The sequence below is a fragment of the Citrus clementina genome, unplaced genomic scaffold (genome assembly GCF_000493195.1).
Source record: "Citrus clementina cultivar Clemenules unplaced genomic scaffold, Citrus_clementina_v1.0 scaffold_3, whole genome shotgun sequence".
Taxonomy (NCBI): Eukaryota; Viridiplantae; Streptophyta; class Magnoliopsida; order Sapindales; family Rutaceae; genus Citrus; species Citrus x clementina.
This window is the reverse complement of record NW_006262339.1, coordinates 7070409-7212753: the sequence shown is the minus strand read 5'-3', so window position 1 is coordinate 7212753 and position 142345 is coordinate 7070409. Positions and strand designations below refer to the sequence as shown.

General features: G+C 33.4%; 16 protein-coding genes across 21 annotated transcripts; 6 read left to right on the top strand and 10 right to left on the bottom strand.

The window, feature by feature from the left end:
* Positions 1-13487: 13487 nt before the first annotated feature.
* On the bottom strand, positions 13488-15337 carry LOC18048626 (myb-related protein 306). Its single transcript, XM_006440532.2, has 3 exons — positions 14976-15337; positions 14674-14803; positions 13488-14525 (listed from the first exon to the last, which is right to left on the bottom strand). Exons 1-3 carry the CDS (start codon positions 15106-15108, stop codon positions 13757-13759), a joined length of 1032 nt encoding a protein of 343 aa, XP_006440595.1. The 5' UTR covers positions 15109-15337; the 3' UTR covers positions 13488-13756.
* Positions 15338-25528: 10191 nt separating this feature from the next.
* Positions 25529-29487, bottom strand: LOC18048625. The gene is made up of 4 exons (XM_024186963.1): positions 29172-29487; positions 28222-28537; positions 26934-27093; positions 25529-26274 (listed from the first exon to the last, which is right to left on the bottom strand). Exons 1-4 carry the CDS (start codon positions 29355-29357, stop codon positions 25806-25808), a joined length of 1131 nt encoding a protein of 376 aa, XP_024042731.1. The 5' UTR covers positions 29358-29487; the 3' UTR covers positions 25529-25805.
* A 1794-nt stretch (positions 29488-31281) lies between these two features.
* Positions 31282-37666, top strand: LOC18048624. 3 transcript variants are annotated; one of them, XM_006440529.2, is made up of 14 exons: positions 31282-31714; positions 32426-33128; positions 33343-33478; positions 33564-33669; positions 33756-33854; positions 33969-34268; positions 34388-34495; positions 35097-35168; positions 35419-35505; positions 35770-35841; positions 35932-36021; positions 36213-36320; positions 36893-36961; positions 37198-37666. In XM_006440529.2, the coding sequence occupies exons 1-14, from the start codon at positions 31463-31465 to the stop codon at positions 37270-37272; spliced, it is 2277 nt and encodes a 758-aa protein (XP_006440592.1). In that variant the 5' UTR covers positions 31282-31462; the 3' UTR covers positions 37273-37666. The 3 variants fall into 3 exon arrangements, with proteins under 3 accessions (XP_006440592.1, XP_024044353.1, XP_024044354.1); XM_024188585.1 differs by having other exon boundaries at positions 33756-33884; XM_024188586.1 differs by lacking the exons at positions 35932-36021; positions 36213-36320; positions 36893-36961; positions 37198-37666 and having other exon boundaries at positions 33756-33884; positions 35691-35776.
* Positions 37667-38109: 443 nt separating this feature from the next.
* On the top strand, positions 38110-42088 carry LOC18048623 (tetraspanin-10). Its single transcript, XM_006440528.2, has 11 exons — positions 38110-38414; positions 38996-39108; positions 39198-39252; positions 39339-39394; positions 40186-40233; positions 40491-40539; positions 40691-40774; positions 40855-40922; positions 41092-41217; positions 41303-41378; positions 41733-42088. The coding sequence occupies exons 1-11, from the start codon at positions 38346-38348 to the stop codon at positions 41796-41798; spliced, it is 810 nt and encodes a 269-aa protein (XP_006440591.1). The 5' UTR covers positions 38110-38345; the 3' UTR covers positions 41799-42088.
* On the bottom strand, positions 41732-43706 carry LOC18048622 ((+)-neomenthol dehydrogenase). The gene is made up of 5 exons (XM_024187820.1): positions 43478-43706; positions 43157-43385; positions 42997-43070; positions 42669-42851; positions 41732-42582 (listed from the first exon to the last, which is right to left on the bottom strand). Exons 1-4 carry the CDS (start codon positions 43510-43512, stop codon positions 42824-42826), a joined length of 366 nt encoding a protein of 121 aa, XP_024043588.1. The 5' UTR covers positions 43513-43706; the 3' UTR covers positions 41732-42582; positions 42669-42823.
* A 1533-nt stretch (positions 43707-45239) lies between these two features.
* Positions 45240-49402, top strand: LOC18048621 (probable DEAD-box ATP-dependent RNA helicase 48). Its single transcript, XM_006440525.2, has 10 exons — positions 45240-46465; positions 46591-46697; positions 47013-47068; positions 47153-47377; positions 47491-47697; positions 47780-47866; positions 48086-48181; positions 48259-48474; positions 48599-48781; positions 48882-49402. The coding sequence occupies exons 1-10, from the start codon at positions 45327-45329 to the stop codon at positions 49110-49112; spliced, it is 2547 nt and encodes an 848-aa protein (XP_006440588.1). The 5' UTR covers positions 45240-45326; the 3' UTR covers positions 49113-49402.
* Positions 49403-49986: 584 nt separating this feature from the next.
* LOC18048620 (F-box/LRR-repeat protein At3g48880) lies at positions 49987-55730 on the top strand. The gene is made up of 3 exons (XM_006440524.2): positions 49987-50487; positions 54207-54594; positions 54735-55730. The coding sequence occupies exons 2-3, from the start codon at positions 54230-54232 to the stop codon at positions 55291-55293; spliced, it is 924 nt and encodes a 307-aa protein (XP_006440587.1). The 5' UTR covers positions 49987-50487; positions 54207-54229; the 3' UTR covers positions 55294-55730.
* Positions 55731-61815: 6085 nt separating this feature from the next.
* LOC18046484 (general transcription factor IIE subunit 2) lies at positions 61816-65525 on the bottom strand. 2 transcript variants are annotated; one of them, XM_024188745.1, is made up of 5 exons: positions 65261-65525; positions 64432-64692; positions 63599-63730; positions 63348-63464; positions 61816-62637 (listed from the first exon to the last, which is right to left on the bottom strand). In XM_024188745.1, the coding sequence occupies exons 2-5, from the start codon at positions 64690-64692 to the stop codon at positions 62296-62298; spliced, it is 852 nt and encodes a 283-aa protein (XP_024044513.1). In that variant the 5' UTR covers positions 65261-65525; the 3' UTR covers positions 61816-62295. The 2 variants fall into 2 exon arrangements, with proteins under 2 accessions (XP_024044513.1, XP_006440585.1); XM_006440522.2 differs by having other exon boundaries at positions 65316-65525.
* A 2422-nt stretch (positions 65526-67947) lies between these two features.
* Positions 67948-76202, top strand: LOC18046483. Of its 2 annotated transcripts, XM_006440518.2 has the most exons (11): positions 68099-68191; positions 68563-68644; positions 69526-69669; positions 69759-69827; positions 70060-70128; positions 70212-70313; positions 70738-70917; positions 71130-71225; positions 71329-71475; positions 73468-73531; positions 73615-76202. In XM_006440518.2, exons 3-11 carry the CDS (start codon positions 69532-69534, stop codon positions 75945-75947), a joined length of 3198 nt encoding a protein of 1065 aa, XP_006440581.1. In that variant the 5' UTR covers positions 68099-68191; positions 68563-68644; positions 69526-69531; the 3' UTR covers positions 75948-76202. The 2 variants fall into 2 exon arrangements, with proteins under 2 accessions (XP_006440582.1, XP_006440581.1); XM_006440519.2 differs by lacking the exon at positions 68563-68644 and having other exon boundaries at positions 67948-68191.
* Positions 76203-76297: 95 nt separating this feature from the next.
* On the bottom strand, positions 76298-77950 carry LOC18046482 (C2 domain-containing protein At1g63220). 2 transcript variants are annotated; one of them, XM_024187837.1, is made up of 5 exons: positions 77810-77950; positions 77439-77504; positions 77201-77327; positions 76917-77031; positions 76298-76710 (listed from the first exon to the last, which is right to left on the bottom strand). In XM_024187837.1, the coding sequence occupies exons 1-5, from the start codon at positions 77877-77879 to the stop codon at positions 76600-76602; spliced, it is 489 nt and encodes a 162-aa protein (XP_024043605.1). In that variant the 5' UTR covers positions 77880-77950; the 3' UTR covers positions 76298-76599. The 2 variants fall into 2 exon arrangements, with proteins under 2 accessions (XP_024043605.1, XP_006440580.1); XM_006440517.2 differs by having other exon boundaries at positions 77813-77950.
* An 11278-nt stretch (positions 77951-89228) lies between these two features.
* On the bottom strand, positions 89229-93715 carry LOC18046480 (protein P21). Its single transcript, XM_006440515.2, has 2 exons — positions 93589-93715; positions 89229-89902 (listed from the first exon to the last, which is right to left on the bottom strand). Exons 1-2 carry the CDS (start codon positions 93713-93715, stop codon positions 89229-89231), a joined length of 801 nt encoding a protein of 266 aa, XP_006440578.2.
* Positions 93716-103207: 9492 nt separating this feature from the next.
* Positions 103208-105385, bottom strand: LOC18046479 (thaumatin-like protein). Its single transcript, XM_006440514.2, has 2 exons — positions 105330-105385; positions 103208-104033 (listed from the first exon to the last, which is right to left on the bottom strand). The coding sequence occupies exons 1-2, from the start codon at positions 105383-105385 to the stop codon at positions 103208-103210; spliced, it is 882 nt and encodes a 293-aa protein (XP_006440577.2).
* Positions 105386-122125: 16740 nt separating this feature from the next.
* Positions 122126-124472, top strand: LOC112100373. Its single transcript, XM_024189706.1, has 4 exons — positions 122126-122366; positions 122458-122966; positions 123117-124080; positions 124219-124472. Exons 1-4 carry the CDS (start codon positions 122126-122128, stop codon positions 124470-124472), a joined length of 1968 nt encoding a protein of 655 aa, XP_024045474.1.
* A 4220-nt stretch (positions 124473-128692) lies between these two features.
* Positions 128693-129727, bottom strand: LOC18046478 (protein P21). The gene has a single exon (XM_006440513.2). The coding sequence runs from the start codon at positions 129545-129547 to the stop codon at positions 128717-128719; it is 831 nt and encodes a 276-aa protein (XP_006440576.1). The 5' UTR covers positions 129548-129727; the 3' UTR covers positions 128693-128716.
* Positions 129728-131839: 2112 nt separating this feature from the next.
* On the bottom strand, positions 131840-132776 carry LOC18046477 (thaumatin-like protein). Its single transcript, XM_006440512.2, has one exon. The coding sequence runs from the start codon at positions 132716-132718 to the stop codon at positions 132041-132043; it is 678 nt and encodes a 225-aa protein (XP_006440575.1). The 5' UTR covers positions 132719-132776; the 3' UTR covers positions 131840-132040.
* Positions 132777-138937: 6161 nt separating this feature from the next.
* Positions 138938-139845, bottom strand: LOC18046476 (thaumatin-like protein). The gene has a single exon (XM_006440511.2). The coding sequence runs from the start codon at positions 139790-139792 to the stop codon at positions 139115-139117; it is 678 nt and encodes a 225-aa protein (XP_006440574.1). The 5' UTR covers positions 139793-139845; the 3' UTR covers positions 138938-139114.
* Positions 139846-142345: the final 2500 nt, after the last annotated feature.

Below are 142345 nucleotides of genomic sequence, written 5' to 3'. Positions count from 1 at the left end.
TGTGTGTGTGTGTGTGTGTGTGTGTGTGTGTGTGTGTGTGTGTGTAGACATAATACAATATCTTTAAAAAATAGAACATGACAGGATCCTTAACCGAGAAGGAAAGGAGGGCCAAAAGTTGTTGAAGCAACCATACAATACAAGTATGATAAGCAATATGTTATATAACAAAAAGAATATCCCATCAATGTGTATACACTCAAAACTAAATAAAGAAGCGAGGGCCGAAATGATGACCCAAACTATATATAAAACTTGTGGAGAGCAATGCATGCAAATGTGGCCATGCTTTTGTCCTCTCTCAATCTTCATGTACAGGTAAACTAATTATGAAATTATCAGGGGATAAAGCCATACAGGTAAGGGCACCCCCTGGTTTATAGCTCCTTCGCGCCTTATGAACACTCAGTCATATTTAAAGGGTCCACAGTTTTTCTGATGAAAAGCAAAGTTCGCAAGAAGAGAAGTGTAGACAGAAAGCATCTCTCCCTAAAATGAATTCAATGGTGGCAGGCCCAAATGCCCATCAATCAATCGCAAAGCCGAACTGCCCACCACTTACTGCTCTGTCTTTAGCTATACGCATCAGAATTCAGATAGCTGGGATTTTTTTTAATGCGCTCGGCTGTTTGGACTGTGGCTCCCATTCGTAGGGACCTTGCTACGTTACAGATTCTGTATGTAACGCAGCAAATGAGGAGCATCCACGCGTTGCAGGAGAGAGGAAAAGTTGTTGGAACTTAGCTGATACAAGACTAATTTCCATTGAGCTGTTACATACAGAGTCTGTAACGTAGTTTTGTCCCATTCGTAGATTTGCATAATTAAAAATAATAAACATTTTCCCATATTTGGAGGACCTTTGATTTGCCCCACCAATCATAATCTTTTTTTTTTTTTAATTTTCTTTTGCTTTTATTTGTGTGGGCTCATGTCGAAGGCAGTTAAGGGCTAGGCGGCTAGTCATGGGATCAAGATGTTTTAGATCTTTTTAATCCTGGATTACAGGTGTAGGAACCATGGAGCTTAACCGACATTAATTACTGTTTGTGTATGAATTTGTTCGCCTGATCAATGAAATGATCAAACCTTCTTTATTTCTTGACAGTTCATCTTTTTCTTTTGGGCGCTACTACAGTGCATGCATGTATTTCATACATGCATAAAAAAAATAGCCATTGGATTAAATTAGAGTAGATCGAATGATTGAGATTTTTTATTATTATTAAATATAAAAGAAATAAAAACTTAAAAAATCGGTAAACATGAAATATGAGACCAATAAACATAAAACATCTACCATTAACTTGAAAGTGAAATCATTAAACTTGAAACCAAAAGAACTTGAAACTTAGAGTAATGAACATGAAAGTTGAGATCATTAACTTGTAACCCTGAAAATTATGTAATTAATGGACCAGTAAATATGAAACATCTACCATTAACTTGAAATTGAGACCATTAAACTTGAAATCAAATAAACTTGAAACTTAAAGTAATGAACATGGAATTTAGGATCATTAACTTGCAACCCAAAAAATCATGCAATTGATGGACTAATAAAACATAAAACACCTACTGTTAACTTGATTCTAGGACCATTAAACTTGAAATTAATTTTTAATTATTATAAAACTATTTTTTAATTATTATGTTGCCTTTATTATTAAAATAATTATTATTTTATTATTATTATTATATTTATTTATTTTATTATTTCATTATATAATATTCATTTAAGGAGCAACCGATTGCTCTTTACCGATTGCTCCAAGTTTTTTTTTTGGAAATTATCAGCCATATACCCTTAAATGATATCCGTATCAAACATGTGTGAACACTTTTCAAGTGTATCACTCGTATACCCTAAGTTGACAAAACACTTTTACCGTCCACCAATCCATTAACTTCCTTTAGAAAGTTAACAAAATTGTGGCAAATTGACTATTTCGCCCTTGAAACTCAAAATGAGGTAAAAAGATAAATTTACCTCAAAAATTAATGTAAATTTTCAATACACGATTTTTTTATTTTTTTATTAACAATATATTTTTTTGATTAAAAAAATGAATTATTAATGGTACATATTATTAACAATTATCTATAAAAAAATCATATTATACCATAAAAATTATTAATAACATATTATTTACAATTATACATATTATACCATAAAAAATTTCAGTTGGAGCTTAGAGGAATAGATCTTAAAAAATTTAGGTTAAATTTTGGAGGAGTAGATTCGATTGTAAAATAGTTTTTTTTAGTTATTATTAACAATTATCTGATAAATGGGATGACATGTCATTTTTATCAATATATATCATATGACATGTCATTTTGTATTAGGTAAATGGGATGACATGTCTTTTTTTAATCAAAGTTTTATCTATCTTAAAAGACTAGATTACCCTTATAATGTCAGCACTTGTAAACGACAGTTAACGGATTGATGGACAGCAGAAGTGTTTTGTCAACTTAGGGTATACGAGTGATACACTTAAAAAGTGTTCACACACGTTTGATACAGGTGCCATTTTAAGGGTATATAACTGATAATTTCCTCTCTTTTTTAAATGTTTAGCTGCCAAGTGGCAACCAAACAATGGCCATATTTTTTTAACTTTTTTATTACCCGCATGTATCACATACATGCGGGTATTGTAGCGGTGGCCTTTCTAACAGCAAAAAGGAAAGCAAAAAAGAAGTGAAATTCAGGTAAATTTGAGACTTGAAATTACTACCATAGCCTGAACTAAAAGACATCCAGTGCAACTGTCTAATTAATGTTAACTCATACATGTTTTCTTTGTAAATTTGTTTTCTCAGGAATAAATTATATTTATATAACTATTCTAGCTAGGGTTCTGTATTTAGGAGTGCATCTTTCTATAGAGCCAAATCAAAATCTATCTTTAATAATAGTGCTAATGTGCATACCTTAATTTATTATTAGAAGAGTAATGATATAGTTACAAACTCTTGTACAAATTATATATTTTGGCCCACATGATTTATTTATATTATTTTATATTTTTATTTAACCAATGAATTAATAACACACATCAATTTATACAAGATAAATTTATATAAGAGTTTATGGATGTATCATCACTCTTATTATAAATGACATGTTATTTTCTTTTTTGCTTCTCACAAATGAAGGGCCTTTTCAATTCTGTGAAAGCTAAAGATCAATATGATTGCAGACTGAGCCAGGGTGTTTGAAGGAGTAACGTAACCCCACCAAAACTTCCCACGAGCTGGGAAATCCAAGAGCCATGTGGGTTCATTTTGTTAACATTGATCTGGCTGAAATTTGGTGCACTTTGTGACTGAGTGTGATAGATACACTTTGCCAAACCCAACCCAATTCATCATCTTCTAATTGGACTTTTGGTCTTTTAACATATTCTTCTTTCTCTATCTTTTGATCTGCCAAAGGAACCGATTTGATTATAGCTTTTGGTTATTGGGAGGGAAAAAGATTAAAAAGTAAAAAGGAAAGAAAAGGACCGAAACCTAATTCGGTTTTGTCCAATTCTTCAATTCAAACACAGTTTTAACGCAGCTACCTTATGGAAAACCTAATTTACCAACTTCATTCGGTATGTTTACCAAACATTAATTTATTTTCACTTGATGACTATTACTTCTAAACAATAGTAGTGACTTCAAAATTGCATTACCATTGAACAAAAATGAGGACTTTATATAAATACAGGCATGAAACAAATGGAAAACATTGTCAAGAATTCCTTTTTTTTTTAGTTGACAACTAGATGGTGATGTATATTTATGTGGACCTTGCCTGAATGAAGTAGCACATGCAAGCACGTGAAGCCACCATTAAGTATCCCCACAATGCAATACAAAACCTCGGATGCATGCATTACCACTGCTATGACCTATGCACCAGTCTCAGCACAAAAGCCTTGAGTTTGATGTTGATGTTTTAATCAAGGAACAAAAGAAACACTCATTCGTGAAATTTCTTCATGCTTGGTGCTTGATAGCAATTTCTTTTCCCTTTCCCAAAAATAATTGGGGGTGTTGCGAGACAGATTCTTTATTGGGCTCATTTCTAAATTATTGGACTGTCCTTCACCTGAAAAAGGGACAACTGAGGCCTTACTAGTTAGGGACATCATCATATCAATTGCATAACGAACAAGGCCCAACTAGTTCAGTGTAATATGCACAGCGAGTGGGGGTACCCTCTCGCGTTTCTTTCTGTCTCTCACTTCAATTTGATTTACGTGTTAGACGAACGCTTGGAAAGCCTATAAGAATAAACATTCATGGATGGTTTCTAATATTTCATCTATATAATCTTTTTCTGAATGAGAATTTTTAACCAAAAATATATATATATATATATATGCTACAATTAAAATGTCTGCAATAAATATTTTTTCAGGACTCTGTTTAGATATTTCTGTTATGGTATGTATGACCTGGATTTGTGGGTTTGTGGGGGAGGAGTGGGAGTTTTGTTTACTCTTGAAAGGATTATATCCACATGGATTTGTTAATATCTATGAAGCTTATTCTTAATATATACGAATCTAATTGGTGGTTATATTGCCGACGGCCAGTCTAAATCTGCTCTCAATTTCAAAGTTAAGAGAGACCCTACAGAATAAAAACAAAGAGGATATTTTTTTGATGTGAAAAAATGTGGACCCTTTGAGCCAACTTTGATTAATTTCTTCAATTAGATGAGATCTATACATATGTTAGTGAAAATTTTTGCATCAAAAGTTTGAATTTAATTAGGTGGACATAGGCACCAATGGGCCTTTGGTCCAGTGGGAGAACCTTTACACTTACAATATTGAGTGCAAGGATTCGAGCTTCCATAAAAGTATTTATGAGGGTTATTTACAAGCCTCCCTCAATTATCAAATAATTGAGTGGAGCCAGTCTATCTCTCACGAAATGTGAGTGGAGTGGACAACCCTCGAATATTTGAGAGGGTTTAAAGAATTTGGGTAGCGCTTCAGAGGAGTACATGCCACAAAAAAATGTGAGTGGAGTGGACATCCCTCGAATATTTGAGAGGGTTTAAAGAATCTGGATAGCGCTTCAGAGGAGTACATGCCACAAAAAAATGTGAGTGGAGTGGACATCCCTAGAATATTTGAGAGGGTTTAAAGAATCTGGATAGCGCTTCAGAGGAGTACACGCCACGAAGAATGTCCCAATTGTAGATTATGTTTGTAAATATTAATTATAATACCTGATGTAATATCAGTAAAGTCCTTTGTAAATATTAATTATAATACCTGATGTAATATCAGTAAAGTCCTCTATAACAGTATTAAAAAAAATTAGGTGTAATGTCTGATTTAATATCAGTAAAGTCATTTATAACAATATTTAAAAAAAAAATTAGGTGGACATAAGCAGGACCAGTCGAAAATGCACATGGTTCTGTCGAATTTACAGCTTAATGAATATGTATATGCACACTTGGGAAAGTCAGAAAGATGGTATGGTCTCGGCCTGCGAGAGAATGTGTAAGCAGTAGTCATGATCATGAGAATACTATAAAATTAAAAGGGGAAAAAATTGAAGGCAAAATTGCTAGCTGTGGAAAGAGCATGGGCACCCATTTTCTTTGGTATACAAAGGCAGCTTAAATATCTCAGCAATGCACTTAACTGATCATGCATCGTCTCTCACGTGCTAACTCAATGGAAGCTTCCTTTCAAAGGAGGGGACGACTGCGACTAATGCCTGTCCTTCTTTCTTTCTTTCTTTTTTTTTTTTTTTTGGTTTTAATTGAAAATTGATTTCGGATTGGGTTTTGAATTCTTTAATGATGTATGTTTTATCTTTCAAAGGGATTGGTCTGTACTAATAATATATCTTTTCAAAGCTCGAGTTTGTTTATTTCGTTGCAAGTTTTGGCACGGAATATTCTGTATCTAATTTTGCTTTTTTGGTTCAATTTATTCACTTTTTCATTCACTTATACGATTTAATCGTAAATTATTTCATCATTATTACAACAGTTTTGCTGTGCATACTTTTCGCATTTTTTAAATACATGTATGTTTGAGATTAAATAGCATTGTATAACCAAAATTTACATATAGTAGTTAAGAAAATATTTTGTACACTAAAGTCTGCATGCATTTTAAAATATGCAAACACTCACACAGTAGAATAACTCGTCATTATTGTTTATGTATAGTTAAAATGTATTCTTTTTATACTATTATTATTATTATTATTCCGAGTATTTGGTGTTAGGCCTTGCAGGAACATGTGAAGTAGAGAACAAAAAAGTCATATCTGTAAAATGAATTTGAATTTGGGGAGAACAAATATTGACAATTGCAAAAGGGAGAGATAAAGCGAGCATTTTTTTCCTGTAATTTTGTGAGCATTCATGAGGAGCTTGCTTATGGTTCTGGGAGTGACTTTACAGTTTGGGGTACATGGATGATGGGTGAGTCAATTATGCAAAAGTCCAACTTGTTTGAAAGATAAAAAGTCAAAACTCTTCACATGTGCTTGATTTACAACTATTCATTTTGCTTATTCCCGAGGGAATTTCTATAGACTATATATGTATGTACGTTTGTGTGTGTGTGTGTGTCTGTGTTTTAATTCCAAATTCATAATTATGGTCTGAAGTAAAACATGAGAAGGGAAAAATGAATTAATACTATGAATGTCAATGATCGTTGAACAGTAGCAGGAGTATCTTGTGATCATTGTTACTTTATATTTTTAATATTAATGCATTAGGACTCGAAGAAATTTATTCTTGCTTGTGATCAACTGACAGATACCAGTACGAATTGAATAATTAGAAAAATAAATGGAAATTCATGGGACTAATTTGTACTAGAAAATTAGTTTAATATTTAAGGATAGACTCAAATTTATATTATAAGTTGATGAATTGTTTAAACTAACGTGACATATTTTCCTCAACATACCATATTTAATAGATAATTTCACATTAACTGAGACTAAATTTTAATTAATTATTATAAGAGATGGACAACATTTAAATATTGAGTTAATTTTTTAGTATGAGTTAGACATGCAGATTTACTTGTGCATAATATTAAAACCACTTTGAGAGTCTTCAAAAAATTCAAGTGCATGATGAGTTAGTAACCCAAAGATGGTGTTTCAGGCCGGGGTAAAGATGTGATTTGATAACTTTCCAAAAAAAAAAAAAAAAATTTAACTCAGTCGTAGAAACAGTCAAAATACTCCATTGATGCTGGCAAGAAAAACCGGCAAACTGCGCTACCTATTACCACCACAAAGCCGACGCTCCACCACTTCATTTGTCGCCTTCAATCGTGACTGAGTTAACATTTTTTAACATTAATGGCAACCGTAGGAAGCTCAGATCTTTTTTAAAAAATTTAAAAGATTATTTGGGAATTTGATGGTTAATTCTATGGACTAATGAAGAAGCATATATACTCAAAGTAATCACTTGGTCAAGCATCACTGACCAATCTTGCATCAATTAAATTCAAGTGATCAAATGAGTAATTTTAAACTACTAATAATTAATAGTTCATAATTTCTTATTGTAAATATTGATAAAATTCTTATTGTGATATAAGAACATACATTAACATATCAAATGAAATAAAAAAGAAAATGTCCACTTCAGGTTTTAGATAAGAATAAAGATATAGTCACAAACTCTTGTACAAACTGATGTGACATGATAAAATTGATTGAATTAAATACTTCTTGACCCACATGATTTATTTATATTATTTTATATTTTCATTCAACCAATTAATTAATACCACATCAGTTTGTACAATATAAGTTTGTACAAGAGTTTGTGGCTGTATTATCACTCTTTAATAATACATAATTTCCTTTTTGTTTGGTATAGCTTTTTAAATAAAATTTATTTAAGTACAACTTTTATTAGTATAACTTTTACTAAAAAAAATTGTAGTTGTTTTATTGTCAAGAATAGCTTTTATGAAAGATTGTAAAATTATTGTAATAGGTAAATTTTTTAAAGTTATGTCATGAAAAGAAAGAAATAAAATTATCAAATAAGTAAATGACATTTTAAATATTTTGATACTTTCGAAAAAACTTTTCGAACCTCTATTTTCGAAAAACTCAAAAATTTGAGGTTTTTGCTAGTAGGAGATAAAATGACTTTTTTTAGAGCCTATTAAAAATGAGCTTTTTATGAAGGGCAAAAATAGCCAAATTTTAGTAATGTTTTAGCTTTTAAAAATAAATTGTTGTTTAGTTGTGCTGTAAAAATAATCAGCTGTGAAGATAATCAATTAAATGTTTGGTAAAATTTATTTTTAAAAGTGTTTTGAATTTTAAAAGTAATCGTATATACTTAATAAATCTTACTATTAAACTGTTGTAAAAATTTAAATGACTGTATTAAATATAATATTAGAATAAAATTTATTTAAATATGCACAATCATGTATATGATTATTTTTTTTGGTGTAGGTATAGTAGTTGATAACTAAAATAAAATTTCTATATTATTAATTTTATTTTTTATTTTTTATTTTTATTATCTGAATATAATTAATGATGATGATAATAATTTTTTTAAAGTTGATAATTTTATTTCTTAATTAATAAGCACAATTGTAGATTTTTATCATTTATGTGATATATAATAGGAAAATATATTGATTACATTCATGGCCAACTAAATTGTACCTGGAAGCTGCTAAGACTAGGTATGACAAAAATTCCCATGGGAACGGGTACCCTCGGGGATTTTTCCCATTTGGGGAGGGTATGTGGATAATTTCATACCCAATTTCTTATTCGGGGAAGGGATGGAGAAATTTTTTTACCTAATTTCTTATTCGAGGAGGGGACGGGGATGAGGTGGAATCCCCATCCCCTACCCATTTCCCCATTTTAATTTTTAATTTTATTTTAATTTTTTAAAATTACTAGTAAATAAATTATAAAATCATAAATATTGGTAAAAATAAAAAATATCAAAATATTTATATTATTAAACTTTTGGGTCTAATTAACTAATTAAAGTCCTAAATTTTTATTTAGGACATTAAAAAGACCGAGTAGATTCTATTAGCCCAAAATTTTTTTAATTTTAATATTCTTTAAATATTTTAAACTTAAATCTATTTTTTATTTATTTTTATATGTTATAATTGCCCACAGCGAATCACAATTTTAATATCTTATCTAATATAATATAATATTTGCTCTTGATTTGCTCCGATTTAACTATTGTGTTGTAAAGGGAATAGTCCACATTTATAAAGTGCCCATGCCACTATTGAAAAAGTTAATTTTGAATCTAAATTCGATTTTATTTGTAACAATTTTATATTAAACTATTAATTTGTTCATGATAGTTTGTAAAAGAAGTTTGCGTCCATTGCATGCTGCATCACTTACTAATTTAATGTATGTGACTTTTGTAATAGATATTAATGTAAGATATATTTCGAATTTTACTTTTATTTGAATTTTTTATTTTAATATGATTAACTCAAAATCGAAAAAAAAAATATATTAGTTATTCGAGGATCGGGGACCCTCGGGGATCCCCTGTTATTTTCGGGGAGAGGATGAAGATTCTCTCAAGTAATTCTGACGGGGACGGGGACGGGACGGGGACATACGCAAATTATCGGGGATGAGTACGGGGAGATTGGTCCCCTCCCCTCCCCTCCCCATTGCCATCCCTAGCTACGGCACGACTCTACTACGATAACAGATATTTAATTAGCAAAACAAGTCCCTTGATTTGTTCCTCGAGTATTAATAACCTTAACAACTATGCGGTGATCTTCCAATAACGATTAACATTTTCAACATCATATTTAATGACAAATTGCTTTATCAACTCTCTGTTATTATTCGGGAAGGAGATGAAGATTCTCTCAAGTAATTCTGACGGGGACGGGGACGGGACGGGAACATACGCAAAATATCAGGGATGAGTATAGGGAGATTGGTCCCCTCCCCTCCCCATTGCCATCCCTAGCTAAGACACGACTCTACTACAATAACAGATATTTAATTAGCAAAACAGGACCCTTGATTTGTTCCTCGAGTATTAATAACCTTAACAACTATGCGGTGATCTTCCAATAACGATTAACATTTTCAACATCATATTTAATGACGAATTGCTTTAGCACCAAAAAAAGAAGAAAATGAGACCGGACTGGATATTAAATTTTATTCACAATTAGGCAGACAAGATTGGGATCGATATACTTTACCTTCTATTAGTCTATAAATACGTGGCATTTTAGTCTACGTGTACTCGACTCGAATCATGGAGGGAGATTCATATAAAATAATAAACCACTTTAACTCATGGTGAAATATGATCCTTTTTTTTCAGAATCATTTGGTTATGTAGTTTAATGACAATTCAATTTCCCTTTTCCACTCGACTGTTGTGTGCACAAATTAAACACGTTATTCCAAACAATTATTAATAATCCCTTAATTAAGATGCCATGGAGAGTAAGCTTGATATATTAGTGATAACATTCCAATTTAATTATTACTTCATTTTTCCAACAATGTTAATTCAATAAGGAAGCTGCTTGAGGGAATTTATGCTATTTATATATCAAGCAACAACCATATATATATACTTAATGCACACAAATTTCTTCCTAAATTGCTTTCATATTAAGCACAAACGATTAATTATCGGCTATTTTACTTATGATTGCTAACTTATTAATTACAGAAAATCTCTCTCTCTTACTTTTTTTCCCTCTTTTTTCCTTTCTTACACGCCAACATTCAAGCTTCATTAAATGATTTCCACACCCCTACCAAAAAACTAGTTCTAATATGCTATATACTCGCGAATTCACATATGTGCTGGTTTCAATAAACAAGTTATTGAATCGACATGTTAATTCTTCACTGGTTGCTTCATCAGATAAATAATGAATTCATGATGGGGAAATTGTATTATATTTTTGGTGCAGTTTTATCAGACTTCTTTTGATTTTATACCAGTACATTATGCCAGACGCGGAATTCCTTCTGGAAGCAAAATCAGAATTACTAAATTCAGTTACGATAGTACGATACCCATGCCGACAGATGCAGCAAATAAAGGAAATAATTGAAACCATAATTCTTTAATGCAACCACTTTCAGAATCTTCAAGCGTAGTTGTCTATCATAATAATAAAGCAATCCATCATCGGATCCATCATCCTTGATTACTATATTTTGTGGGATTAAAAATCAAATCATAATCTTAGTATTAAAGACTCGTACCAAATGTGCACCTGCAAAAAATGATTAATCATTTAATTATACCACAAATTAGTAGATGATGAAAATAGATATTTATTATAGGATAATTGTCAAGTACTCATGTAAATTTTTTTGATTTATCACTTCACCACAAAAAAATTCTGGCAGCAGCTCAAACCACACCAACCTTTGTTTAAAATAATAATAATAATAATAATTTACCACCAAATCATTAGCACCATAATGAAATGACGATGCCAGAAGAGCATTTAAGGCATTTCATAATCTAGTTTCTTTAGCCCAAATGACATCATTTTAATAATAGAGAAATTACCAATTTTCCATCTAAATTTTACTTAGTTCAATTCTTCACCCAGGAATTATGACAGTGGCTAAAAACAACCAAAATTTTATGTTTTTATCAATTACCACCGAATCATTAACATCATTAATGAAATGCTAACGTTACAGAAGTATTTAAGATAGTTTATTAATTGAATTTCTTTAGGTCAAAACAACACTATTTTAACAATACGGCTTCCATGAAGACATCTGGTGTTCATTCAATTTCCCTTTTAATTTCAATTTATTCTTATTGATAAAACTATTCATTAATTTTATTTGTTTAATTTATCTTGGACCTGTTCAATTTTTTTAGTTTAAATTTATTCGAATTAATAAATCTATTAATTTTATGACTCAATTATTTTTATTCATTCTGGGTGCAATTTTTTAAACAATTGTTTTTGTAACTTTTTTTTCCATTTCATAGGGTAGAAATATATTTTTAACGCACTTACATAGCTCTAACGACAAGTATACTTCTAAATATTTAGAAGAACATTAACCTCCACAATACACATTGAGTATTCAAATTCTTTGTGACATTAAGAATAATGCGATGAGGTGTCGACCACTGGATCACTGACTAATTTGCAAAAAATAAAAAAATGCGCATTATTGCAAATAACATAATGCCGATGGCCGTGATTGGATATATTTTCACTCATTTTATTCACTATAACAGTATATAAGGAGTGATGATATTTCCGCCCTGCAAATTCTGTAAATCCACTCCACTTTTAGAAAATAATTACAAAATATTCTCATTATTTTTAAAATTTTGAAATAAAGAAGAATTTAGAAGAATTAATCAATTAAATCTATCTTAATTTATTTTGTTGTGACTTAAATTTTTATTCTATTTTACTAATAAGATTACTTTAACCTAAATTTGAATTGACTATTTTATCCTTAAAGGGTAAAAATACCAAAATTTTAAATTAACTTCAACAATTTTTTAATTTTATACAAAATTCATTGTTTCTAAATAGTTAATTTTACTTTATTAGTATGATTATTAATTATTAATTAAACTAAAATAATGTCTTTACGAGAAAATACTCATTAAATTATTAGGCTGTTAAAATTATGTCATTTACATGTAAAATATTGAACATTATTAGACTTCATTTAAGAAGTTAGATTATGAATCACAAAATTAAGTACTTAAAGTATTAAATACAAGAACAAATATTTTTTTGGGCAAGTGGGTCATTTTATGTTATAAAGCAAAATAATTAAATAGAACTTATATTAAAGCCACTTTCATAGTTAAAAAAAAAAACTAAGTAAGAAATAAAAGAATAATTTAATTGATTAATTACATAATTTTTTTATTTGTATTTATTAGAAAAAATGTATATTTATTGTAAATATTTTTTAGAAGTGTGGTGGATTTACATAAATAATGGGGTGGAAATATCCCCACCCATATACAAGAGATAAATGAAAAAATTAATAATAATAGACTCAAAAAAATTGAAAAAATGGATCTATGTTCAACCAATCACACCTACCCAAAAAGATCTTTAGAATCGTTTAATTTAGAAAATCATCTTCGACTATATCATCATGGCATAATGATCTTAATTCTGTTATGTTTGTAGATTATATAATAGTCCTGATGATTGAGAAAGGATCCTCAATAGATCATTCTTAACCATCGAATATATATTGATCGCCTATTAAGAAACATGGGTTTATATACTGATCAAACATTACACAGATCCTATTCTTTTAAGACTTTAATTACTAAGCCTGAGAGTTGACTATCTCCTTGAGAGAAGGAAGCGCTCAGAAGCTTATAAACTCCTCCCCACCAACTTAAGAGGTCTAGAGTACAGAAGTTTTTAAGTTCTAACTAGAAGATGGAAAATAAAAAAGGAGATTTATTTATAGAGGATCGAACCAGTACATATACATAACATAACATAATATAAAATATATAGATGTACTTTTAATTTACACTTCATGTTCTTCTTCTAAGAAGAGAGTTAACTTTCTTCTGCTTAAGCTAAAAACAAGTTCAGTAGTAGAGCTAGCTAGCTCATCAAAGGCCTAATTTTAAAAAACCCCACAAAAACGTAAACATAATTAAAAACAGGAACAAAAAGAAAGAAACCCTAATTAATTTAAGCAGTTGATACTTGAGCTCCTGTTAAAAGAACCCAACAGTACTATCCTCTAATGACATGTTAATCAGGTCATCATCATCATGACCCTGATGAGCTGCAGCAACATCATCAAACAGCCATTTCTCTAGCAATGTGAGAGGGACTTGATGATGATGATGATGACGACTGTCCAATTTAGGCTTGCTTTCATCCTGAAACAGGCTAGTCTCCGAGGTCAAGTTCGCCGTCGTCTCAGACTGAGAGGCATCAGAGTTGGAAGAGTTGAAGCTAAACAGCGAGTCAAAACCCTCTGGTGTGGTTGCACTGAGCGCCCCTTCGCTTGAAATATTGGACCCGGACCCCGCCGCCGACGCATATGCCGTGTTGGTGAATGAATCCTGAGTGGTTTCAGAAATTTTTGGTGGGTTTTTCATCCAGTTTTGGAGCAACCGAGATATGTTTTCAGCATTTGATGCATATGGTGTGTTGTTGTAAGTAGTACTACTCATTGGCTTCAAGTTTGATTGATCAGGTGATAATAACAAATTAGCAGGGGAGGTAGGGCTTGTCTTGTCAAGGGACAAGGCTTCACAAAGGGCTTGTTTGGCCATGTGTATGTCTGTTTGGAGCCTTCTCTCCCACTGACCCTTATTGGAAGCTTGTTGTGAAGTAGATGAAAATCCATCTTGATTATTTTGTCCTCCATCGCTCCCTGTTTGGAGCTTTTTCAGCTTCTTTTTCAAGTGGGTGTTCCAATAATTTTTTATGTCGTTGTCTGTCCTCTGTGGAAGATATGAAGCTATGGCTGCCCATCTGCTCATCCAATATTTTTTAAAAATAAATTAGAAATTAAAATAATATAAACTCCCCTATTAGGAATTTAGGATTTACAAATTTTATTCGTAGACCATGCCTAGATTTGGAAACCAAAATGGTCTTGATTTGTTTAATATTTTATTACCTGTTGCCTAAAAGAGCTTGGAGGTGGATGATCATTTTTTCTTCATGATCAGTGAAGTTACCACGCTTGATTCCCGGCCGGAGATAATTTGTCCACCGGAGTCTGCAGCTCTTACTGCATCGAAGCAAGCCTTGGGACAAAAAAATAAAAAATAAAAGGGTCAATATTCAATTAAAAAAATAAAATATCACTGAAGAAGACGCTTGCTGCAGAATAATAACTACACCAATTTAATGAGCTAACCAACCGAAACCTAAAAGGAAAAGTTAAAAAAGATTAAAAAAGAGGGCGGAAAAAGAAACCTGTGTTAGTAGGAACCGATCTCCAATTTCCAGGACCATGTTCCTGAATATAAGAGACCAAGATGATGTCTTCTTCAGGTGTCCATGGCCCTTTCTTGACACCAATCTTGTCGCAGCAAGGCGGTCTCCCCATAACTTTCACTGGCTTCTCTCAAGACTATGAAATTAAGATTGATTTTCAGGATTGCTGCTGCTAATTCTGTGATCTATTTCCTTTTCTTTGACTTGGTTTGCTTTGGTTTATTCTTGATTTGTTCAACAGATATGGATGCTGAGCCTGAGACAAGCGTCCTGGGCAAGGGTTGCGGTGTGTATAAATAGAGAGACTGAGGGAGTTGTTTACGCTGACCGTAGAGAGGGTAAAAGGGAATTGATTGCTTACGAAAAAGAGTCAAAACGGACAGCGAAGAGCATTTACTCATTCCTTGCAAAAAGTCAGCTTTGCTTGGACCCTTCTCTCTTTCTCTCTCTGTGCGCCTCACAATACCGTGTGACATTCAATATGGGCATTTGTGTGGAGGTGGCATTGCACCGAAAACAGAAATCACTAAAAAGGAAAAATAAATAAATAATTTACTCGTCCCCATTTTTTGTCTTTTTTTTCTTTTGGATAAGACCCTTGTCCTTTGTTTTTTTATGGCTTTTTGGCAAGTAAATCGGTTTTCGGCAGACATTTTTTGGGCTTCTTCTCACGGTGTGAAAACTTATTGCGAACGATTCTAAACCTCATATCCTTGTGTCGTGTGCACGATTTTGACGCTAACGATGTTTGTTTTGTACACGATTGTAACAAAGAAACCATCCCACAAAGTGTAGGACATGTATCTCCTAGTAAACCCAACCCGATTTTTTCATAAAACTACTTTTTTAATTATTTTGTGTACGGTTTGTAAGAGTAATGATGATCATAAAAACAATCTTTTAACTATTTTGTGTACGGTATACGAGGGTAATGACATATATGAGGTGAAGTAGTGCTCTTTTTTTTTTTAGTAATATTATCGGTACGATTAATTTATAATTTTAAGGTTAGTGTTACGTTACGTTACGATATCGTAACGTACGTCACACATAGAAACAGTAGCGGGTCCTAATTTTAATATTATTTACATAGTCATAACTTATATCACTTATTCTAATTATCCTTATATGATGGATATTGATGCTCATTAAATTGTTTTTTTAGTATATATCAAGTAAAATGTGGGGGTGTTATATTATACAGGGGCTATATTATAGTCACTCTCATTGTAGACATCAAATGGGCATCCACATAAAGAATTCACTACTTTCAAAGTAATTTATATTGTTGTTCAAGTAACCACATATTTGAAACAAGCTTTATGAAATATGTGATAATATTCAAATTTTCATTTATTGATTTTGTGTATTTCAATAATAAATACTTAAATATCATTTAATTTTGTCAAACCATTAGGGTACTCTTTTCTTTTTCTTTGAATATTTTATACAATACTCTTACTAGATTATACAACTGTGACCCCTCGTGTCGTGTATGTTGATATTAGTGATATTGTATTAAAGATTACAAACATCTGGGACCTCTCGTGTCATATAAATTGATATTCTAAAGTGCTGCTTTATGCTTTTATGAAGACTCAAACCCTTACTCTTATGTGAGTTCGAGGGTTCTCCCACTAAGGTAAAGGCTCATTAATATTAGTAGTTTTTCAGAATCTAATTTTAAGAATCAGATTTAAAATTAATTTCATATCTATTTTCATATATATTATAAAAATCTAAACTTATTCTTATTAATTAGGAAATAAAGTTATTAACTTAAAGAGATTATAAATATTAACAACTATATTAAAATAATAGAATAAAAATAAATTAATAACACAAATATTTATTTTAATTATCAATTATTATTATATATACAAAATAAAAAATAGTTTAAATATATGTTTATACATGTGTAAATAAATTTTATTCAACATTATATTTAATTCAGTTTTTTACATTCTTACAGCAGTTTAACAGTAAATTTTATTAAATATATAAGATTACTTTTAAAATTCCCAACATATCTAAAAGCAAATGTTACCAAATGTTTACCTAATTCTCATCATAGCTGATTATTTCTAGCACAATTAACAACAATTATTTTAAAAGTTATAGTATTACCAAGCTTACCCTTATTCAGTTATGTTTAAAATCAATGAATATGAATTTGTTGTAAAGTTTTAAGTTAAAATTTAAATAACCCCTGCCTTATTATTTATTTATTTCTTTAGATCATACAATTACCTTATAATTATGTATATTGTAATTTCTCCAAAAGTTAAAAAAAGAAAAATGGTTAGCAGCCTCAAAGTTTGTTGTCACATTTTTTTCTCCTATGTATTATATTTAATATGTTATAGCATAAATGTGTAACAAAAAACTTAGGGTCTACATCCAATTAGTGCATTAAGTAATCTAAGGTCATTGTAACATATAACCGTTATATAATAGTTTTATTAACTATTTTTTTTAGTTTGTAGATAAAAATTTCTTACAAATATTGTTAATAGTTTCTTTAATTTCTTCTTTTTAATTATTAGTTAGTTCAATTAGTAAAATCTCTTTGAATATTTTTGTCTTCCATTAAATTATAACTGAAAAAAAAAATTCTCCTCAAAATTTTATTTTTACATGCACTTGTCAACTTATTCCCTGCATATAGTACATATCCCAAATGTGGGCATCATCAATACTCACTTTTCATTCCTCATTTCTCCAGTACTTTCGTTCGTGAAGGTGAAAAAGTTACCCATAAAAAGAATTCACTGATCGATGCGGTGTAAACAACGGTTAATCGAGAGGGAAAGGTGAAAGCGACAAACAATGGGGTTTACTTATCTCTTGTCTTGTGTGTGCCAAATGGATATGAGGATTTAAGGTAAGCTAATGTCAACCATGGCTGGCAGCCGTGAGCCTGCTCATTAATGCTTTGACGGTTGTATGTATGCTTATCAGTTCACAACGAATTAGTCAATTAGGTTATTTGTTAATTATCTTAAATAAATATCATCAAAGAAAAGAAGGAAATAATAGTTTCCATATGCAATTTGCATGCCCTACACAATTTATTTTGAGAGAGAGGACTCCTTAAGTAATTTTCAACTTCCAAGAGAGCCCGTTAAAATGCCATATTGAAATAAAAATATTGTACCTTAATATTGAATTTCCGGTAGAGTTAGATGCGATGATTGGTTGTAAATGAATAAGAATTATGGTTATGTGGCCCTCTTCTTATTTTTTTTTTTTTTTAATCTAGAAGAATACTATAAGATCCATCATTATTAGGTACAAACGTTCTTATTTTTTAAAATATAAATTTGAGATTTTTAATATTATGAAAAATTTAAATTTAAATTTTAAAAAATAAAAATACCTAAATTAGAGAAAAATTACATATTCCTAATAACTTACACTAATGGCTAGCCCTTTTCTTTTAATAAAAAATTGGCACAACTAGCTGGCGTATATTAAATGGACAACAGTCAAATCAACGGGATTATATAACCATTTGACTCTCTAAATCACTGCATGCATGTGAATATTTTGATGGGAGAAAATGTTATTGCAAAGTACATCCTTCGTGAATTTTGAACCACAGAAAAACCTTAAATAATTATGCATGATACGCCAAATTTTTGAATCACTTATTGATATGTAATAATATATTTTATTTTATGTATTATTATTTGGTATGACCGATAGAATGTTATTGAATTACTAATAGAATTTTATTAAATTATTGTATGAATGATATAATAGGTGTAGTTACAACTGAATAATAATATAGTTACAATGACAGCATATCATATTTCTCTATCAATTAAACCCCAAAAGTCTTTATTGAGATAACCATGATTAATTAATCAGACACCAAATTATCAACTCAAAAGCTCACATCATTTGACCAGCTAAACTAAGCACAAGTTGATCAGTATTTCTTTTCGGAAATTATAAAGATTTGAATTGAAATTCTAGTTTGTCTGTGTGAATTTTACTTGACGTTTGGCACCCTCATTTAATATAAGTCTATTAGATAGCCTGTTGTATTTTATGCTTTCGCTGGTACCCTCTATTCGTCTCAATTTTACTACTATGATATCACAATCTATTTTAGTTTACGATTTCGTTATTATGGCCCTGTTGAGTTAAAATCCTAATTCCACCATCAGAATCACCATACTGTTAATTACTAACTGAAACTCCCCCGGCAATTATTTGACTAGCTGGCAAACCAGATGTTAATTTTCACCCTCTCCAGATTTTTGTTCGAATCATGCCACTCTTTGAAATAAGATACACGTGTTATCTTCTTGAATTTTTGAAGGTGACAGAGATCATATATATGCTGTAAGCATAGAGGAAAGAAGCAGTCGGCGAAACGATCTCCGATTCTTAGCATACGCGGGATCTGATGACTAGGTGTTAATTTAGATTTTTGCGACGGGTTGGGACAAGTGGACGGTCAGTGATGCATGTATGTGTGAGTAAGAGAGAGAGTAAAAGTAACAATACATGTGTTTCGGACTCCGAGCCAGGACCCATGGATATTGAATATCGAAAGTGATAGACTATGAGCTTAACGTTTGCCTCGAAAAGGATCCCATCGAGTAGAGAGCCCTTTGATTTCCATCACTTTCTCCAGCTCTTTCTCTAAGCAATGTTATTGGAGGGATATTAATGGTGGATTTGACTCTGGGGGGGACAATTTTGAGTAGTGTTCGTCGTTTAATTATTCTTTATCATATGGGGTTGGATACAAATAAACATACAAACTTCCGAAAGTTACGTAGAAAGTATATGAGTAAGACTGTATTCTCAATCTGAAATCAAAATTGGGTACATATGAATACAATTACCAAAACTGCATACGCTGGGGATTGAATACTGCTTTAAAAGATTGTAAGAGAAGAAAAAGTCTTCCGGCCGGTGACTGGGCTCTTCTTATCCACGTCCTGCAATGGACACCCAGCAAAATGACGCTCATTAATTATAGCATATACTACAATTTTGTTATACCAAAATTTTGTAAAATGTCACACATATAATTAATGAATAAGGACAGCAAAGCAATATGTATAAAGCTTCTAAAACTTAAAACAAATAAAAACAAATTAAAGACTCCTGAGTAGCAAATGTGAAGTGGTAGACTTTCTGCGCTGCTGGATTATTTAATAAACACTTTTGACTATTTCTCTACTTAAAAGTGTGACCATTTATTAGCAGGGAAGACGATGAGGACACCTCCATAACCAGACAGGGATGGTGCCACGCGTCATGAACAAAGTCTCTTAGTGTTTATTGCACAAGAAAAATAGTGATATGGGTGCGGATCAATCTTTGATCAGTTTTGAATTGCATGCAAATCCTTTTCTCGAATTGGCAGGTGAGTACAAAATTCCTTAGTTCTTGATTTTTTTTGTTTGCCCTTTTTTATTTGTCTTATGAAATGGCGTTTCACACTTTGGTTCAGCTTCTTGCTTTCACAAATTAGTGGGCATAAAGAAAATGACTATTCAAAAAATCAGGAACCCACTTTAATTCATCGTATGAAGTTCTTCCACCACACAAATATGGGATACTTATGAATAATAAACATTATGTTTTTATATTTTAAGATACAAATTTGAGAATAGGCGTTGTTCTCGAATTATAATTTAATATCACATTATAATAAAATATTTATGGTAGAATTTATATTTTAAAACGTGCAGAGATTTACTCATTGAGAATAAATTTATATCCATCACATGAGGAAACACTTAATTGATAGAATGCTTTGATAAGAATTTTATTAAATATTTTTTATATGGTTAAATTCCATTTATATTTTACAACGAGAAGTCGAAATCTAAATTAGATTCTCTATCATCAACTTAAACATAAAGTGGCCGCTAGGAGTAGCAAAACAAAGGCGTGAAACATAAAGTGAATTGTAGGGATGTAAGGAACTTTGTTAGGTAGTGCTTATAGGTATGGATAATTTGTAAACAATAATGCGATCTTATCAAATAAAAACAAAATGGTGATGCAAAAGCTTGTTGCTAAGCTACTTAAATTTAGAGAAGGCAATCACACATTTAATTTCTTTGAAAGTAACAACTCAAATGCTCAACCATTTTTCTTTTCACAGTATTTAAGCTTATTTCCAAAGATAATATGTCACCGTTTTTATAAATATGATTGTCAAAAAAGATGACATGCCACCGTTTTTATAAATCTGACATAATTGATTACGATGAAACAAATATGTCCTAACACGTCTCGTTCAATCACAATAAAATTTTTAATTGATTGTAATGAGTCTGCATGGTTTTAAATCGTTTCAAGGAGTACAGTGGCGAGCATTAAATATTATTAATTGCTTGTACTTACCGAAATGTTTCAATGTTATGGAACAGTAACATGAACTAAGAAAAAAAGAAAATAAAAACATGTTTAATAATCAAACGATGAATTCTTGGAAGAATGAAGATATACAAATCGTACAAATTCTTGAGAAGAATGAAGATATACAAATCGTACAAACAAAAATTCCACGTGTCAAGACAAGAGCAACCCACATGGCAAGGGCGGCCGGTGCTTCAATTTAAATATGGATCCACGTGTCGAGAGGGAGAGAGGGCGAGCTTTTTAGGAGATCCTCAATACAACAGCACTTAACATGAAACCGCGGAGGGGGGAGGGGGGTGGATATCTAAGCGATAGGTCACCAATCACCATCCTTCAAATGTGAAGCACGGCAGAAGCAAACGGGGACGCTTTACCTTACCAAAGGCGCTTGTTATGTTAGGTCTAAAAATCGGAGCCCACCCATGCGAAAAGGCATATTTTATTCGCATTATGTGGGCTTCGGCCCATCCTACAACTCAATCGCGACCAGCCATTCGGCTGGCATTGTTGCAGTTTTCATTGATCACCTTGTTACGTAAGTTAGGGCACAGCCACTAAACGACTACAGAAGTATTTGAGTTCATGAGGGGATTCGCTTGCTTGCTTCTTCTTCTCCTCCTCCTCGAGAAGTGTTATGATAATGTTATCCAATGATTTCCTCACCATTTTTAACAAACGATTCCAAGATATGTGAACGGGCAATGATATATATATATATTTTTAAACAAGGAATAGATTTCATTCCATGCTTGTAAATTGTAATATATGCAACCAATGAAACTATATTTCACTTCACGAGGAGAGATGGTTTATTGACAGATATAATAATAATAGGGTCTTATGAAGAAATTGATACACAACTTGTTATATTTTAGACTTGATTAAACCTAGAAATTTTAGATGTAGAAAGAGATTTAGATTTTAGTGGAGAAAGACGACTATTAATTTAAATTATATGAAAAAAAAATTCTCATTAGAGTTGAAGAATGAAAAGGAATATGATTATGTAATAGGCATAGATTATATTATGATGATTTTCTTTGATTTGTAAGTTAAATATAAATTTTTGATGAAATGTGATAAACATTCATGCGGCTATTTGAGACATTTTAACAATTAGCACTAACTGAAGCAATGATCATAAACTTTTGAAACATTTTAAAAATTATGACGATCAACTATAAGTTGAGGATTTGATGCAAAAGACTAAAGGAAAATTACCCATATTGTATTCCTTTTCCTTAAATTCGTCTGGTCCACGATTAAAATGATTGTCCTTGATTGAGTGACAATGATCTTACTCATTGAGCAAAATGAGCTAAACCCTAGAAATGTAAATACTTTAGCTGGTCCAATAGCTAAATTTACTTTGATAATTGCACATAAAACAAACGACATAATAAATGCGACAAGTTAATTCCACATGATAGTGTTAGATTTTAGTAATGTCATTTATGTTCTTACAATCCCTTAGAATTTTGGCCATGTATAGTTGGTTGCCTTCTCCTCTCATTGGAGAAATGTCACCAATAGTTGTCATCCCTCTTATCAATTAAATGAATGAAAACATTTTAAGAATTATGTCCAATGAACTTCACTCGCATTCCATTGCAAAGTGCTTTTATTAAAAAAAAAAAAAGCTTAAATTCTCGTACACACAACTATATATGTGAGAAAGTAAAAGAACATGTGACCCATATCGCAACACTTCATCTCTACTGTGCAATTTTGTGTTTGGTATTGATTCTCAATCAATCTTTGAAAGAATTAAAAATGAAACAACACCAACTTTGATACATTCATTATGAGATGTTATATCACTTTAACTTACCAAATAGAATTCCAACACGTTGAAATTCATTGCGTCTAGTTTCTAAAAACAATATAGTTCTAGATCTAGCTCTTATCCAACCCGAAAAATTTAAAAAAAGGGCCAAAGAATGGAAAGGAAAATCCTAAAGAAGCAATCATCGTTTTTTCATGTCACGAAATTTAACAATGTTTTTGACGGTGCAACAGCTACCCACTTTTGATGGTGCATTTATTCGTACCTGTTTCAATTTCTACAGGGTTCCTAATTAAATTTTGCATAACACGTGGAACTATACTTTACAAACATATAAACATGAAAAAGCAAGATACATATCATTATTAAAATTTTATTGTGGCACACTAAGGGGCGAGTTTGGCATCACGGTCGAGATTAGAATTGATAGGCTATGATTGTAATAAATCGAATTATGTGTGGTGTAGTACGTTATTAACTTAGAATGCACATATAATTTTTATTTTAAAAATAATTATAAATTGAATAACCTATTATTTTTTTATATGATATATATTTTGTGCTATTTTACTTAAACATTTATATGAATAAAAATCACATCTCTTGTTTTTAGAGAGCAAGATTAAAACCCTAATAATTTAATAATCTAAACAATTCAATAAGTTATCTCAACTTTTTTATAGAGCCACTGTTCGAGTTCGAGATTTCATTATTATCCTTAAGAGCGACTGTTGCCGTCACTCCGCTATTCTTCTTTATAGTTGCATGACTTTGGATATATAATGTAGAGGGAAAAGTCAAATTATTGTACGAGAACGGACAAGTAATTATGTTATAATTTGTATAAGTATCCTGAGCGCAGACTATCAACGTCAATCAATGTAAACAACTTATTTCGTATGCGAGATTTAATAGACGTTGCATGGTACCTTTAGAATATGACTAATGCTAAGTTACATGCATGTACCTTACAACCCTCTCACATAAATAGTGAATGATGTGGGTCCACTCACTATTCATGTGAGAAGGTTGTAAGGTACATGCATGTAACTTAGAGGGATCCTATTTTGCCTTTTGCGCTGTCACTGTATTAGATCTAATGGAGGAGTAGTTTGCTCTAATCATGGAAACTGATCCTAAAGATGTGGTTGATTTTGTTTTACAGAAAAAAAAAAGCAGCAGAATTGAAATCTTTTGAACCATTGTTGATATCCAAAACAACATGTAAAGGGGGGATAAGATGTTCAAAATTCAGCATATTCCAAAAAATTGTAATGCAATTGCTTATGCCCTAATTAAAATAGCTTTTGCTAGTGGTGATACTTATGTTTGGAAGGGGTCATTTCCTCAAATTATATATGTATTTACTAAGTTGATTTAACGAAAGTAACTCTTTCTATTAAAAAATAAATAATGTTAATGTAAGAGTAGTTTCAAAAAAGAAGAAGGTAATTTTGTAGCTGAAGTAGAAATACAAGAACAAGGAAAAAGAAAAAAATAATCAACATTGGGATTGAAAGAAATAGCACATTACATTGAAAAAAAAAATAAAAGTTGCAGAATTGAAAAAAAAGTATTGATTTTTTTTTCTTGACTATGATTAAATAGAGAAAATTGGGTAGAATATGGAAGGAGAGGAAAGAAGAATGGGAAAAATGGAATTATCATAATGCTTATAAATAAATTAGAAACAAGAAAGAAAATAAGAGAGAAAGTATATAGGGTTCCATCATAAAAGACGAAAAGAGGGTGTGGTACAATGGGGAATACCACAGCTTTGTCCGTTTATACTTATGGTGATATTTATAAGTCGTACGTTATAGATGGTCATATATCGTAAACAAGCTGCCGTTCATATGAGACAAATTCCTGTATCGTGACAAGGACTCGACTCACAATAATTCATTTACGCAGCAACTTTGGGTTTCAACATTCTAACGAGAGAAAACAAATCCTGAGAAAACAAGTCCTGAGCTTTCAAGGTGACCATTAGTCCGAGAGTTTTTCTTTACGATTTACGCCTAGTATAAAATTAGCTATTGAAACAACAACCATGTGAGAATCAGAGACACATTAGCGTCAGCGCGAAACGAAATTTTGGGTTTTTAGACTTTTAATCTCTTATGTTTCATCGAGTAATCATCAATCTGAAGAGCATTTTTATCTTTTGTTTCTTAATTCTTTAAACCCATTGGTTACAAATATTAAGTCTGTGCTTCAGGAATGCTAAATCAGTAATAGTTCAAATAATCAGAATGAAAAGAAAAGAAAAGAAAAGAAAATAAGAAGGAGACTTCTGCTTCTGTCTGTTTTCACCATCGTGATCAGATTCCATGAGCATAAAACAGGCTATAAAGTTTACCCATTCCATTGGGTGCAAAAAAGAATCCATTAAAAAAGCTAAAGTAACTGTCGATTTACATCTTTGTTGACAAATTTTTTGATGTGATGCCTCTTTTGAAATGCAAGTGCAGCTTTCTACGTAAATATGTGTGATATTTTCACAAAGTTTTTCAAGGTACAAACTGCAGTCCCGAAATCTCAGAGATGCGTCGTGAAGAAGAAAATCAAAGAACAGTTAAGAGAACTACACCCAGCTGGAAAGAAATTCCGCACTCAAACTGACTTCAATCACTGGGTTCAAATGTCTGTTGCAAAAACTGGTAAAGCTCCTGTGCGACCATAGCGGGATACTCTTCTTGCGGCAAAAGAGCACCTGGAACCTCGACAAACTTAGTAACTCCTTTGGCTCCCTTGAGTGCTTCCATCTCAGCTTTTGACCTCCTCGGAGATCCTTCAGTTGACACAACTAGAAGTGGCAACTTTCCCTCCAAATCTGCAAAGAGTTGCAGGAACTCCTCTCGGGAGTTAACTGGGTCGAGAAGACCAGTTAAGAAAGCAGCTGGCACATAACGGGCTCCTTTCCGTTTTGTTAGTGTGTATCTGCTTTCGACGATGCCTGGAGTGACATTGTCAGGATTCGCGTAAACATGGGATTTGTATTGGGATTGAATTGCCTTCTCATTGCTAACAAGCATATTATACATCATCCAGCCTACACCAGGGGCCCTTAAGGTTCCTCTAAGCAGCCCGTATCTGGTGAAGTCATGAAAAATGAGCAAGAGAAATCACTTCATTAAACAATAACTGGATTCAATAACTAAAAATGTTATTGTCAGTCAAGTTTTCTTTAAAGAAAATTTAAAAAATTTCTGAAGAACAAACCGACAGCACCAGGTGAGAGGGATCCCTATGAACGTTTTAAATTGTCATGGGACCTAGCTAAGTTGCAATATAACAATCCAGATTCAGATTTACTGTTCCGAGGTCTCTATTTTGCATTGTTCTTCCAATCACTTTGAGTCCACAGACATGTCAATTGGTGATTGCTTCATTTTTTAATATTATTTTCAAGATGGAGTACAATCATGAAACCTTGGATCTCTATATTGTTTCATCTCAGGTGAGTAGTCTGTAATCAAAAGTCTAAATCCTAAAATGGTAACAAATCTAAATTTAGTAAACCTCAGTACATATGACGTTGCGCCAAATTTAACATTAAAAGGACTTTTGACCATTTGAGCTCTCATTCAAGAGGCTATAGAGGCTATAGACAGCAAGGTGACTCGCTCTTAAGTATTCCTGACAATGCATAATCTTACCATTCAGCACACAATAACCAATCAAAGCATGCACAGCATTTTCCGTCAAGAAAAAAGCAGTCTATATCAAAGGTAAAATGACATTCACTATACCTTGTTTCCATGCTAGAATCTCGACCAAAAACAATTGGAAGTGGACCAGCCCAGGTGGGTGCAACGGCAGCTATGGCTGTGGGCTTCACCAAATTCTTTTTTGCAGCACGAACTGTTAATGTGGCAGCATGCCCTCCTCCAAAGATCACCAAATCACTTTCTGGTTTAATATAGAATATTATTAGCAACCACAATTCCTTGACAATATTTAACACATGGAATTCATGGTAACAGAAACCCTGAAGGAGACAACATGCAAAATATTGTACGTAGTTCACTGCAAAATACAACCATCCATAAACATGAGGATGGTTATGAGAAATATGTGCTTGGGGACCTCATGCAATGTCCAAAAGAAAACCGATGTCAGAACATGAGTCATTGAGAAACAGAGCTAAAAAAGCACACAGAAACATTTGTTAAAAAAAAATCACCAGATTGTTAACATTTTGACTAAAACAAAAAGTCCAAGAATTCAAAATTCTATGACATCAATGGCCCAAATTGAAATTAGTTTCCACATCTTAGTCATATTGTTGTGCATGCCATCATAGTCATAGATCCTCAAACTCACAAACAGTTGACAAATGACCAAATTTCTGTTCATTGAGCCCAAGGTGTTTGGTGTATGCTGCTTTGTTATGAAAAACTAATCACTACTAGAAATAAAGAAGTCCCAAGTGAAGTGATAAAGGAGAAACTGCATCAAGTCTTTTTGAATCTCTGTAAGGACTAGAAGATTTAAAAAATCCCTAATCATATAGATATTCCCTAAAAATTTATACTAAAACAGCAGCCGACAAGATATAAGAGAGGTGGATAACAGTCTAAGTAAAGAAAATTTCTATTACTGAACAAGTGAAATATTATAGAGAATTAACCTACTGTATTTTCCTTTACCCATGACATAAAGAAGAATGATAGGCTGTGCATCCAACGGTTTCTTACTTGCTTACATATGTGCATACAAACTTCTAAAAATCCGAGAACTTTTCGTTCATTGAGGCAATCTCTTTCACTTAATTGGAACCGAATATAGTTATAAATACGAAATGGAGGGACAGCAGAGCAAGACATTTCTAGAAGAGTGAAAATTCAGCTGAAACAAGATCAACGAAAGACCAAAAACATCTCAAAAAATCAAATACGTTGTTATTAAGTAATTTTAGTATAAGACCTCAGGCATGTCCTTGACAAAATAAAGAGCCATCAAAAGGCAAAGGGAGCATTATGATAAGGATGATCGGTGAAGTAATCAACAAATAATAGTGACTTCAGCTTTAACAACCTGATGAGCTTACAGGGCTATCAGGTGCATTGATTAAGTCAACCACAAATTTCTCCATCACATCAGCATTGTAATCCATCTTTGGTCTATCAGAGTAACCCAAACCAGGCCAATCAACAATAGTAGCACGCCAATTGACTTTGCCAACTCGTTGAACAATGTCTTGAGCCACCAATCTCCATTCTTCAACAGTGCTAACATCGGAAATGGTTGGTATCATAAGGATATTTTTAGAAGGGTCAGGGCTCTCTCTCTCATGTTTCTCATAATAGATATTGATAGAATTTTCCTTGAATTTCCATTGCCAATTACCAGTCTGAAATAAAATGAGACCACTATGAGCCAAAACACAATAACCAAGACAGTACTAAAAAAATTCACAACCACTTGGCATCCATTGAAAAACAAATGAAATCATAAGTTGCTAATTAAACTCCGTATTCTCGCTGTTATTATTGTAGAAAGAGTTGTATTTAGAAATTAAGTTAAAGCTACAATAAAACAGTTCTGTATCACATAGAATTTTATACAAGTTCATCTAATTCTTTTACAGAAATTGAAAAAAAAGGTTCCATTAATGATCCCTTTAATTTTTTTTTTGTCATATCATTAATCATCCAATTCGCACTTGAAGTGTTCTTAGCAACTACAAACGTACAATAATAGCCATTGATAAACACATAAAGACTACCATGGAAATGAATCAAAACCTATTCATATCACTTCAGTTGGTGCCCAACTTCTTTTGACATTTCAACTTTCAATTGCTAAAATAAACGGGCTCATCTGGATAAAACAAGAAGAAAACATTTCATTGTATATGATTGAAAAATTCAACCCACGTAAATTAAACAAATACTGAGATTTTCCCATCCATCAAAGCCATTATTTCGTAATCATCAAAAAAATAATGACAAGAAAATAAGAACCTGTAAGCAAAATGATCTGACCTTTGATGGGGTTGACTGTTTTTCGACAACGGAGGCTGTAGAGTAATCGACAGAAGTTGAAGAAGATGCCTTGAGTGAAGTGGGTTTTAGAGAGTGAACATTTTGAGACAAAAAGGGTCTGTAAATTTTGCGGGAAAGGGTGAAAGATGAAGATGAAGAGATGGAGAATGTTGCAGAGAAAGCCATTGACAGGGAGACAATACAATGCAAATGAGTGTAAATTATTAAGACAACACGGTTCAATAAGAATCTGGTTTCGACTTGGAACCAGAACCGCTTGAGTGGGTTGAATTCGCTGGTCTCGGTTGTAGCCAAGAAAAATATGAATCATAGTTGGTGAAATAAAAAGAGAATGAGAATAAAATATAGGTAATTTATCGTCAGCCCCCATATGTTTTAACAATTAGCGCCGCGCACCCAGATGTTTCAACCATGTGCGGCGTGCACCCATTTCCGTTAAATAAACAGTTATTTGCAATGGTGTAAGGGTAAAAATGAAAATAGCTACTCTGAAAAAAAAAAAAAAAATCATTTAGTTTCCAGAATCAAAGCTTAACTAATCATTTCAACCTCTGTAGCTTTACTATTCCTTCGTCATGTCAATGAGCTTGCTTGTACAAGAAGCTCAGCTACTGGAAATTGGAGGGAAATCCAAGATGAAGAGACCTAAATGGCAGGAAAACCACCCATTATCACCTACTACTCTTATATACCACCCATTATCACCTACTACTCTCATATATATTACGGAGACAATTTTTTTTGCTGCATAATTCAGAAAATGCACTGAGATAACAGAGGTTTGAGAGCTAAACCAGTGACCCGTCCTTAAAGGAGCTAAGGTGAGTGAGAGCACTTTTATTTAATTTCGTTAGGTATACTGATTTGCATGTCATTTTGAATTGCTATATTTTGTGATTTGAATAAGTACAATTGCATTTTTGGATTTGATTTTATTATGGATGGTTGTGGCATTGGTTCTATTTAATTTTCTTTGGTCATTGATCATTGCTTGTTTGGAGAATGCTGAGATGGTTGTTGATAATTCATTGGGTGAATGCCCTTAATTGATGAAATTAACAAGGATTTTTGTGTTTAATGTTGTGTGTACATGATCTAAAGCTCAACAACGAACAAGTGTTGTTTGTATCAATATGCTGGTGAGTTTTGTCAATCATGGTGAAGTTAAGGAGGGTTGCATAACATTAATATTTATACTGGTGGAACCCTCTTGCCGTTATGTTACCGTTGCAAAGGAACTGTAAATGATGCCATCCGCTGCCTATATATAGCCGTTACAATGCACAGCTGCACATGCTTTACCTACGCTTGTAATGTGTTTATCTAATGCCACATATGTATTGTAATGAAATTATTTTTGAAGGGCAAGAGTGTAATGTTAGTGACTTCACATAAGACAAAACTAATATGAATTTGTTTGTAATATTACCTTTTCAAATTCAAACTTTCGGCAATGCTGTTATTTCCATTTTTACCCCTACTCCATTTGAAATAACCGTTTATTTAACGGAAATGGGTGCGCGCCGCACATGGTTGAAACATGTGGGTGCACGGCGCTAATTGTTGAAACATATGGGGGCTGACGATAAATTACCCTAAAATATATTGAATTCATATATTTTTTTAGTTAAAAAATGATTATTTTTCTCATGGGAAGCCAGGGAAGGTGGTGGAATTTTCATAATTTTACTTTTATCTTTAATTAAATTATTATTATTTTATTTTTATTATGGTTAAAAATAATAAAAATAATTAATAATTACAATAAAATAATAATATAATTATAAAAAATAAATTTATAGAAAAAATTTGTATTTGTATATTATTCAATAAAAATAAAAAATAACTTATAATAAAAAATAAAAATATAGTTTTTGTAACACCATCGTCACTTTCTTTTTATTATGTCAAAATTAATGTAGCTGATATTCATTATAGAAAAAAAGGAATTTAACAAAGTAAGCTTGTAGTTTCTACTTCGTATCCACATGGCATATATCTAGTGGCTCCCTAAAAGCACAGACAACAATAGACTGCCACGTTATCATCTTTGATGATAGATAAACTCATCTTTTCCCTCAATTGGCCTTCTCCTATCTACACAAACATACCCCAAAACTCTCAATACTACATCAGTTTTCAATCAAATAGAACCTGGAAGCACTCACTGAAGTCTGAACTCATAAAAATCAAACAACAGATAAAACCCAGCAAGGCAAATGCTATTCTTAGCCGTCTGATAAGCTTATTACTTTGTCATTTAACCAGAAATGGACGGCCTCTTCGTCACCACCACTGCGACTGCCAGCTCTTTCTCTGCTAAAAATTTTCTTTTTCATTCGGTGTCGAGCTCAAGAAGTAGAACAAGAGTAAGAGTAAGAAGAAAAAACATTTATTTCCCTCAAAGAAGTAAATTTTGCGTATTTGCAGCGAAAGAAGAGCCTAAGTTTGATCAGTGGGACCTTATGGAGCTCAAGTTTGGCAAAATGCTTGGTGAAGACCCCAAACTCACCCTTGCCAAGGTTCCCTCTTTCCCTTTTGCTTGTTCCTTTTTCTTTTTAATTATTATGTTTACATGAATTTATGTTTGTATGTATGTGGAGGGCTTTATACATACGTAATAAGTATGCATGTATTCAGTGTTGTTTTTAGATGCTTTATTTGGTAAATTAGCAAATGGAAAGATTTCTGAGCTTGAACGGAGTTAGTATTGATCTGGATTTTAGAGTAACTTTTCATTAGGCAAATTTGGAACATTTGTTGCCTGTTTGTTTTTTGGAATGCAAATTGTTTTAAAACAAAGGAAGCATAGTAATATAGTAACATTTTGCTCTGAATTTCTAGTGTTCAACTAGCCGTGTGAGTCTCTAGTTGTAATTTCAGTTTTGTTAACAAAAATGTATAATTATATGCATGTTAGAGGTATGCGTATACATTTATGCTTGTATTGATGCTGTGTTTTGATGTTTTACTACCGAAGATCAAGAAATGGGCAAATAAATCTTGAGTTGGAGAGTTGTACTGGTTTCACCCCATAACAAGCTCATTAACAAGCTGTGTTTGATTTTTTTTTTCCTTTTTTTTTCCCTTTCCCGTTCAAATAATACGAATGACGTTCTCCAAACTAAGCATACAAAAATTTTGTCATGAATTTCTACATTCTACTATTAGACTTGAACTTGTGACTGATTTTCATTTACTGAAACTGACAACAATTTCATTTAAGTAAGCAGATTATGGGTAGAAAAGTGAATCCAGAAGCATCTTATCTTGAAATTGAAAAACAATTTTATAAGAATAAGGGCAAAATGCCAGAAATAAATGAGGTTCCCTTTGACGTGTCTGATGAAAAAAAACCATCATCAAGTTCATCAGATGGATTGAATTTGGTGCGGCCAGTTCCAAAGAAAGGAGTCAAATCCCAAGACAGCGATAGGCCTCTTGAGCCCCAGATAAAGAAACCAAGCCCATCAGTTAGAAGAGCAATAGATAGAAGCAAGAGTAGCATCCCTAATGTTATCTTGAGAAAGCCGACTATGGTCAATGCGGATGATGTTGAAGATATGCCGTCAAGATTGAGGATGAAACCTAATTTGTCATTGAAAATGAAGAATGAGCAAGCAAAGGAGAAGTTTAGTGATATGACGCTCTTGAGAAGGCCAGAAGCAACAACTGTAAATGTAAATGATGATAAGAAAGCAGATATTTCTGGTTTTGCAGAGGCCAAATTTGCTGATGATGGTACTGGGGTGAAAACAAGAAATGCAGAAGGGGAAAATAATTATGTTGATTTCACACTATTGGAAAAGCCTTCAGCAATGACTGTGAAGGCAAATCTTGATGAAAAACAAGAACAATTAGGAGATGCGGAAACCAGAGTTAAGGGTCATGACAACGTCTTAGAGGAACCTACACTAGAAGATAACTCTGTCATAGGTAATGCACAATATAGTCATGTTGCTTGAAAAAAGTTTCTTTGGTTGGAATTGTCTGTGATATTTGTTGGTTCTGTAGGGTTTCCTTTTTTCCTGTGTTCATATTGCAACTCAACACCTAAATTTATCTTATTCGTCCTCTTCCTGTCTAAGCAAGAGCAGAAGAGCATTTTGCTTAAAAAGGTTGAAACTGATATTGTGCTTGATCTTTCAAGGAATGCAGCAGCCTGAGCAGATTAAAATGATGTCCACTGAGGTTGAGACTTCTGCTGATGTGTCATCTGAAAGAAATTTGGTGGATTCCAGTGTGGAGATTGCTATGGAATCCTCACTGCCAAAAAAACCAAGGAGGTATCTGAATTGCTTTTCTAATTTTTCCATTATTCAGTTATTACCTTGGTAGATTGGATTTAATTAACAGGTTGTTTTGTTATAGATTAGACCAATCCATTAAAGAAAGAGAGGAGGCAATTGTCATGAGTTCTGAGAGTACTCTGAATGATATCAAGCTTAATAATCTCCATTCTACATCACCTTTGCAGGTCAAAATATAATCCAATCCTGACCATTTGTATTCTTTTGCTGACAAACATTTTGTGATAATGCTGGCCGCATTATTGAATTGTAGGAACATGAAGGTGCAGATTGGGCGAGGGCTGAAAGTCTAGTTAAGACGGGAGAAAGAACACAAGTAGAGTTAATAAGTGCTAGCACCAGAGGTTTTGCTGTAAGTATGCTACCAAAAGCACTTAACAAGGTTTTTCTTTTTCTCTTCTTTACCATTTTCGTTGCAAAACTGAATATCCATCTGGTGTTCTGAATATGATTTGATGTTGTGAAGGTATCTTTTGGCTCTTTGGTTGGATTTTTGCCTTACCGAAATCTTGCTACCAAGTGGAAGTTCTTAGCATTTGAAACATGGTTGAGAGGGAAGGGCTTAGACCCATCAATGTACAGGCAAAGTTTAGCAATCATTGGAAATCGTGATATGCAAAATAAGACTTCTACTCCTGACTCAAGTGTAGATTTGGAAAGCAATCAAGAAATTGAGGGAGAAATTTCCCCAGAAATGAAATTGGATGATCTTCTTAGAATATACGATCAAGAGAAACTGAAATTCTTGTTATCATTTGTTGGCCAGGTCTGAAAGATAAAGTTTGATGTTTGAATCTTACCTGTTTCTACATTGCGCATTGCTTAATTTTCATATTTGGGGAAAAAGAATGGTGAAAGCAATATTGATGAAAGTTCTCTTTGCAGAAAATCAATGTGAATGTTGTAATGGCTGACCGGAAATTCAGAAAACTTATTGTTTCTGTGAGACCAAAAGAAAGGGAAGAATTGGTCGAGAAAAAGAGAAGTCTCATGGTGAGAAGTTACCTTAGTTGTAATACTTCTCGAATGCTTTCTGTTCCTCATTTTTCTAATACTAACTCTAATGTTTTTGAAAATAATCTGTAATATCTTCACAGCATACACTGTATCTCTTCTTATACATTTAGGCTGTTAAAGTTTAATAGTTGTACTTGTACTTATATTTAATTAATTAAGAGGCTATTAAACTTATCCTCTGGAAGTGAGATCCCTTTATATGAGTACCTCAAATATAGCTTAAGAGGGGAACTTTTCTGTTCATATCTCCCTCCCTTCCCACTCCCCACTTGCCAACACCCCCATCCAAATTCAAATTCTTGAGTACTTTGGTTAAGTTGCATGTGAGATGTATGCAAAAACAGGTTTTCTTGACTTATTTTGTTCCCTTTATAATATGAAGTTTGTAGGATATATGTTGGAAATTGGCTTTGAATGAACTAAAAATTTCTGGAAATATATTTTGAAAGAAAACATATAGACCATGAAATAAAAATCCTTCTCTGAATACTCAAATTGCTACCATTTTTATTGACTCATAGCTAGTTTCTGTTTGATATTTGAAGTCTGAGAACTTCTATGCCGTTCAATATTGCAGGCCAAACTTCGCATTGGAGATATAGTGAAGTGCTGCATTAAGAAGATAACTTATTTTGGTGTTTTTGTTGAGGTGAATTACATATTTGCCTTTTTTTTTCAAATTTAAGTTTGTCATCTGTGTTGTTATCATAGAATTGCTATTTGAGTGGCATATATCTGCAGAAGTGATTCATTAGTAGTCTGTCATAAAGGACCTTGTCGATTTTAAGCTTCATCCTCCTGTTGATTTTCTAATAAGTTCAATTCCATGGAGCCAAAGACTCTAACGTCTTAGAACCATTCCCTTTTAATTTACATTTGACTCAGCTACTTTGATACAGGTTGAAGGTGTGCCTGCTTTAATTCACCAGACCGAAGTGTCATGGGATGCCACTTTGGACCCGGCATCATACTTCAAAATTGGGCAGGTATATCAGTTTAGTTTGTGGTTAAATTTTACTTCATTAAATATTTGCTTATTATGTTCCCTGCCATACAGACTTGTTTACTAAAAGTGGTATGCCTAAATTCTGTTGATCTTCTTGCCCAATAATCATACTCTACATTTTTCCATGTTGTTTTGATGCATTGTTTTTTATTTGAACTTGTTAAGACATGTGCACGCTGGCCTCATTACTAGCTACCTCTTTTCAGATCTTGTTTCAGTTTGAAGGTAATTTTTCTGGTTTCAGGTTGTGGAGGCAAAAGTTCATCAACTAGATTTTGCACTTGAGCGCATTTTTCTGTCATTGAAGGAGATTACGGTATTTCACCTAACTTTTTCACTGTGCAAGTTTCTATTTATTTTCAGGAAATAACGTGATTAGATATTAAATTTATGTATCCTGTGGCAGCCGGATCCACTGACTGATGCCTTGGAGTCTGTGGTTGGTGGTCGTGATCCCTTGGATGGGAGATTGGAAGCTGCTCAAGCCGATACTGAGGTTTTTGTTTCTGCCCATGAATATGATGAGATTTTATGACAGAAACTAACATATCAGATTTCAATTTCCTATCTTCGTCAATATGTGCATCTTTGCAAAATATAGGGTGCTCTTTAGAGGGTATATATATAAAATTTCTGTCTATTTCTGTTCTGTAATTGATACTGACAGTTTGTTTCCCAAATTTTCAGTGGGCTGATGTGGAATCTCTTATAAGAGAACTGCAAAAGGTGGATGGGATTGAGTCTGTATCAAAAGGCCGTTTCTTTGTAAGCCCTGGTTTAGCTCCGACATTTCAGGTGAAGACCCTAACAGCTAGAATCTAGCAGTGATGGATTTAATAATTCATGAAAAAGATTAAATAGAATTGTTCTTTGAAAACTTTCAACTTAAATGTTGACAATGTTCTGCGAAAACTTGTCGAACCATTGAATTATATACTTTTGCAAATTGAATTGTTGCACCAGATCATGTTATTGTGTGCATGTCTTCTACCAATAATCATGTGGACTGCCTTTCTGTTTGTTCCTGGTTTGGAAACACGGCCTGATTTTATTTAGAAGAATGAATTGTTTTCTTTTCACCTAAACAGTTTTACCTTTCAGTAAACCTTACTCTTTATTATTTTTTCATTTTTATCCTAAGAACCGGCGTCGAATTGTACAAGAGCAATGCACGGTCCAGTGCTTGGCTCCACTTTTAACTATTATATTTAGTACATCCATTGTGGTGTTAGCTCTCTGACTTTGCAATTCTTTTTTGATGATATATGGGGGGAAAAAATGTCAGTCGCTCTGTAGTCTCCTATTTATTTTCTCTAGCCAGAATCAGTTGAATAAATTTTCTGCTTTCAACTTTCCTTATGGTGCAGGTTTATATGTCAACAATGTTCGAGAATCAGTACAAGTTACTTGCTCGATCAGGGAACAAAGTGCAAGAGGTGAAGATCTTCATAACTTAATCTGATGATATTATTATTGTTGTTAGTTTAGAAGATCTGGTGGTCGTATCTATAATGCTAAAATTAGGCTTCCCTTCAATAAGAGTTATATTGTACAGCCTTTTTACTTAATATGGCTAAAATTTGGTAGGCCTCTTTAATTTTTAGTAATGTCGAAGAAGTAAAGAAGTGAATGCTATAAAGAATATAATCAATCCATTTTCTATTTTGGGCAGGTAATAGTGCAAGCATCCTTGGATAAAGAAGCAATGAAATCAACAATTTTATCTTGCACAAACAGAGTCGAATAGTATATTCTTGTTCGATGGTAGTTGTCAAATTGCTTCATTTTCGTAGTAAGCCTCTACGGAAGACATCTCCACGACATTATCTCGAGAATGCAGGTGATCCTGGCAGGCGTCCAGACATATGATAAGAGGAAAAAGAAAGAAACGAATGAAAATCTTGTGCTACAAATTCTTTTTTACTTCATTCATGGGAGAGTTTTGACAGGGGATGGCGATCGACTGTTCATACAACAGCTACATTTTCCTTTTTAATTTTTTCATGTTGTTAAAAGTAAGTAGTAATGCTATAGTTGTTATGTGAGTGAAATGCATAAGCTATTAGATCATTTAGTAGTTATTACTGAGATTCTCTTGATATAGCCTTTATTTATTTATTTATTTACTTTTATTTTGTTAATCTACAAACAAATAAAGAACTGGCTGGTGCCGATCGTGTTCTAAGGGATCAAAATTGGTAAATAATATGGGAAAATTTTAAATTGAGGGAAAAAAATACCGGTCGGTAAATTTATCTGAATTCCTGAACGCGTAAGATTTTGTTTGTTATTTACCATTATTGACATCTTAATTACTGAAATGAAAATACCAACACACAGTGTTAAATAAAAAAAAAAAAAACTAAAAGACAAAAAGGTGGCGTGTCTTGTCTGAATGACATGGGTCAACGTTAGTTTGACCAAAACACCTGAGACGGAGAATAAAAGATAGATCGGATGTTAGATGAGCATGAATCATTAAATCCGATATTTTCATGTCGTGGCGTGTTACGATATTGAGTGTGACGAGTCGAACGCGAATTATGTGCATGTATTTTTACATTGACAAAGATACCCTCACTCTTTCCACGTTATTCCACCTACACAGTCCTCCTTTGTTTCTATCTTTGCCTGCCCACTTCTCTTTTCTTATACTTCAAGTGCCAGTTCAGACAAGAAGCTCACAAGCAACTGAAGCTTCTACTCATTGTCTATATTTGTCAGAAAATCTCTGTCTCCTCTTCTTGCTTTGCTTTAAAGTTTATTTTTATTTTATTCAATTAGATAGAGAGAGTGGTGGTGGTGGTGGTGGTCCGGCAGATGAAGCAAGCAAAAATGGGTATGGGAACAAGCACTTTTATCATCAGATGGATCAACTTTCTCACTATGGTATGCGTTTCTTCTTTTAAAAATTTATTATATTTCTTTTCATTTTACATTTGGTTTTTTGTCTCGCAAATTTCGTTCCTTGTTGCATTATCTAGTGACCCTTTTTTATGCATGCTCCATATCTTGATTTACTGTCATTATCTTGTCAGCTGGGTTGTAATGGGTTTGTTTTCTGTTCCTTTGGTTATGTATTTTGCTACCGTTTTATTTGTCGTTGGATTTCTGGCATTCGAGTTTGTTTGTTGTCTACTTGGTCCATTTCTGTACAATATTCTTATGCATTGATGATTTGTTAATGCTGTTTTTCTTTTTCTAGTTCTGTATTAGATTTTTTTCTTTTTGGTAATATATTATAGCAAAATACAAGTTTTAAACCTCTATCTTGGTTTATCCTAAGGCAACATTTGATTCCCCCCCCCCCCCCCCCCCCCCCCCACCCCCCCTTCCGCGGCGCGTGAGTTACTTGATCTAGTGGGTTATATTGTTTAATAGCTGTAACTTAAAAGAAATGGAAATGAGGGATTGGATTGTATCTTGCTCATTCTTGTGATTTCATGCTTATTTATATCTCTAATGTGCAGCTTTTAGCTATAACTATTATAATTTTTGGGGTGTGGATGAGCACTCATCATGACAACTGTCGGAGGTCCCTCACTCTTCCTGTCCTAGGCCTTGGTGCATTGATCTTCATAATGTAAGATTTCAATTTTGAAATTAAGAATCCTTTTATGATATTATTGTATATGGTATTACTGATGCACGCTCCTGTTCTTTTGATTCTAGATCTATAATTGGATTCTTGGGAGCATTGAAGAACAACACTATCCTTTTGTGGATTGTATCCTTATTTTTGCAAATGATCATTTTGCTTTATCCAAATCCTATTTTTAGCTGCAAAACACTTCCTTGACTTCTTACTTGCAGTATCTCATCATGTTGTGTCTTGTTCTGGTGGCAATTTTGGTATTCACAGTATTGGCGTAAGTATTTTTGCTGCAGTGTTGAAGTTTATTCTCACCCTAATTTTATTCTAGATACATGATAACATTTGTCTTGAACTATGTGTATCTGTCGAGGCCATAAGTGCTTTTGAACTCAAGTCCATATATTGTTGCTCCATTTTCTTCGTGAAATTGTGTATGTCTGCTTTTCTGGTTTGTTGGAGGTTTATGATGCTTGTGAAAAATGGGGTGCCTCTGGCTGCAGATGCAGAGGGCTGTTTAAGTTGTATATCTTATAGTTCACAAAGCCTTTATGGCCAAAAATGTAACTGAGTAGCATCATGGTACAGTTGGAAATATCCTTTTATATATATGAACAGGGGGAAAGCTGAAAATATTATTATTTTCTCACAGATTGTTAGAACAGTATTTCTTCAAATTTATTAAGTATATATAATAAGGATTGTGTAGCTAAACTTGTTTCAAATTGAAGAAGAAGGAACCAATGATCATGTAGTTATTTCTCCATGGTTTCAATGACCTGAAGAGAAATATGATGGTTCACAAATGTATATCTTGAAAGTGCTACATGGCCTTAGGTTTCTTCTGCATGTCTCTTCAATCCCCAGCCGTTGTATGGTAAATAGTGACCAATGAACTAGCATGCTTTAGCCTCCCAGGCTTTAGCACTTCGCTAGAGATGTAAGCTCCTGTTGATGACCCTCCCCATCTTAATTGAGTAATTTACTAGGCCGCGTTTTTATGTTTTGTTAATTTGAAAACAAATCTCTTGCATCCTTGTAACAAGTGATAATTTCCATTTGTTGTAGATTTATCATAACAAATAATGGATCGGGCCATAGTGTTGCTGGTTTGAGGTAAGACAATTTAATTCATTTAAAGAAAATTGTTGTCTCTGATTTTTGCTTTTGGTTAGGAAATTCCACTTCATATGTAGCTTTGACTCACATTGACAAGATAACAGCCACATATTTGTACTTGTCAGCAGATTGGGCTGTATCACCTAGTGATATACTGATATATAAATGAATAAGCCAGCACATGTTCAGTTATTTTTTTTTATTAGTCAGCTGGGATTGGTATGCTAACAACTGTTAACTTCTTATTGTTTTAGGTACAAGGAGTATCAACTTAAAGATTACAGTTCATGGTTTCTGAATCATGTAATGTTTCTTTCTCTATGATGTATGGTTCTAAGACAGAGAGTGGAATTTGATATCTACAATTTGTTTGTACAATCCCCCTTCCCCCACTCCCATGAGAGAGCGAGAGAGAAGTTTGTTGTCCATTATTCTTAGATTTGTCTTGTTGCAGCTGAATAATCCTGGGAACTGGAAGCGCTTGAAGAGCTGTCTTGTAAAATCTGAGGATTGCAATAATCTATCAAAAAAATATAAGGTCCACGTTCGACTTCAAGCTTTGTCTTTCTTATCTATCTCTGTTTTATAAGTTTCAATGTTTTTACTTGTTGATCACAGACTCTTAAACAATTTAAATCTGCAAAACTGACCCCCATTGAAGCCGGTTGCTGTCGACCACCATTTGAGTAGGTTCCTTGGTTGCTTTATGTTTCATTCCAATTCATTTCATTCATAACTGTGTAACAGTGTAAGTTAAGTGATTGTCTTCAGCGTCTAAATACCCTAGTGTATTGATGTGATGAAAACTTCTGTTGGACTGATATAATTTTCGTTGGGATTTATCTGTATTCCTAGATGCGGTTATCCAGTTGTCAATGCTTCATACTATGATTTGAGCTTTCATCCCACTAGTTCCAACAAGGACTGCAAGCTTTACAAAAATTCACGGGCTGTCAAGTGCTACAATTGTGATTCCTGCAAGTAAATATCATCCATTTTTCATTTTACCCATCTTCCCTTTCCTTTTTCATCAGATATCCTCAATGTTTCTTTAATCATTTTGCAGGGCTGGAGTTGCACAGTACATGAAAATTGAGTGGAGAGTTGTGGCTATTTTTAATTTGATTCTTTTTGTTGTTTTGGTAAGAAACTAACCATTCACCATTTTGCGACAGACATCATGCTATTTTCTATCATTAATCAAGCCAACTTATTAAAAATAAAAAAATTTGAATACACCTCTATTATTGCTTATGTGAAAATGCGATTTGAAATTTTATTGTGAGAGATAAACTGACTTGAATTGCTGCTACAAGTTTATTGAACGCCAATTATCTTCATATAATAAAAGCAGTGTGTTGCTTTATATTCTTCCTTCTGGCAAGGCTGTTTAAGAAATTTGACACCATGCATTGCTGCTTCATTTATTCAGGTATATCTATAATTGTCAATAACGATTGTTCTTGATTTATCTCATGTCAATTTTTCACTGTCAGTCAATTGTATACTTTGTGGGATGCTGCGCAAGGAGAAATGCTGTTAGAAGCCGCTCAAAAATTTAAAAAAATGCCGCACCTGCAATTCAAATCTTTTCTGCAGAAGGAATCAAGTACTGTTCCTGAAGGTTCTCATGCTTTGACCTGAGAGAATTTACCTTAATATTCTTAAGCAAAACAGAGAGATAAGTGAGCATTATTCTCCCGTCATGATTCAAAAGTTAGTGGCTAGAGGCTTTCTTTCTGAAGCATTGAATACTAAGTGAATGTTTTTCTTTCTGATGACCTTGAAACAATGTGGCAATGCTATATCTGTAATTATTTCATCTTTTGAGTATCAAAGTATTACTTTTGCATCTTTGTCTAACATGTTTAGATCGAAATATTGAGAAACAGGAAACTTCAAAGCTTACATTTCTTTCAATTTTGTTAAACAATGATTAAATGTCTCCTAGCCCTGTTACTTACTAGATTAGAAGCTAGATACATTCATCTCATCATAAAAGAGGCCTGAAGGACCATCATCAGGTGACGGAGCCAACATAACAGGAGCTCTAGCGCCTTCTTCAACAGTCATGCTTCCGGTGTTACAAATCATATCTGTTTTTACCAATCCAGGATGAACACAATTTACTTTGAAACTGGGATATTTACCTGCTATGATTCTTGTTTAAGCGTTCACTGCAGCTTTTGATACTCTATATGCAGATACAGTTATAGGCGAGGCGTTAGCCTGCAGCTTATTCTCTTTGAAATCCCTCAAAAACCATTACACAGTCTCATCTAGCCGCTCAACTGTTAGGCTCTCTATATTCCCAAGTTCTGCTTGAGCCTTTTCATTGCCGATATACTGAAACAAGAAGCAATAATCGTAACAGAATTATTTGTTTCAAATTTCAAATAAACATAATTGGTTTGTCCCATTTCTTTAATTACCTTTAGCTGTCCATAGAAGGAAGACATGTTCACTATTCTGGCTGACTTGGAGAGCTGCAGTAAGGGAAGAAGTGCTTCAGTTACCCTTTTGGTTCTATAGAAATTTGTCTCCAGGCATTCTTTTGTCTTCTCATATGTCTGGTCCATTATTCCCTTTAACAAACTAGCATTATTTTCAGTAACCTGCATGAATCAAACATGAAATTTGATCATATTGCAATGTGTTGTATGTCATCACATTTTGTGCTTATGTAACTAAATAGGGAAGAAAAACAACAGATGCTGCAAGGTAGTAGCTCGAATTCAGATCAATAAATACTTTACAGACCTTCTGTCCACTGGCCTGAATGCTCTGAAAGCTTCACTGTTCATAATTATTCCACCATCCCCTGCATTATTCACCTGCGTAGAAGTGAAAAGAGCATTTTACAATTTCCCGAGAAAATTATACCTGCACTGATGCCATACTAAAACATCAGGTCTGTTACCAGGATATCAAGCTTTCCAAAGTGAGTTTCAATAAATGCGCTGGCAGAATCCTTCACATCAAGCTGGTGAAATACAAAATTAGAAACACCAGATTGTCTTAAATTTTCGACAGCTTCGATCCCCCCTTGCTCATCTCTAGCGGTCAGTATGACCTCAACTCCATTAGATGCTAACTGGCGGCATATCTCCAGTCCAATTCCTTTGTTTGCTCCGGTCACAACGGCATTCCTGAATCAACAGTGCATGTTGCAAAGATGGAACTGTGAACTTGGCTTGTGAGAAGGAACAAGTTTCTTTCTTGAACCATGAGATGTACACACCTTTTTGCTGTGCTTCTGGTATTGGTTTCCTCCATATCTGTTAAAACATCGCATCAGAGCCCCGAGTTGAAATTTGTTCTTTCTTTCCTGGTGATATTATTCGTGTGAGCCTCAATTTTCCATGCCATGAAACAACTTTTCTTTACGACAAAATGGTCGTGGAACTTTGTGGTAGGTAGGTGGCATCTAATTTGTGGGTCTGTTTCTCTTGAATTATTTATTCTTTGAAATTAAATTGCTTTATTTCATGGATTCTGGAGAAATTTTTTAGAAGGAATAGGTTAGCAGGAATGAAATATGTTATGCTTGTGATTTATCAACGTGACAAAATGTAAAATATTTAAAAATCAAACTGAATATTGAAATTATAAGCAAAGAATCTTATGTACGGCTAGAGGCATCAGCAGTTGGGGAAAATGGGAATTTAAAAATACTTTTAAAAACATGGAAAACCATGTTCATGCCAACATTCTTTTCCTTCATCAAATTTGGGCGTTGAATAATTTTTTTTTTAATTTTTAAAATTTATTAGATTGTTAAGGAATGATGTTCTCTAATTTGGCAAAGCTTACCTTACAAATAATGTAACAAACAATCAATAAATATAGATCATTGATTTTGATATTTCTTAAATCTAATGGATAAAAATAATTTTAACTTAAAACGAAGTACATGTATAATTGTTATTTATAGAAAATTTTATTTTTAATCATATATTTACTTATTTTTTCAAATAAGTCCTCATTAATTTTTTTTTATAATTAATGGTTTTCTCATCCATCTCTTCTATAACTATTTTTAAAACTTTATAAAGTTTTTACTATATTTTTATAAAGATTTAAATTGTTATTATATATTTATAAAAATCACAAATTCTGAATAAATTTTTGTACCTACATTTATAATTTATTTTCTCTCTTAAGACATAGACTAGGTTTTTCTTCTAACAAACACATAGACACACACACACATTCAATCTATTTTTCATCCTAAATACATACTATCAGCGATGTCACATAGATTTTTTAATTTAAATTTAGTATCTTGAATTATAAGAGATATTATATGTGATATATATATATATATTAGAAATCTAATGAATTATTAAAAAGATGTTACATTGAATAAATTACCAAAACCTTTAACGAAAGATTTTAAACCATTTGATCTGATCAATGATTCAAACATGTGAAGAAATAATCAATTAAATTAAATGTCACTGTATTTATTAAATAAATTAGAAAGCTCAAATTAATCTATAAATGATATAGAAAGGGTAAACAAAATATTAGAAATTAATAATTTCAATGAAGGAAATATAAAATAAATTAATAAGTTAAGAGATCAACTAAGTAAAGAATTTAATAAAATTAAACAATTCATAAAAGGCTTCAATATTGATTATCATGATATATTAAAATAAGAGACCATTAATATAATCAATAAATACTCAATAGATATAAGATTAAATAAGTTAGAGATTCAATTAAATAAAATAGAAAAAAAAAGTTGAGTAATTTAGTACTAAATTTGCTATAAATATAAATGGAGAACTTAAAAATAAAAATAAAAGACTAACGGTTCTATTACCTGGCTGCAGCTTGGGGGTGTAAAATAAAACTATAAAAATTATTAATCTTTTCAATAATTATTATCTTTTCTAAGGGTTTAAAAATTTTTAGCTGCAACATACAGCTAATGTAACGTAGGGTTTATGTCGTTAACTATAAACCCTTTATTTAAAATATAAAACAAACTAAAAATCCCCCCTTTACTTTCTTTCTTAAACCCTGAGGCCTGAACCATCGTCGTCATTTTTCTCTTAAAACCCTAAACTAAACAAGCCACCATGTCCTCTTCGGTTCTCCTCCAACGTTCAAAACCCTTAACAAACATTCTTTGGTTCAACCGGGTCTTCGCCCGACCCATGGGCGGCGGCCCACGGACATTCCCCGGCGGTCTAAACAAGTGGCAATGGAAGCGGATGCACGAGAAAAAGGCCAAGGAGAAAGAAAAGCGTCTCCTCGAGCAAGAGAAACAGCTCTACCAAGCCCGCGTTCGTTCCCAAATCCGGACCAAATTATTTGATAAAGCCGACCCGGATTCCGAAACCAATCAGCACAAACCCATGAGTCCCGACGAGCATGTTAAGGCGTTAGCTGATCGGTTCATGAAAGAAGGAGCTGAGGATTTGTGGAATGAGGACGATGGGCCTGTGAAATCGGAGCAACGGCCTCGATCGGGTGCAGAAGCGAATCAACGGCCGAGACTAGCTGGCGCACCGATTGATTTGAGGGGCTTGATATCAGATAAGCGTAATTCAGTTAATAATAGTGGAAATCTTAACAGTGGTAGTAATGTGAAAACTAGGAACTATTCGGTGCTAAGTGAAAGTAAGTTTTCTGATAGAAGCAAGAGCGCAAGTTTGATTTTTATGCCTAATTTAGAGTGTAACGATGGTGAAACTGTGATTCCGTCAAGAAATGTGATGGATTTTGTCAGGAGAGCATATTTTTCAGGGACAGATAAGAGGAATTTTTGTAGAAACGACGGTTCTTCCACTAGAGATAAAGCTGGTTTTGACACAGGAAATAAAGCAAAACCTTTTGCCCGTAATTTGGGGAATAATCGTGAAAATGGTGATTCGAAGAATATGAGTGAGTTTATGAAGAAGAAATGTTTTGTGGGCAAAAGGAGGTTTAAGAGAAATGAGAGTTCTTCAAGTGATGATGATTCTGATATTGACTCTGAGGATGTTGATGAGAAAGTGGAAGGTTGGAGGGACGTGAAGAAGATGGGGAGTAGTGCATCTTTGGGCAAATATGATATGAAAATAACAAAGAGAGTGCCATTAAAGAGTCTTGAGGATGAGCATGATTTTGAGGAGCAGGTGGAATTGATTAGAAAAGAAATTAGTAAGAATAAGTTGAACGGAAATGGGGAAAAGAAGGAGAAGAGAGAAGAGGAACCAATTCTTAGTCAGAAAAGGTAAGGAGTTGATCTGGCAGTTTTTGGCTGTAGGAAGAAAATTTGGGTTGCTGGTTTATGTACTGATTATGATTGTGGAATCTCGATGTGTTGATTGGTGATGGTAATGGTCTTTGTTTCTACAGATTTGATGAATGTGGTATATCTCCTTTGACTATCAAGGCACTAACAGCTGCTGGCTACATTCAAATGACCAGGGTACAGGAGGCTACTCTTTCTGCTTGCCTTGAGGGTATGTTAACTGCTGCTTTAGAGGTTTTGTTATATGTTTGATCTCTGTTGCATGTGAAAACTGGAATTTTCCCGATTTGTCAGTCACAGTTAAAACTAGTGCTAGTTATTGTCAATGTTAAAGTTTACTTGTTATTTGAGTAGAATCAAGTCAGCAAGCTTTTATCTGTGGAAGCACTGGAATAGCAATTATTCTCCTTTCTGAAGTTTGATTAGACAAGCACTCTTGTAACCCTTTTGAACATGATGTTCTAATGTGTTGGATTTAAGCTGCTATGCATCTTAAATATTTCTTTCTCATTCTTTTATGGAGCAGGAAAGGATGCTGTGGTCAAAGCTAAAACCGGCACAGGAAAAAGTATAGCTTTTTTGGTATACAACAAATCCCCCTGTGCTCTTGTGAATTAAATAGTACTTTATATTCTTTTTGCCTGTGTTGCTGCTAAACACAAACAGCTTCCTGCAATTGAAGCAGTTTTGAAGGCCACTAGTAGCAGTACCACTCAACTGGTGCCACCTATATATGTTCTTATTCTCTGTCCCACAAGAGAGCTAGCGAGTCAGATAGCAGCAGAAGCTATTGCTCTGCTGAAGAATCACGATGGCATAGGCGTGCTAACTCTAGTTGGAGGTACACGTTTTAAAGTTGATCAAAGACGCCTAGAATCAGATCCATGCCAGGTTTGGCTGCATGTTTGACTGTACTGTGCAAATATACATCAGCAGAATGTGAAAGAGAAACAAAATATGCTATGAAGATAATGATTGCTTGTTTGTTAATTAAAACTTTGCAGATACTAGTTGCAACCCCTGGCAGGTTGCTGGATCATATTGAGAATAAGTCCGGATTATCTGTGCGCCTGATGGGATTGAAAATGCTTGTACTCGATGAAGCCGACCACTTACTAGACCTAGGATTCCGGAAGGATGTGGAAAATATTGTTGACTGCTTGCCCCGTCGGAGGCAGTCCTTGCTGTTTTCTGCAACAATGCCGAAGGAGGTTAGTTGTCCTTTTCCCAACATCTGTACTTTTCCTTGCCTGTATAAATAAATTTTGATTGACATTACGTATGATTTCACAGGTTCGTCGAATATCTCAGCTTGTATTGAAAAGGGAACACACATATATTGATACAGTTGGACTGGGCTCGGTGGAAACTCCTGTTAAGGTGAGCAAGTACAATATTTATGTTTTTGTTCTAGTGCTGTCAATTAAAATTCAGGCTTTTTATATAATCTGCTTTGTCTATACCATTTCAATGTATTGATTAATGAACTCCTCTTAGGGAATTTGAATTCGGAAAAAGGTTTCTTAACAAAGGATTCTGTGATTATTGATGAATTACACTTGGAAAACAACACAATTTAATGAGTGTTGGTCAGTGCAGATTAAGCAATCTTGTCTTGTTGCGCCTCACGAGTTGCATTTTCAAATATTGCACCATCTATTGAAGGAGCATATCTTGGGAACTCCGGATTACAAGGTAAGTTGATTAACGTCTGGATTTTGTTCATTTTCTATTTACTTGCTTAAGGCCTACCAATTTGAAGTTGTCTTCAGGTCATTGTTTTCTGTTCAACTGGGATGGTAACCTCCCTCTTGTACTTGCTTCTGCGGGAAATGAAGATGAATGTGAGGGAGATGTATTCTAGAAAGCCTCAATTATATCGAGACCGTATCTCTGAAGAATTCAGGGCGTCAAAGCGGCTAATTCTTGTCACATCTGATGTTTCGGCACGAGGAATGGATTACCCAGATGTTACTTCAGTTGTTCAGGTACTCATAAAGCCCAAGATGATTCTGTCAATTTTATTCTGCATGCATGTTGATTTATTAGCCTTTGGCCTGTGCATAAGCCGTAAGCATGCTCTAATAATAATCTAAAACTGCCTACTGGTAGGTGGGTATTCCTCCTGATCGGGAGCAATACATCCATCGTCTTGGAAGAACAGGGCGAGAAGGCAAAGAAGGAGAAGGTGTCTTGTTGCTTGCCCCATGGGAAGAATATTTCCTGGATGATTTAAAAGATCTGCCCCTTGACAAACTTCAGTTGCCACATCTAAATCCAGAAATTCAACTTCAGGTTCATGTCTAACTTATTGTCACATGCATTGGTTCAATTTTTTGCACTGGTGCCATCCAATATCTTATTCATAATGCTTTGAATAAATTAAAATCTGCAGATGGACAACCACATGGCTAAAATCGATAACAACGTTAAAGAGGCAGCCTATCATGCTTGGCTTGGTTATTACAACTCGATCAGGGAAATTGGGAGGGATAAGACAACGCTTGTTGAGCTAGCAAACAAATTTGCTCAATCCATTGGTTTGCAGAGATCTCCCCCTCTCTTCAGGAAGACAGCATTGAAAATGGGATTGAAAGATATCCCCGGTATCCGACTTCGAAAATAGACCAAATATACGCGCTTTATTCATTGATGTTGCTAGCTGCGGAGCTACCTGGGGGGTTATTGAATCATGGAGTAGACCAATGTACTTCAGAAGAAATTTTTGTAAAAGTGACAAGATGTTAAATTATATTTCTTTTTCTTCCCCCCCAACCCCAATCAGAATGAAAGTTATTATTGAGATTGACATCCTAATGTTGGTAGTAATTTTTCTTTTTTTACTTGGAAAGTTTAGTGATTGTGTATATATATATTTTAAATTACAGTGGAAATTCAACGGTGTATGTGAAATAATTGGACAAATGACATGAGGTTTTAATTCTTTTATATATTGATGGATCCCTATCCCACTGGTATACATTGCAAGATTATGAACCAGACGTTGAACAAAAAATATCAAATAAAATTTTAAATCTTAAATCATGTATGACTTTTGTAATTAATTTTTTGCTTAATATCGTCTAAGCTTAAAAGGTAAGAATGACAAATGTCTCAATGGAATCTTTTAGTGTCTCACCCTATTTAGATTTGTAATATGCAGGGACAATTGAATGAAAGTGCTATTGCTAACATAATATTATTATGCATTTAAAATATGGTATTATGGATATACATTAGAAAAAAATTGTGGTGCAATTGTGGTATCATATGCTACAGTTGTACCCAATTATTAAATTTTAATAAACTTCATCTATTTAAATGAATTCAACAGTTAAAGATAACTGTAGCACGATACTACAGTTGCACCGTAGCTGCGCCGTAGGTATCATCATATATTCATATCATCAATGTCTGAAATTTAGGCATCATCGAAAGTTGTAACGAACCCGGGAGCGAATATGAAAAACCGAACCCAACGGTATTTAAACTCTAAACCGAACCGAGTTTCGGTTCCACGTAATCCTCTCCGAGCATCCTCCAAAATCGAATCCAATTTGAACTTCTAAATTGTGAATGAAGTGTTGAATTTTTAAGAGTCTCGTCAATTTGGAAGCACTTGAAAGCTTTGAATTTTCTCTTGAATGTCGAGAGAATCACACTGCAATGTTGAAGCTCAATGCATCGAGTTTGGGCTTCACAAGTCATTTTCTTCTTTGCACATGTTTTCCGGCAACCCTATTCCGCCGTCATTTATAATATCTTTGAATTTGAGAACGACAAGAAAAGAAACAAAAATGAAACCTTCCTGTCTGTTTAAGCAAATTATTCTCACTCTTTGCCAGGCAAAGCCCCTGCGGAAAAAAAAAAAAAATTGTTTCCTCTTCTTCATTTCCCACCATATCAACAATCCCAATTCTTTGCTCAGAGCAGAGGGATGCGAAGATTTTAAAGAAACAAATTTGTTCCGCAAAGACTGGTTCATGCTCAGTCGACAACATGTAAGTCTGCTTACGTTTGGTTTCTATCTTGTGCAGACTCTAACTGGTATATTGTTGATCATGTTTGATAAGATTATGACTTTTTAAGTAATAATTTTGGAAAAAAAATTTAAACGTAATGTAAGTATTTTGTTAAACAACCGTGGGATATTCTCGCCTTTACTTCGAGACGAATATGGCTACAGCTCTAAAAGCTAGACACCAATAACAAATGGAGTCTTTCACTAGTGAAAGAATACCGTGGTTTTCAACTTTTCCCCCACTTGTATGAGCATGCCAAGTATTCGGTTTCCAATTGATATTGTTTGTGCAGAACCAAAGCAGATAAATGGAGTACTTGCGGTTTTATACTCTGTAAATTTTGTTTCTTGAAATAGGATATTAATGAATTTATTAACACTTAAAGACAGATGTTTGCCATTTCCCGGGGGCAACTTGTAGAATTCAATATATTATCTACTTTTGTATATGGAATTTTACAGAGTCGAGTATTTTCAATACAAGTAAATAGTGAGTGTTTTCGGTGTTGTAAATGCAATAACAGAGGATGTAACTTGGTTCAAATAACTGATTGGTTTACCTCTTGATGGATCCTTTTTACATCTGTAGCGTGAGTTTCTTTATTTATTTTTATGGGCTGATTCTGAATTTGCTCACCGGATGAAAATTGTTTTATTTCCGTTTTCTTACTTGTGTTGTGCTGTTGACTTCCTTGGCTAACTACTTCTAATTGACTTTTTTTTGGCATGAGATGCAATGATTTATCTCTGACTCAAATTAACTTTTTCTGAACATCTCCATGTCTTGAACCTAGTTAGTAAAGCAACAAAAGAGTGAGTAAGAATAACCATGTAAGGAAATCACATTAAATTGGCTACTATCCCTGGATATTAATGGAGATTTGCACATCAATTTTTCTTCATTGCTGTGTGCTTTGTGAATACACAACAATGGTTAAGTCTTAACCTAGCTATAATTACATTCATGAAGTCCTAGAAGTGCTAATGTGTAGTTAAACCCTCAAAACAGTAAACATTTAATGCACTCATTTATGCTAAAAAAGGGGGCAATGCTAATAAGGAGTACTTAAAGGATGGTCAATTTTGATGTTGGTCATATTGTAATTATGGAAGGAATTAGCTGGATGACATCATACATTTAAGCAATTGGTAATGACAGTGTGCCACGTCAATCAAGCATGCAAGCTGGTTTTCCTGTAGTAAGATTTTTCTAACTCATGCATTACAATGCTGGTTTTCAATTTCTGGACTCTTCTATGTTTATCTTACTCACAGCATTACTAATGTCATCAGTTATCTCAGATTCCCTGTATATGAATGGACTTTTCTTATTTCATTGAGATTGTTCAAAAGCTAGAAAACAGTCTTAACATAGATTGACAGAAGGTAAGTTCACTCCTCACCTGATACTATTCTCTGCTTGATTTAATTTCTTAATGCATGAGTGTTTCCATGTTTTTGTTTGATGGGAGGAGAGGGGAAGGGGGGGGGGGGTAGGTGGGTACATGCTGCTGAAAACATAGATCAATTTTTTATTTTTTTTTTGTAAAAAATATAATTCCATAGTCTAACTAAAAATTTCAAGCTCTAGAGACCCTAAGGGTAAGATATTTGATGAGGTAAGATGGAGTCTTTTCGGTGACTTCCCTTCAATTTTAGTTTACTAGAATACTTAGGATCTAGGTCTTCCTACTCGTTTATATCAGTTTGAGTGTAATTTCTATATTTTACACTAATCAAATTTTCATGAAAAGGATAATAAGTTTTAAGTAAAATAAAATAGAAACAGGATCAGAGGAAATAACAAAAAGCAATGTAGAATAATAAAGAAAAGAAAAAGATATGATATTTGCATGTTACCTGAAGCGAGTTTATGCTTGAGCCTCACATAATTAGTTTATTGTCCTCCAAAAGGTTCCAGCTTAATAAAGATCCTATGTGGAAAATGAGGTTCCTCTGATGAGAAGTAGGAAACAGTTCCCATATTTTTGGTTGTCAGGATCTTCTCACAAGCTTCACGTGTCACCATGGCATGAGTTGTTTTCACTCTCTTTTATTATTTTCTTTTTCGGAGAAAGAAAATGTTCTTGATATAGTTAAACTTATAATTGCACGCATATTCAACTCTTCTAGAATGTAAATTGAGCTTTCTCAAAGTCTTAATGTATAATTATGGTGCGATCTCAAGGTTATATGGTTAGTTGAATCTTCGAGATAGTTTAATGTGTGCTGTTCAATGTCAGACATTTTAATGTACGTGGCAATTATTATCCGAAGTAGGACAGCACTTCATAAATTATTGGTAGTCTGAGTTGCCTTATGCAAGTTCACATGTTGTAATAAATTAGAGTAGTTTATATGGAAAAATGAATATTGTTATAAAATTTCCTTCAGATTTATCAGCCATAAAAGAAAGAAAGAACAGGAAACTTAAAATGAAGGATTTCTGGAACACAATGTTCTTTGGATTATCAGGGGTTTAGGTCTTGAAGAAGTCCTCATGTGCTATGTCCACGTTGTAATTTTAACAGCGAATGAAATGTTTCCCTAAGCATTTTGCATATGCTTTTATTTTTAAATGGCAAATACCATTTATTTGGATATTAAACATTATGCGCTGTTGTTTAAAGGAATATTCACCACTTTTTTCTTCCATGTCTCTCTTTAATAAATTTATTTTCTCGAGTGTAAATCTTTTGTTCGTTAGGGTGATAAACTTTCTGAAAGTTTCACAATCCCGTGGATCTTTATTTCTGTATATGATGCTTTGCCATGTAATGGTTGCTGCTGTAACAGTCATGGTTTTCTTCCCTGTAACTTTTCTTATCTTAGAGAAGAAAGATTGTTAAATAATTTTTTTAAGACAGAATCATACAATAGCGCAGGGCTGGACAGGCATGAGCTGTGTTTGCCATAATCTTCACTTATGATTAAATTATTAATGTCATGATGTACATTGCAGACGTCCATGTTGCTCTAGCTTTGAAGCTTATCATCTTAGAACTTGAGATCTTTTTCTTACTGTTTCAGTCTTTTCTCTGAGTTCCCCTTTAGATCAAAATCTTCGCAACTGATCTAATGATGTGGGAAGATAAGCTTTATAAATGACAATATAGACTAAAAATTCTTACAGAAATTTAAGATTTTATGAAATCGCATTTTAATTAGTGTCATAGAAGTATTAGACTATAAAAGTCTTTTTCCAACAAATTTATTGTTGTTTGAACTAGTTATGCCTGTTTTGATCAATGAAGCTCGGTACCATTAGTTACTGAAAAATCTTCCTGCATAAGAATTTAATAGCTTACAGAGTTGTGTTAGGTTTCTCAAGAACCTTTTCTTCAGTATTCTTGCCATGTGTCTTGCATATGCATGCAATAACAAATCCACATGTTAATATTCTAAAATCAAAGAATCATTGGGTATGAAGGGCTATTTCCTTTTGCTTTTACAACTTTATCATTCAAATATGTACAAATGGATCAATTTGAAAGAGTTCGAACAGGTTTGAAAGATCAGATTTAATGGGTTTGTAAGGAACTGTTAGTAGACATTTGCAGTTCGACAGGGTTACTGCCTATAACCTATCACAATTTCTTTCTTAGCTTTTATTCCATAGCAAAAGAAGACGTCCTTTTTATGACAACTAATCTTCATTGATTTTCTGATTACAATGTTTCCTTTTCTGCATATTTATAGGAAGATTTTCTGGAGGAGGAGGAATGACCAGTCAGGGTTCAAATTCTCGAAATTGGCAAAACATGCATTATGACATCCTTGTGAAAATTTTTATGGCACTTAGGGTTACAGATTTGATCTTTGCAGTTTCCAAGGTTTGCAGCTCATGGCGAGCAGCAAGCCGCGATCCAGTTCTTTGGGAGACACTGGACTTAAATGTACTGCTGTGCAATGCCTTTGATATTCTTCCCTCAAACTCTAATGGTTTGTCAGACGGCCATTCTAGTTGGTTGAATGCCATGCATATCTTGAATAATGCTTCTATTCTCAGTTGCAAGACAGTGAAACGGTTGATTTTCAATTACTCCATCTACCTAAAAGATGAGCACTTGGTTTATGCAGCTACTAGGTCTCTCCTGTTTCTTTACTTGAAAATTTACTAAAATTGATTTTTTTAAATTAAAAGTAAATTCCTTTAAAAGTGAAAGTACGAAAAAGCATCAAGTTCAGCTGAATCAGGAAATAATGTTGATACTTGATATTCTGCAGGTTTCCCATGGTTAAGCATCTTGCTTTACCACCTTGTAATGAAATAACAGTGGATGGATTCCGTTCTGCTATCCAGTGGTGGAAAGGGCTCGAATCTCTGACTGTTCCATTCATCTCTAATGCCTCCAGCATAATCCAGGTGATAGGTGCCAATTGCAAGAACTTCTCTATGCTGAAAGTTATGTTCTCTTTCGACCTTGACTTCGCAATGTCCTTATTTATGTCTATCCCGGAGCTTAAGGTCTTGAGTCTACGATCCTCAATTGTAGATAAAAATGCTTTGAACCTTATTTTGACACTCATGGGTAGTCTGGAGGCATTGAACATTTCTCATTGCTTGCTAGGACAGATCCCTCAATTTCCAGGTCCTCTTCTGGCAATCGAGCAACTTGATAACTTCATCCTGGGGAAAGCCTCCCGGCTTAGGGAGTTTTTCACTTGCCAAGTGCAATCCTGCAGTATCTGTCAGTTCGAGTATGATGATGACAACATTTTCGGGTGGTACGAGTATGACAAAGGACTTTGGCGAGATGACGAAATAAGGTCTCTTGCGTTTTAACGTGAGCATGTAGAAATAGCCCTCTCTGCCTGTCATACTTATTGGCACTCATACTATATAGTGGGCTAATAAAACAACTTTCGCAGACATTTTTGTGGTTTTTGTCAATTAACTTCTGTCTCCTGAGCTTGGTATATTCTCTTAATTCCTGCTTGCTTGTTAGAACACAAGTTATCATCTAGAGTCTTTGATACCTTTGGTTGGTGTGTGTACAATTGGCCAATAGAATAATTCCATGTGTATAAATATACACGAGTCGTGATATCTCAGGCTGGTTTTTCATACACCGGATATTAAGAATGGTAAACAAAGAAATCATCTCAGCTGCCCAAAATTTGAACATATCCGGGAAATCTATTGAGTTCTGGAGGAGGCAAGTGTTGTGAACATCAGATGCCCAATCTACAAAATCCTTCTTATTCAGGGCATCATTTCATTATTTTATCTACTCAACCATAAGAATAATTATGTTTGTGACATGCAGGAAAACAACTGTTTGTATTCCTAGATGTTGACATTGAAAAGATATGCTTAAAAATCTTGAAATGATCCGAGCATTGACTCTGAAGAGTCAGGCTGTGTGAAAGTCTCGATTCTCCTTTCAAACTCGTATAATTCTTTGAAATGGTCAACAAACTCTTGTAAAATAATTTTTCTGTACCTTTCCTGTAATCAAAAAGAAGAAATGCACGACTTTGGATTCACATAGGGAAGAAAGGCTCGTGGCAATGATGCCTTTTAAGAATTGTAAAGTTTGGCCATTGTTGACTGGTCCTTGGGAAAAGGCCAAATTTAAGCACTAGGGCATGCCTAGTGATTGGCCCATGCCTCGAACATAGGTTTCTGCACTTCGGTACCGTGCTTTCGATTGAATATGGTGTAATCTCCGTAAATTGATAAAAATTTGTATTAAAATGTTTTTTTATTAATTAAACTAATATTATTAATCAAATTATAATTTAATATGTTGATTCTGAGAACTAACATGCCAATATTTTATTTAATTAAAGTATTAGTTTATTAAATGTTAAGATATCGAAATTCTTATTCCAAGAAAGATTTTAAAGGATGTCAAGGGAGGGCGTATGATCAAATTCAAAAACACATTAAATACTCATTAAAACTCGAACTCGGAATCTAAATTTTAGAATTAGCACTCCTTACCACTAGTCAATCTTTTTTTTTTCCTTATATCTAGTAATTATTCTATTTAAAAAGTAGAGGGATTGAAAAAAAAAACATGAATTAGTTTTTTGATTTCTTAAATTCTCCAAAATCAAACATGGGTGATTAGCCAAAAAAATATTATTTAAAAATCATTCGATCAATTCTTTAGGGTCCCAAACTCAACTGCTTTTACCTATGATATGGACAAAATCATAATAAAATCTAGTGTGGTCCACATCTTCTTCATACATAATTAATTTCAAGCCCCCACAAGAACCTAAATGGGAGACATAAAAGAATGTTACAGCCACCCTTTTTAATGTTCATAAATCAAGCCTATGAGCGCAGATTTGGAGAGTAAAAAAAAAAAAAAAACAACAACAACGATGAGCTCTTTAGAATCACAAGATAGAAGAAAAAAAAGTCTGTCGCTTCATTAGATAAAAAAATTATATATAGCTTCCAAGATTACGCAAAAGCTTGTTATAAAAGTCTGTGTAAAAATTAAAACTCTAACCATTAATCATAAGTTGTAAAGTAGCGGCCACAGTCTTGCTGTCACGACTTTTGTTAATCTTGTTCTCGTAAGGCCTTATAAAACTGCCTCATCTTCTAGCTTGCCCTATAGCTCAATCTCTAAGCCCTTGTCTAAAATTTTGTCTTTCCTTAACAACCGTAAGCCTAAACCCCACAACATTTATTTTATATTAAAAGATTATTTTGTTCTGCAAGGCATGAGGTAAAATTCCAATTGGTCGGTCCTGGCTTGCATTCTAAAGATTTCCTGGAAAATGACTTTTTTTTAGCCATTCATCATAACATTTCAAAATGATATCATTTTGCGTTATCACCCTCCATTACGCTCTCATCAAATTTCAAACTTTTCCCAAAAAAATTGTCTCCACTTGAGCAATAGCAACTCATCTGCTGATGTGGTACAAGGCCCTTGTATTTAAAACAATTATATCTTCTTCAACTAAATCCAAATGCATATGACTTTGTACGATATTTGTGATTCTCTCCTTCATTCAAGAGCCATATCTTCAATCCCAATCAAGCTGCTAGCTACTGTTGGAACAACCATAAAAAAAGGTTCTCGCATATTGGAGTTCATTGTTAAAACGTGTCTACAGAGAATACCAAACTCTTGAATGAGAGTGAAATCAATTACTTGGAAGCAAGAACATGTGATGAAGAAAAGGATTAAGGAACAGCAAACATGTGCACCACTTGTCATGCACGGAGCGTCGATGAATGTGCCTCAAGTACCCATAGGATGATAAGAGAGATCCACCAATTATTATATAACCAGTAAAATAATCAAAACCCAAATGGAAACAAGACCAGAGATAGAGATCTGATTAATGTAAAGTCAACTCCTACAGCAGTTCTTGGAAAAAATGGTTTTTCAAGTTGGCACTCTACCAGGCGCAGAATGACAAAATTACCCTGTAAATTTTCATGTTGTATCATGCCAGCAAAACCTTTCAGTAGATGAACATTTTCAGTTTCCATTTGATCGAATTCTTTCAGCAATCTTGATGCTCACTGAAACATTTGGCCAGCAGGATGCTTGTTTGAGAGATATCTGCACTTCAGAACAGCTGCAAACATGTAGATGCACATGTTGCAGGTTACCGCATATAACAAGATTTTTAGGTAGGTAAGTGACATGATGCTAATATATCGAAACACAAGGGTATTAGTGTCAGTTCCACAGACTATTTGTAAGTTTTGGCTCTATCTTCACCACAGGTTGCTTGATCCCATATTAATAGTATATATGACCTCTCACCAGCCTTTATTAATGAACAAACTCAATACAATTAGCCTCTTCAACTCTTGTTAACAATCTTTTTAAGCTTTTTTTCACCATCGAAATCATGAAGATCCTCAATCCCAGACCCCCATTTATAGTCATCATCATCATCATCATTCTTGCAATTAGCCAACTCTCAAGTTGTCGATATGTTCCCAAAACAACAACTGATGATCAAGAAACCCAGCAAACAGACACAACTGAAATCCATACAAAGTTTTCATGGCATTTCCCTGCCAAAGCTCCTGAAGCATCAAGAAAAGAAGTGGCCAATCCTGTATATGGAGTTTCTTATCGAGCAGTGCCAGGTGGACCGAACCCACTGCACAACTGATCAATCTTTTTACCATCTTGTAAAAGAATATTTTTGCAGTATATAGTACAGATTAGCTTCTTGTTTTTTTTTTCCTGTTTTCTTTTTGTCTTTCTTCACAAAGATGTGTAATAGATACAGAAGGAAAGGTTGCAAACTTATATCATAGTTTCTGAAGAGTTGTAATATTATTTTTGTTTGAATGTTTTTGGAAGATTATATGTAACATGTTTCAACACCTGCATCAAAGAATGAAGTTCAATCATGTCAATAACTGGTGCATGATCTGGTAAATATGTTAGTTGATGGGCTGTTAGTTTGCTTTTCTAAATAATATAATCGTGTGTTAAACAACTAAGAGCAATATTAGAAAGGTGATGAGGACTTGGTGAAGAGGAAGTTCATGGGTAAGAAGAAGTACAAAGATAGCCTAGTAAATGGTTTTTAGCCACCGACTAAGAGGACAAGTATTAGAAAAAGAAATTGTAAATGATGCATCAGAAAAGCCTGAACTGCATCATTAATTAGGTAACTGTATACCTCCCTTTCATGGCCACAGAGAAAAGCATTTTGTAACTGAATTTGGAGGGATTATTTTTATTTGCTACTATTGTGAATGGTGGGGCAAAATTTATGCTCTTCTGAGTTTAAATTACTCATAAGAAAGAAAGCTAACAATATTTTAGTTGCAAATTCGCATATGGTTCTTAGTTGTATTTTTCTAGCAGGTCAAACCACACATTTGGAAGGATTCCCAGATGTAACTTCCAATGATATAATAATCTTAAGAATAAAAAATGAAAATGAAGGGCTCTTCACATGCTGAATTTACATCATTCTGATGCAAGCTTCTGAATGCAAAGAGGTGAGTACGATCATTCAGGGGGTCCCTATAGGAGAATAATGGAGCGAAAAAGATAGGGAAATATCTTTATCTTATGCCTTATGGTGTAATACACTTTTTCTCCGTCATTATCAATGAGAATGGAACTTATGAGATTGCCTAAATCGTACAAGACAAGTTGCTTTTTCCCATTGATTTAGGGCAAGTGCCGAGTTAAAAACAGGTCCTGGGGTTAACTACAGTGGATGTAACTACATTTGCACTTGGATAAGAAACATAGGTCTCCATGGCTCCATCCAATATATTTAAGGATATGTTTCTCTTCAAACATAACCATGTGCCTCTTAGCTTACGTCAAACGGTTATAAATACACACAGAAATGGGGAAAATTCAAGATTAAGTTACATTGTTAGTTGTTCATTGTTGGACCACCCTTACACTGAACATAAAGATACAGTTCATCTAAATTACTAGAATAACAAACAAATCGTAAAGAATCTAATAATTTGATATATCAAAGTATTTGTAAATCTGCAATAAAGCATACTTTGTAAACTGAGCTGCTCACATATAAATTCAAAACCCCCAACTACAAAATATATAGCAATCACTAGAAAGAAGGTTTTTCCACAGAGATTGTACAGATTGTGAAAGAAAGATCGTTTAACTAATCAATACTTCCAATCAATGTTCCCCGTGTGAATAGTTGTCTCTGATATTAAAATTCAATCCATAAACAAAGCGTATCAGGAATCAGTATCTGCTTAAAGCATACTCCGTATTATGGGGAGGAAAGATAAGATTATATATCTAAGAATTTTGGAGCTAATTACCATTACACATGTTGAAATTGAAGGCAAATCTTATTCACTTCTTCATTGGCAAAAAGAAAGTTCATGGGACATCACTGACTTGCATAAACTTGATTAATATCCAAATGATTGTCTTCAGTAGGTCGGACAATTTAAGGATGGAAATGCTGTTCTCAAAATTTTCACGAACTCGAATGCATATACCTAGCTGCCAAATGAATTAATCAGCCAATAACTGCAACCAAGAGCAAAATCTCTACCCAGAAGTTTCTGATACTCAAAGCAATTCAGATAGATCCATTTAGCAACCAGCTTTCCACCATTGAGGAAAACTGTACTGCAATATGGAACCAACCCAAATGGAATAGAAGCTATTTTGCTTCACAAAGGATTATACCATCTAGGAATTTGGGCTTTGATTCAAATAGCCGTTGTATTTTTCCTTGCAACTAGACACATGCGCTAGTCATATGCATCAAAATTGAATATGTACATCAATCAGCCACAAACAGGAACAATTCTACACAAATTGTAAAGCCAGATTAAAGGGAATATTATTGTGTGGAAACATACAGTGAGAACTGACCTTGATACTCTAACAATACCAACAAAAACATCATGAAAAAACTTAATGCGACACAGTATCTAGAAACTACAGACAAAAAATGTAGCCTAAACCAGTAGGCCAAAATTACAAAAATATTGGGTTCAAGTTCATTCAACAAGAAGAAATGGACGCATAATTATAAATGAAGTCTCCATAATGTGTTATATGAGCTTTGGTACTTGAACAAGCAATCATACGTTACACAGAACAGGCAATAAATCATCATTCTGATTTATCTAGAAATGCAAATGCTAAAAGGTCTGCTACATAATTTTGCAAACAAATTACACTTGCAGCTATGGATGATTTAAAAGCAAGTGCAAAAAAAAGAAATCTGTTAGTAGATTCTTTCAAAATCTTTCATAACATAATTTAAATAACATCAGAAGTTTAACGTATTCGTGTATTTCAAGCAATAACTAAAAAACTCACGGTTTAAAATAAACAGCCGCCGCTGGGGTAGAGGGCTGAGCTGTATCGGTTTCTTTTCGCCTTCAGCTGCTTCTGGTAGTGAGAAAGCGTTGGGTGTTGTTAGAAAAACGTGTGGTTAGGAAATAACGAACATTTAAATAGTCGGTTTGGATTGGCGCCTTATTTATTATCCACTGTCATTATGCATAGCCAATCCGAGTCGCCCTTTTAGCATTTTGTGGTTCTATATATATATATATATATATTATTTTGTTATTCTTATAATGAAAAACTGAAAGCATTAAAAAGAATTAGAATAAATGACGTAATAATGGAAGTAATTATGCCTTGTTAATTTATAGAGAAAAGCACATTTACCCACTTTACATAATGAAGAAACAAAAAAGAAGCTCCCTGTTTTCATCACACAATTTACCTATGAGCAACTGAAAAGGCAGGGAATATGGATTTGCCAAAATACCTGTACGATTATGTTTCTACTTCCAGAACTAAAACTGAACAAGACCGTAAGATAGAAAATCTAAGGAAAAAGAAAAAAAGGGGAAAGATGACATTGCTCCCCGGCACAAGGTTCTGGTTTATCACATTTGAACTTTGCTACAGTTTAGACAAAAAGAGCTTCACATTGAGCAAATAATAGAATTCACCAAAATACAATTTTTTTTTCCTCACTTTTTTTGGTGGTTTCTCAACAGAACAATCTACAAAAGAGATTGGGCACCTTTATATCAAATACAGACGAAAATAAGGTGAGTATGTTTAACAAGTATAACAATTAGATTGGGAAGCAGCCTCTACTAGGCAGGTGAAATTTCATTCACCCATAAGTTTTAAATGTCAACGGTCCATAAAAGCTCCAGCATGGCTCGTCACTGGTCCAGACCAGTAAAACAAAACCTATCTACAATACCCAGGCAAAACCATTTGATACCTCATCAAAGTAACATGTCTCAGCCAAATGTAACTCTCTGCATGGCAGTACAGCAAGCCCTTGATACTTCCAAGATTTAAGAGCCATTAAGCTTTTGGAAAAGCTCCGGAAGATGTGCATTGGTCAGCTTAGTCCTCTTGCTGATCTCATGCTTCTTCTTCTTTGGCTTGTTCTTAGAGGAAATACCCTGAATCTGTGCCGCAGCCCTCCTCTTTTGAGTATTGGTAGCAGGCTTCATGCCGTTCTTCTGAAGATCCTTCTCAATGTCCAGCATGTCAGAAGGTAATGCAATGTCTCGGAAAAGAAGTTTAAGGTCATCATCCGCCTTAATAGGTACCCTGGGGTCATTAGGGTAGGCAATGTCTTCCTGTGAATCGAAGTTTGACAACAACCAAATCTGACCCGCAGCTTTTAAAGCCTATAATAAAGAATGATCTTGTAACAAACAGTTGCATATATGAACAACATAAACCAAGAACCAGGATTTAGGCTACCATTCCAGTATTACCATACAAAATAAGGGACCCGTTGCTTTATTGAAGGAAGGAATAAGCTAAAAGACAAGAATATATTAATCCACACATATTATATATTAATAGCACAATGGCAGGTAGCTGCTCTCTCTGTAAGGAAATCCAAGATTTTAAAATTGCTGACATCAAACAAAAATGAATCCAAAAAACTTCACTTTTGACATCTTTATGGCTCATGAAGATAAACTTTTACGCATTTTAACAATTACAAAACTATCAAATTTATCCAACAAGATGTATGGCTCACCAAAGCTAACCTTAATGCATTTAGTCAAAAACGAAAATTATGCATTTTATCAAACCAAAATTTCTTCTTTCATAATGACACACACACTTTAGCACCCACAATCTGTCAAGATGAGCTCACAATTCAAGCCTATTCACCTCGTAACCAGAAAAGGCTCATTACTGGAACTTCTAGAGATATCAACCACCACTGGACTTTGGTGGCAAAATACACTCAGGTTCACAAACTTGACGCAATTAAAGGTTCATCAATGTTCTCACCAGAAGAAATAATTCTTCTTAGAGGTTTCTATGCACATACTTAAGTGTTCATAAATGTTTACAATTTGAATTCTCCAATGTGGCATACCTGTAAGTCCTCCATCACAGTTGGATATGAATCTTTCAGGTCAATCACAGCAATTCCTTCTGGAAACTTACGCACTAAGACTAGTAGTTGACTCTTGTCCTTCAAATCATGCTTCGACTGCAATAAAACATTATATTAGATATTTTAGGGGAGAGAAAGAAAGCCAATAATTAGCCATTAATAACCATTTGACTAATGATTCTAAGATTCCTAAACCACAAAGTTCGGATGTAAACAGATTTGAATATTACCTTGTAAGAAAAACGCTTCCCATCATAGTGCACTTTTGGGTTATTTCTCAAGCTGTCAAAAACAGCTTTATTAGCATTCACATCAACGTAACAATCTCTATTTATTTCTTCCGGTGTAAAGGCTTGCCTTGTCTGCAAAAACACACACAATAACTCATAAGGTTGTTATTAATGACTGTTGCTTCTTTACTGCCATGATAAAGTCTGCACATTTTCCTTGAAAACAAAAATCCCATAAGAACAGGATGAAAAGACGAAATACTAAGAAAATAGAGGAGGGTGCATTGAATACCGTACTCAACCACAGTTTCAGCGGACTTTTGAACCTAAATTAAGTAATTGAAGATATAAAGCAATGCTCTATATCATCAAGAAGCAGAATTTCTCAAGTGAAAGATCAATAATCTGCAATCTTGATAAACGAGTGTTGCTATAGTCATACAACATCAGCCATCACCCTAAATTATTTTATGATTCCAAATGTCTATTGATTGCTTATGCTGCTCTTTAAAGGCCCAATCACATCAAATAAAGACATGCATCATCCAAATTTGCCTCAAATTCACCTGACAAAAGATATATGAATTGTATCAGCCCCTTCCTCCTCCTCTAGCCATGTGACCGTACTAAAATGTTTTCCCTCTAAATAGTGTTAAAATCTCCAGCAACAAATTGAAGCAAACATAATTAAGTATCAGACTGTGTAGACCAGCCAATTATTCAAATCATAATATATGAATTTTCAGTTTTATGCTATTGGAAACATTGCAAACATGCTATAAGTTTAAGTATTAATATCATGAAGAAACTACAAACAAAGATTAAGTTAAAACCTCCAGCAGCCGGTCTATGACACGCTTGATCTGAGCACCCACAGGAGATTTACGGATGCTATTGATATGCTGAAGTCTCTCGGTATCATTTGAAAATTTAACAGGAGGAGAAGATCTTGCAGCAGTTGATGCTGCAGCAGGTGTAGGCCTTGAAGTTGTTGTGGCCCTTGAAGCTCCTGATTTGGCTGCAATGTTGCTGAGGGTTTCCTGGCACTTCTCTTGCTGCTTCTTGAATCTATCCAACTTTTCTTGCAACGCCATCTGCACATAAATATGTTTAGTGACAACAGAATGACTTCAAAAGGTGAATCTACCATTCTATCCACCAATAAATACAGAAGAAAGTTCTGAACACTTGATCAAAATCTCAATCAGTCAACAGGAAGCAAAATACGGCACGCTGCCAATCAAACTCACCAATCATGCCAAAGTGGATAAACTTAACAATCAAAACCAACAAGATAGAAGATAACGCACATACAAGGTATAACAAAACGCAATGGTGGGTAAAGAAACACTACGAGTTCCGCCAAAGGGACAAACAAAAAATTGCCCATCATCATATTGTTCAAGTCACTAATGCACAATCACCACGAGGAATTCGTCGAACATATATACTGCTAAAAGAGACAAAAAAGATTTTTAGTAAAAACCCTAATTAAACTAATGCTCGCAACCAAGGGCAATACAGAAAACTAATCGAAAATTGCTCAAGAAGATTCATACATACAACCAATACACGTCCAGAAATGAAGCTTAATTGATCCTCAAAATCTAGCAGAAAGCAATTTTCCGGATTCAATTGATTTGATAAACAAACCGCCCGTACTTGAAAAAAAAAAAAACAATGAAATCTTGATGAATGTTTTGGCTGGCGGGGGCACCTGTAATTGTAATTCCTGCCGCCGCAGGTGGTGACTGCTGACGATGAGAAAGGAGGAAGATAAAGGAAGCAGTTACTTCACAATTTCTTTCTTTTAACAGAGATAACCAAACGAGTTTATTTGTCTGACATGATGAAAATATAATTAAGATGACAACGCATTCACTTGTTAATAAGGGGAAAATGTCTGATACACCCACCGTTTGAGGAAAAGAATAAAATAATTTACTGATGCTTCTATAAAAGATATTTAGACTTAGGGATGATAAAGTCCGGGTCAGTCTAAATTTATTTGGGCCCAATTCAGGCTCGCGGGCTTAGGCCCGACCCTCACCCATGAGAGCTTGGATAATGGCCTAAGAAAAAAAAGTCCGGATAAAGTCTAAGTCCATTATTTTAAAAAAAAAATAATTTTATAAATTAAAATAATATAATTAAAATTAAAAAGTAATTTTAAAAAAAACTTAAATTCTTAACTTATAAATCAATTATGATTCAAAAAAATTAAAATTATGATGCTAAATTCTTTTTTTTTGTTAATTAATTAAGAGAGTGGTTGAATTAGAAAATTCAGTATTAAAGAAAATTAAAATTATGAGTTTTTATTTGTTTTATTTATTATTTTAATTTAAAATATTCATTATTTTAATTTATTTATGATTATAATAACTTATTGATCATTAATTTATTTCAAATTTACAATAAATTAACAAATTTAAAATAAATAAATAAAGCTCAAGCCCGGCCCGACCCAAGCCCGGCCCGAGCCCGGCCCGAGCCCGGCCCGACCCAAGCCCGTACATTTAGATAACAAAGGACATGGACATGGGCTTGAAAAATAGTTGCTGGTTATCCAATATTATGAACATACCCTAATAAGAATTTTGGTTTAGAGATTCAATTTAATTTATTATTTATCCTAATTTACTCATTGATTGTTAATTAAATTATAAGAATATCCTTATTTATAATGGTTAAAATCACTAACTTTTATTTCCAACGCTGTTTAATATTTCGTTTGGCCTAATTTTATTCTAAAATCAAATAAATTTAGTTCATTATTCAATGATAAACCATAATCTTTATAATATTAAGGAGTGTTTCGTCCCTTTTTCATAAACGTTGGCTCGTATTAGTCATTTTTCCTTTAATAAATAATTAAGGAACGATAATATGGAATGCTAAATAATAGGGACAGCTACATGGAAGTACAAAAATGCCCTCTGATGTTGTAAGTAAATTTCCTTTGAGGATTAACGAATTAACGCTGACGAATTTTTGGTTTATTTATATTTTTCGTGTAAATTTGAAAAAAAAATGATAGTTGATTCTCTCCCATTACTCTGATTTAAAAAAGAAGTGTTAATTATGGGTGGGCTATTTGCACTCTAAAAAATACTTAGAACACTCATCTACTTTGGACACTCATTCATTATATTTAAAACAATTAACTTTTATTCTGTACACTCTTAAAATTCCAAGCATACCCTTAAAGCTTCCTCTTTGTTTCTTTTTCATACATTCATATCATCAAAACACCCAAGTCAAGAATTTCTTATATGCTTTCAGTATTAGTTTATCTACGATTTCATAAAAGCTCAACCCATTATACAATAATTTTGTTTGTACTGCAAATTATTTATATTATTATTTTCAGATCTTGAACAACAAATAAGCCATTTTTTTCTTTTCAGATTCAAAAGATTAAGCAATTCATGCCAGGCCTTTAGCAAACAATAACCAATAACCGGGTTTAATAATTGATTTAATATAAATATGCCAATCTAATAAGTAATTAAGTGGCAAAATTTTATTGAGTTTGAGAGAAAATTTGATTAGTATAATTTATACCACATCATAAAAGTGGAGAACTTGCGAGTCATGATTTTCTTGACAAGAGTGGTGAATGATTTGATTGAGTTTTAAGGATTAACACTAGTTAAAAATTAATAAATTTATGCGATGGAATGCGTTTGTTGCGAATAAAAAATAGGATTTAAAATATTATAGTTACATTACATATTGTATGGGTGCACATGTGCATTATATGTTTGTCTCGATTAATTTTTTATTTATTTATACTAAATTGTCTTTATTAGTAAATACCATTATGGGTATATTTATAATATAAAATTTGTATAAAATTATGAGTGTCCAAAGTATTTTTTAGAGTGCATATAGTCCCATACTTTATTAAAACTATTATGTGTCATTTTTTTATTAGATAAGAAATAATTTTTTATTAGTTGTGAATTGTCACTCATTTAATCAAGTAGAACTCTATTTCTTTTCGTTCTATTTATCTAATAATAATAGTTTTCATATGCTTTCAATTTTTTTTTCCAAAGTTAAGATAATATAAATTGCTATGTTATCACTGTTATTCCATCAACTTCATAGATAATTTTTTTTAAATTAACTATATTAAAATCTAACAAATCTAGCACATCAAAATGAGTTTTTATATATTTTCCAACCAAAAAAATGAATTGATATGAAAAGACAAAATGGGACAGAACACGTGGCTGTAATTTAGCGTCCGTACACTTTTTTGTCCTTGTTCTTGTTTTGTTTTTGTTTTTTTTTTAATAAATATTAGCACACACGTGACACGGCTGAGGTGGTGTGGCTGAGTGTTCTTTTCTTTGGATCACCGTTTCGTTCTAGCAAACGGACCAAACTCCGTTCAGCTCAAACCCTACATAGAGAGAGAAAGTGGAGACTTAAGACTTTGACCGCCGGCGATCACGGCCGATTCCGGCAATCTAGCTGCTGAAGCTTTGGATCCTTGCGAAAATGGCGGTGAAAAGCGAGGAACGGCTTCCTACTGACTGGACTGCGAAATTCAAAGTGGAAAAGAACGGTCGAAAAACTAAGGTAAAATTCAGCTTTTTATTGAAGCTATTAGTTCTCATAATTTCTCTATTATTTGGTTTATTTAATGAAAGGATGCGTGGTAGTTGTATGGACATTACTATATGAAATTTTAGTGTTTCGTTGGTTGCATGTGGAAATTGGAAAAATTTTCTCTTTTTATGTAAGTTGATCACTCGTTTAGTTGATGTGTAAAAGTTTATACCGATATAAAGGTATACTAATTTGACTAAGTTTTAAGATTAAGTTACAAATATCCCATTAGTGGAAAGTGACAATGCTTTTGAATTTGGCAATTATGTTGCAAATCTCTTTTGAACATTCAGTAGTTTTTTATCATTTAAATGATGATGAGCATTTTTGTTTGTTACAAGAATTGTGGAAGTGATGGAGTGAAGAAATGATGTTTTGCCGCAGTTCAAGGATTCATGTCTGGTGAAAGCTGTCAGAGAAGCTGTGTGTTTTATTTTTCTTTTAACTCCATGTGCCAGTATCTTTGGATAGTGGTTTATTTGTGTGTCGAAAATCATCTTTTGTTTACTTTGGGGAATCGAAAATCATCTTTCCCTTTTATGTGAACGAAAATGATGCGTGCTTGCAACTGTCTATAAACTGGAAGCTTTGCGAGCTGGATTAAGTGGTCCTGGTGTTGATGAATGGCAGAAAGTTGAATAAATAATATCGCAATGTTTTTTGTTTTTGTATATTGAGATGGATTGATCGTCGCAAATTGTAGACAAATTAGTAGTCTTAAATTATTTAGCGCGAAGGTGACATTATCTATGCGTATTATATGCTACATAATAAGTGATCTGTAATTTTCACATAGTGAAATTTGAAAAATACATTGGTTATTGTAGCTATCTAAATCAGTGACAGTTCTTATGGAAGTCTTAAAGCACTTGCAATAGTCATAGAACCTTTCTTGGACATCTTGTGTGGTTATCCGCCTGATTGATTTATGAGTTTTGCTTCCATTTTGGGTTAAGAGTTTGTTTCCTAGTACGGATACAAAGTTTGTGAATGCTAATGCATGTAATTGCCAGGCAACAGGAGTTTGGCTAGGTGCAAGCAGTATTTTATATGCCTTGATATTGTGACATCAATTGCTCTTTTACCTAATAGAAGATAATGAAAACTTAAGGTTAATTAACATATTAGTTTTTCCATTGTTGCTCTATGTAAGGAAGAAACATCATCTTATCTGTTTTCTTAAGTTTATTGTCGTCTTGATAAGTTGTACTCTTCTTTTGGGTTGCTGAGAGGATGTCCATTATGTAAATTATCATGCAATTAAAAAGCAGCCACCATGCTTATTATTTCTCTGGCTTTTGTAGTACTACATGAATGTTAGAACGGGTCAAAAATTCTTCTCCAAAGAGGATCTTCTTCGATATGTTAAGATGAAAAGAACCCAACTGGATGAGCCTTCTCCAACTAGTAGCCACGGAAAGAGGCACTTGGAAAATAGTAGCTCGAAAGTGAGAGTTTAGAACCTCCTACCTAATCTTTCGTTATTTGTTTAATTTTTTTCTTTTGTTATTTAATTTTCCACTTTATGATTTTACAGCTTGTAGCAAAAGAGAACAAACAGGAAAATAGTCGTAGCAAAAGGCACTCAGAAAATAGGAGCATGAAAGTGAGAGTTCAGAACCTCCTTCTTAATCTTTTGTCATTTGTTTGATAATTTTTTTAAAAATTTAATTCTCCATAATTTACTTTGTATAGCTTATAGCAAAAGAAAATAACCATGAAAGTAGCTGTGGCAGTAGGCACTCAGAAAATAGTATTATGAAAGTGAGAGTCCATAGTAACCTCAGACTCCTTTTTCTCATTTATTTTGTGTTTTTTTGTTCATATATTGTGTACAGCCTGTAGCAGAAGAAAACAGCCATGACAATGGCCATGGCAAAAGGCACTCAGAAAATAGTAGCACGAAAGTAGAGCCCAGAACCTCATCCTTGTTCCTTTGCTCGTCTGTTTTGTTTTGTCTGTTTAATTGTCCTGAATTTAATTTGTACAGCCTGTAGTAGATGAAAATAACCGTCCTGATTGGTTGCCTGATGGCTGGGTTGTGGAGTTGAAAACCCGCAAGAGTGGTTCAGCTGTGGGACGACAATACAAGGTATTGCATGCATTTGCTTAAAATTCTGTTTGGATCATATGAAGAAAAAGATGTACTACCACGGAATTTTCTGTGTATCGCTCTTTCTCTTTTACATTTCTATTGGCCAGACTTGTTTCTTCATTTATCTTCTTGTTCATTCCAGTCATGAAGTCTCATTCTGGTGCTGGTTATTGATTAGCTGCAACTTTAGAATGCCAATTGGCATGTCACAGAACATTACTATGCACATGAGATCTGTATGTATTGCACATTTTTCTCTGTGGTAATCATGTGATTGTGAGATCTGACCCTACATATTTTAATTGTGTTAAATAATTTGATTGTATGTGACACTGTTGGTAGTTATGTGTTGGGCAATTTCTCAGTATATTTCATAGCTGGAAACTCCTTAAATTCTTATGTAACTGCATCTTTCTTGCAGGTTTACATTGAGCCAATTACTGGATGTAAATTCTTCTCAATGCCAGAGGTTCTTCGTCATCTGGAATCTGTGAAGAACAGAAATTCTGAGTGTGAAAGGAAGACAACACCCACTGAAACATCAAAGTATGAGGGTACACGAAAGGTTTCAACCAAAAGAGAGAGAGAAACAACAGAAAGAGTATGTATGGCTTTAAATAAGAGTTGCAGCTGTATCTCGAAACTAAATGCACAATATTGCCATGATTCTATAAAGCCAAAATGCCACCTGTTAGGATACTAAAGATACCTGTTTTCTGAAAGATTTAAGTCACAGGATCATTACATTCTCATTTTGTGAGCTTTTTTTTTTTTAATTTTTTGTTTGGTGCTGCTTATACATGTAAAATCTAGGTGGTGGTTGAGAAATCTACTGTGGTTGATTTGCCGCCCAGCTGGACTAAGGAAACCAAAATTAAAAAGACTGCACGTGGAATTAGAAAAGACCGGGTATGGAGCTCTTCTCTCACTTTGGCAGCATGTTCAACTAAATGATGTTTGTTTTTTACTGGTAAACTGCCGTGTATAAATTTTGATCAATACTTTGCTGCAGTATTTCACCGATCCAGTTAGTGGATATGTATTCTGTTCAAAAAAGGATGTATTCCGCTACCTAGAAACTGGAGAGATCAGTAAATATGCATTTAAACCAAGAAAAAGGGGTGCTGATGCTTCAGAGCTGGTTACTGAGGAAGCTTTGGTACGTGTGCACCCATCTTGATACCTTTGTATAATGCATTGTTGTCAGAATCTTTGGTTGTTAATATTCGATTTATTACAGGGTACAGATACATGTTGATTATAGCACTGTTGTTCTGTATCATTTTAATCACTCAAACTTCTTGGTTGGTCAAATTGGGTTTATTCAAGATAAAAAATATTAACATAGTTTTTGGTTTGGTTAAGTTTGCGTCATATGTATATATTCATGTTTTCTAATGACAATTACTATGAAATATGTTGGTATCCCCTCTTGTGAAAGGGTTAATTGGAAACTATCCACAAGAGGGATTGAGGTTATAGAAAACTGTGAAAACTCTCAAATTACAAATTTTTGTAGATTTATAACAATTATAGTTATGCATAAGGAGTCAGAATGTCTAAAAAATAATTTTTATATGTCAAGTGCTACTGTGTAGGCTTAGTTGGTGCAAATGTGCTTAGCACGTTAAAATTCAATCAAACATTGATAACAATAATGCATTAGAATATCACGCTGGTATGGCTCAATGCCTATGGATATTCTGATTCAGTAAGAGTTTCATAGCAATTCTCTTAGGGTAAAGCTTTTCTTGCTACTGGTGACAGTGCATGGCTTGACAGTTACATTTCATAAAGTTGAACACATGCAAAGTCTTTATCCACTAGTCTTTACATCGAAGTCCTGAATATTCATATGTCTATCAAACTTTTTACATTCCCTTGATTGTTAAATCTTCCCAGTTTTTTGTCTCCTTGGGGATAGAATAAGCCTATAGGACTTGGCTTAAAATGATGCCCAACCTTTCTTTACCACTATGATATTCAGGAAAAGCATGTTAGAATGTCTCACCAGTCGAGGCAAGAACCTTTCTTCATTAACTCTTTTTTTTTTTTTCGTTTTTGATTTTTTGGGGGGCCGTGGCGGCCGGGGGGGGGGGGGGGTGTGGACCGGGCACTTGGACGCAGTTTCTAATTCTCAACTGTTAATTTTTGAATACTGAATGGACTATTTAAATGTTAACATCAAAAATATCTTTACACAATTGATCTATTTAAATTACATATAAGCTTAAGAGACTTATCATCAAAATTTTAAAGAAAATCACATTTCTTATTCTCAAAGAAATTTATATTTTATTTATGTAAGATAATTTATATATATTATAGATAGATATATATAGATAGATAGATTAGATAGGTAGATGCACGGACACAGAGGATTTCGATCAGGTAGTGGTTATTCACAGAGGATTTCGATCACGTAGTGGTTATTTACCATTGGTGGAGCTGTGTTTTGGGGCCCACAGCTCCACCAGTGAGCACCCGCCACGTGTGCAGTAGGTGTGCATAGTCGTGCACTAGATTAGGTGTCTATATATACATATATTAATGTGTATGTGTGTGTGTATTAATGTATAATATTGTATTTGTTTTAAATAAATTTTATAGCTAATTATTATTTTTTAAATAGGAAATATATATTTTTATGTAACTCAATAAACTCTATTTATTTTGTCAAACTTTAACTTGAAAATATTATTTTGTCAAATTTTTATACTTTAAAATTATTTCTAGCATGTAAGTACTAGTTATCTAACGACAAGTTTAAAGGACTCAACTGTCAAATTGATAATCATACATTAAAAAATGAAAATAAACATCTTTTCGACATATGCATTAACATTAATTCTGACTTAATCCAAATTCTTACCTATTCAGTCTTCAACCGGAAAGAGAAATAAAGGGTTTCCTCAGTATGGTTCGTGTTCAAGTTTTAAATCTTCTCATATCCAACTCCCAAGTCTAGAACGTTGCTTCACACTGCAATTCTAGTTTTATGGATGTGGCTGTCTCTTTCAGCTGAAAGAAGTAGTAGTAGTTGTTTTTTTTAGCCCAAAGCATTTAATTTCCTATATATTGCTGTTGGGCAATTAACAAAAATTTTCTTGTATCTAACCAAATTTTTCTTGCTTTGCCTTCTGTCTATTAGCCATTTCCCTATGCTAAAAGGCTGAAATTGGATCACACTGCTACCAGGAGACAACTGTTTCCAGGTGAGATGTTAAAATGTAACTGTCTCAAAGCAATCAGAGAACAACTGCAGGAAAAGTGATGAGCTAAAACTTTGCTGATGCAGTTAAGGAGAGTTCTGATATATGCAGCCCTGAAGTTATGAAGGCTGAGGTCTTGAATAAAAGGCGGGGCAAGGAGGTATCTCGTCTTGCTGGAGCTCCCACAGCTGAGATTCCCCCAGAGCCAATGGCTAAAATGGTGATTGATAAGGGTGCTGAAACCAAGGTAATCTCTAATTTGAGCAGTTCAGCGCTGCCAAAATTAAGGCGTTCAAAGAGAAATCAAGGCAAAATGGTTTTTGCTGATAATGGGCCCGTATCAACTCCTGTTATTGATAGTCTTCAAGAACAAAGATTACTTGATAGTCACATTGAGTGCAGCAATGGAAAAACTCTGAATGATATGACCAAATCTGCAAAAAGGAAAAAGCTTAACTTCCCTCTTCGGTCTTCAAAACGTCTTGTTGGGCTTGAACCTGAGCTGGTGTCCAACTGCATGTCCATTGAACAAGCTCCCAAAAAGGTAACTACAGAATCATGTAAAAATATGGTCATTTCATCTGCAGTTTTGACTTCTACGGGCTTGGTGAATAAAGTATCTCATCTCAAGGCTGGCTCAGTACCAGAACTTGCAAATGTGTCGTCTGACGTAACCATTCTATCAAGTGGAGAGCCATTAAACAAGGTCAAATCTTCAAGGAGCCGGACCACTCCTGGAGAGCAATTGCAAAAGTTGAAATCTGCTGAAACCAGTGGTGACATGTCTGAACAACGTGTATCCTTATTCTTTGGGAATTCTTATTTAGATCCATGCCTGGGACCTGCATTCAAGGCTCTGATTGGTGAACTACCGGTGAATTCTAATCTTGCTAGTGGGCCTGTTTTAAATCCTGCAGCTGATATCCTGCAGGAGACGAGCATGCAGACGACCGATGGGGAAAAGAGAAGCAGCAGAAAAACTCATATAAACTCAATGCAATCAAAGAACAAGCAAGAGCTTAGTTTGCCTCGTCGGTCTTCGAAACGTCTTGCCGGGCTTGAACCTGAGATGATGGCCAATTGTGAGTCCCTTGAACGAGTACGAGCTCCTAAGAACATAATTACTGAATCTTGTAAAAGTAAAGGCATGACTGCATGTTTGACTTCGAGTAGTTTGGTGGATGAAGTTTCTCAGCAGCTCAAGGCTGGCCCAGTGCTGGGACTTCCAAATCGTGCATCTGTGGTACTGGGACTTACAAAATGTGTGTCATCAAGTAGAAAGCCCTTGAACAAAATTAAATCTTCTGGGAACCTGGCTATTATTGGGGGGCAATCTGCTGAAGCCAATGATGACAAGTCAGAACCACATTTGTCCTTAACCTTTGGGGGTACTAATTTAAATCCATGCAAGACTATGATGGGTGAAACTCTGGTGGATTCTTTACCTGATAGTGATCCTGTTTCAACTACAGCCGATATTCTGACAGAGAAGAAACTGCAGGAGACTAAGGTAGAAAAGAGCAACAATAAAAAAACACGGATAAACTTGAAGAAATCCAAGAACAAGCAGCAGCTTAACTTGTCTCGTCGGTCTTCAAAACGTCTTGCTGGGCTTGAACCTGAGCTGGTGTCCAACTCAATTTCTGGTGAACAAGCTTGGGGAAATGCAACTGTAGAGTCTTGCAAGAGTGAAGCCCCCACATGTGAAAAAACAGATCCACATGGGCTGCCAGATGGTGTATCTCAGCAGTCTGAGGCTGGACATGAAACAATGCTTGCACAGCACGATCTGCCAAACGGTGTATCTCAGCAGGTTGAGGCTGGACATGAAACAATGCTTGCACAACATGATCTGCCAAACGGTGTATCTCAGCAGGTTGAGGCTGGACATGAAACAATGCTTGCACAACATGATCTGCCAAACGGTGTATCTCAGCAGGTTGAGGCTGGACATGAAACAATGCTTGCACAAGCACAAACTGTTCCTGAAGAGCCATCTCAAAAGTTGGAAAATGAGAAGCCAGAAGAACAGCCTCAAAAGCTGGAAAGTGAGAGAATGGATATTGAAAATCCAGATTCACAGGTCCTCCTTCCATACGGGGATTCTTGGTCGGATCCATGCCTGGAATTCGCATTCAAGACTCTTACGGGTGCAATACCAGTAGATGAGAATTTGGCAATTCAGGATTACTTCCAGCATCAACTTGACCCTTCTGACACACAGAAGGACAATAGCTTGGCCATGCCAGAGTTTGGCCCTATCAAGTCTTTCCAAACTGATGTTCCACATCAGCTTGATACACCAGAAAAGCAACCTGCTTCTGCTCCCCAGCAGCAGTTGCCCGCAAACCCCTTGCCACACCCGGGAAATGCAAGCACACCAAGTTCAAGTAGCATTGATCTCAACAACCTAGCATAGTCGGGAAAAAGTAATTGCCATGAAAGGTGATGTCCTAATTAAGGTCACTAGCTTTATAACTTGAGCTAGTAAATAATTTACTCTTTGTAATGGACGTCTTTACATGGATTGGTAGAGATTTCTCTCATTGCCGTCTGCAACTAATTTTTAAAGTTGCAATCTGTAATTGGTAAGGTAGTCAAAACTTTAATCCTTTTGTATGGATTGTTCAGAAGATGCAGAGGGCAGAAACCTGAACTTCCAGTGTGGGCATCCTATTGTTTCCTCGCCATCGTTTTCGTCAATTGCTGGTGCAGTACTGCTGTGCAGTGTGTGATGCACATTATTTTTCTTGTCCTAATTGAAGGGTTACGTACAATGAAGTTGGTATTTCAATCGATCTAAACTAGCAACCGTTAGCTCGCCATCCAGTATGGATTTGTTAACGAAAATTAGATATACAAGGATCTAAATTTATACTAAAAATGTTTAGCAATCGGGGCCACGTTAACATGCCAGTTGAATATATTACATTCAAGCAATAATAAAATCTTTGTTATTGAAACATTTCGTTATAATCCCATCGACTGTAATGCCTCAGCGAAATTGCCCGGTTATTTTCGTTCCAGAACCAAACACCGAGTCTTGTACAATTGATCACTAGAACTTGGTTTCAGTATGAAGACTCTTTCCATCCTCCATAGCTTTCTCCACCATAACCACGATCACCCCCTGAATGGCTTTCCCCGGCAGCACGACCATGACTGTGGTGTCCGTGGCCTCCCTACAGCGAACCAGCGAAAGCTTTAATCAGTTGGAATGATATTTTAAGACCTTTTCGTAAATGTTGTATTTTGGCTTCACTTTCAAAAAATTTTATTATTTGGTTAGCAGACTCTTTCAGGAACCGTTAAACCCAAAATCTTATAGCCGTTGGTAAAACTCCAATTTTGGAATTGAAGTGACAAAGGACGAACCGTATATTATTACCTCAGGCTTAAAAGTGAGGCCGACTCGAACCTCTCCCTGAAATTTTTTGTCCTTAACAACGTTGTAGGCTTGTTGTGGGACGTTTCCCGCCTCAAACACCGAATGCAGCGGAATGCTGATAGGAATAAAAAATACAACAAAATCAAACACACAGTCAACTTTACTGTAAATAATCGATACGGTTTGCTCTCATCGCCTTCGTTCTTTTCAGATTCACTTCAGCTTGCATCATGTGACGTAAATTAATTAAATTCTAATATATATATATGTGTTAATTCACTAACATTGCTTCTCCGACAAAATCATCTTGAGAAACTGTATCGCTGTCCATTATTTTCAATTTGAGGGCTGTAGTGCCCTCAGAGATTGTGAATACAAAATTCTCGTTCCAGTTTGGTGTCGTTCCTTGTCCTGCATCATCGATCCATAACAAAGTTCCACAAACCCTAATTAATACTACAATTTTAATAGACATTTTAACTAAAGGAAACCTGTTAAAGAAATTTTTAATGTCAAGATTACCTGATGCAACGCTGCTTCTCTTCTCTTGGGTACGACAAGAGAGGACGACATACGGATCCATGTTACCTGTTCCTCCATGGCATTTTATGATCATTTTCAAGGAGTTATGCATTCATTAGAATTAAAGAAATAAATAGCATTAATTAATCCCATAGAATTAAATCCTTAGACAACTTCTGGTTCATTTTGCATGGATCGTGTTTGCATGCGTGCCATTGTAATAATTTATTTCAAAATCCTTAATTAGACATTAATATATCATTTATAAACACGTACATTTGCTTTACATGTAAGTATACATTTTGTGATCCAAAACAAGTCATTCAGAAACCGAAAAGAAAATAAATTAAAAAGGAATGAAGAGAAGTTACTACTGAGAAAATCGGTATCTTGAAGCCCTTTGGCACAAACAAGAAGAACTTCAAGGGTTCCCTTTGGCATTTTTGGAGCAAATTATGAAGAGCGACGGCCGATCCTCAATAGAAAAACGAGACCCTTCTGCTGCTGCCGCCTTTAATAGTATGGCATCTGTTTAATTTTAATTTATATATAATCTTTCAATTTCTTATCAAGAAATTATAGCAAATTGCACCTATCACCTTTTATTATATTTTCCTAGTATAGTAAAAACAAGATTGTTATTTTTTTATCAGTGCAATTTACTATAATTTCTTAACAAAAAAATAAAATTAGAAAGACAAAAGAAACTGTGATGGTGGTGTGCCCGCTCCCCCGCTTTTGAAGGAGAGGAAAACTAGCAAGCACGAGCCTATTATTTGAATGATTCAAACCCGTTCATGCGAACTTCTTAGTTTTTTGTTATCTTTGAAACCCTGGCATTACGAATAATAGCATCAAAATTTAGAAATATTCTAAATTCATTTTGGGCATTGGGGTATAGACTTGTAATATTAATGCTGAAAAAAGAATGCATTATTTCTTCATGATTGTTTGGATGAGATGTCGACCATTAATGGTGGTGTTTCTGCCTGACAGTATAAATGTCTGTAGAGTATCTCCAAAAGAATCTATTATTTTTACTCTTTAATTATCTATTTGTTTCCCTATGTGGTAAAAAAGAGAGTGAAAAAAATATATTATTTTTCAAAAAACACTTCAAATAGAAATAAGCTAATGTTATTTTAATCAAATAAATATTTTTTCAAAGGAAAAATAAATGGTAATTAAAGTATTTCTCCCTCTCTCTCTAATAAAAAAGTAATAAAATTTAAATTAAAGAGAAATAATTATTTTTTATTTGAAGAATCTTAATTGGAGTGCCTTTTGGAGTCTTAAATGCTGATGTGACTCTTCAAATAAAAAATAAAATCTTATTTAAAGAGACTTTTAGAGATGTTCTTAGTCCACATGAGATAAATATAATCTCCTAATTTTGTTTGGAGACCATTAATGGTGTGTCGGTCTAACACTATAAATATCTACGGTGTTAACCAAAAATGAAAAATAAAATAAAATAAAATAAAAACTCTTTTGTTTTAGGATTTGCATTTACTTTTTAATTTCACGTGAGACTCCAGTTAAATTGGAATAATTCCCAAAACTTTGGGCCCCGATTAGAATAGCTTTTCGGAGTATTAAAAATAAATTTAAAAAATGAAAGTTGATTTTGGTATTTAATCAAATTTTTTTTTTTATGTTAACAACAATATCAACTGATCATAATTATTTAGAGTTTTCATTATTGTACTGAATTTGTGGTGCCAATTTTTTGAATTAATAAAATCTTTTGTAATGGTATGAAAAATATGGGGTTGATTCACTTCAGTGGAAAGAGACTTATCATCACAAACATCTGAAAAAGGAAATTACTATTTTGCTTATTAAGAATTTTTATTTTAAAAAATATGTTTCTATATTATCATACGTCTTGATAGCACAGTTGTGATCATTACAACAAAATTGTGTTTCTATTTTTGGAAAACTAAAAAGAAAATAATTAGTTTACATTTTCTACAATAACCCCCAAAAGATAATCGATGCCAGCGTAATATATATAAGAAAATTCTGGCAATGTTAGCAAGTTGGCAGTGTTAGCAAAATTACCTAATTGTACAATAGATTTTGAAAAGAAGAAAATGAATAATTTTTTAAAATCTGATTGTAAGAACTAGATTTATACTTAATGCAATTCTTTATATATCCTCAATTATATTGTAAAAATTTTAAATTATCTTTATTCAATTAGGAAATAAAATCATTAAATTTAAAGAAATGATTATTATTACCCATTATATTGAGTTAATAAAATAAAAAAAATAAATTTAATAAAATAAAAATATTTATTTTAGTTGTCCGTCATTATAGATACACAATAGAAAATATTATTTATACATCTTTATAAATATATAAATAAATTTTATTGAATATTATATTTATTTTAGTCATTAGCATTCTAATAGCAAAATTTACCAAGTACTTAAGGTTGTTTTTAAAATTCATAACTAACAACAAAAATAAACTGATAACACTTTTAAAAATAAATTTTACCATATGTTTAATTTATGAGTAATGATACAGCCACAAACTCTTGTACAAATTTATTTTGTACAAACTGATGTGGCATTAATTCATTGGTTGAATGAAAATATAAATTAATAAAAACAAATCATGTGGGCCAAGTGATATTTAATTCAACCAATCTTATCATGCCACATCAGTTTGTACAAAATAAGTTTGTACAATAGTTTGTGGCTGTATCATTACTCTTAATTTATTATCTTACAATTAATTATTTTTACGGTATAACTAATAATTATTATTTTAAAAACTACAATATTACTAAAGTCACCTATATTTATGCTCGTCTTCACTGGCAACGCGTGCTAATTGGGATGTCACTTGATTGGAGGATTTCTCCTACACATCATCAAAGACTGAAAGTAAAACTTACCTAAACCGACCAACCGACGAGAGACAATGGGTCTAACCTGATTACATTTTTTAGATTGACAAATTTGATTGTCACTTGGCCATCAATAGAAAAGAACGAAGAGGCTTAATATGTTCAAATGAAAAAGAAGAAATTCTACTTCTCTTTTTTTTTTTCTTGGTGCATGTGTCATGTTTCTATTAGCTTTCTGGAGCAATGATAAAAAGTCGACGATACAACTGAAAGAAACAATAGCCAAACCAAAAAAAAAAAGGGGTAAAAAATGAAAGAATGAAAAATCGCATCAAAATTTAGAAACCCTAGCATCACAAATAATCGCATCAAGCAAATTTAGAAGTACATTTTGGGCAGTGGGGTATATACTTGTAATATTAATGCTAGAAAAGAATGTATCATTTCTTCATCATTGTTTGAATAGATGTAGACCATTAATGGTGTGTCGTTCTAACACTATAAATGTCTGTAAATTTATTCTTAGTAGATATGGAATAATTCCCTAAATAGTTAAGAAAATGAAAAAGAAAATACTCATTTATTTTAGTCCCTGCATTTATTTTTTAGCTTCACGTGCAGTTTTTCACCCACAATGTCTCCTTAAATTGGGTACTCTTCAAAGCTTACTTATACTCACTTTTGCTGGGAACCTGTGGGAATTGGGATGTATTAGAGGATTTATCTAGACACACCATCAAAGACGAAGATAGCATTTACCTAAACAGACCAACAGACAAGAGACAACAGGTCTAACATGACTGTCATTTTCAGATTGATAAATTTGATTCTCATTTGGCCGTCAAAATGACCAATTATTGAAGTTCTTTTTTCTCTTATATGTTCAGATTTAAACATTAAAGAAAAAAAGAACAAAGAGGCTCGATATGTTCAAATAAAAAAGACTTCTGTATTTTTGCGACAAAGGTACCATGTTTCTACTAGCTAATGGAGCACTGATAAATAGTTGACGATACAGTTGAAAGAAAGAATAGGACAACCCCACCACCTCCACCCCCCCAAAAAAAGGACGAAAGAAAGAGTAGAAAAGGGAAAAAGAAAAATACAGATGGTTCAAGGATCAAGGGCAAAACACAACCTTATAGTCGATGCCACTAGGGCAAGTGAATAAGCTCAGTTGCATCATCGAAAGGGTAAGAGTAAGCATCTGAGCACAGATCGTCGAAAATTTTGGAGTAGGATGTAAGGCGACAACTACTCGCAGTAGAATCAATACTACAACAAAGCTGGCCATTTTTTAAAACTGAACATGGAAGGTTACACCCACGGGCGTACCTCAACTCAGTCGGGCACATTACTGGATCACTTTATTGCATCCGCTAGACCCTCCCTTAAGTTCAGTAGGAACATTGAATCCAATAACCACGGGGATATCATAAAAGTCCATGTTGATTGATCCTTTAAATAAATTCACCAAACCACCATGCCGCCACCGCCTACACATCAGCCCATCCAAACAGCGGCCACATGCCCTAACCCGACAACTATTCCACACTCTAAACCGCCGCTACCATCCAATAAAAATCACCACCACGTAGCCACCACACTGTCACCACACCAACTGGCCCCATAAAACCGAACCGCCATCCCTCCCCATCAAGCCGATCTCGCCAATCCCACCCTTGATGGTGGCGCTGTGAACAAGAGGAAACATATAAAAACCCCCTCGAAATGGAGTTTAATTAAAAAAAATGGTAAATAGTGGGATTTACTCGAATAAACATTGTTATTTTTTATTTATGGAGGTGTTAAAATAATTTTATGTTATTTTAAATATTTTAATAATTTAACAATGAAAATAAATTTTAAGAGGTATTTGGAAAGGTGCCCCTATTCCCACTCGTTATAAATACTGTTCTAAAATTCAATACACACAACTAAGTCATCAAATATCTCTTAACAGCCCCCGATAATTAATTTTATTTTAGTTCCTATATTGTCCTTAAATAAAATTACTAAAATAGATATATCTCTTTTTTAATCTTTTGTCTCTATAAACTTCCAATCCCTCACTTAGTTGATCTTTAGCAATTGGTAGCGATAGTGCAATCACATTGGTAAAGGTTAACGGGTCAGCCATTATTCCAACCATTAAAAGAAGTGCCACATTGGTTGCTTGAAACTAAAACAGGCAAATTTGTGAAGGTCAACGGGTCAGCCATTATTCCAACTAGAGGTGGCTAACGGACCGGACAGCACGAGACATGACACGGGCAGGAGCCGAGCATATTTTGGTAGAGTACCCACCGTGCCGAGCTTAGATTTTAGGCACGTGGGCCTTAAAAGTACCGGCACGATTAGAGATGAGACAAAACACAGCACATGAAAAAGCACGCGAAAAAGCGCAATAAGCATGTTTCATTTTTTAATGAAAGTAAACTTAAAGTTTTATGGTTTTATAAATAACTTAAAATTGAATCTTTTAATATATTTTATTGGCTCAAGTTTTTTAAATTTATTTAATTCTTAGTTTCAAAAAATTATAATTGATTTATGTTTATAATTTATTAAATAAATAATTGATATCATGATTTTAATAAATAAAATTATAAATATCATGATTTTATACATATGTATTAATATTATTATAAACTATGATATATGACTTTACGTAATTCCAAGTTAACAATTAAGTTAACCCTTAAAAAAATTATTACTATTGTTCTTGTTAAGTACTAAAAAAGAATTCTAATACCATAGAGTCAAACTTAACAACTAATATTACATTCTCTTATTATTATTAATTTTTTATTATTGAATATGGACTTAAATTTTAAATTTTTTATTCAATTAAATTTAAATAAAGGCACATGGATAAAAAAAAAAGTACATAAACTTAAAAAAAATAAGACAACTTGGCATGCGCTCTTAAAAAAATAAAAAAAAGTTTAGTGGGTTATTTTTCCTAGGCATGACATGGCACGGCCCACGACATGGCACGTGTGGGCACGACATGAGTGGGCACGGCAAGTGTGCCGGACTGACATGGCACATGTGCCAAACTAGCATGGCACGACACGAGTGGGCACGGCAAGTGTGCCGGACTGACATGGCACATGTGCCAAACTAGCATGGCACGACACGAGTGGGCACGGCAAGTGTGCCGGACTGACATGGCACATGTGCCAAACTAGCATGGCACGACACGAAATGTATAGTGCACACGGCACGACACGACACGACACGAGCACGAGCACGCGTGGGCTTCCTTTGATTTGCCTGGGCCGGCACGGCACAGCCCTTTGACCATCTCTAATTCCAACCATTAAAAGAAGGGAAAAATATCCACCGTCCACCCGTTTTTTTCAACTTTTTTAAAAATACACAATTCTTTTTTTTTTTTTTTTGCTGAAATCCACCTAAAGTTACATTTTGTTTCACTTTTCCACTTCCGTTTGGAATCCGTTAAGAAAATTAACATAAATTTTAAAAAATGACCAGTTTACCCCCCAAAATGAAAATAACAATTTCACCCTAAAAATTACCAAAAATAATCAAATTAAATCTAAATATTTTCCCCATCGGTTAATAAAGAAAGTAAAATTATCATTAAATCTGATTCTTTTTAGCATTTTTTAAGGTGAAATTGTAATTTTCATTTTGGGGGTAAAATGATCATTTTTTTAAGTTTCCGTTAGTTTTCTTAACGGATTCCAAACGGAAGTGGAAAAGTGAAACAAAATGTAACTTTAGGTGGATTCCAGCAAAAAAAAAAAAAAGAATTGTGTATTTTTGAAAAAGTTGAAAAAAATGGGTGGACGGTGGATATTTCCCCTTAAAAGAAGTGCCACTTTGGTTGCTTGAAATTAAAATAGGCAAATCTTATACTAAGCTGACAATGTACATTTATTAATTAGTCTTGCCACTACCATGAATAATGCCGTCGCTCGACATGAGGAACTCCAAACTAATCAACTTTGAACCCTTTTTTGTTGATGGCGAACACCAAGCACTTAAAGAAATACTATGCTTGGATTAGATTCTAGTTAATGAACAGAGTTTTGGAGTTCAATCAGGTAGTGTTTATTTTTTGGATTGGAGTGAGAATCCTGAGGAGTGAGAATCCTAGGATTAAGAGTGTGGAGTATGAGTGGGAGTAGGTTATTTACTTACATTGAAATGGAAGCATGGAATGGAGATCAGAATTCAATTTATGTGTTTACTTTGTCTTGGATTTAGAGTAAATATTTTCAAATTATAATTTTATCCTTATTTAAAGAATTATAGTTTTTAATTACAAAGTTAATAAAAAATATATTTAATGAATAAACATTTATTTTATTATATTTGTAAATTTATAATAAATTATTAATATTCTTAATTATGAACATCACAATTTTTTTATTAATTTTAATTTTAATTATATAAATTAAAAATTATTGATAAGGGCAATATAAATGAAATATTTTTACTATTAACATAGTATGAAATTAATATTTTCTTAGAATAAACTATTTATTAGTATTAATTATTAATATTAAAAAAATATAATACTAATATTTTTAAATAAATATAATAATATTATATTTTCAAATAAAGATGGTATATAGTAATATTATTAATTCTCTATTAATATGATATTATTATTTTTAAGTAATTTAGACTTAGAATCAAACCAAATTATTATTTAGTTAAATATAATAATAATATTTAAATAAATATAATATTATTTAAATATTTATTAAATATAATTATAGTAAATTTAATAAAAAAAGGCTAAAAAAGAAGGGTACATATAAAATGAAACATTATTTTATTTTATTTAATATAATTATATTAAATTTATTATTATATAAAATAATAATATAATATTATTTAGTACAAAATTAATATTTTCTTAGAATAAACTATTTATTATTATTTATTATTAATATTAAATAAATATAGTACTATTATTTTTAAAATAAATATAATAATATTAATCAAATAAATATAATATTATTTATTTTATTAAATATTAAATATTAAATGAAATTAAATTAAAAAGTGTAGAAAATGGAGAGGTGGGAGTGGATTCCCACTCCCACTCCCACTCCCCACTCCAAAAATGGGTGGGGCCCACAGAGTGAGATTTTCCATCTGGAGGCAATTCGTTGAAGTAAACACTGGAATAGGAGGAATCCACACTTCTCACTCCTCACTCCCACTCCAGAAAGTAAACACAGTATCAGTGAAGTGTGTGAAAAATAATAGCAAGGGTAAATTAGGGATTATATGGGGTATATTGAGAGAAATTTTTTTTTTTTCAAAATTATGGATGGGGTCAATTGATAAATGGGGATTGGTGAGATTTTTTTAAGGGGATAAATATTACCACGCGAAAATGAAATTATATCAAGCGCAACTATGTTGCACATTCTTTAAAGATTTGGACTATTAGAACCCCTTTATTAATCTCATAAAACTCTTGTTGTATTATAATAACATTTAAGGACAAATACTAACAGAATTGACTCCATTTATATAAAACTCATTTTTGATTTTTTTAAACCCTTGTTGAATCTTTTTTTATTTAATTCATCTAGACGTTCTCAATTCTTTTGTACTCAAATGATTTTTTTTTTATTCTTTAAATCTACTAAATTTGATGGTGGAGGGTCATTGTAGAGTTTTAAGGTTGGCTAGCAGCCAACGACCTGGAGATAAAGAGTGTTGTTCAGTGCATAAATTTAATTTTTTTATTCCCTAAGCAACTCTTTTTTTTTTTTAAATTTATTTGTGATTGAAGAAGAAACGAGGAGGATAAAAGGTAGCAAGTTAGCCATAAGAAGTTGCAATAGCAGACACGAACTTGACTGTGGCATGACGTGTTAAGAAATTGAGTTTCCTCCCAAGATCACTCTAAACAATTTGCGAAGCAACAAATTAACAGAAAAATTAAATGGAGAATACATCAGTCATACAATACAGGATTTATGTGGAAAATTCTAAATCCGGAGAAAAAACACGGTCATTGTAAAAAAACAACTAGAGAAAAATATTCACTATGTAGAAAATTTTTACAACCACTTTCTCAAAAATAAATTTCTCTCACCCAACTTCAAATACATAATCCCGAGAAATATCCCTTAACAAAGCAAATCCGTAATACCCATATTGAGGAGCTAAATGCTCCTTCAATACATTTACACACTTAAGAACATTTTTCTTCTAAATTGGAAGCTCTTAATGCTTCTTTTACATTATTGCTTCTCAAATTTGGGATGATACAAACTTACGAAAGTCTCTCCTATTTATAACCAAACGGATAGTACTGTTCAAACCACGTTTCTATTCATATCGCGTTACTGTTTAAACCGTATGGTCAAACCGTGTTACTGTTCACCATGTGGTCAAATTGTTTTACTGTTCATCACCTTTTTTTCTTTTTTTAATCAATTTTCAACATGTCGATCACTTTTGCCAATCTAAAAGCACCAACATGAGCTTCAAACTTGTCATTGAGAAGTATATTATTGAAATTTATATCATAGTGAAACTAAAAAAAAAAACAATCTTTTTTTTCCCCCTTATTTATTGAGATTAATATATTTTTGAAAAGTTAGTGTTTTTGAGTTTTGTAGGGAGATTGAAAGATGTCAAATGAAAAGTGTGTTTATTTAGGAAAAAAATTGGTATTTTTAAAATTAGTTGAAGTATAATTAAAAGAGGGTTTTAAGAGGACTTTAGAAGGGTGCTAATAGTTCCACTTATCTTAAAAAGACCATGTTAACATAAATATTTCTTTAATATTGATTTTGATGATAACAAACTTAATTAAGATTGTTTTAAAGGCTCAAATTATTTTTCATATTATAAAGGTATTATATCCAATGAAAAGTGTTTTTATGATATAAGTTATTTTCATGTTAATGTTTTGAGAACTTTCAAATTAGCAAATATTGCTTAAAATTTTGAAAATGGGCTTATTGGATAAGTTTTACAAAGTTTTGGGTCATAATGTAATTTTATAAAGTTTTAGGACCAAACTGTAATTTTGCAAAATAATTTACTGTAGCGGTCACTGTAGCAACGGCTAACCGACATCTTGATAACAGCTAGCCGACATCGAACAGAATTGAAAACCAGTCAAAATGGCGATCCGACATCTAGTTAACGGCGATCCGATAGTTTGCAGAAAGTCAATAACGACTAATTTTCAGCTCCAACTATAAATAAGCTCAATCAAATTCAAACTTCAACGATTTCAACAATTACTATTGAGTAAATTATTGAGCATACAACATTCATTGAGCCTTAAAGTATTGTATTCATCTCTTTTACTCACACGTTGGATTTTCATTTGTAATCAAACTCATTGTGTGAGAGAAATTTATTTTGTAATATTTTTTAAAATCAAATTGAGAGATTGTAAGTGTTGGGATACACTTGTGTTAAGAGATTGGGGATAATCTCTTATTGTAAAGGTTTATTGACACCTTGAAAGTCAATTGTGAGAGCGGTTGAAGTCTTGGAGGCTTACTTAGTGGAATTCTCAAGTCTGGTGAGCTTGGAGGTGTGGACGTAAGTACGGTTAGCCGAACTACGTAAAAATCACGTGTTTGATTTCTCTTTCCTTACTCTTTTATTATCTTGCTTGATTAAATTTATAAGTTTTGTTCTTATTAAGGCATTAGATTTAAATTGTTGTGAGGTTTGTTTTGTATAAATTTTGATAACCCAATTCACCCCCCCCCTCTTGGGTTGCTTAGATAGTATTTTAGACCAGTCATATTTTTTATTATTGGCTTTGGATTTGAATTATTGGCACCCCTCTAAAATCCTCTTGAAATTCTCTTTTCAATTATATTCTATTTAATACCAAAAATACATTTTTTCCTTAAATAAACCTCTTTTTCAAATCTTCTCTCTCTACAAAACTCAAAAACACTAACTTGGAAAAAACAAAAATAATAAGTATGAAATAATAAAGAAAAAATACTAATGTTTTAAGTTTGTTCAAATCAATTATATAGATGAGAATTAAAAAAAAATGTAAAACACATAGAGAGAAACGAATGGGACTCAATTGGTTGTAGGTCACGAGGGAAATAGAATTGAGCTTTATTGATTTATATTTGAACTACAACAAATAATTCAACTTGGGTAAGATTTCGAGTTCGATAATTATAGGAGGGTTTAATTATTGTTGGAAGACGTTTCACGTATTACAAGATGTTATCATTATTCATTGAGTTTTGGTTATACATGCAAATTTCATTTGAAAACAAAAAAGATTAAAGAGAGAGAGAGAAAATAAATATAATTAATTTTGTTTGTATTTGTTCTTAAATGTAATTGTAAAAGAGTAGATTTTTTTTTTTTGGTTGTAAATCATCCGGTGTCCGGCGACCGCATTGGGTCTCGACAAATCTGGATTCGGGGTGTAGTCACAGTTAAGGCTCTTTACCCCTCCCAAATGGTGTGTTTAGTGGAGATCGAACCCAAGAGCTCTTCCCACAAACTCAACATGCGCTGCCAACTGAGGCACAACCATTTAGTAAAAGAGTAGAGATTTTAAAAGGACTGGAGAGTTGCCAATAATTCCATTCTTGGTCTTGCTATATATATAACTTATACATTTATGCAATCTAAGTTATAAACTTTTAATGAATGTGCAGCGATAGTATTGTTACTAAAAATGAAAAATAATTAATAATAAAATGAACCGTGAAGCTTATTGCCCATAACATTTGACGAGAGAATGACAATCACCCTAAAATATAAATTGTCCAAGATACAATTCAAAGAAAGAATAAATGCTAAAGAAAATTAGGTAGCTATACAATCCGCAAACAGTCTTGCACAAAAACTGCAACCAATAATCTAATGCCTTTTTTATTGGCGAGCAAATTAAAAAAAAAAAAAGTAATTAGTAAGCAGAGGCCTCACGGACAGAACACAACCTTATAGCCAGTGCCAGTTGGGCAAGCTAATGTGCTAGCTGGATCATCCATGGGATAAGTGTAAACATTCGGGCACAAATTCTTGAAAAATTTGGAGTAAGCTGTAGCACCACAACTCCGACGATCAACGTTGCAACAAAACTGGTCATTTTTAAAAAGTGTACACGGATTGTTACACCCACCAGGATGCCTCAACTCATTCGGGCACAACCCGTTTATGTCACCTGCACATTTGATCACTTGGGTGCACATACTACTAGTTCCTTTAAATTCCATAGGAATATTAAATCCGTTCATCAGAGAGAGGTTGAACAAATCAAAGTTCTTGGATACGTTTAACGAGTATTCTGCTAAGGTGACTGGGGGTGAGGAATCGGATGCGCAGTTGAGGACTCCATCACAGTCACCGCTCTCGCAGTTTCCGGTCCCGTCAGCGCTAAAGTTGCAGTTGGTTCGAGCCCATATGCTGCCTGCGTCGGTTAAGTTGATGTGCCATGATTGGTGCTGATGCAGCTCCTTGCCGCCTCCAGGATTGGCTGCTGCCCAAACCGTGTAGATGCAGTTGTTTTGTATCTCGAAAGCGGCTGCATGGATGCCGGTGACCGTTAGGACAATGAAGCAGAACAAAGAGACAGAGAGGAGTTTATTTGAAGAAGCTCATCTTGTTGTCTTTTATTAAACACTTAACAGAGCTGCACGTTGTTGCTTGGAAATTACTAATAAGATGATGGTATTATTGTACTTTTGCAAGGCTCTAGTAATCAAAGTCAAAGACAACCACGACTAGAGACTAGAGACTAGAGACTAGAGAGAGATTCGGGTCAAAATAATTGGATTAGTGGGGGAAAATTAAAGCATTTTCGTAGACTTCTGTTACTCTGGTTCATGGAGTAGCAAGAAATTCTAAAGAAAATTAAATGAGGAATAATGATATTTGTATAAAAAAATCTGAGTAATGATAGGTATCTCAAAATTTTTTCATCTTAAATTTCATTTTAAATAATGTGTTATATTTGGCGATTCTCACATCCCAACTCATCCCTATTCACTAACATGATTTAAATAATTTTTTTTTTCAAAAATTAGTGTAAGGAACAATCAATATTTGAATGGTCGATAAACTAAATAATATAAAAAAAATCTCCAGACTCTTCTACTACCAAAGTCAAATCAATTAAACTTAATTTGCAGTGAGAATTTCTTGGACATTATTGTCCATTTTATTATCCAAATACGAACAATCAGCATCCAAATTACAAAGCTCTTTCAAATTTTGAGAATGAGAAATCCATGGAAAGAGAAATGGATAATGGATGTTCATTACATCTCAATTCAAAGATTGTCATGCCTAGCTAGACTATCCCTTGGGGTTGATAGAGTGATGTACCTCTATTCACTTTTTATTTTTTATTTTTTCCTTTTTTTCCAAAACAATGTTTATTTTATTTTAAAATTAGGATTTTTTAGTATTAAAGTATTGTACCTTAAAAGTTATAGTTGTTATAAAAAATTATAATTATAAAGTAAAAATTAATATTGTACAATAAATATGACTTTTAAATAATATTTTTGACTAAAAATAAAAATAATAAATTTTTTATTATACAATTGTGGGATAAAATTTACATAATTTCTAAAATAATAACAGTAAATATTTACCAAATATCTCAATACTGTAAAGTTACAACAGCCACCAGCTAAAAACAAGATCAAGGGCCTTAAACTTAATAGGCAAATTTTAAAACTGGGCACTAATTAGAATATTAATTATGCTAGTGGAAATGTAACAGGCTAACAGTAGTTTAGTCAATACATTATTTGTTTGTGCATTTGTGATTCATTATTTTGTTGAGGACCAGAAGGTCCAAGACATCTTATTAGCTTTCTATTTTGGTATATTTCTTTTCCCTCTCTCTTTTTTTTTTTTTCCTCCACGCTAATGCTCACAAGTCTCACAACCTACTTTATTGACTAAAGAGAAACTATCTCTACAATAATTTTTTTTAACACATTTCTCTAACCGTCACAAAATTTTGACTCTAAACCACCTTTATTTATAAACTTGATCAATCAACCGCTTTTATACTAACAAAATTAGGGTCCGTTAAATAATTTTAATAAAATAACTATTTTACTCCTAAAAAAAATTAAAAGACCATTTTATCTTATAAAATTTTTTAAAATAAAAATTATAATTATAAGAATACCCTTGAATTTATAAGAGATAATAAATCTCAAAATTAAAAATGTTAATTTTTGTAATTATAATTTTTAAATGATAATTTTTGTAATTATAATTTTTAAATGATAATTTTTGTAATTATAATTTTTTAGAGAGTGTGCGTGCCGACCTTTGCTTAAGCAAATCTTAATTAGAGCCTCAAAAATAAGCAAAGAGTTTACACAATGCAAATTAAATTAACATTTAAAGTTTTCTTTCAATTTTGGAAAATAAAAAAATTATAATTACAGAATTAACATCTTGGATTTTAAGATTTATCTATTTAATTAAATTTAAGGGTATTCTTATAATTATAATTTTTTATGTTACAAAATTTTGTAAGATAAAATAGTATTTTAATTCATTTAGAGGTAAAATGATCATTTTATTAAAATTATTTAATGGATTCTAACTTTATTAGCCTCAAAGTGGTAGATTGATAAAAGTTTAGAAATAAAAATGGTATAGAGAACATGTCCAAATTTTGTGGCGGTTAGATGTATATTTGACAAAAGAGAGATGGTGCAAAGATAATTTTTCTTTTACTAAAAGTTTTAGTAACTAGTGGTGGTGAAAGTAAAGTCTTTTCAATTTGAAAATTTGAATTAGACAAAAGTAAGCTCATTACTCTTATGGTCTATTTACTAAAAGAAAATTATAATAGGATTAGAATATGAATTGAATTGGAATCAGAATGAGATAGAATCATAATAAGGAATTGGAATCAGAATAACTTGTTTTCTTAAACTGTAAGAATTAGAATCGGAATAAATTATATTTGCCTTCATGTGTTTACTTTATCTTGGAATTAGAGTGGATTGTTGCAAGTTACTAAAGTGGCCTTTATTAATTGTAGAGATGGCAATAGTCCGGGATGGTCTGGGATTTGACAATCCCAGTCCTATCCCGAATGGTAAAATGAGATTTTAATGTGGACCGAATCTCATTCCAAATAGTTAAATGGGAGAAAAAATTGGACCAATCCGGGACCGTTCAAAATCCCATCCTGGACCAAATGTCCCAAATATCCTGAAACAATCATCTTTCAGTAAAGCAAGCAATAAACGATCAACTTAATTTATGAATCAAATACAATCTATTTGAGAAAATAATAAAAAATCTAAAACAATTATATTCAAACATAAAAAAAGAGAAGTCAAATGCAAACTTACCGAAATGCTAAACGAGGTGGCCGAAGGCAAGCAAAAATTGGGGATGAGCAACAAGCGACTGTATTTTAGTTTTAGGTTCAAATACTTTTAGGTTTCTAGTTTAATATTTTCGCTTTAGATTTATTTAATTAAACTAAAAATAATGCAACAAAAGGGCTTGTATTTGTTACTTGGGCCTAGAGTATATTGCTATAATGTTATTTGAATCACTATTCGTTAACCATTAGTTTAATTTTACTTACTTTTAATTTTATTAATATAATATTTCTTCCAAAAATTAAACGGGACAAACGAGATCCCAACTTAGATCCTAATCCCATCCCACGCAATAAATTGGGATTTTTTTTAGTCCCAAATCCTATTCGCTTTTAAAATGCGATCCTAAAATACAGATCAATATTGTCCTAAATAGTTCGAGATCCCAAATCCCTAGTTAATCGTTGTCCCTATTATTATTTGTATATATTAAAATAATAGCACTAATAAGAATGAAAATAATAACAAAACTAAAAATAGTAATAATAATGACAATAATATTAAATATAATAATAATGAAGTTAATAATAATAATAATAATAATAATAATAAGAAAAGATGAATATTGATCATTATAATGATATTATTATTATTATTAACAAAGGACTTATTTGCAAATAATATAAAATTTTTAGGTATTTTCATAAATTTTGGAAGGACCAAACTATAAAATGACGGAACTTGATTTGAGGCATTTTGGGAATTATGAAAATTCAATGGGGGGAACTTATAGTTTTGGGAATCGGAGATTGATTCCCAATTCCCTTACGAGAATCAAATCTATGGGAATGATTATCAAATTTGTGGACTTCGCACGATTATAGTTTTAATTTTCACTCTTATTTTGTGAAGTAAATTATGTCAATGATTCCGATTCTAGATTGTGGTTCCCCAATTTAAGCGGTAAACACACCCTTAAGTCTTAACCTATCTCCTATTGATGCATTAACCACAACTGCCAGCTCTCTGACTTCAGCAGCTTGCGCTGCTGCTACTATTACGCATTGAGTAGGCAAGTGGTCTTCTCTCACAGCAACCATATTACTCTTAACTTCTGGCTAGTAGTAAGAATATCAAATCTCGGGGTGAAATTTTTTATCAATATAAAATACAAGCAAAGAATAAAATACACACACTTTAACTTAGGTCTAGTTAGGCTTCGCAAAAGTTTTTACAACCCATTAACCCAACATGAACCCATATGATAAAAATAATTATCGGATCGACTTTTATCAAGTCGAATTGTTAGTGAGTCAACCCATTAAAACTAATTTAATAAGTGGTAGAGTTAAATTTTAAGATCAAAAACTGATTTCACTCATTACCATTAACAATTAATATTAATAATTTAATAAATTTTATAACTTAAATTATAAATTTTTGAAAAACAAATTGACTACTTATGTAAAATTATGAAAAATCCTAAAATTCTTAAGTATTTATTGTAAAATTTGTATCTTGTACATTTACAGTCTTATGTAACGTAATTCTCTTTCTAAAATATTTTTTTTCCCTAAGATTTTAATCAATGATATTGGTGTCTAGAAACTCAATAGTTATTTTTTTTTTGTTACACAATCAAATTATGTTAAACATGAAAGATGTTATTTATTTTTGTTTGGTATTATATTCTTAAAGAGCTTTGCTTTTATAAATTATTGTTTTAATTTTAAACCAAAAGATATAATACCAAAAATAGCAAAAGCAACTGTAATTTCACCAATACTATTACCAAATCACCATCACAATCAATTAAAAATAAAAAGAGTTGTGACAGTTAACTTTTAACTTATTCAATTGTCACAGGTCATCTCTAGGAAAGACCAAAAGCAATATTGGACCAAGACCAAAAGCGATATCTAAATTGAATGAAAAGATTAAAAAAAATAACTCAACAAATAAATTAACAGGGAAAACCCTGTTTAAATTTGCATTGTTTCTTGTCAGAATTAGTTCGAAGACGAAATTTTGAACACAAATTTAAATGAACAATGCCGCCCACTAAGCAGTAAGAAAGCTAGATGGAAAAAGAAAATTTCCCTTTTTGTTATTTGAAGGCAACAAAAAAACATACATAACTATAAAGCTGTGGCTGATGGCGAAAAAATGTTGCCTTTACTCTTTTGTTATTTGAAGGCAACAAAAAAACGTAGGCGGATTTTTAAATATCTGAATCCGCATAATAAATTCAAATATAATTTAAAATTCAAAAAATCTATATAAAAAATCAAATAAAATACAATCATAATTCAACAATCAATCATTCAACGCCTAAAATAACGTACAACAACACTATAAATCCACAAATAAGAATACCACAACATAAATTAAACAAAAAAATAACATAAATTTAAGTCTAACAACACTACAAATTAAGAAAGCTAGTCAGCGGATGCTCTTTTTCTTACTTTTCACTGTAATGAGAAAAGGCGGAATGGTAGCTACACTCGGCCTTTATGGCCCTGAACATCACTTGTAAGGAGTGTTAGGGATTTTTCTTTCCTTTGATTTATTTCTTTAAGGGGTTGGTGAGGGTTTTCAAACACAAACTGAGAGTCTTTCTTCGTAGGAAAAAGTGAGAGGTTGGTGAGTGTCTTTAAAGCAGGGTCTCAAAATACTGCAATAAATGGTGGGTGCCTATGTTTTGGAAAAATAGAAACAGAAGAGTTAATACGAAAATGTCAAGCTATAACACTTGAAGGAGAGGAAGCAGACCAATTTATCTTTGAAGGCCTAATGAAGGAAAAAGGATATCGAGTTGTAGCTGGTTGTCTAGCGGGAAAGATTCTTCTAGCAAGAGAGGTTAATCGTGAAGGACTCAAAATAGCTTTGTATTAAACTTGGCATACTGTACATGATTTTAATGTTGAAAGTCTAGGGTGCAATATATTCGTGTTTAAGTTCCTCACAGAAGCTGATAAAAAAAGAGTTTGAAATGGAGGATCGTGGCATTTTGATAGAGCTCCAATTGTACTCCAAGAACCAAGGGGTGTTAGTAGTATAAAAAAATAATCTTTTTCTCATACGTCATTCTAGATCTAGATCCATAATATGCCACTGATGTGTATGGATACAATATAATCCGGGAGTTAGGGTCAAGAGTTGGAAAAGTGGAAGATATAGGAATTGATGCTCAAGGTGAATGCTTTGGGGAGTTTATGTGCATCCAAGTCTCGGTGAATATCATAAAACCTTTGAAGAAACTTATAATCTTGAAGCAAGAAGGCGAAGAGGATATTCCAATGCTGGTTGCATATGAACGACTACCAGACTTCTGTTTTTGTTATGGATGCATTGGGCACCAGTTTAGAGAATGCCGGACTTTTGTTTTTGTTATGGATGCATTGGGCACCGGTTTAGAGAATGTATGGATTATAAAGGTCAACAAAAAAAAGATTTACCATTTAGACCATGGCTAAAAGCAGTGTCATTAGCAGACAGAACAAAGTTGAATAGAGCTAAGGAGAAATGGAGTAAGGAGCAGGAGAAAGCCAGAGAGGAGGCATTAGAATTAGAAATTGCAGAGATTCCAAATCTGGGTTCACCCACACTAAACTTAGGTCATGAATTCAGATCTACACCAAACCATGAAAGTATGGAAGCTAAAATAGCGCTAATATAAGGGAGAAACATGGAAAGGGATGTTGAAAACGTTGACAAAATCGAAGGAAGCAAATCAAGGTTTCTGCAAACCAATGACCAAAAGTTGTATTGTACAGCTGAAAATTCTAATGCAACTGGAATTAGAGAAATAAAGGTGGGGAAAATTGTCAGAAAATAAAAAGTTGGAGGGAAATGGGAAAGGTAAGGACATTTTTGGTGGGTCAAGAATCAAAACAGGCCAACGCAACACCTACAGACCAGATGATCTCAGAGGAAGAAGTTGTAGATAACGAGCTAGAGTTAAAAAAATCGAAGCCCAAATGGAAAAGATAGAAAGTTAAGCCCGTGATATGAACAAAAAATCTAGTAATAAAACTAGGCTATTGGCTTCAAAACGTTTGATTAGCGAGGTGAAATGGGCTAGTCTAGAAAAGAAAAAAGCCAAAACAACAAGCCCAGTGAAAGAAGTTTCTACTATTAGCCCAACCAAGTCCCTCTCAGTAACTTTCAAGCTCAGCTGAGAAGTAATAGCCATAGAACTCATGAAGGTGTCTGAATTAGTAATGGAGGAATTATCGACGGAGGCTGGTGGCTAGCCCCGCCAAAAGCAATAAATAACATAAGTTGGAATATTCAGGGTTTAGGGAATACCCAAACATTTCATGAATTAAAAGACATTCTCTAAAAATACAAGCCTCAAATTCTTTTTCTTTGTGAAATAAAATTGATGCTTGGTCAAATAATGAGTATTGGGAAGAGCCTAGGGTTGGATAACTGTCTCGCATTGGGTAAAAGTGGCATGAGGGTGGCTTGGTAATGCTATGGAATGAAGATTTGGATTTAGAGATAGCCTAGTACAGTAACCACCATATTGATGTTATTGTCAGAGGAGTATATAGAAAACAATTGAGGTGTACGAGAATCTATGGGCACCCTGAGGTGGGGAAGAAAAGACATACGTGGACACTTTTAAAAAGACTTGTAGGTTTGTTCACTTACCGGTGGATTTGTTTTGGAGATGTTAATGAAATCTTAAACTTAAATGAAAAAATGGATGGGAATGATAGAAACCTAAGTATGGTGGCTTAGTACAGAGAAACAGTGAGAGAATATAATTTGACTGATCTTGAGTGTAGAGGGTACCCTTTCACATGGTCAAATAGACGGTTTTGACCACAATTTGTTGAAGAAAAACTAGATAGATTTTTGGGATAAAGGATTGGGAAGCTGGGTGGACAAAGCTGGTTGTATATAACTTAGACACATGGTGCTCTGATCACAACCCAATTATGCTAAAAATGCAAGTTAGAACCAGGGCAGTGAATTATCAACAAAAAATAAGATGTATGTTACATTACGAGGATATGTGGAGCCCTTGTGATGAGTGCAAACGTATTGTGCAAGAGATATGAGACAAGAAGAATTGTTGGGGTAAAATTGATCCGGTCCAATGTTTTAAAAAAAGCAACAAAAAATTCAATGGCGCGGCTATTAATCTAGAGTAAACAACAATTTGAGGATAAAAAGAAAAAATTGGAGTAGCTGAAGAAAATGCTTGTGGAGATTAAGTTCAACCAAGTGCAGTATGAAGAAGATAATGAAATTATAAGCATAGAGAAACACATTGAGAATCTGCGGATGGATGAGGAGATTTACTGGAGACAAAAATCAAGAGTCGAATGACTTAAGCAAGGGGATAAAAAAACTAAATTCTTTCAGACAAAAGCTTATTTAAGGAAGAAAAAAACAGAATTTGGGGAGTGATGAATAAGCAAAACAGTTGAATTGAAAATGAAAAAGAGGTGGATAAACAGTTTTGTGACTATTTTACAGAGCTGTTTACCACTTTCAGTCCTACCTCATACCACATCTCAGCTGCCCTTGGTGATTCAGCCTAAACAGTCACAAAAGAAATGAATCAACAGTTGGACAACCCCTTCTTAGCTAAGGAAATCTACACAACCTTGTCTCAAATGAGTCCTATAAAGGCATCGGGACCAGATCAACTACATGTGGCTTTCTATTAGAAGCACTAGCAATCGGTCAGGTATGAAGTCATAAATACATGTTTTCATATCCTAAATGATAGAGGCACTATAGCCCCTTTAAATCACGCACATATTGCATTGATACCTAAGGTGCCAAAACCTTTAAGAGTAATTAATTTCAGACCCATAAGCCTTTACAATGTTATTTACTGAATTGTTGCCAAAATAATTGTGAACATACTTAAACACATCACTCATCATGTTATATCCCCAACCCAAAGTGCATTCATCCCGAATAGATTAATCTTTGATAATACTATTATAGGCTATGAATGCTTGTATAAAATAAGACATAGGAAGGGAAAAAAATGGGCTGGTAGCTCTTAAATTAGATGTTAGCAAAGCCAATGGCCTTTTCTTGAACAAATTATACTGAGAATGAGGTTTTAGAGGAGATGGGTTAACCTGATTATGAACTACATCACTACAGTTTCTTTCTCTATTATTGTGAATGAGGTGGCAAAAGGGTTGTTCTATCCATAAAGAGGGCTTTGACAAGGCTGTCCACTGTCACCATACCTTTTTATTATGTGTGCTGAAGCTTTTTTTAATTTGATTAGACCGACTGAGCATCAAAAGCTTATCCATTGCCTCAAATTTGGCAAAGACTTGTCTATCTCCCACTTACTATTTGCTGATGATAGTCTAATTCCACTAAAGCAACTGTTGAAGACTGTAGAAATCTAAAAAGAATTTTTGAATGTTATGAAAAGGCCTCTTGATAGATCTTTAACATGGAAAAATCATTCATGTTTTTTGACAGTAACACAAAGGCGGAGTATGTAGCAGCAATCAAGCATATTTTTCAGCTCAATGTTGTCTCTAAGTATAAAAAATATCTCAGCCTTCCATCAATGATAGGGAAGAGGACAAAATGTTTTTTTAAATGAGATTAAGCTCAGGGTTTTAAGCAAGATTTCGGGCTAGCAGCAAAAATTTTTCTCATGCAGAGGTAAAGAGATCCTTTTTCAAAGCAGTAGCACAAGTTGTCCCTACTTATGCTATGAGTGTTTTCAAGCTTCCTCAGGGGGTGTGTGATGATATGCAAAGGGCGATAGTTAAGTTTTGGTGGGGTTTAGGTGTGAAAAATTGTGTCAAGCTAAAGCTAGATGAGGGTTGGGTTTCAAAGATCTCTCGTGTTTCAACCAAGCCCTCGTTGCCAAACAAGGTTAGAGGATCATTCAAGCTCCAGATTCCCTAGTGGCTAGAATTTTGAAAGCGAGGTATTTTAAGCATTCATCTTTCTTGGAGGGAAATTTGGGCTCTAAACCGTCTTACATCTGGAGAAGCATCCTATGAGGGAGAGTAGTACCAATAAAGAGCTGTAGGTGGAGAATTGGTAAAGGGTAGCAAATAAATGTTTTTAATGGCAGCTGGTTACCTAGGCCAATAACCTTTAAACCCAGCACACCTCCAAATTTGCCAAAGGAAACCTCTGTTGCTGAGCTTATAAATGAAAAATAACTACTGGAAGGAAAAGCTGGTCTATTAACATTTTAGTAAAGATGATACTGACATTATTATGCATATTCCGCTCTTAAGAAGGCAGAGTAAAGACATTTTGATTTGGGATTATGATAAGAGAGAGAATTAATTAGTCAAGAGTGGCTATCAATTAACATTAAAGCAAAAGCATTATAACATTCCTAGCTGTTCAAACCAAAATCCAAGCCAGTGGAATATCATTTGGAAGCTGATAGTCCTTGAAAAAAGTTAAGATTTTCCTTTGGAGAGCAGCAAAAGAACTCTTTCCTATAGCTGAAAACTTATAGAAGAAAATGGTGATGCAGGAGGCAACTTGTCTAGTATGTAGGAATGAGATGTAGAACGCAACTCAGGCTTTATTGTACTATAAATTTGCGAGAAACGTTTGGAGATACTCCTCCCTAGGAATTGATTTTCAAGAAGGAAATTTCCCAGATGTCATTACATTGCTTCATTACTCACATCAACAACACAGTAAACTAAATGGTGACTTAGTTGCATCTGTTTTTTGGGTCATTTGGAATGTTATGAATAATATGCTATTTAAAAGGAAACACGAAGATCCAATGAGATTGGTGGCCAAAGCAGTGTTAGTTGTTGATTCTGTCAAAAGAATTAAGCAATCGGAACATGATTTCTCAGTAGAATTGACTAACACACAACAAAACCAATGGAATCTAGAAGAAGAATGGTTCAAAGTCAATGTGGATGCCGCAATGGATAAGCATCATAATTTAGCTGGATTGGGGCTGTGATCATAAACCATAAAGGAGAAGTTGTTGTTGCAGTGGTTAACACTGTCAAGAGCTATGATGATGTGGAGATGAATAAAGCAAAAGTTGTTCTGTGGGGAATGCAAGCAACTATCAAGGCAGGGGCATCTTCAGTAATCTTAGAGTCTGACTCAAAGGGAGTGATAGAGCTAATCAACAACAAGCGGGGCTCCTTGACAGAAATTTTTTTATTGATCTTCGACATTCTAGAAATCAAGAAGAGTTTCCAGAATTTCAAAGCTCAGCATGGTATTAGGACTTGCAATACCTTAGCTCACAATATGACCAAATTAGCTCTTAGAAAATTAGAATCAAGTATAGGGTTGGATGAATTTCCAGTTGACATTTTGTATTTGTTCTCTTTATGAGACAATGAAAAATGTACTTTCTTTTCAAAAAAAAAAAACACCACTACAAATCCATAAACAAAAACATCATAAATCCACACAAATTTTATTTAAACAATCACAAATAAAGACATCACCACAAATTCACGCAGATTTGATTTTTTTCATTTAACTTATATACTTTTAATTTAATTTTAATTTAATAGATAATTTAATTAAAAATAATTCGGATCTAAATATCTAATTTTCGGATGCACTTGCATTTGGATTCGGATCTGCATGGATCATCAATTTTAGCATCTACTTCTGGATCTTTCAGATCTTTGCAGATTCGGGCCAGACTTATATTTTTTTGCTATCTTTATTTTACGTAACTGCTTTGATACCAATTGATGCGACAAGATAGTGGAAGCTAATTGATAAGGTAGATAAATGAACACTAAATATCATTCTAGTATTGAATTAAGTCATTGCGATTAGATTATACTCTAAGGGTGGGGCTATTTGAACTCTAAAGGTGTGTTTACTTACTAAGTAGGAGTGAGAAGTGTGGAGTCATCTTACTTCAGTATTTACATGTTTATTCAAGGGTGGGAGTAGGATTCTCACTCTATGGCTACCCACTTTTAGAGTGAGTAGTGAGATTCTCACTCCCATGATTTCCACTCCCACATTTTCCTTTTAAACTCTTCCCTTTAAATATAATTGTATTTATTAAAATAAAATAATATTACATTTAAAAATAATAAAATAACATTTATTTAAAAAAATATTATTATATTCACAAAGAATTAATAATATTACTATAGAATATCTTTATATTTATTTAATTTTAATAGTATTATATTTACTTAATTATTATTAATAATTAATAATATTAAATAGTTTCTAAGAAAATATTAATTTTGTACTATATTATTATTAATAGTGTTCCATTTGTGTTGCTCTTATCAATAATTTTAATTTACATAATTAAAATAAAAATTAATAAAAAGGTTATGATTTACATAATTAACAATATTAATAATTATTATTAACTTATGTGATTAAAATTAATAATAAAATAAATAGCTTATTTTAGAAATATATTTTTTTATTCACTTTGTAATTAAAAACAATCTTTAAATAAGGTTAAAACCGTAATTTGAAATAATTCACTCTTAATTTAAGACAAAATAAACCACGCTCTCATTCCAGTGTAAGTAAACAATCTACTCAAGTGCAAATATCAATCGGGTTTGTGTATTGCGCCTTTTAGGCTCATTGTCATAGTGAGCCCTTAAATTTTAGCAAACATGCTACTGGTATTAAGTTGATGTGAACAATATTTTAATACCTTATAATACTATGTTCCAAACACTCTTAAGGAATTATAAAAATTTTTTTTTAATAATTTATCAAAAGGTTCTCTTAAAAATAATGACAAAACATTCATGTTTAAATAGGATAAAACCTACTTCCCAAATTAACTCAAATAGAGAAACAAAATTAAAGTTAAACTAGAAATAAAAGACCTAAATAAATACCAAAATTGACTTAAATTAAAATAAAAATATAAAAAAATTCCAAAATAATTAAAATCCTAAAATTTCCAATAACGTCCTACATCATAGAAAGGCAGTAAAATGCTCTAATCATGAAAATTTAAAATATGATTTAAGATATTTATTTTATTTTGGTTTTTTAATATTGACTTTCAATGGATTCCATTCAATTGAACATTCACGCTTAATTTAAATTTTACAATAGGGCTAAAAATTATAAATAGATGAGACATTTTTTAAAAATTGAACTTAAATTAATAAAATAATTAATTCAACGAGAAAAAGTTTGCAATTCCAACTGAACAAAACAAATCTCAATCTTCTGAAATTTTTAACCATCCTATTTTGTACGCTGCGTTTAATTCAAAAATTTTCTTTCTAGTATAATGCATTGGCCTATCGCATGAGTGATCCCAGGAGTGGGATCTCCTGTATTATTTAACATTTTCAGAATTCGAACCAGAGCTTCATAATTAAGCCTATGATATATTGTTAGGAAGGTATTGAAAAGAGCATTCTAATGGCACCAATGTCACAGAAAACCTGTCGTAAAATTAATGAGTAAAAGAAGCATTTGGGTTCATGATTTTATCGAAACATAGACCATATTAGATAATACAAAATTTCAGATTTAATCAACACATATCAATGTGATCATTTTTCCAATATCATCCATGGCCTCAAAGCCAGTGATCAAGCATGTATATTAAATTGTGTTCTAGGTGCAAGAAATTAGACATGCCATATCTTCAAGCAAATACAACAAAACGGATCATAACCTAACTCAGGCGCTGATTCCAATTTTGATTTTCTTGTATTAATGAATATGAGGAGGTCAAAAATCGTACCTTTTGATCGTCGAGTGAGTGGAGGGCAGAAAACAACCTCGTAGTTGGTCCCACTCGGGCAAGTAAACGTGCTAGTAGGGTCATCCTTAGGGTAACTGTAAACATCCGGGCACCTATCCTTGAAAAACTTGGATAAATCTGTAGGTCCGCAGTTGCCTGAATTGCAACAGTACTCGTTGGTCTTGAACACGGGGCACGGCCCGTTACATCCTCCAGGAACCTTCAATTCAGTAGGGCACTCGCCAAGAATGTTAGCATTGCACTTGATCGTGCGGTTGCATGAGGGAGAGACAGAGCTAAATTCCATGGGAACATTGAATCCGTCAATGTTGGACATGTCAATGAAATCCAGGTCATCGAATTGCTTCAACGCGTACTCGGCCAAGGTGTGAGGTGCTGCACCGTCGCCTTGGCACTCGAGGAGTCCGTTACAGTCACCGGTCTCGCATTTGCCTTTGCCGGAAGCATCAAACTGGCAGTTGGTTCGAGCCCAAATGCGGGCTCTAGTTGTGCCTGGCTCGGCTGTGATGGTCCATGTTTGACCGTTGTCGAGTTTTATGCCGCCTCCGGGCACGGCGGCGGCCCAAACGGTGTAGGGGCAATTGTTTATGATATTGAATTTGGCTGCATGAGCCCAGGTGATAGAAAGGGTAACAAGAAAGAAAGAATAAATGGAGACCATTTTGGAGAAAAATGAATAATGGGTGTGCCTATAAAGAACAATAATAATTATAATAACGGGTGTGGCAAAGTTAATGATCCAAGAGAGTTTAACAACTAAAGAACACTTAAACATATATATCTATATCTATCTATATCTATATATATATATAAAGTTAGGACTTGAAGAGGTGATGTGTCATCACCATTTCTCATCTTTGTATATTCTCTATTATCTAATAAATAGAAAATTTTTCTTTTAGATTTGGCTTTTCATCTTCTCATAATTAATTTAATTGTTATTATACAATAACAATTATGTAAAGATTTTAATGAGGCATATTCTTTGTAATGAACATCCAAGGGGGAGTGTTATGAATTTATTAAAATAAATGTAAATGTTCATAACATATATCTCTTAGTCTCCCTACTATCTCTCATTAGCAACCTTTAGTTTTCCTATAACTCCCACTATTTCACAAGAAATTATGATCCATAATTTTTTATTAATTTCATGGAGTGATTATGTAACTATAAAAGGAGAGCTCATCTTTTTATTTTGTACACACACACTTGGAATGAATAAAATCACTCTATAATATATTCTCTCATTTTATTCTTTATCTTGCGTTGTTTCTTTATTTGTATTGCTGGCTAATAATTTTTTTTTTATTTTTTATAAGGCTGCTTCATCTTAAAAAAAATCAATTCATATTTTTTATAAGTTTCATCAAATATAAAGTAAAAAAAAATGATAATACTAATTTTTTTTTTAAAACCGCATGAAATGCGGTTCTATTTTCTAGTTTAGGTATAAGTCTAAGGTTGATGTAATGTTGGATAATGGTTCATAAATAATCTATATGTAATTATTTTAGTATGTGCTCATCATGAGGGTCTACATAGAAGTGGCCAAGGGTGGCTCTGACTGTGGAAATTTTGCATTACCTACGTCCCACGGCATTATTGGAAATTTCGATGATGTTTTGTTATACTTTCACTAAGTCAAGTCAAGAAAATTGACTATTATTCCTTATGGGACAGGCCAAGGTGGCCTATTTACTCTATTGGACTTTAGCTGCAGAGACTCAACTACGTAAGGCACAAGCTGATAGAAGTAACGATATGAACTTCTATTTACAAATTGATACGACTTGATATGAAATTACTCGTGGCGTCGGTCTACCATTACAAATACCAAAGAAAAGAATTATGGTTTTTATATATGCAAGCTGGATTCTAGTTGGAGTTGATCTATCCGGTTCTTTACCGAGCTCAATCCTGGTTGAATTGCCTGATGATGGCTCATTACTCCCAATTTTATCTATTTCTAGAGAAAATTTTACATTTTCAATTTCACTGAATTTTGATCAAACGGCTCATGATGTGGAGGTCCCGCCATTGATACACGTTTTGTTTCTTAATTCGACCGTATCGGGGAAAGACAGAGGAAATATCTTGAGAGGTCCCGCCGTTGATAAACACTTTGTTTCGTGGTTCGACCTTATTAGGAAAGATAGAGGAAATAACTTGAGAAACGTATACCAGAATTAAAGAGACAATATTCTTAGCATGAACTATCATCAATTTTACATATTAATTATAATCTTCATGTAATTAATTACGTTGGAAATTTTCTTAGACCCTACTCAGATATATGTAGCTCTGCAGTGGCGATATTTATATGTTCGGACTCTAGCTACTTCCAACTAACTGGACAAAAATCTTCCCTCATATATGCAAAATTGCACAAATATGGACTAGGGTCAATATAGAATTGATATATTCTTAGTAAGTTCTTGAGTCAGCAAATTTTATTTATGTATTTCCATTTAAATTCAGACAACCGTCTTTTAATATTATAAAAAATGCAACCAAAGACGTGATTGGTTGATTCAAGTGAACCATATCTATCGGGAAACAAATGCAGCAGCAGATTTCGTTGCTACTTATAGCTTATCTTTTCCTTTAGGTTTACATTGCTTTCAGTCTCTTTCTTTAAATATGCTTAGCATATTAAACAATGATACTCTGGAGTTGCACACTCTAGTTTAGTGTTGCCTTAGCTCTTTTCATAGCCCTTTATTAATAAAAAAAAATGCAATCAAAGTCCAACGTACAACCAAAGTCTATTAAACTTTAAACAGTCATACTCGAATCTTTCATTTTAAAATAAAGGGAAGAAAATGCCAACTAACTCAACTAAATGATTGTTCATATATTTAAACAACTTCGCATCGAGTAATTTTAAATTTCAAATGATTTTTATGTCTCAAAGTACTAGAAAAAACCTACTACGTTACTATTTCCAACTTATAATTGATCTTTTTTTTTTTTATGTTTTTAACAGGTAGTTACGTCAAGTAGGATTTTTTTTTTTAATTCACGCGCTAACTAAAACTCAAAATCAAAGAAATCATATTACAACATCAAGTAGATAAATTATGCATAGATAATGTGATATAACAATTAAAATGGGGAAATTATTAGGCTTCCACCCGATGTGCTTAATGCCAAAGTTCAAAAATACCCTAAACTTTTATAAATTATCCACAGTCCACTTAAGGATATGAGGGCAGGGTTGGGCATGAATTGGATTGGATTGGATTGAGTTTATGAAAATCCAACTCAACCTATTATTAATTGGGTTAAGAAAAAATTAGCCCACCCCAACCTAACCAAATAAACATATCCAACTCAAACTACTCCAACCTTTAAATCATTGTGTTGGATTGGGTTTGGTTGATTGGGTTGATTAACATTAAAAATAAAAAAAATCATAAATATAAAACAATAATTTAAAAACTATTTGGTACTTAAAATTGATTCAAATAGAAAAAAAAACACATTAATTCTCATTGTACCTAACATATATTAATAAACAAAGCAACAAAAATAAATATTGTATAAAAAACTATATGACATAATGTTTGAAAATCTGTCAACTAACTTTTAGTGAAATTCGAGTTTGATTACTGAATTTTGAATTTAGAGAATTAATCAATATCAACTTTAACTAAGAGAAATTAAAAAGAGTCTATTTTATAAAAGAATAAAAAGGGTTAGTTGACATTTGACATTAGTTATGCTGTAATTTTTATGGTTCTTGGGTTAAAACAAATTGACCCAATCAACCCCTTATAACCTAATCAACCCATTTAAATTTAATTAGGCTGGATACGATTGGATTGAGGTTGCCCATCCCAATATATGAGAGTATGAGATTCTCAAGCTTTGCGGCTTAAGCTTTAAAAATTAAGGCCAATTCCGAGCCACGCTGGGGAGCCAAAATATTATTGTAATAGATTAACCAACTATGCTTAGACCATTACGCCAATAACTAATAATTACTTAAAAATCTTTGATTTATAATTTTTGTATTGATGGAGCGGCATAATGGAAGCAGAATTAATTGGATAGAAAACACTAGATATCGTTTTAGTACTAGACCAAGCTAATGCGATTAGATTACGCTCTAATCGATGTATGATTAGATCTCATTCTAACTCAAACGACCTAATGAGATTTTTAAAAACGCATAAAGTGAGATTAAAAAAGGCTCTAATCTAAGAGACTTTATAAAAGAGATTTTGATAGATAATCCCATAGGAAATTATAAAGAGGATTGAATAATTAAATCTGAAGTTATGAAAACAATAACAATATCTCTCTATTTATAATAGAGTAAACCCAATTTTTTAAGTTAACTTAAAAAGGGAAAATAAATTACAATTATAATAGAAATAAAAAAATTAGACACATACTATAATAGACTCCAATTAAAATAAAAAGTCCTAGAATAATAAAAAATCTTAAATCTTAAATTAACATAAATTAACGTCCTACATCATATATTCATTACATTAATGACTAATTAGAAGTAACATAATTAAATCTTAAAAAGGAAAAAGGGTGGTGATATTTGAACCCCCTTGATTTCTCTTATCAACCTCTATTTCTTAATTAGGGCTCATTTGGGATCCTTGTAAGAGGCTTAAAGTGATTTTTGAAAACCAAAAGCTAATTTTGGTATTTGATAAATTTTTCTAAAAATTACTTTTCGCAAAATCACCTTATCCTAAAGCAGATTTTGAAAAAACAAGAATAAGAGTAACTTCTCAAAATTATCCTAAAGCAGATTTTGAAAAAACAAGAATAAGAGTAACTTTTCAAAATCTGATTTTGAGAATCACTTTTATATTTAATATGATTCCATATATACTCTCATACATATTATAAAAATCTAAAATTATATCCCTATTAATTATGAAATAAAATCATTAATTTTAAAGAGATTATTATAATTACTAATTATATTGAAAATAAAAATAAAATTAATAATCTAAAATATTTATTTTAGTTATTAATTATTATATGTACACAATAAAAAATAATTATATATATATGTGTGTGTGTGTGTGTGTGTGTGTGTGTGTGTGTGTGTGTGTGTGTGTGTGTTTATGAATGTTTAAATAAATTTTATTTAATATTATACTAAGCCAGTCATTTATATTTTTACAAAAGTTTAACAGTAAAATTTACCAACTACATACAGCTGCTTTTAAAACTCTCAAAATTCTTTAAAATGAAATTTACCAAGCACTAGTTGATTCTCTTCACAGCAGCACAATTAACATCAATAATTTTAAAAGGTACAATATTACCAAACTGGCCATTAATCTCATCCTAAACTTATAAATAAATTCTCTCTCCCAATATAATCAATATAATCCTTAATTTATCCTTCTTATCAGTTTTATTTTAACTTATTTATCCTTCTTATCAATTTTGTTTTAACTTATGTTTAAAAATTAAAAACATCTTCCATTTATAGGGAATTTAAAAATGGCTTGTTTGGTAGGCTTGGGCTTTGTTAAAATAAAATATATGGTGCAATCTTCTTTTATAAATGGATGACTAAACCTTAACCATTTTAAAATTACTTTATGAATTTCGTTTATTATATTGTAAAGATAAAAATGACAGCATCTTTTTATTTATTTACCTTTTTTAAGGTGTATTAAGAATTTATTATAAGTTTATGATAGGGTTAAATAAGAAATGCGGGGCTCCTGAGGGTCAAATATTTTAGTTCTTATTTAAACTATATTAAAATCCTTTAGGTTTTTCAAATTTCATCCAATATTTATGATTTATTAAATGGGTGGAACTATTAAGCTCCAATTTTATATCTCATCCAGCCTCAGCAAAAAATAAATACTATTAACAAATTTTAACAAATTTTTGTTTATATATATTTTTTAATATCAATTAATTTCAGTCCATTCACTCTCATTGAGGCTCAAACTCAAGATATTGGCTCTAAGAAAGCAATGCTCTTAGCACTTGAGCTAAGCCTTCACCTCACATTATCTAAACAAATAATTTTTATCTCTAATTCCTCTATGTTAATCATTATTTAGATCCATTTATGTTAACGTCTCTCATTTCCTTAAAAGTTTAATATTATTATATTTATAGAAACTAAACAAATATGGTCAACTAGCCACTAGGTTTTAGCCTAGTGCTCAGAACACAAACTTTGCAATTGTGAGGTCATGGGTTTAAGCCCCCACAATGTATTATGAGAGTTTAATTTCCTTCCTCAATTTGAATGAAGACAATCTTCTCCCTTTCGAAATATGAGTGGAGTAGACGCCCCTCGAATATTAGAGAGGGTAAAAATCTAGGCTATACTTCACAAAAATTGATGTAAACTAGTCACAGTAACAATAGTGGCTCAACCTATAGGCAATTTAGGCAGTTGCTTAAGGCTCCACTTTACACGAAAGCCCCACGAGATGATTATTTTGTATATAAAAGGAGAAAGTAAATTTAAAAGTCATTATTATTCATTTAATTTATTATTATTTTGTAATTATATTTTCCTAAATAAACTATTAAATTCCTATAAAGTTTATTTAATGTAGTACTTAGTAGTTTTAATTTCTACAAAACCGATAAATTAATAGTTCAAATCCTACAAATTCTCTATTTCATTGTTAGAATTAATATATTATATTTCAAAAGTTTTAAATTTTTCCTCCAATAATCAAGACATGATATGTTCTTGGTGTTTGAGAGAAAGAAAGAGGGAGAAGGAAAAAAATCATGCTTCCTCTACTTTCCACTAAAGAAGAAAAAGAAAAAATCTAATAGTTTTCTATATTCTCTATAGCTATTGGTCATTACTTAAACCCTCAAACAATTAATATAAACATAAGTTAATGTATGATTTCATCTCAAATTGCAGATTTTATCTTTTCATTACTCTCTTAATTAGTTTTGTTATTTATTTGTTCTTATTTCTTTTTAATATATTCTTTTATTCATTTACTTTTTGTGTGTGCTTGTTTTATCTATTTTGAAATAAAACTATATCAAAAAACTTTAGAGAATAGAAGAATATAAAAGTTAGTTTAGTCTAGAAAAAGGGGTAGTAAAAAAGATATAATTTAAGTTTAAAAAAATAAGTGGAACTAATTAAAATCATTTGCCTAAGGCTCCAAATATGGTTGAGCCGGCCCCGTCCAGTAATAGTCTAATTTGTAAATATCAGTTGTAATCTCATATGGGTGTTCAGAATCCGATCTGATCCGTTCAATCCGTAAAAATTCGATCATTGGATTGGTGGATTGGATTGGATTGAAATTTTAAAAATTTGCAGTCGGTGGATTGGATATGGATTTACTTCTGTGAATCCGCAAAAATCTGTGAATCCGCAAAAAAAATATTTATTTATTTATTTTAAAAAATATTATAAATGTGACATTACATAGTTACATAAGCACCATAACATAACTTAGCCATTATCTAATAAAAATATAAAATAAAAAATGATTAAATAATCAAAAATACAAATATAACTTATAAAAATTATAAAAACAAAATCACACGCACTAGCAAAAAGTAAAGTAATCAAGTCACCAACAATTTGCAAAGTCACCCAAAAGTAAAGTAACATAACGCTTTTGTCAAAAAAAATAAAAAAAAGAAGTAACATAACCCAAAAGTAAAGTAGCATAACGCCAAAAGTAAAGTAGCATAACGCAAGTCAGTGGCCACTAACAATTTGTAAACAAAAAACCCTAAGCTTTCTGCTTCCCTGCCGTCACACGCACTAGCAACATCTAGTTCGATACACTCTGGACACCAATTTGAAGGACGTCGGCCACGTGATTCCGGTGAGATCAAGCCATCTTCTTCCCCGAGTCCATCAAGCCACTTCACAATCACTGGTTCCAGTCGAAAAATTTCACCATCACAGCCTTCTCATTCCTCGAACACTCGCGGCTCTTTTGGGTTTTTGTGTGTTTGTGCAAAGACCTCACCAATTGAGGTAATTAAAGTTAAATTCTTACTTTCTTTTCAAGCTTAATGATATGACTAAATAAAATAACAAAAGGATGCGTTGTTGGGATAAAATTCGTTAGAGACAGGGGCAAGATAAGTATGGGTTGTTAAGTTAAGTTTGTTAGGGAAATAGTTTAGATTTTATTTTGTGTAGGAGTGTGTAATAAGGCTGGCTGTACAACAACTTTTTATTATTTATATGTATTGGCTTGAAGTAGACGGGTGTGGAAGAATTCTCTTAACATTTTGATTTTAATAAAGAGGAATTCCCCCTGGAAGTGGATGCTAGTTTAACTTTCTTGTGTTTTTTTCTTCCAATACTTATCACTTAATTTGTTCCTATTATTTTTCATAATTAATTTTAATGATTTTTGCTATTATTAAACAAGAATGTTGTGTTTATGCAAAGACCTCACTGATTGAATTAATTAAACTTAAATTATTACTTTCTTTTTAAGCTTAATTTGTTCCTGTCATTTTTCGTAATTAATTTTAATGATTTTTCATATTGGTGGTGTAGATGACTTCTAAACTTGATAAAGGAAAACGCGTAGCTGTAGATTCAGTTCCCTTAAGTTCTAAATCATCCAGTAATGCTAAAGGTACGCACAATAAATCCACTACTTCAGAAGTTTGGGAGCATTTTATCCAATTAAGTCCTTATCCATTACATCCTATATCCAAATGTTGATATTGTGGAAAAGAATATAAATATGGTTTTAACAAAGGAACATCTAATCTATTAAGTCATATAAGAGAGAGATGTCCAAAATATCCCGGTCGAGCTCGAGTGGACAAAAAACAAAAAAAATGGTCTTACCAACCAGTGAAAAATGGAGAGCCATGTAGCCTTGTATCAACAACCTATAGTGTTAAGGCTTGTAGGAAAGCAATTGCTAAGTTTATTATAAAAGATGAGTTGTCATTTAGAGTTGTAGAGGAAAATGTTGGGAGTTTTTGAAAATAGATTTAAAGTACCATCTCGCACTACTATTGCTCGTGATATTTTCCAACTTTACAAAAAAACAAAGAAATGTTTGACTGATTTTTTTGTGAGTAGTCATCAAAGAGTTTGCCTCACTATAAACACAAGGACTTCAGCTCAAAATCTTTGTTATATGTGTCTTACAGCTCACTTTATTGATGATAATTGGACATTGCACAAAAAAATATTGAATTTTTGTCAAGCTACTGACCATAAAGGTGAAACAATTGGTAGGCAAATTGAAACATGCCTATTAGATTTGGGCATTGAGAGAGTTTTTACAGTAACGGTTGATAATGCTTCTTCTAACGATAGAGCTGTTTTTTATTTGTCAAAAGTTGTGAACAATTGAAATGGTGCAATCTTAGGGGGTCAAAAGTTGCTACTGACCATAAAGGTGAAACAATTGGTAGGCAAATTGAAACATGCCTATTAGATTTGGGCATTGAGAGAGTTTTTACAGTAACAGTTGATAATGCTTCTTCTAATGATAGTGCTGTTTTTTATTTGTCAAAAGTTGTGAACAATTGAAATGGTGCAATCTTAGGGGGTCAAAATATGCATTTGAGGTGTAGTGCACATATATTAAATCTCATTGTTGCAGAGGGGTTAAAAGAGTATCATCAGTCGATTTCGAGAATTCGCAATGTTGTAAGATTTGTTAGATCTTCACCTTTTAGGACACAAAAGTTTAAAACATATGCAGAGCGAGAGAAAATTTCTTCAAATAAGTTGTTGTGTCTAGATGAAATTCCATTTTTTTCATGTTAGAGGCTGCTGAAAAGTATGAAAAAGTATTTGATCGGTTAGGGCTTCATGATGCACAAAACATTCGTGAGTTTTGTTTAAGCGAGCAAAAAACGTGTCCTTCTTCAATTGATTGGGAATATGCTCGTTGTTTTATTAAATTCTTGAAGATTTTTCATGATGCCACTTTGACATTTTCGGGTTCTTTATATGTGGCATCCAATACTTTTTTGCACCAATTATGTTTGATTCATACACAACTGCAAGCTTGGAGGGATGGTAAGGATTTATTTTTTAAGATAATGGCTGAAAATATGAAAACGAAGTATGATAAGTATTGGGGAAATTATGAAACAATCAACCCTTATTTGTTTGTTTCTATTTTGCTTGATCCTCGACATAAAGAACGGTTTTTGAGATATTGTTTTGTAGTGTTGTTTGGTGAATTTAAAGCTAGTGAGTTGGTTGTTAAAGTGCGGAATAATTTACATAGTTTATATGAGGAATACAAATTGCTTTATGGTGATGATGTGGAAGTAATGAATGATGTAAATAATGAAAAAGAATTAGAGGTTGATACTGAAGTTGATGGTAGGCAAGTTAAATTTATGTATTGGATTTGTGGAAGATTAATTCTTCCAAATATCGAATTTTGTCTTATGTTGCTTGAGATATTTTGGTCATGCATGTTTCCATTGTGGCATATGAGTCAGCATTTAGCACTTGTGGGCGTGTTCTTGATCTACATCGGTGCTCACTATCTACAAGGATGGTGGAGGCACTAATTTGCACACAAAATTGGCTACGTTTAACTCCGATAAATCTTGATGAAGCAATAGATGAGATTGAGCATATTGAGACAGGTAAAATGTAACAATTTAACTTTAATTTTATTTATTGATTATTATTATTTGACTTTATATTGTTATTCTATTTTAAAAATTGACATTTTTCTTGTCTTATACGTGCAGAGATTTTGGGAGCTGACAAGAACATATTTGATGAAGCTTGATGGCATTTGATGGGATATGAGGGTAAATATTTATTAAGTTGTTCATTAAATAATTTTTTTTACTTGTTATTTATATCAATTATGTTTATTTTATTTAGGTTAAAGTACGAAACACAAATTGGAGATGGATGTTTTTCCTTTTGGTGTGTTTTATTTTGAGACTTTCAATGTATTATTGTGACTTTATTTGAACAATTAATTTTGGTTTTATATTAATGTATTTTTATAACTTTATTTGAACAATTAATTTTGGTATGTTATATTTTAAAACTTTGAACGTATTATTGTAGTTTTATTTGAACAATTAATCTCGATGTGTTATATTTTAAAATTTTAAATGTATTATTAAAACAAACAATTAATTTGTTTAAATTTTATTTAATTTTAAATTTAATTGGTAGTAAAACTATTTTTATATTAGATTTTTTTTTAATTTCATTAGTTTATGGATTGGAGAGAACTAAAATTTTTAATTCTTAAATCAATTCGCAAAATAATGGATTTGGATATGGATTGAGTTAAATCTGCATCCGATCCGCAGACGTATGGATTGGATATGGATTGAGTCACATCCGTATCCGATCCGCAGATGTATGAATTGGATTTGGATTGAATTTAATCAATCCGTGGATTGGATTGGATTGGATTGAAAAATTATAATCCGCAAAATCATGGATCGGATATGGATTGATGTCCAATCCATAAAATCCGATCCATGAACACTGCTATAATCCCATATCATATGAGTTGTACTCTTGAGCAATAGTCTCATGCAATCAATATATATATATATATATATGTGTGGCCAACTTGCAGACAAACAAACAAAGACAAAATCCAACTTGCTCAGAATTCACAACTAAGAAGACAGATGGCAACAAGAAGCGTAGACCATGGAATCCTCAATCAAATAAAACATAATGTTATATGCGGAAGCAATTCAACATTTCAAATCTAAGGAGCAAGTGCAACCTACTTGTTATGATTCGGAGCATTAAATCCAGCAACCGGCATTGTTTCAAAAGATATAAGAGTAAACGAAACTTGTGAAATCGAATATACTGGTCATATTCTCACGTTACCTTCTAACATGTCAGATCGTTGAGAGACTGTTTGTAAACAACAGAACCAGTTGATCAATTAAAAGAATGGAATACAGTAGCACGTTGCTACAACCTTAGTACCCGAGAAATTAAAAAAAAAAAATTCTGTAGCGAGTTACATTAGTAAACTAGTCTCAATCTGAAGAGGAAATAAGCTTGACAATAATATGAGCCAGATTTAATTAGATTTGCAGATGAAAAACGAGCTTGACATAAAGCATATGCATTGATATGGAAAATTATGCCTCTACCTTTTTTCCTCATTATCTTTTATCACTAAGAAAGAAAATTTTTCGCTAATTCTATAGTTTGATCATGAATAAAAAAACTTTGGGTTTCCATGTAAAATAACCCTAAGCTCCTGATCCCTAATAGACCTCGATGCCACTGCTATCGACGTGCCGCCATAGTTCTTGGCTTTTTCCATCATTACTTAAAAAAAATTTAATTGCATTCATATTAAGCCCCCTCTAGATTAAATTAATGGGACCACTACCAGGTTTTATTGATAACATATGCTATGTTGTATTAAGCACATGCTATGTTGGATCTATTTCTAAATAAGATTAGTCTTTTTTTTTATTGATAACAAAATTTATGTTGTATGTGCAATTTATAAATTTTACAATATGAGTTATAAAATTTTAGCAATGTGTAATGACAATGTTGTTTCCAGTAATAAAAAATTATTAGCAACAAAATAAGCTGTAAAAAATTGCATTATAGTAGGGAATTATGATCCTCTTCTATAGTAGGACCCCAAGCAATAGTATTGAAATATTCTAAATTTTCAGGGCAAATAACTTCATCCTTCAAACGATTAACTTGCGGTGCTGATGACGGTATCAAAATAGTGATAGAAATTAGCAATATGTTGGGACCCCTTATTTATCTTATCGAAATGGTGATGTCATCAAGTACCATTTCAACAAATTAATCCCCTAGAATTTGGAACAAAATTATAATTTCATTGTGCATCATTGCATTATATTTTTTTGGTTGTAAACCAACCGGTGTCCCGCGACCGCATTGGGCCTCGACTAATCCGAATTCAGGGTGTAGTCACAATTAAGGCTCTTTACCCCTCTCAAATAGTGTGTTTAGTGGGAATCGAATTCGATAACTCTTCCCACAAACTCAGCATGCGATGCCAACTAAGCCACAACCATTTGGTTGCATTATATTAATTATGAGCAAAATAATTCAAATTTATTACACTTTAAATAACCGGGGCTTAAAATTCTGGCTCAACCCGGCCCGAATGAGCAAATCAGGACCTAAAAAATATAACCCCGGCCCAACAGTAATGGCATCTCAAAGATCATCAAACCAATTGTTTGGCATGATTTGGATAATATCGATGCCAAAAATATTTGATAGGAAAGACAAATGAAGGTACTATTGTTTGTCAACAGCAGTTATGGCCCAACCCGACCCGAGTGACCAAATGAGGACCTCTAAAATATAAGCCCGCCCCAGAAGTTATGGCATCTCATTGGCTTAATTCTGGCCCAACCTTGTCCGAGTGAGCAAATCAGGACCTCAAAAGCATAAGCCCGGGCCAGAAGTTATGGCATCTCAAAAATCATCAGATCAATTGTTTGGCATGATTTAGATAATATCGTTGCCAAAAATACTTGATAGGAAAGACAAATGAAGGAAATGTTGTTTGTCAACAGCACTATCGAAATTAATGATCATTTTTTTTTATAGTACAATCAATTAATTTGTTGACCTGATCTTTATATTAATCAAGTCCATGAGGTTTATTTAAAAGTATTATTACCACTTTACCTGTTAGCTAGCTTTCTATAACAGTACTATACATAAAATATTTTGATCCAGACTAGATCATGCATTCGTTTAGAGCTCTATTTGGTTTTGTTGTCTGGCATCTGTGACCGTTTCAACTATAGCTTTAAAATAATTCATAAACACTTGCAACTACAATTAGTATAAAAGTTAATTAAGGTGATTGTTGCAAGAGTTGGACTATTGGCACCCCTCCAAAATTCTTCTAAAACTCTTTTTTCAATAATACTAAGCTTAATGCCAAAAATACCCTTATTTCTAAATAAACACATTTAATTTGTGAATCTTTTAATTTTCTATTATTTTCTTACTCCTCACAAACAAACGTTTATGTGTGATAAACTTCTTGATAAAAATCAATGAATTAAATAAAATAGTTGTAAGATTATGATGTAAAAAGTTTTATTATGAACCTTAAAAAGAGGTAGATAATTTTATCAGAATGTGTTTTGTTTATTATCAATAGATTGTCTTAGTAATTGAAGAAAAATTTATAGAGAATTTGAGAAAAAAATTACATGTGTGAGTTTGATAGCAAAGAAAATACAAGAGTTTTTTTTTTTTTAAGAAAGAAAATACAAAAATTTGAAGTGAGATAAAATAAATGTGAGATATATTAGAGTACTTGTCTTTAAATGTAATTATAATATAAGAGGGGTTTTAAAAGATTTTAGAGGGGTGTCAATAGTCCAACTCTTGTTGCAATTAGAACCCTTGATGGGCTGGATCGACCCAATATAAAAAATAACTCAAAAACTTCTTTTTGATAAAGTTCCATAAGGCTATTATAAGTTTAATTAGACCATAAGAGTTATGAAGTCTTTTGATTGACTTCTATCATTCTCATGAGTTTCTATATAAATATACCTATTGTATCTAAAATATAGATGTGAAAAGCATGAAAACATGTAGAACATATTAGAAAATACAGAGAGTAAAAAAGAAAGAAAAAGACAATAAATTCTTGAAAGGTGATCTATCAAATTAATAGTGATATAACTTTGTTTTGATCTGTTTTCACATTCGAGGATCAAAAGGTACGCATTTCGATCTCTAATTGATTGTATAATGAATATGGGTGAATATCAACATTGATAAGCCAGTTATGTCCTGTTTTGAATTTATATTCATGAGACATGGCACATTCTTTAATGTTTTATGTGTGTTCACATCTAGATCACATTTTAATGGTATGTGATGAATTAGTCACTGTTAGGCCTTGATTTTTGGTGTAAAATCAATGCACCAAAGGCAAAAATAAATCTATAGATTGTTGTGGCCGGGGGGGGGGGGGGGGGGGGGGGGTGGTGGGTGTGAGGGAGGGACAATAGAAGAAACGAAACTTTGCAAAGAAAATCTCCCTTGCACACAAGTACAACCAGGCAATAATAATAAAACATGTTCTTTTTTTTTATTTTGACCCAATGCATATTTTTATTTGGTATAATTAACTATCAATCTTTATGGCAGTTGTTCAATATAAATATATACGTGCATAGGTTTTTTTTGAGTTATATCATATGTATATACGTGCATAAGTTATCTATGATTCCTATTTCTTTCACCTACTATTATCTTTTGGTATTGGGTAAGTTACATCAAATTCAAAGGTAGTTATCCATGATCTCTCATTTCTTTCACGTACTATTACTTTTGTGTTGTTGCTGTATGTTACATTAAGCACCTTAAGTCTATGTATTTTGACTTAATTATTTGTTTAGTCCCTATATTTTTAAAAACATCTCAAAACACCCATGTAATTAAATATTTACTTTTGCTTTTCTTTTTTAATAATATCATTCCAACAATAGTCTTGATATTAATTAATTTATCTATAAAAAATTGATTAACAAATTAACCAATAATTATTTATTAGTAAACTAACCAATAAATGCCAGCGTCAAAGATCTAGTATTTTTTGTGCGTGTGCAACAATCTTACTAATAATTATTTTATAAAAAATTAATCTTAAAAGTAAAATCACAATGTAAAAGTTTTTATAAATTTGTATCTTATTTTTAAGGTTAATTTGATAAATTATTTTTTTTCTTTTATTAATATCCACAAGAAATCTTTTACATCGGTATTATTGTAAAAGGAAAGAGAACGTGAGAGTAGGAGTATAACATATTTTAATAGGTGTCTTGAAATATTTTTTTTTAAATATAGGTGTCTTACAATCATTAATTTTATATTGGATTGTTGTATGCTAATGCGTACCTCTCACGCATGGAAAACTAATAAAAACTCAGCATACAAAGAAGCTTATAATTTTCATTTATTCCCCTTTTAAATATTTAACTCAAAAAGAGAAATTTGGAGAAGCTCATCCTGTACTTACAGATCTTTAACAAGTCTAGTGTTTTTGTCTTTGATTTAATTGAGCTTTGTTTTGTTGTTGCAGGCTTGCAGCTAGCTGGTGCCTGGTGGAAAAAATTTCAGGAACCTTTGTTGGAAATTTCCAAGTCAAGATGATGATGAGATATTTATTATTATTAATTACCATTATCGTCATAGGGCTCCAACTCCATACGCCAGTTAAGTCAAAAGTCAACAGAGACCAAACAGGGGCTAGAGCGAGTCGGGTCAAACCAATTCATTGAGCTAATGCCATTATATAATAGTCAAACCAAACACATCATTTTTTTATTAACATGTCATTTAAATCTTTATATTGTTCCTTTTTTTTCCTTTTTCCTTTTTTTTCTTACTTCTCAATTGTTTGTTCTCCTCTATTTCTTGTTCATCGAAACAAGATTTGATAATTAATCGGGCATCTCTCTCTGTCTGTTTTAATTTTTATTATCAACTGTCAATTTAAGGACCAAAATCAAATTGCAAATGAGAAAAGAGGATTAATATTTATGTAGTAAAATAAATTGCAGACAAGCAGTATAAGGAGTTAAATGTAGACTAGCGATAATAATAATAGATCCAATAGCAGGCAAATTATCTTCAAGTGTCTCCAATTGTTATTGCTAGTCTGCAATAACAGCGATAACAACAACGCATTCAGTTCCCGTCTAATTCCATGACATTAAAAATTGTTAACGAATTTGTGCCAATATTTCTTATCTGCTCAAGTTTATACACAGATGTTTGAAGTTTGTGAGAAAAGAAAGTAAAGAAAGAAAACGCAATTTGATTAAAAAGGGGCTCACGCTTTAGGCTAAATAACAAAACCATGTGTTTTGCTGTTTTATAGAGCAAGTATAATATTGAATTAGATCCTAGCCGTAGAAAGACTTACATGACGCCTGCTGTTATCGTGAGAGCATTATGATTCCAATGTTTCTCTAATAATAAAATTGACTATTGGGAGAGGTGGAGATGAAAAATTGTTTTGATCTTTATGCATTTCTCTACCTTAAAAAAAGATTAAAAATAAAAAAAAATAAAAGTGACGAGGTTAATGCACCGTTAGCTAGCTTTCTATTAAAGCACTTTTTACACGCAAGTACAAATAGGCAATGATAATATAATTAACATATACACTTTATATTTTTATTTTGACATAATAATACATTTTTATTTAGTATAACTATCAGTTTGTTCGGTAGTTGATCAACGTAAATATATACATACAGTGAATCGTTATTGTTGGGTTGTTGTTTGCTAATTAATTAATGCGTAACCTCTCCCGTATAGAAATCTATTAAAACTCAGCATGTAAAGAAACCCTATAAAATTTCATTTATTCTCCTTTTAATTCCAGTACCCATACACGCACATAACTACATGTGCCTGCGCAATGACTGTGAAGACCACACGGTCCTTATTCCAATGTTCTAACAGATACAGAAGACTATGGATGCGTTTGGGATTGAGGTGCTGTAGCTTTTAAGCTACAGCTGCTGTGAAAAAAAAGCTGTAATTATGAAACAAAAGTTAATAATATATAGTAAATATAAATTTTAAATAATAATTTTGATAAAATTATTAAAGATATAATAAATTTTGTATTATACAAGTGAAAAATCATATCAATATAGCTTAAAAGCTACAGCGGTTAGTGTTTACCAAACACTTTAGTGCTGTAGCTTTTAAGCTACAGCTGCCCAACCTCAATCCCAAACGCACCCTATGTCGTATAGTTTTCTATTCCCATGGGGCAGAATACAACCTTATAGTCAATAATACCACTAACAACTATTATTTTAAAAGCTGTAACATTACTAAACTTGCCTTATTTATACTTATTTTTATTGATAACATGTGGGAATTGGGATGCGATTTGATTAAAGGATTTTTCTCAGCACACCATCATAAGACTGAAAATAACACTTATCCAAACTGACCAACAGACAAGAGACAACAGGTCTAATGTGATTGTCATTAGGCAATAAAAAAATGACCAATTATTGTTGTTCTTTTTTCTCTTATATGTTCAAAAAAAAAATTAAAGAAAAAAGAACAAGAGGCTCAATACGTTCAAATAGAAAACATCTACTTCGTATTTTATTTTGGGAAATTTACGAAAATAACCATAAATATTTTGTTATTTTCACAACTAACCCTCTCAATTTTTTTCTATCAACATTAGCCAAACACAAGTCTTTCTCCCCAAATTACCCTTCTTTACAGACCAAAAGCAACAATCTTTCTCCCATATCGTCAAACCAAACGCAGCTTAATCATCAACCAACGTCGACGGCAAAAGACAACAGTAAAGGTGAAATCCGATCATAATCTATCCGAATCCAACACTAATCGGCATCACTTAGTGGTATGAGTTATTTTCTGAACTTGCTGAACTGAGTCGTGGGTGAATCTGGCGACAGGGTGCCTGTCGCACCAAGCCTTGGAGATTCATTAAAACTGTATTAATTTGATCCGGATCCAATTAATTTTTTTTTTATAATTTCAGGCTTAATGGATTCAGTTGTACTTGAATTGTGTTACGATGGTTGGTGGGAGACATTAGAGGATGGTCGTATGGAGTATGTGAATGGTAAAAATCGAGCTTTTTTTGTTGGGAAAAATTGTCTGTTTGATCAGTTATTGACAAGAGTATACGAGGTGTTACAAATAAACCCTAATGAATATAGTATTACAATGAAGACAACTTTGAGGTCTAGTAACACATTATATCGTATATGTGCACTGCCCATAGATATATTTGATGATGAAATGGTGAGGGTTGTGTTGCATATGGCATCCGACATAGCCAATTTTGGATGCATTCCTATATTCGTGACCACATCACCTCGAGTTCCGAGCGAAGGTATTGAGCCACATGTCGATACAGAAACTTCGTTTAGAGCAAATATGTCTGGCCCCGATAATGATGAAGAGGTGTTGCCAAGGACAATATCGCTGCAGCAATATTACTCTCCAATCCACGACAATTATGACAACATTGATGATAACGGTATTTCCAATAACGACGTCGTTGGAGCAACAGTATTCTCCGTATCACAACAATGATTTTCGGGACAATGATGATTTTCATCATGAGACAGAGGGGGATAATGTTTGTGCAGAACCTTCTAATAATACCAGGGGCACTCATTTCAATAATGATGGTGATGATGGAGGAGCCGGTCCTTCGAATGTTTCGTCGTTTCAGCACGACGATGAGTGTGAAGACAATACTCCTGTGAATAACAAAGGCAATAGACATAGTCCTTCTATGGTGCGATTGAGAAGGCGAATTGACCCCCTTACAAGTCTTGCTCCAACTTTGCCTTCGAACATGGTTGCTCCAAGCTTTGTTAGCAGTTGTGATTCAGATGATATCAGTGTGGGTAAGCTATTTGCTGAGAAGAATGAGTTTATATTACAACTACGCAAGGTTGCCTTTAGAGATAAGTTTGATTTCAAGATTGCACGGTCTACTACGACACGTTTCGAGGCTCACTGTTGTTCAGAATCATGTAAATGGCGTATTCGAGCAACTAGATGTTCGAACGAGCAAAATGTTCCTTGGGTGGTGAAGAGAATTGACAATGTACACACTTGTCATAATGAGGTATTGGTTTATGGACGTCATCAAGTAAGGAGCCGGGTTGTCGGTCATATTATCGCAGAAAAATATATTCAAGACAAGAGGATTTATACTCCGAATGATATAAGAGCAGATATGCAATAGGAATACGGTGTTCAGTTAACATACCAGTAGGCATATCGGGTGAGAGAAGTTGGTCTTGAAATAGTTCGAGACAACCCTACAGAGTCATACAACTTGCTCCCTAAATACTCTCACGTACTAACTACAGCTAATGAGGGTACAATCACTCACCTCGAGCAGGATGGAGATTGTAATTTCTTGTACTATTTTGTAGCACTCGGATCTTCCATCAAGAGTTTTATGCAGTACATTCGGCCTGTCATTGCTGTAGATGGTACTCATCTGAAGGGACTATATCATGGAAGCATGTTCGTGGCAACATGTCTTGATGGTAACAATCAATTGTATCCGTTAGCCATTGGGATCATGGATTCAGAAAACAATGATGCTTGGGAATGGTTTATGATGAAGTTACACGGAGTGATTGGCGATAGACCTGAGTTGGTAATTATCTCTGATCGATGCACTGCCATAAGGAAAGCCGTTCTTAAAGTATTTCACAATGCAACTCATGGCGTTTGTTTTTACCACGTCAAAGGTAACATTAAGTCTCAATTTAGAATGTCCAAAGCTCTTTGGGATCAATTTGAGCCTGTCTTTATTAATGCAGCAAAAGCATATGGCCACGAGGAATTTAAGAGACAACTTGAAGGGTTGTGGATAATCCACTCTGGTGCGGCTGATTACCTAGAAAATAATGTCGGTACGTGTAATTGGGCAAGGTCTCAGTTTGAAGGTAGGAGGTACAGCATACTTACCACCAACATCGCGGAGAGTGTTAATTCTTTCATGCGGGAACCTCGAAAATTTCCTGTTACTAATCTTGTTGATCATTTTAGGAAAACAATGCAGCAATGGTTCTATGATAGAAAAATTGTGGCTGAATCAATGACTACTCGGCTAACAACATGGGCGGATGAAATAGTCACCGAGAGGAGAACTATAGCTCAAAGAATGATAGCTCGGCCGGTGTCTCCGCATCGATTTCAAGTGGTAGGCGGTGGGCTTAAGGAAGGTTTGGTTGACTTGCAACAGAGAACTTGCACATGCAGAGTGTTTTAGCTTGATCAGCTTGTATGTGCTCATGCAATTGCGGCGTGTCTAACACACCGGGTGGATTTTATTAACCTATGCTCGGACTTTTACACTACAGAATCATTGGCGATGGCTTATGCACGACCAGTAGAGCCAGTTGGTGATGTGGCTGATTGGGAAATTCCAGATGAAATTCAGGAAATGCAAGTATACCCACTAGTTGAGGCACCACCACCTGGCCGTCGTAAAGAGCTCAGAATACCCTCGGCTGGCGAGGACGTTAACAGGCGAACTGTAAGATGCGGGCGGTGTCATGAACTGAGCCATAATCGTAAGCGATGTAAGAATCTAATTGCGTCGACTCGAAGTTAGTTGTTATTGTGTTTTGTGTATTGTACACTTATATGTCATAAAACTTTCTTTTATTTTAAAATATTAAAATGTGAGCATTAAAATTATATAAACTTAAGTGCGCAAATTAAAAAAAAATTCAAGTTTAAAAATTTAAATTACTACAACGGTTTACAATACAATATCGTCATTAAATATGTCAACCACAATCTTCTTTCTAAAGTATTCGACATGACTAGCGTTAAACTCCAATCCAAGCCCGAACATTAAATACATCGTAACCATCAATACAAAAACACCGCAATCGCCAGTTCCGGGCTCCTGTTGTGGCGCGCTCCTAACTGCGATAACTTTCCAGGGGTCGGCACTCCGCAACTTAGGTCGGATGTTGTAGAACCCAACATATTCCAACCATCGAGGGAAGATAACTTCAAGTGGCTTGAATTTCAACCTGTATCTTTTGTCGTCGCGGCATGTGAGTAATGAGTCATAAATCCAGACTTTGTTTTTCCAAAAGTCTACTCGTGCCAGTACCCAATGCTCGCCGTCCAAGTTAACAGGGATGAGTAACTGTATATAAAAATACAAAAACATGTTCGTTATATATGAAATTGATAAACAACTAAGAAAAATCGACAACTTGTATATAAAATGCAATAAAATACATACCATATCAACATCCGTCATTGATTTGGACATTGTGTGCTGTCGCCCACAAAGATAACTATTCACGCGGTCGTCGAATACTAATGAATCGACCGCACAATCCATGTTGTTCCATAACTGATTCAAGAACACTTAGTACATAGATAACCAAGAAATGCATAAATAAACAAAACTTAAAGGCAATAATTAAAAAAAATTAAATAGTATTTATAAGTTTTGTCGGCACGTTACCCAAAAAAATGTGTCAGTATGTGTGACACGTTGGAGTAAGGCATTTGGGTACTGCCGTTGTTTCTCGCTAATCAAGCGGAGATACTCGTGATTATGCTGTTGAGAAATAGAAATATAACGATTAAAAAGAAAAATTTTGGTGAAACAAAGCCACAACAGTATACATAACTTTGAAAATAAAAATACCTCATCGCCTAGCCATCCCATCGAAGCTGTACCCAAAATTATTTCAAAGAATGACCGCGGGTGCTGGACTCTCCGGCGGCCTCTGCTATCACCAGTGAACCATCGATCAAACTCAGCAAACAGACTAGAGTCCTCTAATTCTCTAAGTGGATTTACATTCACACTCGTACTCATGTCAATCGCATGCTCCATGATTTGGGGTCGAGGTAAAGGCCGGACGTGCTGTCCTCGCCTGACCGGAGGAATCATGTAAGGACTGTTATAAACATACGACGGTATGTACGCGCAGCCAAACTTACTAACGCCCGGAGGCACCTCAGTGAACACCTGCACGCTCTCCCCACTAACATCCCCGTAGAAACTATACAATGACGTGGGCGTAGACAAATTTTCATTGCCCACGTCAGTATACACTCCATAGTCATCCGGGGCTTGTCCATTCGCCAAGAAGAACATATTAAACAACTATTAAATTAAAAGTTAAACGAACATAATTATTAAATTTAAATTTGCTCACCGTATACGAGCGTGCAGCGGGAGAATCCTTATTTAGACGTTTAGAAAATGTTTCGATGAAGCCAACAACGGTTTCTTTAAAATCTTTTAATTCTGACTTTATTTCATACACGTTACAATCAATCTTATCCAGCCGTCGTTGTATGTAATCATTAAACTGCTTTGTCCTCGACTATTACAAAAGAAAAAAATAAAACTTTAGAATAACAATAAAAAATTAATAATTTATAAAGGAAAAATATCGTATATTATTTATAACCTCATAATCTCGTGCGTCATCAGAGTTGTCTGTTTGATGCTGGTGGTCATCAACAGCCACCTCATCCTCAGAAGTGTCATGACGCTGCTCTGGTATTGGGTTTGGTATGTTGTCATGATCGTCATGCTCGTCTGATTGCCTTGTAACCGACGGCATCGCGTTGATTGAGGATTGGTGCTGTATAAAGTATCATTTAAAATTAGTAAATGAAAAGTCAAATATTTCGATTAAAAAATTGTTAGTACTTAGAGTATACCGACCTTATGAACCCAGTCTGGAATGCTTGGCACGTAATCCTTCACAGAGAGCCAATATTTTCTGCTACTCTCCTTTGAATTTGGCTCAAGAGTTTGTAAAACGTCCCCCTGCCATAAATTCAATTGAGTAAGTATACATAACTTAAATTTAGTAAAGTTAAAAAAATAAGTAATACATATTACTTACAAGACGAGATTCGTCGTTGAAGAACGAATAAACCTCCGCAAAGTTGATTCTCGAAGACGCCATGTGGTTCCATTGCAGAATGCGGGGAATCTTATTCTTCGTTTTGACGACCCATGTTGATGGGAACCCTCCGATTGCTTCGTAAATCCAAGCCTACAACAACCAAAGTGAAAAATCAAATAAAACAACTATCAAATATTTAATACTATAAAACTTATTAATATCGCAGAAAAAAAACGCACCTGAACCCCAGACGTAAAGCCGTAAAGATTGTATTTTTCAATATTATGATCTGGATTTTTCAACCGAGTCTTCTTAAATTTCTCGTCTTTCTCGAACAGTGCATTGTCAAGACTCTCTTAAATCATTTCCCACGACAATAGACCCCATGGACGCTTTCGAAAGTACTGTATATCATCAACTTGGTCAAGCCACTCGAAATTGACTTGACAGTGATTTTTTCTTGCATTTAGTACTCTGTCCGCAAAATAAAACAGCGCAATCTTTAATGCGTCCATTTCCTCGAATTTCAACTCCTTAAATACTGCATCGAATTGCTTCACATTAATCTTACGATGCACACCACCAAAATACGTATTCCGTAGCCTCTGCTCCATTTCATCATTTTTTTTATTGGTATCAACACCAAATGAAAGTCCAGTAACCAAGCACCATTCGACAATTGACAAGCGAATCAAATGCTTACCAATTTGAAACCATAACTGATCTTCACGACTATCTTCTTCATGGGCCACTTGCCGCAGTAAAAGATTGTGCAAAATCACCCCACTAAATGGAAAACTTCGACACTCCAAGAAATGCCCAAATATATCCTTTTTGAACATGAATAACTGCCGCTTCGTTAATTTTTCCTCGATGGCTTTTACGACCGAAGATAACATACACATGCTCGAAATTCGACCAGGAAAGTGATCGGCATAACGAAAATACATCTTGCCTACTTCGATATCCGGTGATTCTAATTTCGCCATGTATCTGTAATATTTATAAAATTATTACATTACATTTACAGAAAAAAAAAATTGACTCGTAAAAAAAAAAGAGTAATGATACAGCTACAAACTCTTATACAAATTTATTTTGTACAAACTGATGTGGCATGATAAGATTGGTTGAATTAAATATCACTTGGCCCACATGATTTGTTTTTATTAATTTATATTTTCATTCAACCAATGAATTAATGCCACGTCAGTTTGTACAAAATAAGTTTGTACAAGAGTTTGTGGTTGTATCATTACTCAAAAAAAAATACTAATTTTTTGTGCGACAGCAGGCCGCGCATGGCCGCGCGCTGCTGCCTAGCGATGGGCGCGCGCGCGCGCCCTGCCCCCCTCCCTCCCCACCCCCAAAATTAAGCGCAATCACTCCAAAATCGAAAACAATACTCCCAAACACCACCAACCACCACAAACATCATCACCACCACTATTATTCTCAAGCTATAACTATTATTATTCTAAAATCTCATTTTAAATTAATGAAAATTAGAAAAATGACTAACCTAGGTTTTGTTGAAGGTTGTAGATCGTAGATCGGATGCCGGTGAGAGATGGAGCCGCTGCCGACGAGGGTTGATGTCAACGCCGATGATGGGAGTTGGATCGGTTTGGGAGAGATGAGTGAAACAGAGTGTTGGGGGAGAGATGAGGGAGGGGTATTTTGGTCTCAAAGGTTGTTTAATGGCTAATGTTGATAGAAATATTTGTGGGGGGTTAAAATGAAAAAAAGCAAATTTTTTTTTATTATTACTGTAAATTTCCCTTTTATTTTCGGTATGTGTGTCATGTTTCTATTAGCTCATAGAGCAATGATAAATAGTCGGCGATCCAATTGAAAGAAAGAATAGTTAAACATTAAAGAAATAAAAAATTAAAAAAAAAAGAAAGCAAGAAAGCACGGGCAGTAAGGGGAAAAAGAAAAAGCAGAGATGGTTCAAGGATCAAGGACAAAACACGACCTTATAGTCGGTGCCAGTCGGGCAAGTGAATGTGCTAGTGGCATCATCCAAGGCGTAAGAGTAAGCATCTGGGCACAGATCCTTGAAAATTTTGAAGTAGGCCGTGGTAGGGCCACAATTAGTCGCAGTAGAATTAGAACAAGTGCAACAAAACTGGTCATTTTTTAAGACTGAACATGGATGGTTGCATCCACCGGGGTGCCTCAACTCAGTGGGGCACAATCCATTAATGTCACCTCTACATTTGATCACTTTATTGCATCCGCTAGACGTTCCTTTAAATTCAATAGGAACATTGAATCCATCAACCACGGAGACATCAAAGAAACCCATGTTGTTGACTCCTTGAAATGAATATTCTGCTAAGATGACTGGGGGTGCACCGTCTGATACGCAGTAAAGAACCCCGTTACAGTCACCACTCTCACATTTTCCGGTGCCATTGCTCACATTAAAGCGGCAATTGATTCGAGCCCAGATGCGGCCTATGTCGTTAAAATTGGGGTCGGTGTTGACTATCCATGATTGGCCTTGGTATAGTTCCCTGCCGCCGCTAGGATTTGCTGCTGCCCAGACCGTGTAGCTGCAGTTGTTCTGGACTTCGAAAACGGTTGCATCGATGCTAGTCGACCACAGGATAAAACTGGATAAAGCAGACAAAAAGAGGAAATTGGAGAAGCTCATCTTGTACTTGTAGATATTTAACAACTCTAATGTACTCGTCTTTGATTTAATTGAGCTCTGTTTTGTTGTTGCAGGCTTGCAGCTAGCTGGGTAGAAAATTTTACAGGAACCCTCGTTGGAAATTTCCATATTAAGATGATGATGAGATATTTATTATTATTAATTACTACTATAACTATCGTCGTGGGGCTCCAAACTCCACATCCAGTTAAGTCAAAAGTCAACAGAGACTAAACACGGGGTGGAGAGTCGGGTCAAACCAAGTTATCGAGTTAATACAAGGAGGCATTTGGAATGCCTTACGGCGAAAACGAGCAAAGGTGAGTACCTAGGGGTGGGAAAAAAAACTGTGGTCTTAAAAATACTGAATCGAACCTACAGTTTTTTTTAATTCGGATCGGTTTTTATTTAAAAAAATCGAAATATATTATTTATAAAAAAAATCGAAATGTCGGTTTGGTATTCAGTTCACTCAACTGAACCGAAAAATCGAACCGAAAAACTAAATTAATTTTAAATTTTATTCAAATCAACATGTGTTAAATTTTTTTTTTATAAATCTAAATATTGAGTTGGAAAATGCCTAAAGTTAATGTTGATATTGATGAAAATGGGAGAATGTTGTTGCCGTTTATTTGTAATTTTTTTTTTTTGGTGAAGATGAGAGAATATTGTTGGCGTTTGTTTTTAAATTTTCTTTTTATTTTGTGTTGTAAGTTGTAATTGTTGTTATTTTTATTTGTCTTTACAACATTATGATTATGTTTATGTAGATGGAGTATTGAAGTTTGGTTATGTATTTTAAAATTTTAATATTTCATATTTTGTGAATACCTTATTAGTAGTTAGTAAGATATTAGTGTTTTGAATACTTTGTATTTATTGTTAATATTTGTAATGAAATTAGAATGAACTAATTGTTGAAAAAAATTATTACATTCATGAGGCCCAATGGGCTAAAAATTTCAAATTTCAAAATAGGCCCAATAGGTTCAGAATCGAAAAAACCGAACCGATCTATTTGAGTTCGGTTCTTTTTATAAAATAACCGATTTAAATCGGTTCTACTTAATTTCGAAGTGAAGCGAACCGTACCCACCCCTATGAGTACTTGGTCTTTCTTTGTAGGTTATAGCACAAATTCTGGTCCAAAAAATTCGTTATCAAGTCAGGCCCAATATCCTTTTAAATTGGGCCTTCGGAAAGGATGGACTGTGTTGGATCAATCTGAATAAGATGATGTCATATTTTTAAATTGGTGACACTGTTTTTGTTGTATGTATAAATTACAAATTTGCGCGAATTTGTATAATGTGTAACTCTCTATGTAGATCTTCTCTTAATTTAATATTTTTTAAGTTTTTCTTGAGATAATGATACATATTATTTAAGTCTTTCTACAGTTAAGATTTAATTTATTTTAAATTTTTTTCTCAATAAATACAAAAACACATTATTTTGTTGATTAACTGAAAACTCTGAAATCAACAAACGTCTAGTAAACGTTAACTGCACTTCTTTACAAGGGTCTTTTCCTTTTTTTTTTAATCTTTTTTTTTTCTTCTCAGTCGTTTGTTCTTCTCTATTTCATGTGCATCGAAACAAGATTTGATAATTAATGGGCATGTTTTTCTCTCTTCCCTCCCCCCTTCCTCCCTTTTTAATTTTTATTATCAACCATCAATTTAAGGACCAAAATCAACTTGCAAATGAGAGAAGAGGATCAATATATGTAGTAAAATAGGAATAGCGATCACAATAGGAGGATCCAATATCAGACAAAATCAATAACTTCAAGTGTCTCCAGTTATTATTGCGGACTAGCAGTAACAGCGATAACAACGATGCAATTCAATTCTCGTCTAATTCCATTACATTCAAAATTGTTAACGAATTCACGCCAATATTTCTGCTTTGCTCCAGTTTACAGGCAAAAATTTGAAGTTTGTGAGAAAAGAAAGTAAAGAAAGAGAACGCAATTTGATTAAAACAGGGCTCGCGGTTTTAGCTAAATAACAAAACCACGTGTTTTGCTGTTTTATAAAGCAAGCGTAAGATAGATCAAATCCTGTAGAAAGACTTAAATGACACGTGTTGTTATTTTAAGAAAAGTTTAGGAAATATTAGACTAGGAGAGCACCCGGACTCTAATATTTTTCTAATAATAAAATTGACTTTTGGGAGGGGTAAAGATGAAAAATTGATTTGATCTCTATAATAACACCTTTTTACACGCAAGTACAATTAGGCAATGATAATATAATTAAACAGATACATTTTTATTTAGTTTTAACTATCAATTTGGCCGGTAGTTGTTCAACGCAAATATATACATACAGTGAATCGTTATTATTGGGTTGTTGTTGTTTGCTAATTAATGTGTAACCTCTCACGTATAGAAATGTGTTAAAACTCAGCATGTAAAGAAGCCCCATAAAATTTCAGTTATTCTCCTTTTAATTCACGAACAAATTATAGTTCATACACGCACATAACTACATGTGCCTGCTCCAGCTCTATGGCAGTGAAGACCACACGGTCCTTATTCCAATATTATAACAGATATAGAAGGCTATGTCGTATAGTTTTCTATTTCCATTTCTACCCCTGAAAAAAAATGCTTCAGGGGCAGAATACAACCTTGTAGTCTGTCCCAGTCGGGCAAGTAAATGTGCTGGTAGCGTCATCCTTAGGGTAACTGTAAACATCCGGGCACCTATCCTTGAAAAACTTGGAGAAACCTGTAGGTCCGCAGTTGCCTGAATTGCAACAGTACTCGTCGGTCTTGAACACGGGGCACGGCCCGTTACATCCTCCAGGAACCTTCAATTCATTCGGGCACTCGCCAAGAATGTTAGCAGTGCACTTGATCACGCGGTTGCATGAGGGAGAGACAGAGCTAAATTCCATGGGAACATTGAATCCGTCAATGTTGGACATGTCAATGAAATCCATGTCATTGAATTGCTTCAACGCGTACTCGGCCAAGGTGTTAGGTGCTGCACCGTAGCCTTGGCACTCGAGGAGTCCGTTACAGTCACCGGTCTCGCATTTGCCTTTGCCGGAAGCATCAAACTGGCATTTGGTTCGAGCCCAAATGCGGGCTGCTTTTGTGCCTGGCTCGGCGGTGATGGTCCATGTTTGACCCTTGTCGAGTTGCCTGCCGCCTCCGGGCACAGCGGCGGCCCAGACGGTGTCGGGGCAATTGTTTGTGATATCGAATTTGGCAGCATGAGTCAGGGTGATGGAAATGATAATAAGAAGAGCAGAAGAAATGGGAAGAGCTTTAACGAACTTCATTTTGGAGAGGATAATGAATATGAAAATAGATAAGTTTGGTTTATGTGTGATGCTTCTGAGGCTTTATATAGAAGCGGGCAGTGGCCGGGGGTGGCTCTGGTATTACGTATTATATTATTAAAAATTTTGTATGATTGATGACGTTTTGGTTTAATTACATGAATCATAGTCAAGGAAATCGACTATTCCTCGTAGGACAGGCCAACGTGGCCTAATTATAGTCGAGGAAATCGACTATTAATATTCCTCGTGGGAAAGGCCAAGGTGGCCTAATTACTCTATTTTTGTTTTGCTGCAATGACTCGACTACATCGGGGGCCGGCTAGTCTTGATCTTCGATGCTTTTTTAGATATGGAGAAGTAATAATTAAATTTCAATTATCTACTTTTACAGTACTAATGCTACGACAATCCCACCTTCAGTCCTGAGAATAAATTTTGAACTAAGTATATAAACTTCAAACAATCATCAATTATTGATCTTACTTTTTGAGTATAAGTTAGTTTGTGAGCAAAATGACATGATAAGGTTAATTACATGAACCATAAACTAATAATAAGGTAAATAAACCAAACTTAACTAATTTCATAAGCCAATGAAAGTCTTTTGAGTATAAGTTAGTTCGTGAGCAAATGAACTAAAAATGAACTAATAAAACTACATGAACCATAAGCAGGTTACATTAAGAAATGAAAAGTTTATCAATAGTGACAAAGTTAAACTCATGAGTCATGATATGAGTGTTAAGGTGAATCCCACACATTGGCTGAAAAATAAAAATCCTATTTCTAGTTGCAAGTAATTTTGGACTAAGTAAATAAATTAAGTTCTAGATGAGATAGCTTATAAATTAAGTTCTAGATGAGATAGCTTTTAGTATAAGTTTCATCTCATTGACTTCTATAATGCTAGACACGTAGTACAAAATCCTTAAAAATTGATGGGAACTAAAATCAAAAGGCAATTCAAATTCAAGAAGTAAATGCCTCCAATTTAATGTCTTTTTTGTTGAGGCCTAACTAAGGATGATACATGCACGGAAGTCTCGTTCCACAGGCTGGGTCAAGCAATAGTTATCAAGAAGCGCAGCTTGAGGCGGATTATGCGCTGTATATGACTATGAGAACTCGGAAAATATAAATTGCACATACATTTAGAGAAATTTGTACGGTTCTGATGTCACTGAACTTTGATCACACATGGCACATGATGTTGAGGCCCGACAGCATTGATAGACTTTTCATTTGTTAGTGCAACCATTCATTAAAGACAGTGAAGAAAAGTCTTGATGAGAAATAATTACCAATTACCAGAAATGATAAGACTGCTTGAACTATTATTATTATTATTTTTTAACTACCTATTATAACCTACTGATAATTAATTACATAACGAATTTGCAGCCACTTTTGATATAAGAAAAAATTAAAATATTTTCCCACGCATACAGGTGGAGGGACTATCTCAATTTAGAATGATAAATATTCTACCACGTATAAAATTTAAGTCAGCACATTTTTAATTAATAATATATTCTATAGTCTTAGAAGGACCGCTATCGAAGAGTTTAGGTTGTTATAAAATCTTGATTAAGCTTTGATCTTAATACTCCCGTAATCTAGAAGAATAGACTAGAAGCAGACGAAAAGTCCTCGGTAATAAATATCTCAAATAAATAATTCTTAGCATCACCAGAAATCGCCTTCTGTTCGTGGCATCTTCAGGATTCGTTATTTATTTTTTTGCTTTCACTTCTGAATTTGAACTTGGCTTTAACTTCTTCACAATATGCTATGACAAAGCCCCCACGTTTCAATTGGGTTCCAAGTTTTGATTTGAACAATAATAATAATCATAAGATAATCAAGTCCCAAAAAAATTATAAATTAATATGAGATCATCTTCCTTTCCAACACTACTAGAAAAATGAGTTTTACTGACACTAATTTAGCGTCAGTAATTACTTTTATTGACACTTGTTAATTGTGTCAGTGTTGCTCAAGCCAGAACACATTGACACTAATTTTTGGTGTCAGTAATTTTTGTGTCAGTAATTTATTTCACTATAGTATCACTAAAATAATGACATGATGATGTTGGTATTTAATGATACTATTTACACGTCAGTGATTTATGTGACTATAGTATCAATAATAAGCTAGCTCGATAATATAAAAAATTATTAATGTCAATTTAAATATTTAGTGTCAGTATTTAATAATGTTATGCAAGATTGGTTAATAAATTTTTTTTATTCTAATTATATTTTTCCTGAATGTTTTACAACCAAAAGAAAGCTCAAAATATATTAAATATATAAAATGTCACAATATAATTCACATAATAAACATCCCAAATACATCACTCAAATTCACATGATTCAACTACAACACTATCTGGAAAAGAAAAATATAAGTACTAAATTAAGTTTTCAACAACCACAAAGTACGAATTTAGTTTCCACCAAAAAGAAGCACAAGAACATCACTCAACATCCATCTACAGCTTCATTTTTTTCCCACCTACAACAACATAAAATCAATTAGTATGGAAATAGATTATCGAAAACAAATTGATTGTGAGTAGTTAAACAGAGCAATTGAAGGACGTTTCAACAACTAATAAAACAATAAGAAATAAGATTACAATAATACTGAAAGTTATAGAAATAAAGAACCTTAGCTTAAGTTGTCTGAAGAAACCATGTTGGATAACCTGCTACAAGTCACAGAAAACAAAACATCTAAGTCAATCTAATTAAAAACTTCTTATTTTTTATAATCAAACAACAGAAATCTGCAATCAAAACATCCATTTGCCCACTCAAACTTTCAGCCTTAGCATAAACTTCTTTCACTTTAATCTCATAAAACTTGTCAAATTTATGAAACTCTCATCAAGCCTTCTAAAAAACTACCGCTCTCATTCCCCTCCTTCCTCAACAATCCTCAAAAGTATTTCCATTGCAAAATAGCCCAAAAAAATTATAGGAGTTGTTTTGACTTTAGAATAGCAACAAAACAGCCCCGGGAAATCTGTAGGGGCTGTTGTGCAGTGAAAACAGCCACTAGAAATTTACAGGGACCGTCTTGTTGCTGTTCTATAGTAGAAACAGCCCCTGCAAATTAACACTTTCAAATGAATTAGAAAAGAAAATAATGTTACCTATGATAGTCATCATTGTTGAAGTCATAACAGATAGCCTGCAAATTAACAATAATAACAGCATTTACATCAGTTTATGAAACTGCTTTTATTGGTTTTTTTTTTGCAAGGATATGTATATAAATAATAGTGCATTTAAACTTACATATATAATGCATCTTAGACCAGCCATTAATGTGGTATAGTTTTTGTAAAGTACCCTATTTACCTCAGAAACTTCACTTTCCTCTATGCCAAGATTTTGAATTATCTATTATACACAAAGTAAATTTGTAGAAACTAGTTATACATTTGTTAAACAAATAAACAACTTAAATGACAAAAGTTTACTAACTGAATAGAAATGCACCAAGGTCATTATAAATTGGCACTACTTACTGAAATGATCAACAACATTGACACTAACACCTCATACATAAATTCAGATTTTAAGCGTATAAAGAGAGTTCAAATGAATGATTGCTTATACATTTTATAACAAATTTTACAACAATAAAGTAGATAAATGGCAACTCTACTAGAGGTATGTTTCTAGTATAAGGAATCAAGCATAAGTAAAGGAGCAAGGTAGTATCTTATCATCCGCATAATCAACACACCATGATAGAAATCGAATCAAATAAATACTACGAGTGCCGAATGGAAGAAAGAAATTAAAACATTTTCTGTAAAATATTATTATTAATGAATAACATGTCTTAATATAAAGCGAAAAGTTTCCGATGATAATATAAATATCCAAAAATATATAGTCAAATACTCAAAAGCTGAAACCAAAATATCAGAAAAAAATTTATAAAAGCAATAACATAAACCTAAGCAGTAAACACAACAGACCCACCAGCTTTTTTAATTTTCTTCTTGGCTGTTTTGGAAACGCTTCACCACAACGAGTTGATTCTCAAGCAAAAGGCCCTTACCCAAAACCTTAAAGTAGCCAAACTGAGTCACATCGATCGTGGGAACAATGTCTTTGGAAGCCTTGGCTTTGACCTCCTGAGGTACCATTGGCCAAAGCCTTTTTTTTTTTTTTTGATCCATGACAATGAAAACTGATCTTTTATATATTCAAGCAAATGAAGTGAAACCCCTGCTCAAAGATACCATAAAAACTAGATGACAATTTTGAACACTAGTGTCTAAAGCCCAGAGGCCTATGTATTTGATAAAACAACTGACAGAACACTAAACACATAATGTTGAAATTCAAAAGTTAAAAGGGTCAAACAGAGAATTGAAACATAATATGATTCGCCCTTAAGATAAATTCTTGGCCCTCAAATCACATGCAGAAGCAAGCTACAGTGAAGAGAGATTCGGAAGAAGCACTGAAAATGCCAAAAGATCGAAGTTGCCCTTCTTGAGAAAACCGACCTTATGATTACTAAGGCGATTCAGGCAAGACAACTACTACACGAACCCTAAAAATGGAGTTGCTTACCTTCTTTAGGGGATGCGGGGCAAATTAAATTATTACAGTATTACTCACAACTCAATTAATTTGAGTATTTGACTAATCTAATTTAGACAAAAAATTAATGAAAAAATTAAAAAGTGGAATCTCAACTCACTGTCTCAGGCGGCCGGCGCAATGGCGACGGCTGAACGCGGCTGCAAAAGCAATAATTTAGACTGGAGGGTGAGATGGTGACCAGAGACGGAGAAAGTGAGAGCGACTAAACGAGCGTGAAAGAGAGGGGTTGTTGCTGCTGTGTGTGCCTTCAGAGAGAGAGTGAAAGCGAGCGAGCTACTGCAGTGTGTGGTACGACCTGCTGGGCTGCCGCCGCCGCCGCCGCCGCATGGGCTGCGTGTGCCGTTGTCATCGTGCGTGCTACTAAGGCCTTAGAGAGGGGCTGCCGTTGGTTAGCGCTTAGGGAGAGTTAGGGATTTAGGCACTTGGAATTTTAGGGATTTGGATTTTAGTTTGTTTGAGAGGGAACAAATTTTGGTGGAGGGAGATTGAAAATTTTGTGTTAAATTATAGCAAAGGGTTGTAGTTAATTATATACGGTTTAACCAAACAAAGAAAATATGCACACAAGTGGTTTGTAGTTTGAAATTAAAATTTTAACTTCGGAGATATTGAGTTCGAGTCCAAGTAAAAACATAATTAGAATTATATTTGTTTTTATAACTGATACTAAAGTATTAGTAATTACTGAGTTTTATGCTACTGACACCTTAGTACCAGTGATTTATGATACATATTTGTTAAATGGAAAAAATGATCCAAATGTATAACATTACTGACACTTTTTACGAAGTGTCAGAAACGAAGTGTTAAAGGTCATTTTTGTAGTAGTGCAAGTAGATACGTAATCAATACAAGTACTAATGATATAATAGAGACAACACAGTCAATGAGATCTAAGGTTAATTTCAAGTTCATTGTGGCTTAACATTATGACAAATTCATTACACAAAGCAAAAAAAAAAAAAAAAGGAGTAAATTTTAGGCAGTTGGTATGATTTCTTCAACGTCCAATTTTGACAAGTAATTAAGAACCATAATTTTCGTAAATTAGTTCCAAAACCATTGATGACTTATGAGTAAAGTAAAAGGTCCAATATCTATATATTGATTGTGATCATCAGGTTTTTAATTTCAGAGATTGAGTGGAGAGCATTAGGAAATAAAAATTCCTTGGAGATAAGTTTTCTTAAGAGCTAATTCTTGATTCCTGGTAGATCCACAAATGAAATGTAATAACTATCCCAACATATTTTTCTTTTTTTTTTTCATTTTTCCACTTACTTTGATAGTTTCTCTGTTATTATTATTTTATTAATTCAAATACTTTATTATATCTCTCTTTCTCGTCTCTTATTTGATTATTTTTAATTTGTAAGAGAATGACAGATCTCTGGTGTTTGTCATTTGTACCACGTAAATATCTCTTTTTTTTAAATAACCATTACATTTATGAAGTCTAATTTTTAACATTAAAATGTTACTATTGAAGAATAAATTTGATTTTTTTTTTTTAACATGCTGGACCATTTTCACCTTAATTTTATTTACTCATGTAAATTTTATGTTCCGACTCATAAAAGAAAAATCTCTGACAATCGTATATATATAAACTCTAGTTTAGAAGATTTATTAATGTGACGCGGCTTGAAGCCACAAAGGCAAATTAAAGCCTTATTCCTTACACATAGATTGCAGCGACCATACAACGTATAGCAGATAATTCCAACCAACAAATGATAGGCAGCTGACTCAGTCTTCACGGGCAGAACACAACCTTATAATTAGTCCCACCAGGACAAGTGAAAACGCTTGTTGCATCATCTTTAGGGTAACTATAAGCATCCGGGCACCTTTCCTTGAAAAACCTGGAGAATTTTGTAGGTCCACATTTGCCTGAATTGCAACAGTGCTCTTCGGTCTTGAACACGGGACATGGCCCATTACATCCTCCTGGAACCCTCAATTCATTCGGGCACTGCCTGACAATATCAGCCGTACATCTAATCACACGGTTGCATCCTCCGGACACCGAACTGAATTCCATAGGAACATTAAACCCATCAATGTTCGAAATATCAATAAAATCCAAGTTTTGGAACTGGTTTAGTGCAAATTCAGCTAAGGTGTTGGGGGGTGAGCCATAGGCTTGACATTGGAGTAGTCCCCCACAGTCACCAGTCTGGCACCGCCCGCGCCCGGCTCCATCGAATTGGCAGTTGGTCCTAGCCCAGATGCGGGCTGCCTTGGTGCCGGGGTTGACATTAAGGGGCCAGTTTTGGCCACGGTCGAGTCTCCTGCCTCCACCTGGCACTGCTGCAGCCCAGACCGTGTAGGGGCAATTGTTTCTGATATCGAAAGTGGCTGCGTTGACCAAAGTTAAGTATAGGGTGAGAAAAAGGAAGGATGCATTGAATAAAGATATAAAGTAGTTCATTTTGGCTATGTTTGGAGGGGAAATGGATGAGGGTTTATATAAATTTTAGAATGTGTACTGTTAGATTGGATTAGTATTGTAGACATTTTTGAGAGATGATGTGGTGGTGTTTGGCACCATATGAAGATTGGTCAAGAAATGTAGGTAGCAAATATATGAGACCGATTCTATATGTGAAATTTATTTATTTAGTATTAATAATTAGCATTGCCGTCGGTGGTTGTCCGTCGTCACTAATTAATAGTCCTCGTGGTGTTGACTTAAATTACCCTCGTTGGAAGCTTCTGTGGGTTATTTTAACTTAGCAATTAAGATTAAGATATAGAAAATTTCACTAGAATGAATGCATGCTAATAGAAAACTAAGTATTTGTGTTTGGCAAGCAAGAAAGTTGAAAGAAAAAGAAAGAAAATCTTATAAAGGAAACTTGTAGAAACTTCTCATTAACAGAATGAATACATCTTACACATATATATAGCGAGGATCAATCAATAGTTAATAAGCTGTTACACACACACGTGAGATTTCTTAAACCAATATAACTAATTGAGCCACGTCAGCTGAGTGAGCTATTCTGTTACAGCCATACACACAATAACAGCATATGCTCGTTTCCTCTGTTTCATCACATTTTATCAACTTCAATAACACATGCTTTTTCTCTTTTTAGAACGAACGTGTACTTGATGGAGATATATACATAACTCATAAAATTCTTCCCTATTTACAAATATTTTACGCATAACTCTCACGCTTTGGCTCATGAATTTACTTCAAATTTATAAACATACGAAGCCTTTCAAATTAATGTAAAGTTTTGTGCAGCTAAAGTTCGCTCAAATGGCCTCCATTGTTGACATTGAAATCTCCATTTGACGATGTAATATAGTGAAAAATTTATGTGAACATGTAGAAATTTTGAAATACATAAAAAATATTATATTCAATTTTTACACATATGATATGCATAGTTCAATTAAAAAAAATCTATTAATTACATAATTATTTTTAAAAAAATAAAATATACACATAATATTTATATTTATGCATTAATTGAGTGTAATAGCTGTCACGTACTATAAAATCTCTCCTGCAGCAAAACTATTTCCTGTCTTTATTGCCTATTGAAAAGTCAATCAAATATGAAAATTTGAAGTGCGTTTCTTTATTGCCATTAATACCATTAAAAAGTCAAGTAAATGTGAATTGCATAAATTTCAAGTAGGTTGCATATGGCTCTTTGTTAGAATACCTTAAATTTGGTGCCCTACATGTACTGATGGCAATGGGGCGGGTTCGGGGTGGGGATCATCATCCCCGAACCCAAACCCAATTTGAAAGTAATCCCCAAATCCGCCCCTTACCCGAAATAATTTTAGTTGAGGATAATTTGGGTATGTCCCCTAAAATCCTCAAATTATATGGGGATTAAATTGGGACCCAATCTCCATTTTTTAAAAATTAATAATTTTAAAAAAAAAGTATAAAAATGAAATTACAAATGATCCAATTTTCAAAACCTTTACAGTCCACATAACCAAAATAAAAAATTGAAAACAAAATAAAAAGAAAAAAATTCATTAGTCTCAATCTCTCGTCAGTTATCAAAGAAATCTTCTTCATGTATCTCTGCAACTCTTTCTTTGCCTTAAAGAAAAAACAATTTCGCCATTGCTAAATCTTTAAAGTGCTAATTATTAAAGAAATTTAAAAAATTGAATAAAAAAATCTTGAACAATGCTCTTTGCTTTTGTGTATCAAGCCATGTGAGGTCATTGACAATTCTGTTCTCCTGCTCCTCCTGCTATTCTTTTCTTCACTCACTTGTTCGCTTCTTCTAGGTTCCGAGTTGCCGAGTCAACTCAACTCAACATGATGGCATCCTCGTTGCGAGCTCATAGCAGTTCACTATTCTTATATCAAAAGCCGAGAAGCAGAAGCTCGACTTGGAGGTGGCAATGGGTAGAGTCTAGCGTTTTAAGAGAGGCCGTGAGTTTAGATATGGGGTTTTGTTTTATTTTTTCATTATTTGAATTTTTTTAATTATTTGATTAAATTAAAATATATTTTATTTTCAAAAACAAAAATATATTTTGGGTTTAAATTCGGGTTCGGTGACCCAATAAAATTCTCAAACCCATACCCAAAATATACTTGAGGTTTGGGTTTGTCCCCAAAATAAATCCGTTTTTAATTTTGAAGTTCTTTGGGGGCTCATACCCAACCCGAATTAATTGGAGACTCGTGGGTATGGGCCCCCTTGAGAAATGTTGCTATCTCTGCCTACATGCCCTATTCATGCCACATTTTTTTTCAGCATGTTTTTAAAGCAATCAAGGATTCCCTATCTTACATGCATGTAAGATACATCTTCCTCAGATGAATAGTGAATATGTCGCACAAATGTGCGATATGAGTGAGGCATATGTATCGTACATGCATGATTTATAGAGGTGACCGGTACGCCGGAGTATGTGATAAATTGGGATTGTGAAATAAGCCCCCTATGATCTTCAAAATTAAATTCGAGTTTTTTTGGGGGAGAAACCCAGG

Excerpts from the sequence above, each read along its gene's own strand:
- LOC18048626 (XM_006440532.2), bottom strand. The coding sequence starts at position 15,108 with ATGGGGAGACCGCCTTGCTGCGACAAGATTGGTGTCAAGAAAGGGCCA. Across the intron at positions 14,804-14,975 it reads ATCGGTTCCTACTAACACAG|GCTTGCTTCGATGCAGTAAG; the intron begins GTTTCTTTTTCC and ends TTTTGTCCCAAG. Across the intron at positions 14,526-14,673 it reads CAAGCTCTTTTAGGCAACAG|ATGGGCAGCCATAGCTTCAT; the intron begins GTAATAAAATAT and ends TTGGATGAGCAG.
- LOC18048625 (XM_024186963.1), bottom strand. The coding sequence starts at position 29,357 with ATGGCTTTCTCTGCAACATTCTCCATCTCTTCATCTTCATCTTTCACC. Across the intron at positions 27,094-28,221 it reads TAGCCCTGTAAGCTCATCAG|AAAGTGATTTGGTGATCTTT; the intron begins GTTGTTAAAGCT and ends ATATTAAACCAG. Across the intron at positions 26,275-26,933 it reads GATTCTAGCATGGAAACAAG|ATACGGGCTGCTTAGAGGAA; the intron begins GTATAGTGAATG and ends TGACTTCACCAG.
- LOC18048624 (XM_024188585.1), top strand. The coding sequence starts at position 31,463 with ATGGACGGCCTCTTCGTCACCACCACTGCGACTGCCAGCTCTTTCTCT. Across the intron at positions 33,129-33,342 it reads AGAAGATAACTCTGTCATAG|GAATGCAGCAGCCTGAGCAG; the intron begins GTAATGCACAAT and ends TGATCTTTCAAG. Across the intron at positions 36,962-37,197 it reads CAGGGAACAAAGTGCAAGAG|GTAATAGTGCAAGCATCCTT; the intron begins GTGAAGATCTTC and ends TATTTTGGGCAG.
- LOC18048623 (XM_006440528.2), top strand. The coding sequence starts at position 38,346 with ATGAAGCAAGCAAAAATGGGTATGGGAACAAGCACTTTTATCATCAGA. Across the intron at positions 39,395-40,185 it reads TTGGTATTCACAGTATTGGC|ATTTATCATAACAAATAATG; the intron begins GTAAGTATTTTT and ends CATTTGTTGTAG. Across the intron at positions 40,234-40,490 it reads CATAGTGTTGCTGGTTTGAG|GTACAAGGAGTATCAACTTA; the intron begins GTAAGACAATTT and ends TTATTGTTTTAG.
- LOC18048622 (XM_024187820.1), bottom strand. The coding sequence starts at position 43,512 with ATGGAGGAAACCAATACCAGAAGCACAGCAAAAAG. Across the intron at positions 43,386-43,477 it reads ACCAGAAGCACAGCAAAAAG|GAATGCCGTTGTGACCGGAG; the intron begins GTGTGTACATCT and ends CTGTTGATTCAG. Across the intron at positions 42,852-42,996 it reads TTCAGGCCAGTGGACAGAAG|GTTACTGAAAATAATGCTAG; the intron begins GTCTGTAAAGTA and ends TGATTCATGCAG.
- LOC18048621 (XM_006440525.2), top strand. The coding sequence starts at position 45,327 with ATGTCCTCTTCGGTTCTCCTCCAACGTTCAAAACCCTTAACAAACATT. Across the intron at positions 47,698-47,779 it reads CTGCAACAATGCCGAAGGAG|GTTCGTCGAATATCTCAGCT; the intron begins GTTAGTTGTCCT and ends ATGATTTCACAG. Across the intron at positions 48,475-48,598 it reads ATGTTACTTCAGTTGTTCAG|GTGGGTATTCCTCCTGATCG; the intron begins GTACTCATAAAG and ends GCCTACTGGTAG.
- LOC18048620 (XM_006440524.2), top strand. The coding sequence starts at position 54,230 with ATGACCAGTCAGGGTTCAAATTCTCGAAATTGGCAAAACATGCATTAT. Across the intron at positions 54,595-54,734 it reads TTGGTTTATGCAGCTACTAG|GTTTCCCATGGTTAAGCATC; the intron begins GTCTCTCCTGTT and ends GATATTCTGCAG.
- LOC18046484 (XM_024188745.1), bottom strand. The coding sequence starts at position 64,692 with ATGGCGTTGCAAGAAAAGTTGGATAGATTCAAGAAGCAGCAAGAGAAG. Across the intron at positions 63,731-64,431 it reads TCATAGACCGGCTGCTGGAG|ACAAGGCAAGCCTTTACACC; the intron begins GTTTTAACTTAA and ends GTGTTTTTGCAG. Across the intron at positions 62,638-63,347 it reads CTGTGATGGAGGACTTACAG|GCTTTAAAAGCTGCGGGTCA; the intron begins GTATGCCACATT and ends TCTTTATTATAG.
- LOC18046483 (XM_006440519.2), top strand. The coding sequence starts at position 68,111 with ATGGCGGTGAAAAGCGAGGAACGGCTTCCTACTGACTGGACTGCGAAA. Across the intron at positions 70,314-70,737 it reads CTGTGGGACGACAATACAAG|GTTTACATTGAGCCAATTAC; the intron begins GTATTGCATGCA and ends TCTTTCTTGCAG. Across the intron at positions 71,226-71,328 it reads GTGGAATTAGAAAAGACCGG|TATTTCACCGATCCAGTTAG; the intron begins GTATGGAGCTCT and ends ACTTTGCTGCAG.
- LOC18046482 (XM_024187837.1), bottom strand. The coding sequence starts at position 77,879 with ATGCCAAAGGGAACCCTTGAAGTTCTTCTTGTTTGTGCCAAAGGGCTT. Across the intron at positions 77,505-77,809 it reads AGATACCGATTTTCTCAGTA|GTAACATGGATCCGTATGTC; the intron begins GTAACTTCTCTT and ends ATGGAGGAACAG. Across the intron at positions 76,711-76,916 it reads GCCTCACTTTTAAGCCTGAG|GGAGGCCACGGACACCACAG; the intron begins GTAATAATATAC and ends GGTTCGCTGTAG.
- LOC18046480 (XM_006440515.2), bottom strand. The coding sequence starts at position 93,715 with ATGGTTGCTGTGAGAGAAGACCACTTGCCTACTCAATGCGTAATAGTA. Across the intron at positions 89,903-93,588 it reads AGATAGGTTAAGACTTAAGG|CTTCTTCAAATAAACTCCTC; the intron begins GTGTGTTTACCG and ends CAACAAGATGAG.
- LOC18046479 (XM_006440514.2), bottom strand. The coding sequence starts at position 105,385 with ATGGCGGGACCTCCACATCATGAGCCGTTTGATCAAAATTCAGTGAAA. Across the intron at positions 104,034-105,329 it reads AATTCAGTGAAATTGAAAAT|GCACACCCATTATTCATTTT; the intron begins GTAAAATTTTCT and ends TGTTCTTTATAG.
- LOC112100373 (XM_024189706.1), top strand. The coding sequence starts at position 122,126 with ATGGTGAGGGTTGTGTTGCATATGGCATCCGACATAGCCAATTTTGGA. Across the intron at positions 122,967-123,116 it reads TACACACTTGTCATAATGAG|GCATATCGGGTGAGAGAAGT; the intron begins GTATTGGTTTAT and ends ACATACCAGTAG. Across the intron at positions 124,081-124,218 it reads AGGCGGTGGGCTTAAGGAAG|AATCATTGGCGATGGCTTAT; the intron begins GTTTGGTTGACT and ends TTTACACTACAG.
- LOC18046478 (XM_006440513.2), bottom strand. The coding sequence starts at position 129,547 with ATGGAAATTTCCAACGAGGGTTCCTGTAAAATTTTCTACCCAGCTAGC.
- LOC18046477 (XM_006440512.2), bottom strand. The coding sequence starts at position 132,718 with ATGAAGTTCGTTAAAGCTCTTCCCATTTCTTCTGCTCTTCTTATTATC.
- LOC18046476 (XM_006440511.2), bottom strand. The coding sequence starts at position 139,792 with ATGAACTACTTTATATCTTTATTCAATGCATCCTTCCTTTTTCTCACC.